The 131,805-nt window shown below is 34.1% G+C and overlaps 16 protein-coding genes, 2 long non-coding RNA genes, 1 other non-coding gene and 1 pseudogene across 36 annotated transcripts; 8 read left to right on the top strand and 12 right to left on the bottom strand.

The window, feature by feature from the left end:
* The first annotated feature begins 6,118 nt into the window (after positions 1-6,118).
* Positions 6,119-8,439, top strand: SLJAZ3 (jasmonate-ZIM domain protein 3). The gene is given in 5 exon segments (NM_001247294.2): positions 6,119-6,405; positions 6,690-6,837; positions 7,085-7,521; positions 7,825-7,882; positions 7,986-8,439. Coding segments are annotated over 5 exon segments (930 nt in total). The 5' UTR covers positions 6,119-6,245; the 3' UTR covers positions 8,113-8,439.
* Positions 8,440-10,626: 2,187 nt separating this feature from the next.
* Positions 10,627-15,192, top strand: LOC101255280 (oligouridylate-binding protein 1B-like). Of its 2 annotated transcripts, none has more exons than XM_004235510.5 (12): positions 10,627-10,897; positions 12,353-12,405; positions 12,602-12,704; positions 12,883-12,959; positions 13,037-13,098; positions 13,204-13,291; positions 13,447-13,522; positions 13,609-13,639; positions 13,799-13,915; positions 14,074-14,159; positions 14,317-14,493; positions 14,699-15,192. In XM_004235510.5, exons 1-12 carry the CDS (start codon positions 10,793-10,795, stop codon positions 14,975-14,977), a joined length of 1,254 nt encoding a protein of 417 aa, XP_004235558.1. In that variant the 5' UTR covers positions 10,627-10,792; the 3' UTR covers positions 14,978-15,192. The 2 variants fall into 2 exon arrangements, with proteins under 2 accessions (XP_004235558.1, XP_010318478.1); XM_010320176.4 differs by having other exon boundaries at positions 10,631-10,897; positions 14,077-14,159.
* A 180-nt stretch (positions 15,193-15,372) lies between these two features.
* Positions 15,373-20,391, bottom strand: LOC101255570 (peroxisomal (S)-2-hydroxyacid oxidase GLO4). 3 transcript variants are annotated; one of them, XM_004235511.5, is made up of 12 exons: positions 20,201-20,391; positions 19,201-19,354; positions 19,005-19,129; positions 18,869-18,915; positions 18,537-18,614; positions 18,319-18,443; positions 18,151-18,208; positions 17,353-17,415; positions 17,022-17,091; positions 16,234-16,334; positions 15,755-15,859; positions 15,373-15,659 (listed from the first exon to the last, which is right to left on the bottom strand). In XM_004235511.5, exons 2-12 carry the CDS (start codon positions 19,341-19,343, stop codon positions 15,480-15,482), a joined length of 1,095 nt encoding a protein of 364 aa, XP_004235559.1. In that variant the 5' UTR covers positions 19,344-19,354; positions 20,201-20,391; the 3' UTR covers positions 15,373-15,479. The 3 variants fall into 3 exon arrangements, with proteins under 3 accessions (XP_004235559.1, XP_025886019.1, XP_069151762.1); XM_026030234.2 differs by lacking the exon at positions 18,537-18,614 and having other exon boundaries at positions 20,201-20,335; XM_069295661.1 differs by lacking the exons at positions 18,869-18,915; positions 19,005-19,129 and having other exon boundaries at positions 20,201-20,363.
* Positions 20,392-22,906: 2,515 nt separating this feature from the next.
* Positions 22,907-25,521, bottom strand: LOC101251971 (peroxisomal (S)-2-hydroxyacid oxidase GLO3-like; annotated as a pseudogene).
* A 135-nt stretch (positions 25,522-25,656) lies between these two features.
* Positions 25,657-28,565, top strand: LOC101255867 (peroxisomal (S)-2-hydroxyacid oxidase GLO4). The gene is made up of 11 exons (XM_004235512.5): positions 25,657-25,915; positions 25,984-26,108; positions 26,203-26,249; positions 26,580-26,657; positions 26,752-26,873; positions 27,036-27,093; positions 27,325-27,387; positions 27,578-27,647; positions 27,791-27,891; positions 27,982-28,086; positions 28,171-28,565. Exons 1-11 carry the CDS (start codon positions 25,773-25,775, stop codon positions 28,348-28,350), a joined length of 1,092 nt encoding a protein of 363 aa, XP_004235560.1. The 5' UTR covers positions 25,657-25,772; the 3' UTR covers positions 28,351-28,565.
* A 482-nt stretch (positions 28,566-29,047) lies between these two features.
* Positions 29,048-32,262, bottom strand: LOC101256164 (peroxisomal (S)-2-hydroxyacid oxidase GLO4). 2 transcript variants are annotated; one of them, XM_010320177.4, is made up of 12 exons: positions 32,091-32,262; positions 31,445-31,593; positions 31,238-31,362; positions 31,096-31,142; positions 30,747-30,824; positions 30,530-30,654; positions 30,342-30,399; positions 30,101-30,163; positions 29,839-29,914; positions 29,657-29,757; positions 29,441-29,545; positions 29,048-29,352 (listed from the first exon to the last, which is right to left on the bottom strand). In XM_010320177.4, the coding sequence occupies exons 2-12, from the start codon at positions 31,585-31,587 to the stop codon at positions 29,173-29,175; spliced, it is 1,101 nt and encodes a 366-aa protein (XP_010318479.1). In that variant the 5' UTR covers positions 31,588-31,593; positions 32,091-32,262; the 3' UTR covers positions 29,048-29,172. The 2 variants fall into 2 exon arrangements, with proteins under 2 accessions (XP_010318479.1, XP_004235561.1); XM_004235513.5 differs by having other exon boundaries at positions 29,845-29,914; positions 32,091-32,261.
* A 3,237-nt stretch (positions 32,263-35,499) lies between these two features.
* On the top strand, positions 35,500-41,353 carry LOC101256463 (3-oxoacyl-[acyl-carrier-protein] synthase II, chloroplastic-like). The gene is made up of 13 exons (XM_010320178.2): positions 35,500-36,186; positions 36,839-37,044; positions 37,163-37,366; positions 37,823-37,933; positions 38,018-38,113; positions 38,214-38,259; positions 38,348-38,427; positions 38,790-38,858; positions 38,972-39,056; positions 39,189-39,343; positions 39,450-39,530; positions 40,649-40,708; positions 40,852-41,353. The coding sequence occupies exons 1-13, from the start codon at positions 35,826-35,828 to the stop codon at positions 40,972-40,974; spliced, it is 1,677 nt and encodes a 558-aa protein (XP_010318480.2). The 5' UTR covers positions 35,500-35,825; the 3' UTR covers positions 40,975-41,353.
* A 216-nt stretch (positions 41,354-41,569) lies between these two features.
* LOC101256753 (uncharacterized) lies at positions 41,570-47,583 on the bottom strand. The gene is made up of 4 exons (XM_004235515.4): positions 47,527-47,583; positions 47,340-47,420; positions 45,337-45,410; positions 41,570-43,025 (listed from the first exon to the last, which is right to left on the bottom strand). Exon 4 carries the CDS (start codon positions 42,904-42,906, stop codon positions 41,659-41,661), a length of 1,248 nt encoding a protein of 415 aa, XP_004235563.2. The 5' UTR covers positions 42,907-43,025; positions 45,337-45,410; positions 47,340-47,420; positions 47,527-47,583; the 3' UTR covers positions 41,570-41,658.
* A 1,301-nt stretch (positions 47,584-48,884) lies between these two features.
* Positions 48,885-50,447, bottom strand: LOC138347380 (putative F-box/LRR-repeat protein 22). Its single transcript, XM_069295660.1, has 2 exons — positions 49,845-50,447; positions 48,885-49,625 (listed from the first exon to the last, which is right to left on the bottom strand). Exons 1-2 carry the CDS (start codon positions 50,267-50,269, stop codon positions 49,148-49,150), a joined length of 903 nt encoding a protein of 300 aa, XP_069151761.1. The 5' UTR covers positions 50,270-50,447; the 3' UTR covers positions 48,885-49,147.
* A 1,945-nt stretch (positions 50,448-52,392) lies between these two features.
* LOC101257054 (vesicle-trafficking protein SEC22) lies at positions 52,393-56,920 on the bottom strand. Of its 3 annotated transcripts, none has more exon segments than NM_001366389.1 (6): positions 52,393-52,816; positions 53,110-53,186; positions 54,284-54,430; positions 54,536-54,696; positions 55,564-55,771; positions 56,759-56,894. In NM_001366389.1, coding segments are annotated over 5 exon segments (657 nt in total). In that variant the 5' UTR covers positions 55,752-55,771; positions 56,759-56,894; the 3' UTR covers positions 52,393-52,732.
* Positions 56,921-58,047: 1,127 nt separating this feature from the next.
* On the bottom strand, positions 58,048-60,959 carry LOC101257349 (uncharacterized). 2 transcript variants are annotated; one of them, XM_004235518.5, is made up of 5 exons: positions 60,645-60,959; positions 59,850-60,517; positions 59,334-59,534; positions 58,980-59,071; positions 58,048-58,873 (listed from the first exon to the last, which is right to left on the bottom strand). In XM_004235518.5, exons 2-5 carry the CDS (start codon positions 60,495-60,497, stop codon positions 58,258-58,260), a joined length of 1,557 nt encoding a protein of 518 aa, XP_004235566.2. In that variant the 5' UTR covers positions 60,498-60,517; positions 60,645-60,959; the 3' UTR covers positions 58,048-58,257. The 2 variants fall into 2 exon arrangements, with proteins under 2 accessions (XP_004235566.2, XP_069151760.1); XM_069295659.1 differs by having other exon boundaries at positions 59,850-60,720.
* A 387-nt stretch (positions 60,960-61,346) lies between these two features.
* On the bottom strand, positions 61,347-69,015 carry LOC101252273 (ABC transporter B family member 22). 2 transcript variants are annotated; one of them, XM_019213194.3, is made up of 11 exons: positions 68,139-69,015; positions 67,484-67,951; positions 66,681-67,116; positions 66,436-66,490; positions 66,168-66,343; positions 65,474-65,638; positions 64,837-65,132; positions 64,238-64,554; positions 63,904-64,127; positions 61,873-63,801; positions 61,347-61,777 (listed from the first exon to the last, which is right to left on the bottom strand). In XM_019213194.3, exons 1-11 carry the CDS (start codon positions 68,306-68,308, stop codon positions 61,430-61,432), a joined length of 4,584 nt encoding a protein of 1,527 aa, XP_019068739.3. In that variant the 5' UTR covers positions 68,309-69,015; the 3' UTR covers positions 61,347-61,429. The 2 variants fall into 2 exon arrangements, with proteins under 2 accessions (XP_019068739.3, XP_025886018.2); XM_026030233.2 differs by having other exon boundaries at positions 66,681-67,113; positions 68,139-68,432.
* Positions 63,668-64,722, top strand: LOC138347379 (uncharacterized). The gene is made up of 3 exons (XR_011220260.1): positions 63,668-63,809; positions 63,917-64,117; positions 64,202-64,722. It is a non-coding gene; the product is annotated as an uncharacterized lncRNA (long non-coding RNA).
* Positions 69,016-69,400: 385 nt separating the features above from the next.
* LOC101252575 (uncharacterized) lies at positions 69,401-80,072 on the bottom strand. Of its 6 annotated transcripts, XM_069295658.1 has the most exons (13): positions 79,537-80,072; positions 79,286-79,355; positions 79,048-79,175; positions 78,775-78,957; positions 78,597-78,696; positions 78,478-78,505; positions 77,834-77,876; positions 77,571-77,723; positions 73,963-75,526; positions 73,621-73,914; positions 72,068-73,475; positions 71,367-71,450; positions 69,401-69,801 (listed from the first exon to the last, which is right to left on the bottom strand). In XM_069295658.1, exons 3-13 carry the CDS (start codon positions 79,104-79,106, stop codon positions 69,737-69,739), a joined length of 3,981 nt encoding a protein of 1,326 aa, XP_069151759.1. In that variant the 5' UTR covers positions 79,107-79,175; positions 79,286-79,355; positions 79,537-80,072; the 3' UTR covers positions 69,401-69,736. The 6 variants fall into 6 exon arrangements, 4 of the variants coding, with proteins under 4 accessions (XP_069151759.1, XP_069151758.1, XP_010318484.2 ...); XR_011220259.1 differs by lacking the exon at positions 79,286-79,355 and having other exon boundaries at positions 71,367-71,852; positions 79,537-79,912; XM_069295657.1 differs by lacking the exon at positions 79,286-79,355 and having other exon boundaries at positions 79,537-79,934.
* Positions 80,073-84,468: 4,396 nt separating this feature from the next.
* On the bottom strand, positions 84,469-88,016 carry LOC101257846 (trihelix transcription factor ASIL2). Of its 2 annotated transcripts, none has more exons than XM_004235519.5 (2): positions 85,799-88,016; positions 84,469-85,224 (listed from the first exon to the last, which is right to left on the bottom strand). In XM_004235519.5, exon 1 carries the CDS (start codon positions 86,924-86,926, stop codon positions 85,838-85,840), a length of 1,089 nt encoding a protein of 362 aa, XP_004235567.2. In that variant the 5' UTR covers positions 86,927-88,016; the 3' UTR covers positions 84,469-85,224; positions 85,799-85,837. The 2 variants fall into 2 exon arrangements, with proteins under 2 accessions (XP_004235567.2, XP_025886017.2); XM_026030232.2 differs by having other exon boundaries at positions 85,222-85,240.
* A 205-nt stretch (positions 88,017-88,221) lies between these two features.
* Positions 88,222-88,294, bottom strand: TRNAA-UGC (transfer RNA alanine (anticodon UGC)). The gene has a single exon. It is a non-coding gene; the product is annotated as a tRNA-Ala (tRNA).
* A 700-nt stretch (positions 88,295-88,994) lies between these two features.
* On the bottom strand, positions 88,995-98,004 carry LOC101258141 (transcription initiation factor TFIID subunit 12b). Its single transcript, XM_004235520.4, has 9 exons — positions 96,938-98,004; positions 96,231-96,440; positions 93,278-93,778; positions 92,737-92,811; positions 92,406-92,484; positions 91,057-91,121; positions 90,519-90,554; positions 90,212-90,438; positions 88,995-89,363 (listed from the first exon to the last, which is right to left on the bottom strand). Exons 1-8 carry the CDS (start codon positions 97,724-97,726, stop codon positions 90,265-90,267), a joined length of 1,929 nt encoding a protein of 642 aa, XP_004235568.1. The 5' UTR covers positions 97,727-98,004; the 3' UTR covers positions 88,995-89,363; positions 90,212-90,264.
* A 5,552-nt stretch (positions 98,005-103,556) lies between these two features.
* LOC138347378 (uncharacterized) lies at positions 103,557-104,753 on the top strand. The gene is made up of 2 exons (XR_011220257.1): positions 103,557-103,695; positions 104,625-104,753. It is a non-coding gene; the product is annotated as an uncharacterized lncRNA (long non-coding RNA).
* Positions 104,754-105,765: 1,012 nt separating this feature from the next.
* Positions 105,766-112,786, top strand: LOC101258446 (uncharacterized). Of its 4 annotated transcripts, none has more exons than XR_011220255.1 (10): positions 105,803-106,091; positions 106,232-106,328; positions 106,415-106,551; positions 107,786-107,960; positions 108,108-108,169; positions 109,487-110,308; positions 110,783-110,920; positions 111,118-111,402; positions 111,523-111,727; positions 112,502-112,786. XR_011220255.1 is itself a non-coding variant. In XM_069295656.1 (10 exons), exons 1-10 carry the CDS (start codon positions 106,089-106,091, stop codon positions 112,673-112,675), a joined length of 1,950 nt encoding a protein of 649 aa, XP_069151757.1. In that variant the 5' UTR covers positions 105,803-106,088; the 3' UTR covers positions 112,676-112,786. The 4 variants fall into 4 exon arrangements, 2 of the variants coding, with proteins under 2 accessions (XP_019068738.2, XP_069151757.1); XM_069295656.1 differs by having other exon boundaries at positions 111,523-111,579; XM_019213193.3 differs by lacking the exon at positions 106,232-106,328 and having other exon boundaries at positions 105,766-106,091; positions 111,523-111,579.
* Positions 112,787-114,234: 1,448 nt separating this feature from the next.
* LOC101258737 (developmentally-regulated G-protein 1) lies at positions 114,235-122,045 on the top strand. Its single transcript, XM_004235522.4, has 12 exons — positions 114,235-114,475; positions 115,317-115,401; positions 116,476-116,543; positions 116,767-116,843; positions 118,419-118,599; positions 118,699-118,755; positions 119,395-119,469; positions 119,853-119,972; positions 120,075-120,245; positions 120,785-120,898; positions 121,115-121,285; positions 121,648-122,045. Exons 2-12 carry the CDS (start codon positions 115,332-115,334, stop codon positions 121,744-121,746), a joined length of 1,203 nt encoding a protein of 400 aa, XP_004235570.1. The 5' UTR covers positions 114,235-114,475; positions 115,317-115,331; the 3' UTR covers positions 121,747-122,045.
* Positions 122,046-131,805: the final 9,760 nt, after the last annotated feature.

Raw genomic sequence — 131,805 nt, 5'->3', positions numbered from 1 at the left:
CAACTGTAAACCAGTGACAACATCTCCACCATTCCACTTGAGTCCTCGAGGCTTATAACCAATATCAATATTTGTTGGAGATGCATCCTTATAAACTCTCGAATTGATAACTTTTTCTCCTGAAGTACCAGGCTGCATGGAAATATCTTCAAATGAGACTTTATATAGTAGAGTAAGAAATGAACAAAATTATGTATACACTTACATTAAAGGTTTGACTACCACTTGCATTTGTATAGATGCCAAATCCTATAGTCTTGGTCCTTTTTTGTCTTCCTGTTGATATTGAAGCTTCCACAGCCCTTGGTTGATCAGGTTGCTGACTTGATACACCTCCAATGTTGAAAACACTGCCTCTTCCAATTTCACTAGCAGTGCCAGTACCTCTCCCAGTGCCTCTACCAGTTCCTCTGTCAGTACCTCTCCCAGTGCCTCTACCTCTGCATGTGCCTCTGCTTTTAGCAGGTTGTTGCTCTGTTCTAACAGCTGAAGAATCAAAACACATAGAACTGCCTTGATGATTGAATACTGGTGGCTGACTTGAGCTTGATGGTCTACTAAAAAGTGGTGGCTGACTTGAGCTTGATGGTTGGCTAAAAAGTGGTGGTTGGCTTGAGCTTGATGGTTGGCTAGACAATGGTGGCTGGCTTGAGCTTGATGGTTGGCTAGACAGTGATGGTTGGCTTGAGCTTGGTTTCCTGTTTGGGTAGCCTCCAGTTTGTCCCATTTCAGCCTATTAATACAGTAATAATAATTTATTATTGTAAATAATTGAAACTTATTGTAAATATATTAGAAGAGAATAATAACTTACTAATGTTGGACAAGATTTTTTGTTGTGGCCTACTTGATGACACAGTGAACATGTCATTTTTACTCCTCTTTTGGATAACTTTCCATACTTTTTTCTAGGCTCATTTTTTGCCTTTCTTCTGCACTTTGGTGGCCTACCAGGCATGAATTTTGGTTCAGGAGGTTCAATCACTACACCACTAGTGTGAGGCCACATTTTCATGTTTGGTATTGGCTGTAGAAAATGATTATAAGCCTTCAAAAAAGTCTCTTTCCTATACCAATGTACCACTTCATGTTCAGGTTCTATGCCTTTGTGCTGATATGCAAGCACAACATGTTGACATGGTATGCCCCTCAATTGCCATGTTCTACATGTACATGTCTTCTTTCTTATATCAACAATATGTCTGTATTGACCATCTAAGATTTCATACCCAATATCACCATTGAATCTAACTTCACAAAATCTAGCAAGATCTTTGTTCTCTTCTAGTACTAGTCTAGCCATAGGAGAGATATCTGAGATCCAAGTTTCAGCAAATTGCCTCATTGCAATATTTCTGTCCATTATCTTGTGCCTAATCTCCTCTAGCATAGTTATGATAGCCTTATGTCTAGCAACTAGTATCCAAGAATTAAAAGTTTCACACATATTGTTTTCAACAATGTCACACTTAGAATGCTCTTTAAAATATGCTTTGCACCAAGTAGTTTTTTCATAATGCAACAAGTCCTCACAAATTTTATTACCTAATTTGTTGAGTTTATCCATCTCATCTTCAAATTTCACTTCAAAACTTGACTTAGCACATCTCCAGAACTGTTTCCTTCTTTCTTCACCACTCCATAATTGATGCCAGTTGGACCAGATATGTCTAGCACACCTTCTCTGCTCACTATCTGGTAGCAACTCACATAAAGCTGGTACAAGGCCCTATGTAAGCAGTTGTAGCACAAACATTAAAAAGTATTAGCAACACAAGAAAAAAAAATAGAACAAGATACAATGCAAAAACTATCTAACCTTCTGCATATCTGACATAATAGTCAGTCCATGTCCTGTGCCTAAGTTCAGATCTTCTATCAAGTACTTTAGAAAAAAACTCCAACTATGTTTTGTCTCTGTGTCAACAACAGCCCATGCGATTGGAAAAATCTGTTGATTTCCATTTCTACCAACAGCAACCAACAATTCTCCCTTGCAAGAACCCTTCAGAAAACATCCATCAAAACCAATAATTTTTCTGCATCCTTCCAACCACCCCCTCTTCAATGCATCAAAGCAAACATAGAAGTAAACAAACAAAGTTTTTCCTGGCTGAGACTCTCTATCTGTCCTCACCCAACAGGAAGTACCAGGATTAGTATGTTTAATCATGTCTGCATAATCACACAATCTTGAAAATTTCATCTTCCAATCACCTAAGAACTCCTTGATAATCCTCTTTTTGCCCTATGACAAACAGTTCTTCCAACATATAACCCAAATTTTTTTCTCACTAATTCCTGAATTTCCCATAATCTTATATATGGTTGACAGGTTATTTCATCCTTGAACTTTTCTGCAACAAACTTAGATGTACACAACTTGTTCTTGGTCGATTGAGGACATACATGCACAGGATAATAATTTTTTACAACAAAATCACCAGAATCTTTATCTATACTAGCAAACAGCAACCATTTACATTTTTTGTCCTCACATTTAACTCTAACTCTTTTTTTGTCATTAGGCTTCAATTTTAACCTAGTTTTATATTGACAAGAATAGTCTGCAACAGCTTTTCTAAATTGTTCAGCACTTTCAAACACCATACCAAGCTCAAAAATTGCTACAACACAATCAGGATCAAATCTTACCTTTTTACTTTTTCTTCTTCTTGGTAAATCAACACCCTTCACAAATTCTGAATCCAATTCATCCCTACTGTCTTCACTGTCCAATTCTGAGCTATCTATATATCGCTCATCACCCCCTAGTCTTCCAGTGTATCTAGCAGCCTTATTCCTTCCTATGTCTTCAAAGCCTCTATCAACACCAGCTGTTCCAAGCTTTATTTCCTCAGTTTGAGTAGGTTTTTTCTTTTTCACTTTGTTTCTCCTTTCATTTCTAAGAGATCTTAATTCTTCATCAACCTCAGAGTCATCCACATCAGGAATAGCATCCTCTTGAGAGTCATCACTACTTTCTTCATTTGATTCAGTCCATTCCACATCTAGATCTGATATATCTCCTGGCTCAACTTCCACATTAACATTTTCAGATTCAGCCTCATGATTTAACCCTTCACTTGCAGTCACATTTATATCTTCTAAGTCTTCTTCAACGACAGACCCACAAAGCAAACCTGTTGTGACCACTTCTAAATCATCCACCATATGCTTTACATAAATGTCTAAAAAGTCACCATCTTTTAGGTCTTTGATGAGATTTACTAATGTTAAATCAGTGTCCACCTCAATAAAGCCATTTTTTGTGGGGTCTTTAACACAGAACCCACCAACAGTAATATACCCCAATTGTTTAGTGTAAAAAAGTAACTCGATTATTGATAAGTGGTCCTTGTCGATATTAACATATTCCACCTCGGCTTCCCCTTTATAAGTAATTTCAGTTTTGTCCTGAATAAACTTACCACCATGATGAAAACGAGTTATAATAATGGCGTTCATAAGATTCCCTGAAACAAGGCTCCAAATTTTTCTGACAGTTATGAACAATAAAAACCAAAAAACCCTAACTTTATCTAGATATTAACAACAACAACCACATTGATACTAAAACCCAGTATATATCAATAATAAACACAGGATAAACACATATATTAAAAACACACAACCACAACAACATGCTCGTCACTTACCTCACACTCGTCGACTCGAAAATCGCGAATGAACTCCAAAATCGTCTGCAATCTTCGATGATTCCTTCAACAAAACACTCGAAATCACTATAAAATGTAAGAATTTCAGCTGTAAAAGTAATTGAAAATGAGAGATTCTTAGGGTTTTCTCGTTTAGAAACGGGTTAAAAGTGATTTGGGGGAAAATTGATTTTTAGGTTTGATGATATAATATGTGGCACTGACGTGTAATTTGGTTGGACTGCATTGGTCAAAATTTCCACGTGAGGAAGGTTCATCTCACGCGCCTAATTACCAAAAAAAAATTATTGAAATTTGGCTCCACATCAGCCAAAAATATTTAAAAGGATCAAATTATTGGGGTTAAAGGATTTAATAGGAATCTTGGTTAGTTGAGGTACCTGGGAGAAAAACGCGAACAACTTTAGGGACCTGCGTATGTATTTGGCCTAAAGAAATAGTTCATGTATTATGTATGGTTAAATAGTACTATATTTGTAGGAATTTGAGCCTATGTATAACTAACCCATGTATTAGTTATACATACTACAAGTTACTGTAGGATAACTAATACCTTTCGAGACAAAAATATCTCTCAAATCATTTTAATTATTTTGTTCATTTTCTTGATTTTATGTTTTATAATTTTACTAGTAAATTTATTAAATAAATTAGCTCTGTGATTATTTAGAGAGAGTTGTTTATTACGAAATATATTCAAAACAAATTAATACAAATTTTAAATGTGATTTGTTTAACATTTACTCGTCAATAGACAAATATATCACTAATTATTTGCATTATAAACAATTTATAAAATTAAACATACATATTAAAACCATAACTTACAATTTTTAAGTGTAAATCTAGATGATTTATTTAATTTTGCCAATGTTAACCATCTTTTAATTTAAATTTAGATGGTTTGATAATTAGGAGTATTAAAAGAAATAGTCCATGTATTGTATACAATATTATTTTGTGCCGTGTTTAATAGGAAATTAGGTTTATTTATAACTAATCCATGGATAAGTTATACGTCTTACATGATATTATAGGATGTATTACTTATACCTTCCATTTGAAAGTATGAATATGTCAAAGATAATTTAATTAGTGAAAATATGATTTTATTGTGTTTTATTTTCTGTTAACATTTAAATCTAGTGGAAACTCATCTCAAAGTTTTCTTATTGCATCCAAAAGTCTTACTATTGTCTTTTCGAACTGCACCATAAAATTGTAAAGAGCTTTAGATTCAAGAAGTATTTCCTTACGCGTAACTGGTTTCAAATGTTTTGTGTGGTCCTCAACTTCATCATCAATTATTTTTTCTGATATTATCTATAATTTCTTTTAAGCTCTACACCTCTAAACATGCATCATTTTAACATGGATAATTTAATAGGTAGTTGATGTTCATTTTATTGCAATGAATTCTTGAATCTATTTTATAATGAATATGTAAAATATATATATATATATATATATATATGAGTAATTCATATACATTGTACATTTGTATTTAATGTACAATAAATTTATCTTTTACGTGAATTTAATAATATGATACATAGTTTAGTAAAATATAATTATTTTAATGTTTTGATTGTACTTTATGATTGAATAATTTTTTTAATAAATCTAATAAATAAATTTATAAGACATAATGATTTTGATGCTATTAGAATTAACTTTCATTGCATCTCAAATACGGTTTAAATTAATAACTATTAATTTATCGATTAAATAATATCTCTATAATATTTTATGATCAATCAATATTAATTTAATGAAACTTAGTGTATTATGTGTCAAACAAAATTGATCTGCTCCATCATGTTATGATACTATAGCTATATCGCCTCATCTCACTCGAGTTTGGACGTGACAAAATATTCTTTTTGTGCTTTAAATAATATTTATTATTGATAATAAATATGCATTGATATTGTGCTTTTTGTAATTTGACATGCTTAAAAAGATTATTATATGCTTATCAACGTACTCAAACAGTTAAAGTTACAGTTTTAAATGACTTGGCCAACTATCCAAAAATACTTTGGAAAAACAATTTTTAATAAGTGTGTTACTCAAAGGCTAAATTGTAATTATTGTTATTCAGAAAGGGGTCAATGTGGTAAATATGAGAAGCATAAGGACTGATGATAATAAATTGTAGTTAGTTGTCTAGAATCCACTCAAGTTTTAAAGCACGTTTTCTCTGTAGCCGCAGTTGCCGACTACTACATTTGAATTTTTCGTCTCTCTACAGTAATAATTATTTTATTATTTATTTTTTTGAAACAATTAAAACGTGTTTAATTCAAAATTGTGTAACAAAGTCTAATCCAGCATGAATCGATGGCGATGTCATTTTGTAAGACACCAAAAAGCTGAGTATAGTAATTTCCTTTATCTACCCCATCTTATCATCTCTATTCTCTACCATAACATTCACATGTTCCTTCCACTTGCTTCCTTTTTCTTCTTCACTACTACATAACTTCTCTAGCTACCCTAAAATTGTCACAATCCTTAATTTCTGTTTCTATCAATTTTGGATTTTTTTTCTCATCGGCAGATATGTCGAATTTATGTGACGCTCGCCGGAGGAATGGAAACGGCAAGGCGCCGGAGAGATCAAGTTTCGTACAGACTTGTAACTTGTTGAGTCAGTTTATTAAAGGGAAAGCTACTATTAGAGATCTGAATCTCGGAATCGCCGGTCAGCCGGAAGCTGCAGGTATTTTTTATTTTCAATTAATAGTATTTCTAAGAGATCTAGTTAATTAATGGAATTTCCGTACATAGAGTTTTATTTTTTGTTGATATTGTAAGCTGAATTTGGAAATATGTGAATTGAATATTATATTTTGGGGAGTTGTGATTCGAGGAAGATTTGTTGGCTGTAACTATCTTAATCTGGTAATTTTTAATTGGAGAAAATAGAATAAAACAAGTTTTAGAAGAAGAAGCTGCTGCTAAGTTTTCTATAGTTTCTCAACTGTGCTGTGCTTTCTCTTCCAGGGAAAACTGAAACTGCAACTATGGATTTATTAACAGTCATGGAAAAACCATCTATTGATCTAACAAAAGAAGAACACAAATCCGTAGATCTTGTTACAACAGAGTCTTCTAGAGAGAAGGAGGCCGCTGTAAATGAGCCCAGCACAAGGTTCGTCCCTCTGTGTATTTTAACCTGTTTTAGCTAGTAATTCAAGTTATAATTACACTTGCTATGAACGATTAATATGAAAAAGAATTATGATTGTCGGTAGAAGTTGAAAGTTGAAACTCTTACCCCTTTTACTTTTTAGTCTATTATGAAGTTCGCATCTCCCTAGCTCAGTTTATTGGTTACATGAACGTTCACCTAAGTTACTAATTTCACATGCTGATTTATGTTTGATTTCCTTTTTCAGCAAAGAGGCACCAAAGGAGCCTAAGGCAGCCCAATTGACTATGTTCTATGATGGTAAAGTGATTGTTTTTGATGATTTCCCTGCTGACAAAGCTAGAGCAGTGATGTTATTGGCTAGTAAAGGATGTCCTCAGAGTTCATTTGGGACTTTCCAGGCTATAAACATCGACAAAATTAACACATGTTCTCCTGCCCCTGCTTCTTTGACAAGTAATAGAACTGATTCTGTTGCACCACAGCAACAACACCTCCAGATTAAGCCAGACTCTTGCTCTGCTGCACCGCAACAGCACAAGCACAATTCGCCCCCACTCCATGTTTGTAGTAGTACTAAAACTGATCAGCTTAAGCTCGGATCAGTTTCATCTGCACCCTTAGTAGAGCAGGAGCAACACAAGCAAATCCAGTCACAGGCTGCCGAAATTAGCAGCAGCTCCGGTGAGCAAATTACTTCCTTCTTTTTCATTTTATATAGCAGTATTTGACTTCACACAAAATATATGAAAGGTAGACAGACGTTTGGGGTCTACTTTAATACTCTTCAAACAAGTGGTCTTAAACTGTCATGATGTATAAACAACTACGTTATGTTAAAAGAGTTTCCAATATAAAACATATTTTTTCTTAAACGGACTAAAAAGAATAGGATATAAAATGAAATAAAGAGTACTACTTACTCATGTTGCATGATAAAATTTTCACAGATCGGTTCTAATATGCATTATATCTTTGGTTTCTCAGAGCTACCTATCGCAAGAAGATCTTCACTTCATAGGTTTCTCGAGAAGAGGAAAGATAGGTAAGCGGAATATAAATTTGTGTTTATACCAAAACTTTTTCCAAACAACTTTTGAGGTTTGTTTAGTGTAAAAGAATCTCACTTCTTTTTCTGTCTTATTCAGGGCAACTGTTAGAGCTCCATACCAAGTTGTACGTAACAATCCGTTGTTACCATCTTCTTCGAATACTAATGGTGAATCATCTTCTAAGGATAGCGAAGATCAGCTCGATCTCAATTTCAAGTTATAGCCAGAACTCCACTCTCGCAGTTGGAATTCCATAAGCTTTTTTTTGGTTGACCACCACTGCATGAGCTAGTAGTATTAAATATATATTTAGATCAGTGATTTGAAGATTATTTTTCCAGCTCAGCTTAGCTTACAGATTATATTTCTTGTATTAGATATCGTTTATTATTACCAACTGAATATTATGACTTTTTTGGTTGTTAAAATAGAATGTGTAATTAATCTTTGGTTTCCCATTTTTCACGTTTCGCCTTCATGAAGATGTGAAGTTCTCTGTGAATCTTGTTAGTGTTAATTACGGTAGTAATACTAACCTTTTTGAGGAAAAGAACAATTAGTATTGAATTAGTAAATACACTCTTTCATCGTTTATTCAAGATTTTAGATTAGTCCTTTTGGTAGGGAGACCTTTACTCACAAGGTAAGACTTCTAAGTGTGTATCTAAATAAGTTGGTTGGAAAACGAAAAAGAAGAACATTTTGTGAAAGAAACTTGGGGGCAACTGCAAAATTGATGACTGTTTTGACTTTTGTGAGCATGGAATACGAATTTCTTTACTCGTAAACCTTTGGTACTAAACGAAAGAAACATAAACCAACTCCATAGGTAGACCTGACCACATGTGAAACTAAGAAAAAATTTATCAAACGAGTGATTTGATTTCATTCTTCCCTGCAATATGAACTTGGAAATAAGATTGAAGCTCAACTTTATTTTTTTTTGACAAAATCTATCAAACAAGATGTTATCATGACTTCGGTCTTGTCATAGATAGGATGTTGGCATTATCGGATTTGTACATGAAAGAAATTTCCTTTTTCTCCGTGGATCCCCACCTCCTCCTAAAGTAGAGATTGGTAGATTAGGTTTAATAATTCGTGAGAGAGCTTCCGAGCAACTTCACCAAATAGTGATGTACAAACGATTAAACCAAAATCTGGCTATCACATCATGTAAATAATATAAATATCTAACCAAATCTTAAAAAAATGAATAGAGATAAATTTCTTTAATGCCCATTACATAACTGATTAATGAGGTCAATGCATCACATAGAGAGGATTGTTTCTATATAAATAGAAACCCATAACTATCGTTAAGTTTTCAATAAGTACTTTGAATAATTATTTATATTGACATCGCTTTCTTCTGCGATTGATATAATTTAATAATAGCCAAAGCTGGGAAAAAATATATATGAGGATTTCACCAAACACAAAAAGAATTAAGATAGGTAAAGTAAAGTATGACTATTTTCCTCCCCTGAATGAAATGACTCTAAAACGAGAAATAAAAATATAAGAACATATTTTCATAGGAACCGCATGACCATGAGAGTTTTTCATTTTCTTTTTACTTTATCGCAAATCAGTGTTTGACCATCAACTGCAAGTACAACTTTTTGGAATTTAGAAAACATCCACAATGCTGTTTTCACTTAATTTTATTTTAAAAATTAACCATGAATTTTTATTTTTATAAAATAACCCTATTTATATTATATATGTTGTGTCTTTTTTTTTAATTTTTTTTTAAAAATTTTAGATATATATTACAAAAAATAGGAACAAACACAACCCCAACTCAAACTTTAAAAATTTCAAGTAAGGGAAACTTTCACGTATAAGCACTTAAATATAACCTAATTACTCTCTATAGCTATAATTTGATAATTATAATTCGTAGCTACATGTTATATGATGGAGAGAGGCGAGCGAGACTGGGAGAGAGAGGAGAGAGGAGAGAGAGGGGGGAAGAGTAGGAGAAAGGGTAAATTGTATATGTATATCGGTTAGATAATTATATATATGTATTTGTATATATGACAAATGAGATTGAGAGAGGGAGGAGAGAGGCGAGCGATCATGGGAGAGGGAGGAGAGAGGCGATCGAGATGGGAGATGAAGGAGAGAGGTGAGGGAGAGAGGGAAGAGAGTGGGAGAGAGGTGAATTATATATGTATATAATTGTATATCATACATATGCATTTGTATATGTGGAAAGCGAGATTGGGAGAGGGAGGAGAGAGGCGAGCGATAGAGGGAAGAGGGTGGGAGAGTGGTGAATTGTATATGTATATAGGTTAGATAATTGTATATTATACATATGTATTTGTATATTCTGGCGAATTATACACATATAAGCGTGTCTAATTATACAAACTCGAAGTGAGCCCACGTAATTAATGTATAATGTTAGTTGCGAGTGATAATTATAGAAAATTATAGCTATAATAAGTAATTAAATAGTATAAATTTGCTTAACCGCATAATTTTCCTTTCAAATAAAGTTTTTTTTAAAGAGAGTTTCATGGCCGAATGCTTAATTCTTGAAAAATACACCTCCAAATATGAAATGGATTCAATTCGTTTGGGCCTAAACAAGTTCGGCCCAAACTGGACAACTCATTTCAGTTCTCATTACAGAAGGCCCATGACAAAAGAACCCAAAACAGGAACCGGGTCGGTACTGGTAGTCCTGCTCCTCTCTAAATAACTCGACGACATCCTGATTTGTCTTTTATTTCTGTTTTTTCCTTTCATTTTTTTTTCTTTTTTCTTTTTTTTTCTTTTTTTTTTCTTCTTCATCTCGGAGACCTTCTTCTTTATCACCGCGAGGACACAGGAAATCCAATCACGCCGGTAATTATTTCTCCGATCTCGGAGTAGTAGTTGAGAAAATGCTGAATCATAGGCTAAAACAAGAACAACAACAAGCCTTGATGCAGCAAGCTCTTCTTCAACAACAGTCACTCTATCACCCTGGCCTTATAGCTGCTCCTCAGGTTTGTATTCGGTTAGGTTGAATTTTCCACTTTGTCTTATATTTTCGGTTGATTTATTTCTGTTTCATTTTACTTTAGGTTGGTTGTTCTAGCTCTCTAGGTTTTGTTTCTGTCAGATTAATGGATATTTGCTTTCAAATGATATTTGATACTTCTTGTGGTGTAGTACATTGTATTAACTTTTCAAAAATGATCTCGATGTGGACCCTTTTTCTTTCCATAATATTGTGGTGTTGTTTGGCATGATAGACACTTAGGGTTTGGTTGTATAATGTGTATTGCTGAAACAACTTTAAAGATACTTTTAACTTGGTGTAGTATTGTTGGCTTTGGGACAAATTCCTATGCTTTCCCCCCCAAATTACCTCACATATCATTAAGAGTACCCAACACTTTACGAGTGTTTTCCTGTTCTTTTTTTGTGACTTTGCTTCCACACACTAATAATCTCTGCTTGAACTGCGTTCCACATCACCCATCTCCATTCATGGGGTTATTTGGTAATTAACTGTTGCCACCCACATCTATAGTAGCCACCAAAGTTGCTAGCTTCTTTTGTGTATGCATCTTCAATGCTATGGGCAAAGGTAGAAAATTGGACTGTAAATGTGAAAAGGCGTTAAGTCAGGCCCTATACATTTATATGACTTAATTTATCACCTGTAGTCATTTATATAACCCATTAGTTTATGCATATCCTTAATTTTTTCCACCTTTATGAATATTGGCTGTCATCATTTCTTCTTTTTCTTTCCTATAAGTAGGTTGCCTTTATTTCAAAATAGCTTCTTAGGGTATAAAATTTATGCATTTCATTGGTTCTGATATTGTTTTCACTTAGGAGTGGTTTGTAGTGTAATTTGAGTTGGGGTGCTATCCTCCTTTATCGAAGTGTCTTGTTAGTGAAGTGTGAAGTATATAAGATAACTCTTACAATTATGGGTTGTCCTCAGTATTTAATTTTATTTTTTTAATAAGTAGATTGCCTGGATTTTAAACCTAGCTTCTTGGGGTACAGAATCTATTCATTTCCTTGCTTCTGAAATTTTTTTCATGTTGGAGTTTCATATAGTGTAATTCTAGGAGATATTTTTGAGTTGGGGAACTATCCTCTTTTGCCGAAGTGTCTTATTAGTGACGTATGAAGCATATAAATAGATCTTATATTAATAGGGGTATTATCTGAATTCATTAGAGTGTGTCATGAGTTGCTCTGAATTGACTTTTACCAAACAACTATTAACCTTTTCTCTTCAAGAATGAAGTTAATAAAAGGAAAGTAGGGGGGGGGGGGGTTGTGTGGGTAGTGCTGTGTATGGGTAACTATCAACAAAAAATGACGAAAAGATACAGTATCTTTTACTTGAAAGTTATATTTCCTGGGGTTTCTGATATGTAGTTTGTATCGTATTTATATTACTTTCCTCTATTTTATTTGTACGTACTTTGATGCAGATACCAAGTGGAAATCTACCTCCTGGGTTTGATCCAAGTACATGCCGCAGCGTGTGAGTGTGTTATTTTTTACTATTGATTGTTTGCCTTCTAGTTTATACTGGTATGCCTTGAATTTTACATACCAGCTAATGCTCTTGCTGTTGTGATTTAGATACTGGAGGAGGTTCTTATAGATACGATGATTTTCCTTTGTTCTTTTTTACCACTTTTGAAAGTTCTAGTTTTTTCATTTTTGAGAAAATGCAGGTATATTGGGAATATTCACCCCCAGGTGTCTGAAACTCTTCTTCATGAACTTTTTTCATGTACTGGTCTGGTTGAAGGGTGCAAACTTGTAAGGAAGGACAAGGTACATCTTTCATCCTTGTGCAACTTGACAGCATTTTCTGTCGTTACTGTTTAATATGTTTTGTTGATGTTTTCCCTTTCTTCTCCTTGTCTTATCTAGGCATTTTTCTTTTCCTTGTCTTGTCTAGGCATTTTTCTATTATATGACTTTAAAACTGATTTTGCTTTGTCTCGTGCAGTCATCTTATGGCTTTGTTCATTATTATGACCGTAGGTCTGCTGAACTTGCTATAGTTACTCAAAATGGAAGGCACCTGTAAGTAGGCTTTTGTTAGCTGTGTTTTGCTTTAGGCCTTTTTCCTTTTTACCAAGGTTCATGCTGTTTGTTTTCAGGTTTGGGCAGCCTATTAAAGTTAACTGGGCATATGCCAGTGGACAGAGGGAGGATACTTCAAGTGCGTTCAGTTCCTGTTTTAGTATAATGCAATTTGTGACTTCGCTTTTAGTTCATTATGTTGCGTTGGAGTGTGTAAATTTGTGTACTAATTTTTTTTTGGTAGGTCACTTCAATGTATTTGTTGGTGATCTGAGCCCAGAAGTTACTGATGCCATGTTGTTTGCTTGCTTCTCTGTTTACCCTAGTTGCTCGTAAGTACCTTTTCCTCCGTGATGCCTCCCTCAGAAGGCGCTCGGCGTGGTCAATATATTTACTCTAGAACGTGTCAAGACACACCAACACAAAAGATGATAGTTTACTTAAATGTGTACATCCAGTGGCTAATTATATCCATTCCAATTGATAGTGATGCTAGGGTAATGTGGGATCAGCAGACTGGGCGTTCTAGGGGTTTTGGATTTGTTTCTTTCCGGAACCAACAGGTATCCTTTTATCTACATTTAGTTTATATTGTCTTTTGGATAATGCATGACTTTGTTCCCATTTAATCTTTGTTGTTCTTATCCAGGATGCCCAAAGTGCAATTAATGATTTAACTGGTAAGTCGCCATAAAAGTTTTCTGCATTCTGTTAATTTATTACTGATTGATGCACTTGTTGGATTATTTCAAAGCAATTCAGAACCAGAAGATTTTGTTTTACCTCTTGCATCACAGATGTTCCTCCCCAAAAGCTGATTGCTTGTGTTATGATATCAGGGAAATGGCTTGGTAGTAGACAGATACGTTGTAACTGGGCTACAAAAGGAGCTAATTCTAATGATGAGCAAGGCTCAGAAATCAGAAGTGTCGTGGAATTAACTAATGGATCATCAGGTGTGTACAGTTTTCGAATGACTAGTCCTTAAATTTGATAAAGAGAATTATCCAGAACATGCAAGTGTTCGGTTTTTGTCTGGAAGGTGGCTGGATTCAATGGGTTTAATTTTCTGATATTGATTCTGGCCTTCTTAATTGATGTCTCTTTGTTGCAGAAGATGGTAAAGATCCAGCAAGTAGTGATGCTCCTGAAAACAACCCGCAATATACAACTGTTTATGTGGGTAATCTTGCTCCTGAGGTAAGATAGTCTTTCTGAATTCTGCCTGTAAGGAGAATGTTAAATGGTGTTGTGAGACCTTTAGGAGTAAACCATAAGGGTGCCTTTGCCCTAGCCCTTGGACAGATGTTCATTGTGCTTTGATAAAACTTAGTCCTATTATTTTCATTTGTTTCAGGCGACACAACTCGATCTCCATCGCCACTTTTATGTCATTGGTGCAGGAGTGATAGAGGAAGTTCGGGTTCAACGTGATAAAGGATTTGGTTTTGTAAGATACAGCACCCATGATGAGGCAGCTTTGGCAATTCAAATGGGAAATGCCCAATCAATTTTGTGTGGGAGACAGATTAAGGTAACATCATTCTACCTGCAGCTTTTTCCAGTATTACACTTGTTTTGAAGTTCATGCTGTATTGGATTATGTTAGCTTCTTTATAAAATTGTAGAATGATACTTATCAAGACAATATGTAGTTGTATCTCAACTTTAGGTGTGTGTTTTAATCAATTCTATTTTATCAAAACATTTAAGCTCAATTTTCTCATGTGTATTTCCAGTGTTCTTGGGGTAACAAACCAACACCACCTGGAACAGCCTCAAATCCTCTTCCACCACCAGCTGCAGCGCCATTAGGCCTTACTGCCACTGATCTTTTGACTTATGAACGGCAGCTAGCTATGAGTAAGATGGCTGGTGTTCATGCCCTCATGCAATCTCAGGGTCAACATCCCCTGAAGCAAGCATCAATGGGAATGAGTGCTTCTGGAGCAAGCCAGGCTATATATGATGGTGGTTTCCAGAATCTTGCTGCTCAGCAGCTCATGTATTACCAGTAATGTGCAGAAATATGGCTTGACATTTCGTTGCCTTTCGTTTAGACTAGATGAGTTTTTATAAATGTCTAGATTTTCTTGTATTCTGTTCTCGAAATCAAGGCTTGGTATGCGGTACTCACATGTAAGAATATTATGAGGTGAACATTTTATGTCTTTGATTTCGTAAGGTGAGTGTATACTGCGAGTTTTATGTTTATTCCAATGTTTCTTGTTCATATTTTCTTCATGCAGCAGTAGCATCACATTTCCAGAGTTACATGTTCAATTTTTTCCATCTTTTTTGTACTTTATTCAAATAATTATTTTGTTCAAGTGTGTTGAGGTTAACGTTTCTACTGCCGAAACTTTGATGGATTTTCATAGTTTTCAGCATTCGAGCAGAGTCGCAAAACAAGTAGGAACAAGGAATGTGACACTATCTTCATTTGCTTATTATTTTTTAACACAATAGTAGAATTGTAGCCAGGTCCTGTATATACTTTTAGCTGCTTTCAGGATGAAACTACATCCTACAAATGAACCTTTCTTTCTCTGTTATCACATGGTTTCTTGTTATGTCTTCGACACTGCAGCAGCCAGAAAGGGCCATTGTTAACTCCAATTCATCCCTGAGCATTTGAATAACCTGCTTTACCCCCACCTCTCCCTTAGCTGCCAGGCCATAAATAACTGCTCGACCAATCTGCAGGAATACATTTTACTCAACAGAAGGCCAAATCCCTGGTAGGAACAACGTAAAGCTTAGAAGTTGAAGTAAAAATTTTCAAATAAGTTCACCAGAACAGCTTTTGCACCAAGAGCTAAGGCCTTGAATATGTCTGTTCCTCGCCTCACTCCTCCATCGAAAAATACTGGAACTTTACCTTGAACAGCATGGACAACCTGAAATGGTGAAACCATTGAGATATGTGGATATAATACACATGCAAAAAGATTTGTTTCTATGTCTAATCAAATATTTATGAATGCGAAACACATAGTTGACTCCAATAACTAGCTTGATGTAAGGTCTAAGTACCCAATTGATCTTGCTGAGTAACTCAAACATGGCAGGAAGTTGCATTTACATATTTCCTCCAAGGGTATGTTGTATCTGTGGTTTAATTTTTTGTAAACAAAAATTGAGAGTTCTGTACTGACAAACTTTTGTGCTATGCCTAACATTACTGTTAAAAAAGTCTAAGAAGCTAATCCATTGAATTTATCTACATTCTATGAGAGACCACATTAAACATATCAGCAACATAGGGAATAACCTCTTCAAGAACAGATATAGTAGCTGGAGCATAATCTAGTTGCCGAGCTCCATGGTTAGAGACAATGATTCCTGCAACTCCTGCTTCAATCGCTTTTATTGCTGCAAAACAGAAGCATATGCCAAGTTTTTAGAATAGATGATCAATTAGTGAGAACAACAACAACGCCACAATCACAAGTTAATCAGAGTCAGCTATATGCATCTCACTATCAGTTTTGCTCAATTTGAACCGATCCCATTCCAATATCAGTAATCTCTATCACTAAGAGTTCTCTGTATATCCTATTGACATACAAATAGCTAACAAGATTAAAAAGACCCCTAGCATGTACTAAAAAGGTAATCAGTGAGAACCTTAAGTTAGGAGAATTTGGATTGTTGTAAGAAGCTTAAGATCCACCTCTACCACCCTCCTATGTCTTAGAAAAACAAAAGTTGACTGAAAAAAAAGGACAGTTTATTTTGGAGGATGATGGCAAGTATTCTGGAAGAAACCTCTTTTTTGTCTAGCTTAACTACTTAGAATTCATATTCATAAGAATTTCTTCCTAAAGAAATTGTGACTATGTTCTTCATGATGTTTGCTTGTACCTATTTTCCTTACTTGACTGCAGTTACTATCAGATTTTTGCATTAACCAGCTCCCTTCTGAATTTCCCTACGTACGATTTAAGACTAAATATCAACCTTCAGCTTTCATGGCCATTTGCTTTGTACATGCTCGTATATACATAACCAGTGCACAAAAGTAAACTATGCAGACATCGAGGGTTCAGTAATAGATACCATCTTCAGAAGTCAGAACGCCCTTAATCAGAATTGGCAACTTGGTAATTGATTTTAACCACTCTATATCCTGCAAAGTTTTTGGATATAAAAGGTTCAAAAAAGGAATGCAGTTGACCATATTTGAAGTTCTGGAAAAAAATATGAGAATCTTATTCTTCTACATATACTTTGTAGCTCAACAATTTACTTATTTTGACATACGTTGACATCCTCAACCAAAATGTTTGTTCTAGGACCAAGAGTGTATACAGTATATCAATGATATAATATCATCCTGTGTTCTCATGTGGTATTAAGAAAAAACATGAATAAACTTTAAACTTTGTACCTTCCAACAAAGAGAAGCATCAAAAGTTACTGCTGCTAAGGCTTCAATATTTGAGCCCTTGTCCTGTAGAGTTTTAATAGTAGATCGATCAGTAAGCATGAACTACACCATTTTCAAGTTGATAGATTTATGATGTTCTGCACATCAAATTAATGAATAAGAACGTGAAAGCATATAAAGTAGCAGCACATAGATGAAAACAGAAACGTTGTGCAACATATTCAACAAATTGAAGTAGCACACCAGTGCAGTCAAATAGAGTAACTTCTCTAGACAAATATCTTACTGATGAAGATGTTATCGTTCAAACGAGAAAAAAGGGGGGAAAAAGAGAAGCAATGTTTAAGGAAAAGCCTGTGTCAGTCGTAACCAAATACATTGTAATACGCAGAAGTATCTTTTGTCAAAGTCGTGCTTAATAGCAAGTTAACAACTGGTGAAGAGATCAGTTAATTTACAAGTCAAAGCTGTACTCCCATTGATGGAAACTTAGGTTCTACCTACTGGGAAGCACAAGAAGTACTACTTTATACATTCTACTTCATAGACAAACTGATAGCATGTATTCTGGCATGGCAATTTTTGAAGCTAATCCAAGCGTCAACACCCACCCCGAACAAATGGAAGGATGAAAGGAATGAATCATTCAGCAAGAACACCAGATTTAGTAGGAAAAAACAGCAAATTATGGACATTTAGTCAGAGAATAAATTTTGTTTCCTAAGAGAGTTCCAAATTCTCCTCTTTCAGTTTAATAAATGATTTGTCTGTAAAGCCAGAATTTATGGTTGTACTTACAGAAACATATTCAGTTGATATAAGACCTTCGAAGTTCTTCAACTGAGGTGCAATCATCCTGCAATTGTGACTCTTTTCTTTCTTGATCAGCACCAGATAAGATTGAAGAACAACGGCACAAAGGATTATAGCTAGCCTTGAATGACATCAAAAGGATATATAGCTTACTTATTCTTTATATCTGCCTCCCTTCTACCAAGCCTCGGAGTATCAGCTGTAAGAATAATAGCTCCAAATCCATTCTTCTCAGCTCTATGTACCATAAGTGCTGTTATATCCCTTCTTTTGTAAACCTATTGACAGATGAAATGTAACATTCCGTTTCAATACATTAGAAAACCAGTAAACATACATGGAGATCATGATAGTTAAGAAAGAAATTTTACGTATATTTGGAAAAAGCGAACAGCATTGCAGCTGGAAGCAATCTCCTCCACTGTGCAGGTTGACATGTACGACAGTCCCTATAACCAAGAGAACTCAGCATCCACACGCCAGAATTGGAAATTGATCCTCTTTGGAAAAATATTACTCCCTCCTTTCTAATTTGTTTGACTGGTTTTGACTTGGCACGAAGTTTAAGAAAATAGAGAAGACTCTTGAATGGTGTAGTCTTACACTAAAGATATGTAGAATTTACTAAAATGTCCTTTAATCTTGTAGATATATTTTTTTTGAAATGGACAAAGGGAGAGCAAGACAAACATGGAGGGAGTACCATAATAATATCACATGCTGCAGCTCCTCTCGCTGTTGCAACTTCTCCTGGCATAAATACATCTCGGTTTGATAGAATCAGAGCTACATTGTATTTTCAGCTAAGTGACTAGGGCTCTAATTGATTTAATACAAACCTTCATGATGTGCCAATTTATGCATGGCCGTTGGGGCAATCATAATAGGGGCTGACGTCTTGTGACCTAGAATAGTAGTTGACATATCTATCTTGCTCACGTCAACAAGTATTCTAGGCCGAATACTGAGTTTTTAAGAAGTTAGTGATAGATATATGTTTGTGGCTAAATCAACAGCGAGAAATTTCAAACTTACATGATTCTACTAAATGCTTCTACATTTTCTTTAAGGGTGTGCTGATCCTCAGCTCCTCCAGTATAGTAGTCGTAATACATCTTCGGAAGGGCTTGCCTAGCAAGCTCTTGGAATTCATTCACATTAACTGGTTCCCCTGCCATTTAACTTGCACCTGCAAAACACGAGCACTCGCATATTGCATTTTTTTGCATTGTAGAACTTTCATCTTGTGTGTCTATTCAAGTTCAAAACAGGGTCTTATACTTAGAGGTGGATCCAGATATTGCATTTATGGATTCTGAATTTTAAAAGTTTTTGCATACTAGGTGAATTTCTTAAGTTAAATACTAAAGCTACCGGTCCTACCAAACCTGTAATTAGAACTCTAGCTCCGCCCCTTCTCATACAACTACTACGAATCAAGAGACTCAGAAAAATGTCAACCTTCCCGTCCTAAAATAACCAGCTTTTAGTTAACTATTACTTATTGGTGAGGTCAGAGTTTTCATATACATTGATCTAAAAATGTACTCCCTTCATTTCACTTTATTTGTCTCAATCATTAGTTCCCAACTTCGCATACCACATTTAACATCATAGATCAAAAGGTTGTACTCCCTCTATCCCATTTTATACGACTTACTTTCTTTTTTAGTCAATCCAAAAAAAGGGACACATTTCTCTATTCACTGACAATTTAGCCTTAATCAAATATCACTTTTATACACAAAAGTTTTTATAAAGCTTCTTGGCAAGTCAACTAACTCATATCGTATTTAATTTCTTAAACTCCATACTAAGTCACAAACAAATTGAAAGGAGTAACAAATTAATCACTCAAGTTTGTTTAGATGTAGAACAAATCCTTTATAACAAGGAAGATAAATCCAAAATGAAGGAGGTAAGAGCATTTTACAATTCAAATTCAAACTTTACATCATGTGAAAAGGGATCAAATCATTGAAGAAAGCTTCAGAAATTAGAAATAAAGAATAAAAAAGAGGATTTTTCAGAGTACCTGCAAAGTACAAAGAAGTGTTTCCGCTCCCTCTCTTCTTCGTGGTCGTTGAACTTACCAAAGTTGCTTTGCATAATAAATTTTAATACTCGGAGGTTTTTTCACCTAATAATAAATTAAGGTACAGACAAAGAGAATTACGAAGTGGCAATTAAACTAAACTAACAACAAGGTAAATTGTTTTTTTCCTTAATACAGCTTGTTAATTGTTTACCAATATTCTAATCTATAGCTTGGAATCATGTATTGCCGGACACTTTTAGTTTTTACTTCCCTTTTTCATTTATTTTAAATATAAAACATTATTAATTATTTAATATTTACTTTGTTTATGACATATTTAGAAATCTTTGTAACGTATTTTACATATTTTTAATTAGTAAAAAAGTTTAAAATTTTCTTTCTCAAATTTCAATTCAAGTTAAAATAAAAAAAAATAAAGTAACATGAGTGGAGTAATTCTCGTCTTGATCTTCAAATTTTTAGATACAGAAAATCCAAGTGTGACCTAGTATGAGAAATATGAAATTTTACATTTAAATTCAAATCTAGTGGACTTGAAATTAGTGAATGTAGTGTGAACTGATCTAAACATCATCTGAATCCACGAGTTAACTGTGATTTTAAAAGAAAATTTACGAGAAAATCAAACTATATCAATCTAATGTGACTAATGAATAATGGAGTGATAATATGTAATAGAGTAATCAAAATACGATTATGTGTAAAATGATTACATCTAATTTTTTGGCGTGACTTTTACTAGCGTATATTGAATTTAATAAATATGCATATTTTTCAATTCTTTTTGCGTGTATAGTTGTTCTTTTTTACCACCGACTCACCAGTAGGATAGGTTGGTTCAGAATCTAGAAAGTTCACATTTCTAGGTATAAGATGTTAAAATTCTATCTTTATTTTCATAGTTTAATTAAGTTTTACTTTTTTCAAAAGAAAAATTAAAATGATATCAAAATTATTTTTATTTTTCAAAAGGAAAATATAATTTTATTTCATATTTAATTATTTTCATTTTCACAAAAATATTTAAAATTCTATAAATTGAAGGTGTCTCAGCATTCACTATGCAATCGTTAACTTTTTTTTTTGTCTGTTGGGAAGATTTCAATATAATAATATTATATTTGTAGTATAGTTTTATATGTCGATTTATCGTCTCCATGATTTGTATTTGTAAATTGTCCTAAATTTTTTCGAACCCAACATGAAGTGTCTTGTGCAATAACAGTTAAGTCATAAATTTCACTTAAATAAAATGTATTCTTTGACATATGCATTTAAGTATATTTTTTCAGTATACACGATATAATTTTTTGACGAGGTCATTTATTTATTTATATATTATTATAAGTGGATAGCATTTAAGTACAATGTTGTATTATCATTTTATCCTTATATTAAATAAAAATATTTAATTAACAAAATATTAAATAATAATCATATCATATTGTATTTAAAATATATATTTTTACATGAAATAAATACATTAAAAAGATAGCTATTCATTAATAATCTTCTAAAAAAACTGTTGTCTCTTTACATTCCCACTATGATCCTTGTCTTTTCATTTCATATATGTATTTCTTCTTGCTTTTTACATTCTATTTTGTTATGAGTTTGATAGAGAGCATTGAAACGTTTTTCTTTTGGATCTGCATTGTGCATGTTATTTTAAGTTATTTTTTATTTTGTTTCTTACTTCTTACTTATAATATAGTTTATGATGTTTGACTGATGTTTAAGATTTTAATATCTGCCGAAAAATAAAATTTATAATTTTGTGTCAATAGCTTATGAGATGATTTTTTTTGTTATAGGAAAAATCAATTGATGAGATGCTTCAGTGTCGATCGCATAGAACTGTACTTTGAGTTTTGCCAATACAAATGGGGTAAGTCACTTTTCGTTCTGACATGATTTTTTTGTTAGCATAATTCTTTGTCTTTTTTTTTTCTATTATTATTATTATATTTTGTCAATAATAGGTCAAATTTTTTGAATTTTCATATGCAGATTCATGTGAGTTATTTGTGTATAAAGCTAATTAAGTATTGAATTTTGATAACAATCATCATAACCCAATAAAAGTAAAAAATGCATTTATGAGCTTTGGCATGTTGAGTGATGTGATATTCACTTCCTATTCAGCTTCACTTTCTTTGTTTGAATTTAATTTTTTTTTAATGGAGTTTTCATCCAAAAAAAAGAAGGGAGGATAACAACCCATGTTAAGAAAAAAAGGAATGAATACAATATCATATTTTGGTTATTTTACTCATGAAATTATATTAACTTTCTTTGCTTTAATTTTAGTTGATTATTTTAGTTATTTGATCCATAGTTTATTCCTCCCTTTCTCATTCAGAATTTATATCATTCATCACTCAAATGTCATGATATTATTTTTATCATATTTTTTTATTTTTCAAGTACAATTTTAATAATACAATTCCACAAAATATAAAAGAAATGTTAAATTCCTTTTCTAACAAAAATATATTATAATTGCGATGAGTCATATCAAATGAAGTTTGTTTAGAAATGTAATATTGATTGTGGTGGTAGGACAAGGGTTTAATTGATGATATGAGTGTATTAAGTTTGTAATCTATGAATTTAATTAACTTAATTATTTTTTAATCAAAACATAATATATACAAACTATTAAAATTTGACAAATTCATATCAAATTTTAACTCATAAACTAAAATTAAAATCAATTTAGTACTAATAAAGAATCTTCAAAATTACACTTTAGATATTGAATGTCATTGATTTTTGAATATATTTATTATATATTGATGCAATTTTTAAAAATATTTATAAACATGTGTGTCTAAATACTAATTTATTTATAAAGGAAGAGATGATTAAACTACATCCTACCTAGCAACCTTTCTTTCTCTGTGTTAACATAATTTCTAGTGATGTCAGCCACAGTGCAGCAGCCATAGTCTGTTCCAATTCATTCTTGAGCATTTCAATAACTTGTTTTACCCTTAGCGGCCAGACCATAGATAACCGGTCGACCAATCTGCACAAAAATTATCAGTGTACAGAACTTAAAATTCATTTCTTTATATCGTTAAGTTTACCAAAACAGCTTTTGCGCCGAGTGCTAGAGCCTTGAATATGTCTGTTCCTCGTCTAATTCCTCCCTCAATAAAAACTGAACTTTACCTTGAACTACATGGACCACCTAATTTAGGAGATTTCAATTTAATAATTCTCAAATTTCTAAGATTCAAAAAATAACAAATTTCAACTTTCAATTGAAAAGAATTTCAAAATGAGCTTGCATTTCAGATCTGAAGTTTAAGGGAATCACCTCTTCAAGAACAGAAAAAGTAGTTGGAGTGTAATCTAGCTGCCGAGCTCCATGGTTAGAGACGATAATTCCTGCAACTCCGGCTTCAATTGCTTTTATTGCTGCAAGTTTACCATCAAAACACATATATGGAATTTAGAGATGAGATATGGACTTTAGCTAAGGTTTATGATAAATATTATACCATCTTCACTGGTTAGAATGCCTTTTAACAGACTTGGTAGCTGACTTTAACCATGCTATTTCCTACAAATTTCATCATATCATGTGATATTAAGGAACGCAACGCATATATTTAACTTTCAAATCATGTACCTTCCAACAAAACGAACGATCAAGAGTTTCTGCAGCATAAGCTTTTTCCTGCAGAATTTTATTAGTAAGCACGGTGTACACTATTTCAAGTTTTGCCTTTCAGCATAACATGTAATTTGTCTAATACTCATATTTGCTTTTAGTATATTTACTTACAGAAATAACTTTAGTTGATAGATGACCTTCAAAGTTCTTCAACTGAGGTGCGATCATCCTGCATTAATTCTCTTCGTAGATCAATTAAGGATTACCAAAATTATAAAATTTATTTAGTACTGAATGATTAAACCAACTACTTCCAGATTAGAATGAAGATGAATCATGAAAAGGATCATAGCTAGATTTGAATGACAACAATTGTATATACAACTTACTTATTTGTTATATCAGCCTTCCTTCTACTAAGAGCAGGTGTATCAATTATAGCCCTGAACCCATTACTCTCAGCACGACGTACCATATGTTCTGTTATCTCTCTCTTGGAAGCCTATTGACAAAGAAAAAATAATAAAACTGTATCTGTTGCAAAACATGAAAAATCATTATTTACGTATGAAGATAACGAGAGTTGGGAATAATAATATGTTACAAAATTCTGAATGACGCGAACAGCCTTGCACGTAAATGACAATCCCTGTATCCAAGAGAATTTTAGCATCCAGACACTAGAATTCGATAAAATTTGTTCTTTTTTTTTTCAGAAAATATTACCGCGATAACATTACATGATGCAGCGCCTCTAGCTGTTGCAATTTCTCCTGGCATAAATATAACAGGTTTGTAGAATCAGTTAACCATAAGCGACTAAGGAGATACTTCCCGTTTCAATTTGTTTCTCTTACTTTCCTTTTTGGTCGGTTCCTCTTTCCTTCTTTGAGAAGTCTTTAAGTCTATCTTTCCACCTGACATGTTTAAAAGCACAAGATCATTGGTACAGTCTACATATCTTTAGTTTAAGATAATAAGATACAAAAATCTTCTTTTACTTCTTAAATGTTGTGTCAAGTCAAAATCAGACAAACAAATTGAAATGAATTGAGTAATTGATTTAGTACAACCTTCAGGGTGTGCAAATTTGTGCATCATAGTTGGGGCAATCATTATAGGAGCTGACGTCTTGTGACTGAGTATAACAGTTGACATGTCTATTCTGCTCACATCAACAAGTATTGTTGGCTGGATTCTGAGTTTTTTGAAAATTAGTTAATAGTGATAGATATCTGTCCATGGACAATTCAAGAGCAAGAAATTACAAACTTACATGATTCTATGAAATGCTTCAATATTTTGTTTGAGTGTGTGCTGGTCCTCAGCTCCTCCAGAAAAGAAGTCATAGGATATCTTTGGAAGAACTTGCCTAGCTAGCTCTTCAAATTCATTCACATCAACTGGTTCACCTGCCATTTATTAGCCTGCACGCAAGAGCATTCATATGTTAAATTGTTCTTGTTGTAGAATTTTGGTCTTGTTTTGAGGGAAGAATTTGAGGTTTTGAAGTATAGATATTAGTACCCCGTAGGATACAGATTAGAGTTCACGCCTCCAGTATCTCCACCTTCTTGTTTTTTTTTTTTATAATTTAGAAGCTCTTGGATCAAATTAGCTGATAGCTGTAGTTGAACTTAGAACTTTTGAATGCAGGGTCCATACTCACATATAGGCAGAAGGCTATTTCCCAAAAGTCATTTTTTTAGAACTTAGAAGCTCATAGCTGTGGTGAATTTAGAGATAGCCTTTTAAATGCCGGGTCCATTCAGCTATATCCCTAAAACTTCTAAATTATAAAACAAGAAGGTGGAGATGCTGGAAAACTAAACTCCTTTCTGTATTCTTATATTCTTGCCTCAAAACCTCCGATTCTGCTCTCAAAAGAACCAAAATTCAGTGATTTAACATATAAATGCATAAATGGCAGGTGAACCAGTTAACGTGAATGAATTTGAAGAGCTAGCTAGGCAAGTTCTTCCAAAGATATCCTATGACTTCTTTTCTGGAGGAGCTGAGGACCAGCACACACTCAAACAAAATATTGAAGCATTTCGTAGAATCACGTAAGTTTGTAACTTCTTGCTCTTGATTAGGTAATAGAGATCACAGCACTAACCTTTTAGAAACTCAGTATCCGGCCAAGAATACTAGTTGATGTGAGCAAAATTGATATGTCAACTATTATACTCGGTCACAAGACATCAGCTCCAATTATAGTTGCCCCAACTTCGTCGCATCAATTGGCACATCCTGAAGGTTCGGATAAATCAATTAGTAAAACCTAGTATGTTAGCTTAAGGTACCCCCACCGCGTAGTTCTTACTCCAAAAAGCTGTTGTATTTATGCCAGGAGAAGTTGCAACAGCTAGAGGTGCTGCAGCATGTAATGTTATCATGGTAATGGTTTTGGTTTGGTAAAAAACATACCTAAAGTATCTACTTTGAGTTCCATACTTGAACTACCATGTGTGCAAGTTTACCAACTATTTAACAAAAAACAATTCAACTATCAGGTAGGAATATGGAACATTTGATAGTTGAGGTATCTTTTGATACATAGTTGGTGATAGTTTAAGTAGGAAACTCACACACATAATAGTTCAGTTATTGAACTCAAAAAAGCAGGATACTTGTAGCTATATTTTTGACCCTTCCGTCTAATATTTTCTAAAAAAACAGATCAAGTTCGAATTCTGGTATGTGAATGCTAAATTCTCTTGGATGTAGGGAGTGGCATTTACGTCAACATGCACAATGGAGGAGGTTGCTTCAAGCTGCAAGGCTGTTCGCTTCATTCAGACTTTCGTAACTTACTATCCCCAACTCTCACATCCCGGTACATATTTACTGATTTTTGTGTTCTACAAAAGATAGGTAATTTTTTCTTCTTTGAAAATAGGCTTTCAAGAGAGAGATAACAGCAAATATGGTACAGAGAGCTGAACGCAATGGGTTCAGGGCTATAATACTCACTGCTGATACTCCCAGGCTAGGTAGAAAGGAGGCAGATATAAAGAATAAGTAAGTTGTATATACAATTGTTGTCATTCAAGAATCAACTCTAGCTAAAATCCTTTTCATGATTCATCTTCACTCTAATCCGGAATAGTCGGTTTCATCATTCAGTACTTGAAAAATATATATAATTTTGGTAATCTATGTTGATAAAGAGAACAAATGCAGGATGATTGCACCTCCTTTCAAGAACTTTGAAGGTCTTATATCTACTGTAGCTGTTTCTGTAAGTAAAAGCAATTATTAGACATATTGACAACTTAAGCTGAAAAGCAAAACTTGAAACTCCTCAAAGAAACTTAGTTTGCAGGACTACAATGTGTCAAATTAGCTGGTTCCTTCTACTATAAGCATTAGTTTTCTTTTTTATTTTGTTATATAACACAATTTCCATCGATATATCTACTTGAAAAATACTGTACACTAGGCTTACTAATCCACGGATAAAATTCTGCAGGACAAAGGCTCAAATGTTGAAGCTTACGCTGCAGAAACTCTTGATCCTTCGTTTTGCTGGAAGGTACAAAATTTAAAAGTTTAGCATATGTGTTCCTTAATACCACATGAAATGATCATATGATGAAATATATTCTTGGTCCTTGAATGCAAATTATATTGAGGCTGTCAACATTTGTTAAAAGTACATTACGGAAGGAGCATTTCTAGTTTCATAGTCTTCTGTAACCTCACAATCTCCAAAAACTTTGCAGGATATAGCATGGTTAAAATCAATTACCAAGTTGCCAATTCTGATTAAGGGTGTTCTCACTGGTGAAGATGGTAATAATTTTACCTTATGTCAACAGAAACTCTAATCAGCTCTATATGATTTGACAAATATACACTATAAACTTGATTCTGCAACTAAGTCTCACCAATTGAGCATTTCTTCCAAAGAATTTTTTTCATACAATTCTTTGCAGCAACCAAAGCAATTGAAGCAGGAGTTGCAGGAATAATTGTCTCTAACCATGGAGCTCGGCAGCTGGATTACACTCCAGCTACTATTTCTGCTCTTGAAGAGGTGATTTTCTTCCTTACATGTTTGATGTCCTCTTTTTAGCTAGTGTATTGGCTTCCATATATTCCTTCCTGAATGTCCAAATGGTTTCAGGTGGTCCATGCTGTTCAAGTTAAAGTTCCAGTTCTTTTCGATGGAGGAATTAGGCGAGGAACTGACATATTCAAGGCGTTAGCACTAGGCGCTAAAGCTGTTCTGGTGAACTTAATGATTTACAGAAATGTATTTAGCTTATATATGCTAAGAGTGTATTGAAATTAACTTAATGTTTAAACTCTACAGATTGGTCGACCAGTCATCTACGGCCTAGCTGCTAAGGGGGAGACCGGGGTAAAACAAGTTATAGAAATGCTCAAGAATGAATTGGAGCAGACCATGGCTCTTGCTGGCTGCCGCACTGTGGATGACATTACCAGAAGCCATGTTAATACAGAGACCGAAAGGATGGAATGTAGGATGTAGTTTAATCCTATGTTCCTCTAAATAAACGGCTTATTAGCGCTAAACTCCATAATCATGTCACGTCTTGCTTTCTAATAATCCTCTGTGTAGTAGCATTTCTGCTCTTCTCCAATAACTAAATCCTTGTATAGGATTGTGATAATTTCCTTATGGTTACTGCAGTGGCCTAGCCACATAAAATAAAGGTTCATCCATTGAACACCTTTCATCGAAAAGTTAATACTCTATACATAATACATAAATATCAAATTTTAGTGAAATTTATGTCTTCGTAATTAGGTACCTGCACTTTTCGGTGTGAGATACTTCATATTTTAAAATGTCAACTTTATAGATTCTGGACCAACCACTCCCTCGGGTTGACACTGAAGGAAAGTAGAACACTATACACGCAAATGCATTGAAATATATGCACCTATTTTAGATATATATAGAACTCAATATCCACTACGAGTGACCACACTAAACCAACAGGGGCATGACAAGTGTTTGCTCATAGTCTTGAACTTAACTTTTGTGATTGAGTTAACCAAAAGCTCATTTCTTTATTAGACTTCACCCCCTGTATTACAGCAGGGCCAATATCTCATGAAATTAATCTTCTCTTGTGCTCAAATCTTGTTCTGCATCATGTGTGGCAAGATTTGAATTGCTTTCCTGCAGTTATTTTGTAATAAAACTAGACTATTGTAGTCCATTTGAATATCTTAACATCTGAAATCGATGCTTTAAATAGCAATATCGCAATTGAACAACATTACAAGCAAGATGTCACATGATTGTAGAATTGTTGGGGCTAGGCCATTCGTTTAAGAAACAGAATTACATCTTACAGAGGCACCTCTCTTTTTCTGTCTTAACATGGCTTCTCGTAATATCATCCACAGTGCAGCAGCCAGCAAGAGCCATGGTCAGCTCAAGTTCATTCTTTAGCATTTCAATAACTTGCTTTACCCCAGATTCTCCCTTAGCAGCCAGGCCATAGATAACTGGTCGACCAATCTGCACGAATATACAGAAAGAAAATATAAACTATTTACACTATCAGCGTATATAAGTTAAATCCATTCCTTTAAATCATTAAGTTTACCATGACAGCTTTTGCCCCTAGTGCTAACGCCTTGAATATATCTGTTCCTCGCCTAATTCCTCCATCTAGAAGAACTGGAACTTTACCTTGAACAGCTTGGACCACCTAAAACCATTGAAAATTAAGGAGGGATATATGGAAGTCAATGGACAAGCTAAGAAGATTTCAAATAACATATTTCAACTTCCAATTTAAACATGTGAGGAAGGAAATCACCTCTTCAAGAACAGAAATAGTAGCTGGAGAGTAATCTAGTTGTCGAGCTCCATGATTAGAGACGATAATTCCTACAACTCCTGCTTCAATTGCTTTCATTGCTGAAAAAAAAAGTATATGCCAGTCAACTTGTAGGAAATCTGAGGTTTTATATGCAAATAGCTAAGGTTCACTGATAATACTAGTACCATCTTCACCATTGAGAACACCCTTAATCAAAATTGGCAACTTAGTAATTGATTTTAGCCACGCGATATCCTGCAAAGTTTTCAGTGAGTGTGAGGATTACATAATGATCATATTTGACTTCAACTCTATTTGTAGATCAGCAATTTCACATATTTTAACATACTGTCTACACTCGAGAAATTTGAGTTCGTGTATCAAAGATTGTATTTCATCATATAATAAGGAACGGATGCATTTAACTTTTAAATCTTGTACCTTCCAGCAAAGCGACGGATCAAGAGTTTCTTCAGCATATGCTGCAAGATTTGAGCCTTTGTCCTGCAGAGTTTTGTAAGTGGATTAGTAAGCATAGTCTACACTAGTTTCAAGTTAATATATCTATCACAAGTTGGATTTGTTAGGGTCACTCAACTAATAGTTATTATCTCAGAATGTCACATCTAAGAAATCAACCTTATCTTCGATGATTAGCAGAAATTTTTATGGTTTTACTTACAGAAACAACATCAGTTGATATAAAACCTTCAAAATTCCTCAGCCGAAATGATATCATCCTGCAATTCCCACTCTTAGTAGATTAACACAGTATTACTAAAAAGAAATTCTTTAAGAGCTAAATTAGTGAAACCAACTTATTCCGGATTCGTATGTAAAGAATTTAAGTATAAAAGATATACAGCTTACTTATTCTTTATATCAGCCTCCCTTCTGCCAAGCCTTGGAGTATCAGCAGTGAGAATTATTGCCCTGAACCCATTCTTCTCAGCTCGACGTACCATAAATTCTGTTACATCTCTCTTTTTGAAAACCTATTGACAAAGAATAAATTACCTATCTGATAACAGAACACTATATATATATATATATAACAATGATCAGAGTTTGGAATAATAGAAGTTACATATATTTGAAAGAAGCGAACAGCATTGCAGCTTGAAGCAACCTCCTCCACTGTGCAGGTAGACATAAATGACAGTCCCTATATTCAAGAAAACTCAACATCTTTGTTGAAACATATTATAATTAAGTAATAACAACGTAAGCTTTTATTTAGATGAAAAAGTCATACAATTTCAATAATCCATGAGTTGATTTCTCAACTAGTAGTATTATCTCAGAAAATCACCAATGTTCTTGATTTCAGTTTTCAAAAAAGAAAGTGAGTTTTGAGATAATAATCAATTAGTTAATGATTATCTGAGAAATCGTCTTAACATTCCACACACCAGAATTGGAAACAGATATTTTACCATGATAACATTACATGCTGCAGCACCTCTAGCTGTTGCAACTTCTCCTGGCATAAATACAATAGCTTGTTAGAGTAAGAAGTACGCGGTGGGGGTACCTTAAGCTAACAGACTAGTTTTTACTAATTGATTTAATCCGAACCTTCAGGATGTGCCAATTGATGCGCAGAAGAAGGGGCAAGTATAATTGGAGCTGATGTCTTGTGACCAAGTATGACAGTTGACATGTCTATTCTGCTCACATCAACTAGTATTCTTGGCTGAATACTGAGTTTCTGAAATGTTAGTATTGCTACCATTTTATTTTTTTTTGCCAAAATTAATCAAGAGCAAGAAATTACAAACTTACGTGATTCTATGAAATGCTTCGACATTTTCTTTGAGTGTGTACTCATCCTCAGCTCCTCCAGCAAAGAAGTCATAGTACATTTTTGGAAGAACTTTCCTAGCAAGCTCTTGAAATTCATACACATTAACTGGTTCACCCGCCATTTTAGCCTGCACACACGAGCATTCGTATGTTAAATTCATCTCATATAGTTGAATTTTGTATTCAATATATCCCTCAAGTTTGGTTAGGAATAAAAATCAATTCAGCTAAACAAATAATTATAGGATTTAGCTATGTTGCTTAGACTCTTCAAAACTGTCCTGAGTGTTAGAAGCACGTTTGGAGAGTCCGTGCAACTAAAATCAACAAACAGCAAACACGAAAATTGTAAAAGCAAATGGTGAGATATTAGTAATATAATTTATTAAAAGTAAAGGCGAAATTTCCTATGTTCAATTCAAATATTTTCATTTCCCACAGGTAGGGACAGATCTATCTAAAGTTGATGTTATATATTCGGCAGAATCCAGTAGCTTCTAACATATCCACTTAACTTAAAACTTTAAAATTTCGAATCGGTCTATGTGTTGAACAAGTACACATGGAGCAAACACAAATTTAGATCAAAATTCAATTAATTTTTGGAAGTAAAAACATTGAATACCTGTTGTATAGAAAACAGAGAAGAGTTAAAGTTCACTGCTCAATTAATTAGCTAATAGTTGTAGTTGATTGAACTAGAGAATTATAGTTCACTGTAAATGATTAGCATAATTCAAGATTACAATAATCTTGATAGTAGGAGGAATATCTAATTCAGGGAGAAAGTGGTAAGTAATAAAGTTTCCACTTAATACAAAACTTACGTGTATAATTAAGATACATACAATATTTTGTATGATAACTATTTTGAGTCAAACGTGTTTATTATGAATATTGTATTATGTATTTAAGTACTTAATTAATGATCATTTCTTTGGTCTTCACTCTTAATTTTCTCTCTTCCAATTTTTAAAAATTTGATCTATTTTTTAAATATTTGTTTCGATAATTTTTAATTCTATTAAATTAATATTAGAATCTGGTCAATTTTTCTGTGTTAATTTATTTTTATATATATATAACCATTTTGCTACAATTTTTTTAAGGAAATTTTATGTAATTACAAAATTTAAGATAATATAATCTCTAAAAATTTCTATCGAATGAATTACAAAAATCCTCTTTTTTCCTTTCTATCTAAACGTTGGATACATCACTCCACCTCAATCATACATTACAACTTTATTTGTGTACAATGTATCTGGTACAAATGTTATCGTTGATACATAAACCCAATAATTCCAAACTTAAATCAGTATGAATCTGGTTTATAGTTATGTATCTAATACATAACTTATATGTTTGATACATAATCTATGTATCGTTTGTTATGTATCAAGCGAAAGAGTAATGTATTTGCTGAAATATTGAAAGTTATTATAATTTAAAAAACTTTTTAATAGGATGTAATAGTACCCAAATTATTGAGGTTTTTGGTATATTTACGTAAGATACCCAAATCAGATTTAATGAAAATTGCAACCAAAAAGGGCTAATGGGCCTCTTTCAGGTTTGTGGGCTTATCAGGATCACCGCATTGTCCTCAAATCATATGAGCCCAAACGATCTGTTAAAGTACCGGCCCATTTGGCCCAAAAATTCTCTCTGTTGATCTTCCCAAACTCACATAATATAGCAACTTCTCAAACTCACATAATTTTAAAAATGAAAAGTGGTCATTGTCATAGAATTTTAATTAAACTTATATGTACATTAGTTTCTTATAAATAAAATTTTTAAAAGCACATTTGCTTCATGGTATATATTTAATCAGTAAATAAATCAACTAGCATCAAATAATACCTATATATTTTGTATTAATATTGAATACTACACGTGAACTTATTTATGTTGGGTTATTGTATTTTATGCTTTTTTATAGAAGACTGTGAATGTTAGACATAGACTATCATATTAAATATGAATTACTATCTTATGAGTGATATCCACTATATTGATCATGTGAATTGAATTTATAGAAAAAAGAACAAAACTAAATACATCTCTTTTAGATGTGTTATTGAATTTCATTTTAATACGTCGAAATGTTTTATACGAATTAGTGTCAATAAATAATAAAATCATATGCATATATCAGTTAAAGATTTATATATTTATTTATAAAATGAACATTTGAGATCAAATTTAAAAAGTCCTTTCAAAATGTAAATTAAAAAATATTTAATAAAAACACTTTATTTCATTTGTGTAAATATTTAATTTAAACAAGTCATAGTTCAAATGTCAAAATGAAATTATTGACAAATATAAAAGAGTATCAATATAGTAAGTCGAAATATATTTATGTAATTTAACATTACTACTACACTTTTTGTAATAGTTACGTTTCTTGGTCGTTCAAATATATTTCATTACTAGACTAAATATATATTAGACCTGCCTTATCTTATAAAACACGACTAACAAACCAAGAAACCAAACCCCAAAAATAAAAATAAAATCAGAACAAACAAAAATTATTTTATCACAAACTCAATATCATTTTTTAAAAATTGAAAAAAAATCTAGCCGTATAATTGAATAACATATCCTTATTTATTTTAACCCTAGATAACCACTTGCTGCTACCTCTTTTCTTCGATTCGAGTGAGCACTTTGTGCGCATTACATAAATTTCATTGTATAATAGTTTATAAACTACACGAAAATATAAATCGTACTAAATAAATTCTATGCGATGGACTCAATTCAAAAAATATTGAGAAAAATCAATTTCTTCACCCTTCGAACTAACAGAGCTATCTCTTATTAGTAGCGAAGTCTTCAAAGGAATTTTCCGCAAAGATCTGAAAACTACCTTCTTTTTAATAAGCAGATGATAAAGCTGGGCAAAGAATAAATTAATGGAAGTGAGAATAGGACTTGACTTGTCGTTACGCAGGTAATTTAGTAGAATATACCATTGAAAAAAACATCAACATTCCTTTCATTTTTCTATCCTCACCCTTCCTCTCTTACAACCCAAAGGTATTAGCAGACTAATCATTGTGATGATTTGGGAGTATTTCACTCTTTGAAAAATGAAGTAGTCGGGCCCAAACAAAAGGAAATTTAGAGATACTGGGGTTAAGAATTTATGTGGTGTGCGGCTGCATCAAATTGACATTGGCAACTGCCAAACAATTTGATTGAATTAATCAAAAAGGTGCAAAAGCAAATAACAAAATGTGAGTGTCTCTGTCTCTGGGACTTTGCGGCTTATGCATTAACCACTCCTTTTCCAAATTCTACGAAGCTTGCGGGGGGTGAATCTACAGTTTTTTGAAAGTACAAGTGAATTTTTATTTGTTTTTACCTATTTTAGATATTATTTTTTTAACTTAATCTAATATTTTAAATTACATAAAAAAAATTGGAACCAATTCACACTTAATATACTTTTCCAATATGTACGTTTTAATGATTTCGCTAAATTCATATTTAAGATTAAAAAAATGGACGGCACAAATTTTTAAGGATTCACTCGTATTTATTTTTTGATTATATATAGAAGTCGTTTTGTCATGAAAATTATAAAATTTTCAAATTCAATCTTGAAATTAGGTTTAAATTTTGAAGAAGTTCTCCAAATCTATTCTTCAACTTAATTTTCAAAATTTCAAATAAAGTATTTTATTTGTATCAATTTATGAGACACATTTCATTTTTCGAGATTCAAACAACTTAAGTTTCATCAAGAATTTACTCATGTAATTTTTAAAATAATTTTTTTATATAATTATAAATTATATAAAAAATAATATAAGTTATATTAATTAACTATTTAAATTATATAAAAAATTTAGATAAAGATACATTTGAAATCAGATACGTATCCAAACGAACGGAGTATTATCTTTCTCCCTTTTAGAAAATGCATGATCAGATATGCAACTCTTTTTTTTAATAAAAAATGGAAGTGAAGAAATATTTAAAGTCTAGTTAAGTGGCAACATAATTTTCAAATGGAGGGACGTAGACAGATGGTTAATAATTAATTTAATTCATTAATTAGGGTGCAGATTTGGGCCAAGCCCACAAAGGATAGCTACCTCCAAAGTCAATTTGGAAGCGTAATTTAGAAATCAGACGTAATTGTTTAATAATTTTCCTATTTCTGTTCACTTAACGAATCCTCTCTGCCCTGCACTGAGGAAGTTGACTGTTTGAAATACAACTGATGGTCCCCTGTAACTTTCACGGCACCTTCCTGTAATACCATCTTCAGTCTTGATCCAATTCAGTTTATCATCCAATTTCTCATCTGGGTCACTGTTTTTATGCTATAGTTTCACAAATGGTGGCTTCTTCTCTGGCATCTCCACTATGTACATGGCTCGTAGCAGCTTGCATGTCTGTATCCAGCGAAAAGGATCAATTTTCGAAGCCTGCTTCTAGCTTTCAGTCTTCCAAGTTCATGGGTAGGAGAAGAAAAGCGATTACCAAGTTCAAAAGTGGGAGCTTGATGAATGGTTCTGTAATGAACACTTCTTGGCATAGTTGTTTTGGTTTTGAGCCCTGTGAGGAGTATTATAAATCAGACGGATTCTCTGCTTCTTTTTCGTCTTTATTTGCCGAAAATCCGTTTTCTGTATTTGGGTTTAAACAGGTGCCATTGAATCGAAGGCAGAGGAGAATGAGCTCTGCTGCTCATCCTGGTAATTTTACTTAATCAAAGCCTTATTGATATAATCTGATGAACTGTATTTGGTAGCTTATTGTCTAACGACTTTTAGATCGACTTAATCGACCCATTGGATTTTGGGTATATTCTATGTCTTTAGTATGTGACTACGGATGTGATATAGCGCAACGACTGAATAATGAATTGTAATACAACTCAAAAACGTTTTCGGGTTTGGTTCTTTTTAATTCATAAGTTGTTTTATCAAATTTATATGTTTGGCTTATTTGCCCAAAGCTTTTTTTTAAAAAAAAAAAAAAAACTCTGTGTCAATAAATGGTATGGAGGCAGTAAAATTAAACTATATTTCTTCGATTTGAATAGCTAAAGATCTGTAACTGATGCTTTAAATAACAAATATCTCAATCCTCAAAACAACTATATGAGCTTTTGCTAGTTATTTTGGGATTGATGTGTGAGTTGTGTGAGGAAAACGTGAATGAAATTCGTGCACACAGAGAGAACTACCTACTCAAACTTGTAGAGTGTTATCTTTGTTTATGCATATTATTCAAGATATGTTTCATCCCTATCAAACATTTCTAGCATATGTCTTCGAAGAATGTTTAAACTGCATGACTCCAACAATGTGATGAACTGCTCATTTTGATTTGATGTACTTCTAGGCAAACCCATGGCTGTGGCTGTGCAACCTGCAATGGAAGCCACGACAACGAAGAAACCTCTTATGAGGAACAGGAGAGTTGTTGTGACCGGGGTCGGTGTAGTATCACCAATTGGTCATGATCCAGACATGTTTTATAGTAATCTTCTTGAAGGCATCAGTGGTATAAGTCAGATTGAGGCTTTCGACTGTTCTGAATTTCCCAGTGTAATTTTCCATGATTGCTTTAGCACGCAAACTGTTAATCTATCTTCTACTTTGACTAATATTTTTCACTAACCAAAATGTCTTTCAAGATGTTTCACAATGGTCTTCCTTGCGACAGAGAATTGCTGGGGAAATCAAGGAATTTTCGACTAATGGGTGGGTTGCACCCAAACTTTCGAAAAGAGCAGATAAGTTCATGCTCTATATGCTTACTGCTGGAAAGAAAGCTTTGGCAGATGGTGGGATCACAGAAGACTTATTGAAGGAATTAGATAAGGCTAGATGTGGGGTCCTTATTGGCTCTGCCCTTGGAGGGATGAAGGTAACAAATGAACTTGCTTAAGATATATGCCCTTTTTTTAATTTTTTTTTTATGACCGTGGTGTCCGGGCCAACTTTCGCGCACCTCGACTAAATCACGGGATACCTGCCACCTCCCACCAACAACAGGTGCTAGGTTATTCTGTCTACCAAGGCTATGACCTATTACGACTAAATGATCATTCCAAGAGCCGTAAAAGAGAAGCTCTTGTAATTCATTGTTCCAAAGAATGCCATCTAGCATAAAGATGATATAATTATGAGAAGAGTTGTAAAACTTGTTAACTGTAAAAATCAAGCAGTACTGTTACCATAATAAGATAAACAAGTAATGACAAATGAGGTTCCAGTTCATATTGTATTTTCATGATATCAGAGCTGCCACTTACCATTCTATGGCATATTAAATTCCTCTTTTTTCCATCTCCAAATAATTGATTGTTTGCTCTTTGATCAGGTCTTCCATGATGGCATTGAGGCTTTACAGGTGTCGTACAAGAAGCTGAATCCTTTCTGTGTACCTTTTGCAACATCCAATATGGGAGCTGCCATGCTTGCAATAGATTTGGTAAGTTACTTATTGGATGAGATCAAAATTTGATTGAAAGACTGTTTCTCCTTATTCATTCAAAGCTGATTGAAACAACTGCAGGGTTGGATGGGTCCAAGCTACTCAATCTCCACTGCATGTGCAACAAGTAACTTCTGTATATTAAGTGCTGCAAATCATATAATTAGAGGTGAAACAGTAAGTGGGTGAATTACTCGTACTTCATTGTTTTCGTATGTAATTTCCAGACCATGTGAAGTATAATGACACTTTGTATATCATAACATGGAAATTTCAGGATATGATGCTTTGTGGGGGGTCAGATTCGGCAATTATTCCTATAGGTTAGTTAATATGGTAAAACTATATGGGGAATAATTTAGTTATAATTTATTCTCAAAGTTTCCATCCTTAAATTGTGATCGGTGGCAGGCTTGGGAGGTTTCAGTGCTTGTGGAGCCCTGTCACAGAGGAATAGTGATCCAACAAGGGCTTCACGTCCCTGGGATATGGTATTGCAATCAAATTTCTCTATTTCTCTGCTGTTTCAAGTTTCAATCAACTGTTGACGAAAATTCTGCTTTTGATGCATAAATTAGATTTGTATTTTGAAATTATCAGCATAAGTATCATTACGTGAACGATTAAGCCATGTACAATTTGTTGTGACTTCCTACACATGTAAATATTTTACTTTAAATAGGAAAAGAAAAGAGACTATCTTCGAATTGTGAGTCATGTTTGCTATTACTTTGTTATTTCCCTTTTGAAATTTCTTACTGGTTAGTAGCTTGGGAACCATTTTCTTTGTTTTGCTCTTAAAAGATCCCTGCTACTGTTTACTGAAGCTGCATTTGTTTTCTTGATGGAGCAGGCCCGTGATGGATTTGTGATTGGGGAAGGATCCGGCGTCTTACTTTTAGAAGAACTTGAACATGCAAAGGTATGCTTCCACTTAATCAATATGCATCTGATAATGTGGAGTTACTTTGATCATTCAGAAGGTTTTGTCAATTTGATTGTAGCTGTGTTGTGTTTTTTTCTGATAAACTACAGACGAGAAAGGCTAAAATATATGCTGAGTTTTTGGGTGGAAGCTTCACTTCTGATGCTTATCACATGATAGAGCCACATCCAGAAGGTAATTTCATACATCGAAATTACCAGCGTATTGCTGGTATTCCAGCTCAGATTTTATATCGTGTACATAGCCATTCTAAAGCATGGAAGACTTGTATTCCTACTGATTTCTTCTATATGCTTTACAAAATAGGAAGTGGAGTTGTTCTCTGCATAGAAAAGGCCTTGGCTCAATCTGGGGTGAAACGTGAAGATGTCAACTATATAAATGCTCATGCTGCATCAACGCCAGCCGGTGACCTGAACGAATATCAGGCCATTCTGCATTGTTTTGGGAAGAACCCTGAAGTAATGCTCTAGTACGCCTTTATTTTTGTTTTAGAAGATGTCCTCATATAGCTTGTTCTCAGCAACTGCTCTCTAATTCTCTTATAATGAGTTCTTTCCCATTCAGCTTAAAATAAATTCAACAAAGTCCATGACTGGTCATCTCCTTGGGGCTGCTGGTGCTGTGGAAGCCATCGCAACAGTCAAGGTAATAAAGTTTAAGATCATTGCATACAAATACCCTATACAAGCTTAATATGGACTTTTAAATTCAAAGAGGGATGAAAGGTTTAGATAGAAAATTACAATTTATGTTTTCTACAAGCAGCTGGTGCTGTGGAAGCCATCACAACAGTTAAGAGGTAATGAATAGTAAGATAGTTGCATACAAATACCTTGTAAAAGCTTAAGATGAACTTTTAAACCCATAGAGAGATGAAAAGATTTAGATAGAAATTTACATAAGTACCAGGTATGTTGTTTCTTTTAATAAGTGAAAGCACCAGGTATGTTTTATGATTGGAAATAAAATTTCAGAAAATATTTATGAATTACCGCAACTAGTTTAGAATCGAGGCATTGTTGTTGTATATTTATAGAGTCGTCAATACTTAAAAAAAGGACAGCTGGCTGTTGTAATGTAACTTCTTCGAATGATGGCTTGCTGTTGGTTTGCTTCATAACATGTTTATTGGACCTTAATAGGCAACTTTTAGCTGTTGAAGTACGCATTAAGTCATTAGTAATCTATATGTTTTTGAGACAGCACAAGCTAGGTGTACAGATGGGAAGAAATCACCTAGTGTTTTTTGTCTTGAATTTAAACCTGATATCACATGGTTCTTAACCCACTTCATTGACTGCTAGGCCACACTATGATCTTTTGTGTTTTTCCCATCAGAATAAAAACCTTCTTAGGTAAATAGATTGGTACTGGATGCCCGCAGGGGAAAAAAGCTTTTAGATTGTCATGCCAAGTATTGAAGCAATCTGCTAGTTCGTTTTAACACGTGGAGAATGAAGTAGTTTTTACTTCTATTGACTTGTTAGTTGGTTGACATAAGTTACTGTTTCTTAAAGAAGTCTGTATCTGCAGTAATTGTGTCTTGAAATGTACTTTTAGTTGAGGTAATCTAGCATTCATTTCCAAAGGAGAGAAGCTGGAACACAATCGCTTTCTACTAGTCTATTTGTGCTTAGAGTAATTACAACTATCTCAGACCAAAAAAATAAAAATTAAAAATTACAACTATCTCTGCACCCTAGCTTTCAGTTTTTATATGAAAGTTTGCTAATACTTGTTTATTTGGAATTTTATATATATAGGCCATACATACAGGATGGATCCATCCAAACATCAATCTTGAGAACCCTGACAATGGCTTGGTATGTATCTGGTTAATTAATGCCCTCAGCTTTTTGAACAAGCTTGCACTCCCTATCTAATATTGATGCGATTAAGAAGCCATTGCATCTTAATCAGCTTTAATTAGTTAACTATGTTCTAATGTTGCTAAACATGATATTAGGATATGAATGTGCTGGTGGGCTCTAAGAAGGAGCGCTTGGATATCAAGGTTGCACTCTCCAACTCATTTGGCTTTGGAGGACACAACTCGTCTATTCTATTTGCGCCTTATAAGAATGTCTAATTCAATCCTTGCACATATCATGTTTAAAGAATGTAATGTTGTGTTGATTTTCATCAAGTTGCCCTTGAAAGATTCCAGCATGCCAACGAAAGCTAGAACATGAACTAAACATCTTTACTAGTTCATCAAAAAGGAAAGCTGGCACCGGAGATCACGAGTGTGTGAAGTCATTTTCCTAACTGTACTACCTTTTTAACTACTATAGATATTTTGAAATTGGGTTCATCTTTCTATTAGTTGTTCTTAGGTATGAACTGTAGCAGCCAATACATAATTCATCTCACATCTGCTTGGAAATGAGAAATATGTTTTTTTCTTTGTGATATACTATTGTTGTATTTGCTATGGCTATAAAAAAGTGATGTCCATTACCATTCAACATATATTGTTGCTGAAAATAATCATGTCTCAATTTTTTGACAGTATCATCAATGATTTTCATGGAATAGATGTACAGTTCTTCTAGACCAATGTAACTTGTTGATTTCCTAAAAGATCAATACATGTTTGTTGTACTCATTCTCATTGACAGTATATGTACATAAAGACAGAAATCAAAGAGCATCTAACCTCCAAAACAGAGAAAAAATCAAACTCAGAACCCAAAAAAGTAAAAGATTTTTCCAATTGCCTCATATTAGAACACGTTAAAGAAGAATCACAACACTAAAATCAATTTACTAGCTAACTTCTCCTCCTCCTCTTCCTTGGACGATCATCATCTCTGGAAACACGTTTCTCTTGCTGCAAGATGAGCCTTGGCATGTTCTTCAGATAGTCTCGCAGATTTTCAGTTATCCCACCTAGACCAATGGATGTGAAAAAGTTGATAGCAAACCTCACATTTTTAGGATTATCCTTTGGAAATATCGACTCAAACGACTCTTGCATAGAGGGGTCACTAAGACGCTCATTCAGCTTATGGATGCCAAGGTGCCCTGACAACTCCTGGAATAAAATTTTGATGAATATACGAGAAGAAGATGTAGTATCCTCTTCTGTCAATCTTAAATAAGCCAAAACATGCCAAGGCAGTGCATCAGTGCCTAGTAATTGAGCAAAAAACTTTGCCACATTACGCAGTTTATTAGTTTCAAGTTGGTGGATCATCGAGTATTGTTGCATGAATGATTTCTCAAAATTCTTCTGGTGAACTTTGTTGATCATGCATAACCGCTGCCCCAAAAGTGCATAGTAATGGAGAAAAGTCTTCTCCTGACTGCAGCACTCCAATAACATTATGCATAGTTCCATCTCCTGACCAGGCTCTAGTCTGATTTTCAACAGCTTATGCCCTGCTCCTTCAAACCCACCACTTGACATAATCGTTAAGTAAATCGTCCTCCGAAGATTGATCAAGTTTGTCTCTGTCTCATCTTCAATTTTCATTTCGTGCTCGTCCTCGTCCTCAGATTCATCCTCGTCCTGATCACCACCAACTAGAAGATCAGATTCTTCGTCCTCATCACTCCCACCTAGAATCCTATTCTGTAGTTGTTCATACTTATTTTCATTTTCAACAAAATTAGGATCGGGCTTGAAAACATCCAATTCAATTTGCTCGTCCACCATGTCTCCGAGAGAGATTTCATGTGTTAATCGATCTTCCTCCTCAACAAGGTCAAGTTCTGGAGGAACAGCTGGCTGAAACTTCTGTTTCCGCAATGCAAAAAGTTCTTCAATTAAGAACTGAACCCTTTTATCTATTTCTCCTTCATGAAGTATTCCTCTGAATCTCTCAAAAATAGCGTGCAACCCTAAGGGACACAGATCCTGAAGCATCGAACCACATTCCTTAACGAAACCAACAGCAACATCAACACTATCATCAGTAGGTTTCTCAAGTAAAAGAGTAACTAATTCCAAAGCTACAAGTTCATGAACAACTTGCTGATTGACAAGATGACCAATAAATTTAACCGATGCTAACATCTGAGGTTTATTATTATTGTTATAAGCTCTCCGCAATTGCAGAATGATCCTCTTACACAAAAGTTCACCAATTTGTGGGAATTTTGTGTTAACAACGGCTATCAATGCTGCAAAAACATCTGTGAAAATAACAGAATTCAATTGTGATTTCATAATTGATCTGCAAAACAAGCCCCTACCACGAATCAAATTTTCTTCAAACAATTCAGGAATGATGTGTTTTATGTTCGCTTTATTGATTTTATTGAGCAGCCCATTTATGCTCTTTTTTAAAGCAATCCAACTCTTCTTTTGGTACTCTAGGCTTTCTTCCATTGCCACAACAAGAGAAGAAAAAAAAAAGAAAAGAAGAAGAGAGATTGACAAAGAAGAAAAAGTGAGAGTTGTTGAGTCCTTTTTATAGTTGTGTGCGCGTTACTTCCTAATTTGATTAGGTTTTAAAGTTGTGTGCGCGTTACTTCCTAATTTGATTAGGTTTACTATTCCTTTTCGTATAGGATTTCCAAAAAGGAAAATTACGTGGGATCAATTTTATAAAAACAATATTATTACTTTATAACTTACCAATTATAACACACTTCACCATTTATAGCCTATTTATTATTAAATTAAAAGGTATATACAAATAAACAGTTTTGTTATAAAATCAAGCTCATGGCAATATAAATATAAAGAGATGGAAACAAGAGGAGTAAGATGTAAGATAAGATTTTCTTCTTATTCAAGTGTATTTTACAAAAGGGGAATGATATCTCTATTTATAGAGTAGAAATATAACACACTTCACCGTTTATAGCCTATTTATTATTAAATTAAAAGGTATATACAAATAAGGGAATAAACAGTTTTATTTTGTATTCATTCCTTTTTAATATCCGAAATTTTCTTTTACCAAAAATATATATTTTTCTCCTTCTCTCAGATATCTTCCAATTTCCAAACACACTATTTTCACCGCAAAATCCATTTGATTTCGATTTCCTCATAAAATTTCCTTGAGAAACTTCTATATATAGCCACTTAAAAATAATTAATTACTTTTCATACCTATAATATGATAATTATAATTTTATAGCTACATGTTATATGAAGAAAAGAGACGAGCGAGATTATAAAGAAAGGAGAAAGAGAGTGGGAGAAAAGTGAATTTATATGTATATTGGTTAGATAATTGTATATTATACACATGTATTTATATATATGACAATAGAGATTGGGAGAGGGAGGAGAGAGGTGAGCGAGACCGGGAGAGAGAGGACGAGAGGCGAGCGAGATCAAGAGAGGGCAGAGAGTGGGAGAGAGGTGAATTGTATATGTATGTAATTGTATATAACTGAATATTATACATACATACATACATACATATATATATATATATATATATATATATATATATACACACACATTTATATAAATGACAAGCGAGATTGGGAGAGGGAGGAGAGAGACGAGCAAGATTGAGAGAGGGAGGAGAGAGACGAGCGAAAGAGTGCATAGAGTGGGAAAGAGGTGAATTGCATATGTACATAGGTTTAAAAATAGTATATTATACATATGTATTTGTATATCCTGACGAATTATACATAAACAAACATGAGTAATTATACAAACTCGAAGTCAACCCACGTAATTAATGTATAACGTTAGTCGCGAGTGGTAACTATAGCAAACTATAGCTATGATGAGTAATTAAATAGTATAAGTTTGGTTAGCCGCGTAATTTTCCCAAATTCCTTTCCCCGTAGTATATGAGAATTGAATTTTCATACAAATATTTATGTATATTAACAATAAAAATGTATAATAATTTTCCTCTCTTCAAGCATATCCATTATAAAAGTTACATTAAGGCCCAACAAATATGTTATGAAGCAAGAAAACAGCAAGCCATCATTCAAAGAAGTTACATTACAACAGCCAGCCAGCAAAAAGCAGCAACCCATCATTTGAAGAAGTTACATTACAACAGCCAGCAATCATTTTACTAAGTATTGACGACCTCATAAATATACAACAATAATGCCTGATTCTAAATTAGTTGCGGTAATTCAAAAATATTTTTTGAAATTTTATTCCCAATCATAAAAACATACCTGGGGCATTTACTTATTAAAACAATCACAAAAACATACCTGGTGCCTTTACTTATTTAAAAAAAGCATACCTAGTACTTATGTAATTTTCTGACTAAAGCTTTCATCCTTCTATGAGTTTAAAAGTTCATCTTAAGCGTGTATAAGGTATTTGTATGCAACAATCTTAAACTTTATTACCTCAGAACTGTTGTGATGGCTTCTACAACACCAGCTACTAAGATAGAAACATAACTTTTGTAATTTTTCATCTAAACATTTCATCCCTCTCTGAGTTTAGAAGTTCATCTTAAGCTTGTATTAGGTATTTGTATGCAGTGATCTTAAACTTTATTACCTTAACTGTTGCAATGTTCCACATCACCAGTAGCCCCAAGGAGGTGAACAGGACTTCGTTGAGTTTATTTTAGGCTGAAAGGGAAGGAATACATTTTAAGAGAATTAGAGAGCAGTTGCTGAGAACAAGGTATATGAGTACTACCTCCTAAAACATAAATAAAGGCGTATAAGAGCATTACTTCAGGGTTCTTCTCAATACAATGAAGAATGACCTGATATTCGTTCAGGTCACCGGTTGGGGTTAATGCAGCATGAGCATTTATATTGTTAAAATAGCAATAAGTTAGTGTCCAATAAGTTGGTTAAAATAGTCTGTTTTTACTGTTCCATTAGTTTGTTAATTTTCTGTTAGTAATAAAGTTAACAGTCAATTAGCTGGTTAAGTCATGAGTCGGTTGACCTAATTAGAAGCTTCTAGATTATTCTAGATCAGCAAGATTAGTATGACTGTCTATAAATAGATGATATACTCAGCATTGTAAGCTCTGTTTTTTCTGATTGATTCTTCACACTCAAGAGTCTTTCTTCTGTAAAGCTTTCTTAGCTCTCATAAATGGTAGAATGATCAGCTCATGGTTTCACATATATAGTTGACATCTTCACGCTTCACCCTAGAATGAGCCAAGGCCTTTTCTATGCAGAGAACAACTCCACTTCCTATTTGGTAAAGCATATAGTAGATATAAGTAAGAATATAAGGTTTTCATGTTTTATAATGGCTAAATACACAATGTCAAATCTGAGCTGGAATACCAGCAATACGCTGGTAATTTTCATGTATAAAATTACCTACTTGGTGTGGCTCCATCATGTGATAAGCATCAGAAGTGAAGCTTCCACCCAGACACTCGGCATATATTTTAGCCTTCCAACTATCGGCATATATATATATATATAATTCCAAATAAACAAGTATTAGCAAACTTTCATATAAAAACTGAAAGCTAGGGTGCAGAGATAGTTGTAATTTTTATTTTTATTTTTTTGGTCTGAGATAGTTGTAATTACTCTAAGCACAAATAGACTAGTAGAAAGCGATTGTGTTCCAGCTTCCCTCCTTTGGAAATGAATGCTAGATTACCTCAACTAAAAGTACATTTCAAGATACAATTACTGCAGATACAGACTTCTTTCAGAAACAGTAACTTATGTCAACCAACTAACAAGTCAATAGAAGTAGAAACTACTTCATTCTCCACGTGTTAAAACGAACTAGCAGATTGCTTCAATACTTGGCATGACAATCTAAAAGCTTTTTTCCCCTCCGAGCATCCAGTACCAATCTATTTACCTAAGAAGTTTTTTATTCTGATGGGAAAAACACAAAAGATCATAGTGTGGCCTAGCAGTCAATGAAGTGGGTTAAGAACCATGTGATATCAGGTTTAAATTCGAGACAAAAAACACTAGTTGATTTCTTTCCATCTGTATACCTAGCTTGTGCTGTCTCAAAAACATATAGATTACTAATGACTTAATGCGTACTTCAACAGCTAAAAGTTGCCTATTAAGGCCTAATAAATATGTTATGAAGCAAACCAGCAGCAAGCCATCATTCGAAGAAGTTACATTACAACAGCCAGCGGTCCTTTTACTAAGTAGTGACGACTCTATAAATATACAACAACAATGCCTCGATTCTAAACTAGTTGCGGTAATTCATAAATATTTTCTGAAATTTTATTTCCAATCATAAAACATACCTGGTGCTTTCACTTATTAAAAGAAACAACATACCTGGTACTTATGTACATTTCTATCTAAATCTTTTCATCCCTCTATGAGTTTAAAAGTTCATCTTAAGCTTTTACAAAGTATTTGTATGCAACTATCTTAATATTCATTACCTCTTAACTGTTGTGATGGCTTCCACAGCACCAGATACTTGTAGAAAACATAATTTGTAATTTTCTATCTAAACCTTTCATCCCTCTCTGAATTTAAATGTCCATATTAAGCTTGTATAGGGTATTTGTATGCAACGATCTTAAACTTTATTACCTTGACTGTTGCGATGGCTTCCACAGCACCAGCAGCCCCAAGGAGATGACCAGTCATGGACTTTGTTGAATTTATTTTAAGCTGAATGATAAAGAACTCAATATAAGAGAATTAGAGAGCAATTGCTGAGAACAAGCTATATGAGGACATCTTCTAAAACAAAAATAAAGGCGTACAAGAGCATTACTTCAGGGTTCTTCCCAAAACAATGCAGAATGGCCTGATATTCATTCAGGTCACCGGCTGGCGTTGATGCAGCATGAGCATTTATATAGTTGACAGCTTCACGTTTCACCCCAGATTGAGCCAAGGCATTTTCTATGCAGAGAACAACTCCACTTCCTATTTTGTAAAGCATATAAAAGAAATCAGTAGGAATACAAGTCTTCCATGCTTTAGAATGGCTGTGTACACGATATAAAATGAGCTGGAATACCAGCAATACGCTGGTAATTTCCATGTATGAAATTACCTTCTGGATGTGGCTCTATCATGTGATAAGCATCAGAAGTGAAGCTTCCACCCAAAAACTCAGCATATATTTTAGCCTTTCTCGTCTGTAGTTTATCAGAAAAAAACACAACACAGCTACAATCAAATTGACTACCTTCTGAGTTCTGAATGGACCAAAATAACTTCACAAAATCAGATGCATATTGGTTAAGTGGAAACATACCTTTGCATGTTCAAGTTCTTCTAAGAGTAAGACACCCGATCCTTCCCCAATCACTAGTTAACAGAAAAGTTAAGCTAGAGACCTTGACACTTACAGAGATTCCATATACAGAGAATTGCTTAAAAATCAAAAAAAATTGTGGCGTATGATCAACTTGTAGTGCTAGAGCCTAGAGCAAGCATGTCACTAATCCATATTGTAGCTGCTTCTTTCTCGAGATCATCAGTCAAAGAGGGATGTACATTTGTCCATGATGAACTTATAACAGAACTCTTGTAATGTCTCTTAACATAGGTGCAAATTTGTCATCCTTATGTAGTTACATGCAAGGTAAGTTCTGCTTTCTCAACTCCTCTTATAAACTGACTAACTACTGAAGCATCAATGAGTATTGTAAAGTAAAGATAAAAAGGATTAGAACTTAAAAAAAGACATTTCAAATATAAAACAGGGCAAGATCACATTGCAGTTACAACTTTTGCCTATTCAAGAAAGCCATGACACTAATCTGTATTTTCCAAGAGAACGAAAATAGGTCCTACCTCAACATTTATGATGCACATCACTTGTTCCTGTAATAATCAAAATAGTAAAAACATTCACAAGCACATTAATATAAATGTCAAAAGAAAGTTTACACTTTCATTAGTTGCTCATGAACAGAGTAGACATGCATGGTCTAATAGAAACTGGATCCTTGTAGGATTTAAATGAGAACATTGGAGAGAAATCCTAACAGTAGAGACTTCGAGTTTGATCCAAGAATACCATGAGGAGAAATCCCTAATATAATTCAGAATAAAGAAAGAGACAAAATCACCATTAACAATCAACACTCAAATCAAGATTTGGAGGAGAAACACAATAGATCGATGAAGGGATATATAAACTCAGCAAAGAAGTACAAACAATGAAGTAGCTCAATGTCTTCTTAAGTGTGAAATGATGTTTCCTCTGACAAGTTGAAGCAAGTGCATACTACATACAAGAAGATGGCTAAAAGGTGACAAATGATGCAAAAAGAGTATTCAATAGTGTTCAACTATATATAACAAGAGTGTCTATTTGTGCTTCGAAAGAATTCATCTATGGCATGTATAAATCGCTGGAAAAAACAACAACAACAACCCCTCTAAACCAGAAACATGAAATCAATCATCGAGTCAAAAGGATGTCGAAAGTCCGCCATTCTTCTACACCTATCTCCAATAGGTCCTGAAAGGTCAATACCAAGGCATCTACGCAAATCGAGGGACTTGAGGTTAGGACAACCCACCAAAACTGCCTCAAGTCCCCAGACAGTCAAAGCATTGCCGATCAGTTGAAGTCGGCATAGTAAAGGCAAGTGGGCTGCAATAGCCAAAGCATCCTCATTCTTCTCTTCCTCTGTCTGAAACTCCATAACATCGAAATGACTCAGGGAGAACGATGTCAATCTGGGACAGTGTACACCTAAAGCCTCAATGCAGACAGGCGTGAGAAAACAATCTTGGAGAATCAGCTCCTCCAAGTGGTACAATCTTGGAGCCACTTTGATCAGACAAGAATAGATAGGAATACCCCAACCTCCTGCCCAACCCCTAAGCCACAACTTTTTTAAGTCTTTGCACCTGTAGAATAAAGAGTAAAAATATATTAGTGCCAAAACAGTAGTTGGAGCAATGAAATGGAAGCTCATTGTAACTGCCTATTCTAGCTGGCTCTTTAGCTGTCAGCTCCTATTCACTTCTTTACTCGGGAAAGCTATATACATCATTCAATAAAGGCAACCACACAATGCAAATCTATATTATTTTGTCTTCCCAATTAATAAAGAGGAGTTCAAATACCTTTCCACTAAAAATCCAAGGTCATTTGACCCACAATATGCATAGTAAAACTCATTACATTCGCCTCGGCTGCGATCCACAGCAACATTAAAAAATCTCTTCATGATTTTGAAGGGAATGCATCTAGAATCTCTCAAATCGATCGTTTTCCAGCTAAATGGTTCCTTCAACAACCTTCTCCACAAAGAACACACCTTGTCTGCACTCCTCAGTTTATCCAGAGTACTAACCCTAACTAAAATTTCGCGCCAAATTTCATCCGGCAGTTGCTGCCACATCGTTACATTTTCCAGCTCCATTTCAGTAGGTTTATGTAGCTTCTTAGATTCATCAACTTCGCAAGTTATCAACAGGTTATTTGAGAGATATTCCACAATTTCATTCCAGATTTCCTTAAGATTGAGCTCTGCTCCATCAATTTTCATTTTACCAGCAAAATAACAAGGAAAAACGACAGCAAACAGTGGCGAAAATCGGTTGAGATGAGTAATGCAAACACCGACGACTACTGTACGAATGGCAGAGCGAACGTCGGGCGAGAATGGACTATTCTCGCCGGAGAAGATGCATTATGGTGTGTTAGTGAAGATTCAGTTGAGGAAGTTATTTTATATCCTTCCGTCCATTTTTTTCGTGACGTCAGAGCTAAATTTAAATAATATTTTAGATTATATTAATTTGCTATTTTTAAATAAAATTTTAAATATATAAAAATATTATTAACTATATCTTTTTACATATCAATATAATAAAAATATATATCATATAATATTAATAAAAAAAAATTATAGTTTAATTCTAAAAATTGAAATAATGACAATTAAAAGTAAACTTTTATATAGGAAATAGTGTGAAGTAAATTTTTGTCTTGAACATTTATAACATACTCTCTCCGTCTAATAATAATTATTTACTATACTATTTTGAAATGTCTAATAATACTTGTTTATTATATAAAATTAACAAATAATTTTATCTTTTGTTTCTAATATACCTTTATCATTGATTATACTCACTTTCCGATTTATATATTTCAAGAAATTATATTTATTATATTAAAACAGGTGATACAATATAAATACTCTTGTATTTATAGTTTCTTAAGAGTGTAAAGTCAATAGTGAACAAGTATTATTGGTTACAGGGAGTACCTACTTTGAGATTTTATTTTACTAAATCATTAGTTGTAACTTGTATTTATTTATAGCTTCTTAAGAGTGTAAAGTCAATAGTGAACAAGTATTATTGGTTATAGGGAGTATTTATTTTGAGATTTTTGTTTTGCTAAATCATTAGTTGTAACTTGTATTCTTTCTAGTTCAATATAAGTGAACCTTCCACGCTTTTTATGATTCAAAATGAATGAATTTTTAAAATAAAAAAAATATATTAATTTGATATCAAAACTACCCTTCTTTTTAATAGGATTTAACTGTTTTGATATCCCAAATAATGATCATAAAATAAATATTATTTTTTAAAAAATATAATATTCCATAATTCACCTGTACTCATCTGAACTTGAAGGAGTATTTTGTTATGCTAAAAAGATAAGAAGTCCGGTACTTCCATAGGATGGTAAGAGCAAACAAAAAAAGTGGATCATTAAATGTCCGAAATGAATGAAAGGCTTAATATATTTTCAAATATTCGTTTAGATCGAATTATTTTAAATATTTTAATGTAATAATACCTTTTAAATAATTTTGAAATATTCAGATAAAGATAAAAATTGTTTATAAGCACTAAATTTTTTAAGCAAATTTAATTCCAATAAGTTCTCATAAGTTTTATTTTCGAAATTGAATTATAAGTTTTGACTTATAAATCACAAATCAAAATTTAATTCTAATAGGTTCTAATAAGTTTTATTTCCGAAATGCCAACAAATTTAATTTATGATTGTTGTTGCTAGGGGTTTTACTATAAAAGAAAGGGAGCAAACTGTAATTAACTATCTAAAGGGAGAGAAATAAGAGTAACAGCCAAGAATGTGGTACATAACTTATTGCTGCTAAAACTAAACAGAAGAGGAAGTACAGAAGTAATATCCATAATTGGATTGGTAATCAGCAAAATATTGAAATTAATATTTTAAAACTACAATAATATAGAAACAACAAAGATAACACTATCTTCTATTGAAAATCAGCAAGTACTACATCATAGATATAGTTTTATGATAATAATCATGAAAATACACATTAAAATACAAACAACTACAAACATAGAGGACACTCATGACATAACAAAGCATTAGAGGACTGTTTTTCTAAATTTTCATTTTTCATCATGTAATTGTGGCACCATGAACCAATAACATAATTCGTTGTCAAATATTTAAGCGTATAGTAATTTTCCTGACTTCAACTAATTAACCACCATTTTCATAAGAATGGTGAAAATGTAATCCTTTTTTGACATGCTATGCCATAATTGGATTACTGTTTTTACTAAATTCACAGACCCAGATGAACACTTTAAAAGATTCAAGTATTGGAAGGCATACATCAACTTAAGAGTTAGTAAACAAAGCACCAAACTCCTGTGCATAACAGTCTGAAGGATTGTTTATATTTGCTGTATATTCTGGAAAGTCGTTAGTTTCATAGCTGAAACTACAATGAGCTACCTCTTGGAGTTTTGAAGCTAAACTAACAAGACAATATATAAAAGAGAGCCAAAATTAATGTAATTTCTCAAGGTTAAGGGACATAATTCATCGCGGTTCCTTTCCTCTTTTACACTATAAAACTGATATGGCACAACACATGCTGGATAACTGTAATGTGAGGTGGTTCTCTGGGTTGTGCAGAGTCTGATGGTGACAAATATGAATAAAACATTTGACAGTATTGTCGTCACTGAGCTGCATCTATATGGAAGCATCACCAGATCTTTGTTCTGAGCCAGAAGAAGAGAATGACAACTCCAAGCACAATAGCAACAGGAGCCCATTTTCGAATCAAAGCCTAAAGTCAAGTAATAAATCAGTAATTAAAGCAATATCAAATATCCAGATCACATGCTTAAAGATAAAACAAATGAGACAAAACCATCAGTAACATAAGCTGCTTGTCTTTGCTTGTGTCGGAGCCTAATAGGGTACCAACATGATGGCTGCATTTTAGCAGAACTAAAAGAAATCACACTGAGTATGTTCCTTCAGTTTCCTGTACAGCTTTAGTATTACTATTAATTTAAACTGTACAACTTCCAAACAAAATTATGAGGTGAATCATCTTGTGAAGTCAATGAAACTAACCTGACGATTTAAGTCTTTTGCTTTATCAGCATATATCCGGGATTCAGATGTCAAACGGCTGGACATTTGACTGACCTCTGCAAAATTGACATTCGACAATCTAGTCAATAACCACCTAAGATGATCATAAATGGAATAACAAATAGGGCAATGAACATGGGAAGGGTGAAAATAGGAGCGAACCAACTATATAAAAATTATACATCATCATAAGAGTGTCCAATCAATGTCAAAGCTGCAAATCCTACAGCTGACTAATGTCATGTGCCTTTTGGATTTAGGAAGTGGCAAATATTGTCGGAACTGACACAACTCCCAATGTTATTTGCATAGAGATGGATTTAGTGTCCACTACTTTTATACCAAGAGAATCATAATTTTTTCTCGACAATATAGAGAACCCACTTTCCTTTAACATGGACTTTAATGATTCCAAATAAAAATCTCATCTCACAAGTTCACAACCACATTACTCCATTTAAATTACCTTAATAATAAACCCAAAAATGTTATTTTCTGCCTTCAATATTAGCATATAAGATGCAGCCTACACAATTATACCTTGGAAGTTTCTGATAGAAGAAATCATTCTGGGAGTTAATGAGGAGACATAAAGGAATAAACACTTAACCGTGTTATATTACATTATCAAATTTTAAGGACGTCGAAGTGTGGTCTTTTAAACCATTTTACTTCTCAACAATCTTCCACAGCATCCACTCTCCTCTGTTTTTGTCTCCCGACCTACTACATCAAGACATATAAACTTGAAAATTACAGACATTTAGACTTGTGATACACTACCAATGGACACCTGAAGTTCTGATAGGAAACTCTTGGAGACAACCATAATTTAAAATTTAGCGAGGCTGCTATGGGAAAGTAAAGAAAACCTTACCATAGATTGTCCAAATCTCACACTTGCCGTACATGGACATACAAGTCTCTAATCAAACTAGAAAGATCCTTATAAACACCAGAAGTTCAGAACTAATGTAACTGTAATACCACAAGCTCAATTTTAATATCAATTAGTTGACATTGCCGATATAATAAACTGAAAAGTTAAGTTAATAGCACATTAGCACAATATCTTCGAGATAATCAAATCAAAGAAATCCAGAATGAACGAGGTATTGTTCACAAAAGAGGAATGTTAGAATGAGAAACTTACGGTCCAACTTTTCACCAACTCCAAGAACTTCTTGAACATTTCGAGTCATTATTTGATGAACTTCGTAAAGCTCATCATTCAACTTAGAAATGTTGCGTTGAGTTCTAGTATCCTGGTACAGTTTCTTCGTCTTCTGTATGAATGTATCTTTTACAACAGGGTAAATCACATATTGCAAGCATCAAAATATCAGTTTCACCAAAATATAATTGGACAGCAAAGAACATAAAAGAAAATACTCCAATAGATTACCAAATTTAATAAAAGCATATGGTCTAGCAGCAGTTTCAATTTGACTCCCATTGGCGCGCTCAAACTCATTCTTAAGGTCTTCCAGGTATTGAAAGGCAAGTTTCTTGGGATAAGAGCGATCACACATTGTCAGATAACAAACATGCCCTTCAATGATATAACTGAGAGCACGGGTTAAGAGAATACTATATACATGGAGTAAACTTTCTCAAGAGGGTGAAATAGAGACAGAAGAGCAATATTACTGGTGGTACAGAAAGCATACATGACAAAAAAAGTAGTTACGGCAACAGTAATTACTCCGGAAGTTCACATACTTTGGATGCGTTAATAATTGAAATGCCAAATCATCCTTGATATTTCACATTCAGTCAGCCATGATAATGATGAAATCGATGCTACTCAAAATCCAGTAAAAAACTAGAAGTACAATGTTTTAGTTGTGAAAGCTTATCAAGTGGAGATACTAAACAAACCAAGAGAATGTATGTCGCATAAGGGATCAAGAGTATTTAACAGCTTAGACACACCAAGGTGGAATCTCATTCATCTAAAGCACTAAACCAGCAACACTGATCATTTCTGAAATAAACAGAAAACTCCAACTTGTCTGTTATATTGAAGCCAAATGGGAAAGTTTTAAGGACTATGAATGCTGAGCATTCAATCAACAGGATATTTCCTTTTCTAACAAGTATTGACTTCATAGAGTTTTCAAATTAAAATACCCCCAATAAGCAGTACCAAGATATAATTGAAACATGGGCAATAGTACAAGTTAATTGAAACAGTTAGGGAAGGGGCAAATTGATTACTAAAAATGCAAAATATTCATTAAAAGTTTCAAATGAATCCCCCATCCCACCCCGGCAAAACCCTATTAGAAGAAATAACTTGTCAAGCTCAGAAAGGAAGTTGCACATTCTCTCATCTTCGAGAGAAAATCAAAACACAATATATTATTGGGTGTTGACCCATAAGTAAACCGGTGAAGTCACGTCGAAAAGATAACATGAACATAAGGATACTGGAAGACGTAAGGTCCAGTTTCAATAGACATCCTTGAAGCATCATTTTGGCGCATCGACAGGTTCTTGAATAAGGCCTTGACCTGCTGTTTGTAGAAATCTGCATTTTGAACATCACGACCATCATCCAGCCCCTCGGCTAAAGGAAGGCCATCAGTCACGCGAGCAATCAAAGTCAACTTCACCATATTTTCCCGCAAGCATACAGCTACATCGAAACACAAAAAGGTGAGAATTCAACTTTTTGTAGTCAAATTTCTATATTTTCTACTTTGTCCATGCCGTCTAACTTCTAACAGGATCATCTATATGAACAACATTCCCACAAATGACAACAACTAATGCATTATACTTCCAGTCAGTGCGACTGTTTGCTTTCAATCTAATAAACATAAAGCTGACGTGTTCTAAAATGATGAAGTAGACGCTGTGCAGTCAGGATGGTTTATTACACTTTAAGAGGAGTACTTAGCGGCTGAAGGGGGAGTTAGTTATTATTTAAAAAGCTTCAGGGATTAGTCCTTACGTTTTTAAGTAAAACTATTTTTATGTACAAATTTGCATAGTCACACTTTTGGCAAGGTAGTAGAGTATATATATTGATCTGCAGCTCATTTGGAAGCACAGAAGAAAATCCCAAGTTCTATCTTCTTCTTAGCTAACTTAGGCAAATTCCTTCCGCTTCTGCTTCGAGTTGCTTAAAAAAATCTCCCTCAATTACTTTCCTTTTTAGTTTATTCCAGAAAGAATGACTCTTTCCTTCTTTCTTTTCTTTTGCAACGCTTTAATTCTAGGTTCCAGCGTAGCATGTTTAAGACTTACAAGATCACCAGATAATTTGGTACATTCAAAAGTTCTTTTACTTACAAGACAATCAAATTGAAACCACAAAATATACACATTTTCAAAAAAAATCAACAGAAGCCGAATTCCTTAAAGAAAGTAGATAATCTCCAAGGAGCATTCATGTTATTTTACAAGAGTTTAATCCCTGAATACTTTAAGGAAGTAGAGGCACATCGACAGAACTGATTTGCAGAATAATTCTCTAACCCTAACAACTCAAACCTACGACATTCAATTCCAATGAAAAACGACTAAAATCAAATCTAATAAACACAAAATCACGCAAACAAACACAATGAATATAAACAGATTGCTCACGAAGTTATTATCAGCATAGATAAAACATTACCGATCGATCATACGCTTGCGTGACTGCTCGGAATCCAGTCGCCGATCGCTGACCGCCTTTGATAAACTTGTTAAGAGTTTGAATCGGAGCTGGGAATAAATGGGATAGGAACAAAGAGGGGTTTTGCTGAGTTTGCTGAGTTTGAAGAGGTACGGTTTTGATAAAAATATAAAAAGTGTTTTTACACACTTGCATAAGCTGTGCTGATTTGTAATTTTCTTAGTGGGTGTCGACGTGTAGTGGGCCCCAAGGCTGAGTTAAAGGAATTTTACCACATTGATTAACCAAAAATAATTATATATCCATATTTATTTTATTTTTAATATATATAAATTTTGAATTTCCTGAACATATATATATATATATATTTTCTAGCATTTGAGTTACTAAGTTCCAAGTTCGAATTCGTGATACTAATATTAATGATAATATGGATAGCATAAAATTTAAAATTCATTTTGATGTCACTTAATCAATATATCAAAACATAATAAATCAAATTTAAAGAGTAATTAGAAGAACAATGTGATGTAAATTCCTTTAAAATACCAAAAAGTCATTTCGATTCAATTCATTCTTGGGTTAAGATGAACCCCCTTCTGCCCCATGTCATGATCAGACTCCCCAACATTGTGTCTAATAATTTGATCATATATAACAAGTTAACTAACATCACAATTTTTGTAGGCAAAGTTTCATTCTTTCAACTTAATAAGCAAATTAGCAGAAAATCTTGGGAATTGGTGGCTGTTTTTCATATACTTCAGTTCAAGTTTTGAAATAGTATTTGATAGGAAAATGGGGTGGGTGGCTTGTATTTGTAATATTTGGTCTTCTCTTAAACCTTTTTGGCTGCCAAACTTCAACAGTCACCAAAGCAAAAAACAACCTTCTGCTTGGCCTTATCTGCATTAGAAAAGCACAACAAATAAACTAATTTGCAAAAGTAAAAAACACAAGATCAACTACCAATCTAACCCGAAAAGTACTGCCAACAATTCTTAGTATGATGCATTTTGTTGAACAGCTTAGCGTTATATATATACAAGCATACGTACCCTTGTTTGATCATCCATATTCCTTGTGCAGTGACTTATTTAACTGAAGAGCGTTGCAGGTACTAGGTGGACTAGTTGAGGTGCCTGCAAGAATTAATGATTTGCAGGTGACAGGTTATTTAAGCCGGAGAAGCAGGGCACATGCTAGATTACTCGGATTTCTATCCTTGAGAATTTTGCATGTGCCCTCGCCCTCCAGCTTAAACCCCCGCCAATAATTACATTCAAATATTAACAGCAATGCAAGTAAGTCATCATTAACTTACTGTAACAACCAGTTTTTTTAAAAAAAATACATGAAATAATTAGATACAGAACCATAAATATCAGCTTATTGGCCACTTTTAAGGTGGCTTTAAATAGCTTCTTGCATAATGTTTACATAAATAGAATATGACGAACGCATCTTAGGATCTCTGGTCCATTTCCATGAATTATTGTCTATGAGGCCGGTTTTCCAAGAGCTGAAGCGGCTGAATCCATGTAAAGCAGTAAACAAGTGTAGAGTTTTTGCTTCAATCTATCAACTCTATCAGCCACATTGTTTTTGTCTGAGCATAAGGTACTCCTTACTTTGTCCAACCATTCATTTGCATGCTTAAGTTGTGATAGTGTGAAGGCTATTTGATTTTTTGACTCCGTTTGGCGTGGTACACTTACTTTCGTTTTTTGTTCCTGCTTGTTCTGCCAGAGTCCAACTTCAAGTGCTCCCTCCAAGAATTTGAGAAACCAATACTGTATTTCATTTAACAGAAGCTCTCTTAGTTCCACGATGTCTTTGGAACCGTCTCCTTTTGCCCACTCTAGCTTTTCAGACCCAGAAAGTTCCACAGAAGGCTTCAAAGACTTGCTTGTAGCTTTACCATTCATGAAACATGTCATCTTCCCTTCTTTCACCTTCTCATGAACAGATAATTTGGTAGCAAAATCATCTGGGGTTAGCTCTTTTGTTTTAACAGTACTGGGTAGTTCAATGAGATTGTTGAGCGCGAAAAACTTGGAGAGAGATATATGGGGACATTCTGGTGATGCTGAGGTGCACAGTTCAGCAAACATTCTGGAAAAGAGAGAAAATGAAATGAAAGAAAGAAAGAATGGAAGATGAAGAACTAGATGGATATCCAATTGTGGCCTTACATAAAACTCTGACTCCTAGACTGTACCTGAGGCAATGAAGAAGTTTTGCTGCTTCCTTCGCTTCTTCTTGAGCTTCTGCTGCTACTAAAGAAGCTAACAATCCCCTCCTAAGTATTCCCTTGTTATATGAACAAGAATGAGATTATAAATATACTTGATTCATTTTTCCTCTCTAATTGGTGCTCCATGTCTTTTCAACTATTAGTTTTCACCCACCCTCAAAAGTCTTTCTATCCAATAGAAGAATGACAGCTTCTCTAACAGCACTCAATGTTAGACCATTAGATCATAGTGCTATTAAATTGGTGACTAATGCGGTGTTGATATTAATTAAACAGAAGCATATACTATTCAAATGATATCTAAAGAATCAAATATACCTTCCCAGGCTTTGCAAGGTTGGTTGGTAGTGAGGACCAAGGCATGTATGCTTCTGAGGATTGACTGTTTTCTCTGATGCTTTCTTGTTTGCTTGTTGTGAGTTTCAATGTTGAAAATCTTGGAGTTTTCATATGCTTATTTATTCCTGAGTTTATCACAAATGCATCAGACTGGCTGCGGAAAGGAGTTGAAGACCGTGTCTGAAATCAACCGAGCAGAAACTTTTCTTAGCAAGCTCAGAAGAGAATTTAGATTCAATTGAACTTTCCCTGAATATTCTCATGTCCAAGTCCCTACTGCTTTCCTTTTTAACCAGTGAGTGCCTTTTTAATGTACTGGTGTTCAGAACAACATTTTGGAAAGTAGGACTTACTATTAATTTACATAAATATCTTCATTGGACATTGGAGAACTTGACGAATACGGAGTTGTAGCCAAAGAATAATTGGAATAAAACTTGGATATGAACAAATTAGCGAGTTTCACAAATGAATAATCTACGATACTGATCATACCTGACCTTTAAGCTCACATTGTTTCTCTTTCAGAGGTACGGCCTTTTTAGCAGCTCCACGGTTCTCATTCTCAATGCCTTTCACACCAGTACCTTGATCAAGCCCTCCAATCTTTGTGTTAGAGGTTAATACTCCTCGCATGTACCTGGAAGCAACAACCGTCTTTTGCTCTTTGATAACAAATTTGTTCTTACTGTCCTCTTTGTTCAATTCAGGCGATTCATTCAACTTCGAACCATTTACATCTTCCTGAGCATTTCGAACAGTGACTTCAGATGGTTCCAACATTTGCATTAAATCCTTCGGGTTACCTACAAATGGATGTCGCCCTGGAAGTCGCCTCACCCCTACTAAAACTGGAACTGGAGTTCCAGGCTCCATTCTTTCAACATAAAAGAACTGGCCAAGTTGCAATTTGTTGTTCAATATGAACTCATTCTCCTCTTTGGATAACGTGACATATGTCGAATGGGAAGAATCCGAAACTTTAATAAAGAAACCATGGTTCGGCCATAGTTCTGATCCATTCAAAGCAGGAATAATGCTGATGACTTGTAAAAGGACTGATCTATGGTCTCCACGAACCTTTTTATTGGAATGCATATTCTGGAGAAGCTTAATCAGTACTCCTGGTACAAGGGCTGCCATTTTGTTTGCTCCCAGTTACGCTAAAAACATAACATAATGCAAGTTAACTAAATTAAAACAATCCGAAAACCATCAAGAAGATCCTATGGAAAATGATATAGGACCACCTGTTTGTGTTTTTGCCAGTGAGAAAGAGGAAAAGATTACCAGGAAATATATACAAAGACTGGAGAAGGAGAAGAACCCGGCATTCGGAATCCGGCGCCTGAATGATGTGGAAGTCAAGCCAAGAAGCAATTTTTTTTGAATATATATCCATTGCAGGTACGTAGGTGTTCAGGTTTACTTGGCTTCTAAGCTAAGACGCCATCTTTCTGGTCCTGTTGACAATTCTATGGGGCCATTCCATTATCTGGTCCGACTTCAAATGACCCTTATGTCCCAATCCTGAATATGATGTGTTTGGACTTTCAAGGGTAATCTGGTCAGTTTGCTCTTGGATGTTGTGTTGGTAGCAGGGCCATTTCCGGGAAGAGGAGGTGTAGCCATTTAGAGAGGTAAGAAAAGTTCGGATTTTGATTTTGCAGTTGTATGTAGGACTATCGAAAACGACACATGTAATTACTTTTATATCTAAGAAGATATTTTTTTTTTGGTAATCGTGGTGTCGGGATAAGCTTGTGTGCCCCTTGACTAGTTACCAGTCACTTCCCACCATAGAGTATTCTTTTCTTAATAATAGACGAATGATTTCTGTTTTGCATACTAGACGATAAGTATTGTGTGTTTGATTTAGTCACTCTCTTCAAGAATCAAAAACATCCTAAATGCCAAACATGATTCTTGTTCATAGTATATGTTTTGCTAAACTGCTTGTGTTAATATACATTTTCTTCCAAGATTGCTAAATATGCAATGGCTTTTTGCATTAATATACTGAAGAAATTCATAAGGACAATATTTTGATGAGTTTCCAATATTCATAATCAGGTTCAAGAAAATGCCAAGGCTTCTGTTTCTGCGCGAACTAAGTTAGAATATAGACCATCCAGATGGGAAGCCATGAGTTTGTCGTGACTTCCATATTCTGCTATCGTGCCTTCCTTCACAACAGCAATCACGCTGGCTTCTCTAATTGTGGAAAGCCGATGAGCTACCACAACTGTGGTAGCCCTCTTGGAAATCTTCCTAAGTGCATCTTGAACATGCTTCTCGGATTCCAAGTCCAATGCACTGCTAGCTTCATCCAGTAGGAGCAACTTTGATTTCTTAAGTATGGCTCTTGCAATTGCTATCCTCTGTTTCTGGCCACCTGATAACTGAACACCACTCTGACCAACCTGTGAATTAGTCATCAATAATGCCAACTCTAGAGATTAGTCAAGTCACGCCACCTCATTGAAATAAAAATATATGTCGTAATTGAGAAGTTTACCTCTGTTTCATACCCTTGAGGAAGCCCACTGATAAATTTATGAATGTGAGCTTCCTTTGCTGCTTCTTCGATTTCAGCCCATGTAGCATTAGGATTGCCAAATGCAATATTCTCTCTAATGGTGCCAGCAAATAGGGCCGGCTCTTGACTGACCAAGGCTGTCTGCCTTCTCAACCATTTCAAATTTAGCTCCCTCAGATCAACCCCTTCTATCAGTACTCTTCCTTGTGTTGGGTCGTAAAACCTCTGTATCATCCATATCACTGTTGACTTTCCAGATCCACTTGCTCCAACCAATGCTACCATTGTCCCACCTCTGATCTTAAGAGTAAAGTTTCTCAACACTATGACATCTGGCCTTGATGGATATGCAAATGTGACTGTCTTAAACTCTATATCAAATGGCTTTGATGTTTCAATCTTTTTTCCTTTCAGACGGTCAGTTCTTATTGAAGGCCTACGATTAATAATAGAAAGAACGGCGGGTATTGCAGTTGAAGCCATAGAAGTATCTGGGGCAAGGCCAGCAAGTTGTCCAACAGCGAATGAGCTTAGTACAAGTATTAAGAAAATCTTATATACATCGCCGAAATTAGTATAGCCTTGCTTTACCAAGTATGCACCAAACCATAGAGTCAGGGTATATGCTCCGTACATTGCACCTTGAGAAAGGCCTAGTGCTAGACCAAGCATTTGTGACCTTCTGACCGATGTTCGCTTGGGCTCAGATAAAGCTTTTTCGAATGATCTAACTATTTGCTCCTGAGTTGAGAATGTTGCCACAGTTCTTATATTTGACACAGCACCTGCAGCTATACTACTTGCTTTAGCATAAGAGCTGTTGTCTAGTTTCCCTCCTACATTTATAATCAAAGTGAGGTAGCTTGCTCCTAGAGTAAATGGTGTGACAGCTGTGGCCAAAAGAGCTAATCTCCATTCAAGTTTGAACGACACACTGAGTCCAACAGCTGCTGAGCTCAGGCCCATTAGCAGGACAGAGAACCTATCACCAAGAACAGACCTGAAACTGACACAATCAACAGAAAGCCTTGACACTAGAACTCCAGTGGAATTCTCGTCAAGATCAAACCAACCAGGTTCTTGTTTGAGTATAGATTTAAACAATAAACTTCTAACTCTCATGGTGAGCTTGGTACCAGCCCAACCACAGAAGCCTTGCTGACCTACCATCGCAAATATACATCCAAATCCAAGACCAACTAGTATCAAACAGAGGTATCCAACTTCCCTTTTCAATCTTGACATGTCTGTATAAAAGTATACTTTAAGTGCTTGCCCTAGAACTAAGGGATAGAGGGAGAGAATTGCACCTGCAAGCATACCCATAATTAGCCCTACTAATAGCACTATCAGCTCTTGTCGCTGCAGGTTCCATAATTCCGAGAGACGATAACTCTTCATTTTTGCTTGCTCTCCTTCTTCCTCTTCTATCTGGCTTCCTTCTTGCATAGATTTCAGGTACTTTGATCTTGAGATTTCATATACACCTTTTACTCTTGCCGCATCATAATTTGATTTTTCATAGGCAGAGAATTCCTTTTCCTTTGGAACATCTCCCTGATTTGACATAGGTTTTGGGACTGCTTCTGAAGCGAGCTTGATGAGGCCAAAATATGCCCCAGCCTTTTCCATTAGCTGATCATGATTACCTGTTTCAACAACTGAACCACGATCAAGAACGACTATAGTGTGAGCATTTCTTACTGTTGCTAACCTATGGGCAATCACTAATGTGGTTCTGTCCTTGGAGATCTTGTCAATGGCCCGTTGCACAATGGCTTCTGACTCGGCGTCTAAGGCACTTGTTGGCTCGTCCAAAAGAAGAATTTTTGGGTCTTTAATCATTGCTCGAGCAAGAGCAATCCGCTGCTTTTGTCCTCCAGAGAGTTGGGTTCCTCGGTCTCCAACCTGTACAGGTACACAAGTTTAGTATTACTAGTACCCTTTTAATATGCATATGGTTATCTCACTAGATTTGTTTCTTGGAATAATGTAATGCATATATTGCACCTGTGTATCATAGCCCTCTGGAAGTCTTGAGACAAAGCTGTGAGCATTTGCCGCAACACAAGCAGCCATAGCCTCTTTCTTGGTAGCATTTTCTTTTCCCATCATCACATTTTCAAGTATGCTTGTCCCAAATAGTACTGGTTCTTGACCAACCATACCTATCTGAGTCCTCAGCCACTTCACTTGCAATGTTCTTATATCATGGCCATCCAAGGTAATAAGACCTGCCAGATATATGTAATTTTTTTTATCATTTATTAATATCTTTCCTCCAATATCCACAATGTTCATTCCACAGGTATAGTTTTCATATAAGATAGATTCATATGCTTACCCTGAAGCGGATTATAAAATCTTTCTATCAGAGCAAATATTGTTGACTTTCCACCTCCGCTGATGCCCACTAATGCCAATGTCCTGGAAGCTGGAACAACTAAATTAAGAGACTGGAGAATCTGGACAGTTGGACGAGCCGGATACGCAAAGGTAACACATTTAAATTCAACCTTCCCTCTTATAGTTGACAACCTCCTTCCCTCTAGACTATAGGGATCTATCTCTGGCACCCTGTCTATAACTTCAAATACCCTGGTAGCTGCAACAGTTCCTTGTGCAAACTGAGCAAAATAAGATAGGGATAGAGCCAAGCCCCTGCAAAAATCGACATATGTTTACTTAAGCCAGAGTAGATATGTTGTCAATATAATGTGAAAATTTTAGTTGTGTATGTCAATTGGTAAATTATTATGATTTTCCTATAATAGAATAGTTTTCAATAAGCTGAATTATTGATGAGACTGTTAAATGTTTGGTTCCTTGAAAGTTTTGAGACTTTTATGGTACTTAAATTTCATTTATTAATTTAAGTTGATTAGTTAATTAAACCTTCTTCTGGTTGAGGGCATATACAGAGAAAAATGACAAATTATTTACCTGCCTCCAACATTAACACCAAAGAAACAAGCAATGGCTGCACCACCTGAAAGCTCTCCCTTTGCTACAAGGATTGAACCGTACCAGAAAGCCAATGCCCATGTCGCATAAGTAACTAAGTAAATAACACCAATTCCTGCTCCTTTAGCAAACCCAACCTTTGCCCCCAAACGGCCTGATTTCTGCAGCGATTCCACATATTTTGCATCTAAATAGTCCTCTGCTACAAAAGCAGTTACGGTCCTAATTGAACTCATTGCTTGCTCTGCAATGCTGCCAGCTTTTCTGTAAGATTCCTTTACAAAAGAACAACAAAACTCAGTATACAGTTTAAACTGAACTAAGCAGAGAAATATTAACTTGTACTTCTTTGTGAAACTATTTGACTAAGAACGACATTTCGATGCATTTATTACAGGAATAATAGTGGAAGAAAGCGTATTAAAATAACAAGGAAATGTTTAGGTTGAGGAGAAAATGTCACATTAGTTATAGCTGATTCTAGAAACTTGTAAAGTTTTTATGAAATAAATTTCAATGGAATGCTGTGAAATAATTTAGGACGGTCGAAATGGAAAGATTGTCATATAAATTGGGACAGAAGGACTTATTTTGAGTTGCTCTGCATGCCTCTCACCTCTTCTTTCAATGTGAGGCCAACGTAGATGGCTTTATAGGCAAGGCCACAGAACATGGACAGTGGTGTTACTGCAAAAACTGCCAGGGAAACTTTCCATGATCTTCTAAAACCAACAGCATAGCCATTGATGAAAGTGAAGATGTGGTGAACAAAATGTGCCATCTGCACGAGGAACAAAATTACACAGGATCACAGAGACAGTTATATGCATAAGGCCGACATCGCTAGTTTGAGAAGAAGACATTAAATTGAATATGATACCAGACCAAATAACTTCTTTCTGAAAGAACATTCTAAACCACAGTAAACAATGATAGTTGATCATTATTATAAAACATAATGTGACAATATTTGTTATCTTGCATATCTTATTAAAATGAATCAGTTTCCGCATGTGTGATGGCCCAAGGCTATTCGGATGCACAGACAAGACTGTGACTTGACTTGTTTTGGGTGCTACGAGTTATCTTTCAACTTAGGAATGACTCCCGATTTTCTTGTCTGAGCACCCTACTAATTTATTTGTTGTAATGTCGATATAAATCCTTTATCTGCTCCTCTCCAATTTTCAAATGATTTTGCTGGTATTTGGTGTAAGTTTTCTCTGGATTTAAAATTAGCCATTGTATAGTGGGAATGCTAACACAGTTTATTTGAAAACTTATCAGTTAGTAATGAGCAAAAAATGTACCTTTTCTCCCATTACTTCTTGGATTTGTGCCACATCACTCGAAATTCCATGCATAATTTCACCAGTATTCAGTTCTGTGTCAAAAAATCCTATATCCTGTCGCAAAACAGCTCTTAGATACTTAGTTCTTATTCTGTGAGCTGATCTTTCTCCCACCAATCTCCAGCAAGTTGTCTCTGCATAATAAGTTGATAAAGTGTCAACTGTGTTTGCTCTCTTTCTAACTCAAAAATCCATACTAAGATGAGAATAAAAATGTCTACATTACCTAAGTACGCTCCAACCATGACTACCACTGATAGTCCAGTCATAAGAACACACACCTGAAGGTTGTATCAACTGTTATAAGATCTCATTGAAATTCAGAAATTTCAATTTATAGGCAATAACGTCTACTAAGGATAGTAGTATTCATGAATATTTCTCTTTTTTTCTGCTTGCAAGGATGGAAGGGTAAGGAGTTTTTAACTGACGGCTCTGGGAGCACAAAAAAATTATTAAGTATATATTTACCATTCCCACATCCTTCACCATCTGATCTTTGTCTTTCTCCAGGGCAATTTTGTTTACAAAATTACCAAAAAGATAAGAATACCAAGGAAGTGATCCTCCATTTATTAGAGCCCCGATACAACCCAACAGCAGTAGTACTATATCCAACTTGGTTGAGTATTTGAATAAGCTTAGCAAACCAACTGGCTTAGGAGCTGCTGTGTCATCTTCTTCATCGTGTACTGCATGATTCTTGTCAGTATCATCGTACAAATCATTTCCATACAGATGAAGATTTGATTGCCTAGAATGTTGAACATGGTGGCTCTGTTCCTCATAAACATGATCAACACATTTCACGTCAAAATCTGATGTATCAGTGTTGAAGCTATGTCCCATATGGTTAACGTGTCCATGATGATCTCTTACAATGCCATGATTATAAGCATTTGACCTGCTACATAATTTGACATGATTAGTATACTCTCTGTGCATGCAAATTGATACTGCAGAACCATTTTGAACTGTGGTGTTTGCTAAAGAAATAATACAAAGAAGCAATTCAAAGTTTTTATATGAGATGTTCACAGAATTCAGCATATATCATAGCATCTAGATGTCTTTTGTTTGAGCCTAATTGTCATTCATTATCAAAAGAATTTCCATGTGCTTCGTCAAGTTCAAAAAGAACTAGGCTCGCACATGAGGAGTATATTGAAGGTATAATATAATTAAGTAATTAAAATTTTGCTCTCTCTTAACAGTTTTAGCTTTAGATGATATGGTCACACAATTTAACAGTTCTCGTTGATGACTTATCTCACCCGTCAACCTGGAACTGCCTTTCAAAATCTTCTATTCTGTCATAATCTATAGACTGGAGCTCATCTTTCACAGCCAAAGGACCACTTTTCCCAGCACTAGTCCCTTCTGTGATAGTTGTCAATCTTGGAGATTTGCGGGGCTTGCCCTTATATTCATGAGAGACATGATTCCTTGAGGTATAAGAATTTTCATTAGCCCTGGAATCAAAACTTTGTAGCTCAAGCCTTCCAGATGGCTGGAAGCCAGAATAAGAATGATCATAAGATGGATTGATGAAGTTTTGAAAAACACCATTAGTCCGTGATAAGTAATAATCATTAGCTGATCTCCGGAAAATCCTACTGCCAACTGGTGCTGAAGTGAAAGAAGTATCAGCAGCTGTCCATGGACTTAGTGCTGCACTAAGATTGCGATTATCACGCCAGCCTGTTGGATCAAATTGCCAAGAAAGCTCCCCTTGCCATGACCTGTCACATGGCGGATTCAGAAATTTTAAGGAAGTAATTCAAAAAAGAGATACAAAAACACCTCACATTATATTCCGTCATATAGCATTTCTCCATTCAACCAATTATATGCATCCAAAAAAACTTTGTTTTTTAGCCTATTCAATTGAACTTCTTTCAAATACACCTAGCTACATATGCGACTTACCTATCATTATCAGAGGCAAAAGGACTAGCAGGGGTGGGATTGCGCGCACGGCTGAAGTTGTGGTAGCTAGTCATTGACATTGAAAATGATGTGGAGGGTTGTTTTGACATCACCGGTGAAGTATGTCGTCTCTGCCTAGTCGGGGAAGACGAGAACTCGGAATGAGCCATTTGGGATATTGCTGTTGAGTGTTGATGATGAATTTTTTTCAGTTGTGGTTCTGTTCAAGTTATAATATGGTAGATATAGACAAATATGAACATAAAAAGGTATAATTTACAGCTCTTTTAGCAGTTGTTCCTAAGATAAATATGCTTATTAAATTGCCTTCTGGTTTCTCCAAGACTAATAGTAACTGGTTTAATGCCTTAGTGTTTGTCAACTTTTTGTAAAGTTAAGTGACCCAAGACAATATCATGATTGACCAATCATCATTTTTATATAATAAAGATGATGACTATTGACTGCTCTCATAATCTCTATATGGAGAAGAAAAAAGAAAAGATGTTATATAGCTAGCAAACTTAGTGACATTTGGTAGGCCGGCTTTTAGTATATGCTGACCAGCCGGCACAAGTATGAATTGTGCTCTTGACAATCGGCAGATGTTTATCAAACATAGTTGGTGAAGTTGCAGTGACGAAACCTGAAATTACACTAAAGATATTCAAGGTTTAAATATACGTTTGAAAGGTAGTTTTTGACTTTGTATACATGCTAAACTAACCACCCTTGTTCATATGCATCGTGGGCCTCAAAGGCAAAGATAACATTTGAAGTTTGGGAGTTCTGAATTTTAAGACGGGACATAACTTCAAAGGTCCCCTCGAGAAGTCAATCAAACAATGTAACTAAATTGTACTGTACATAGAGATTATCAGATCACAAGAAAAATGTTAAATTATTTAAAAACACCCTTCAATAACTCCAAAGCGATGATTTAGAAGTAGCTCTTCTTAATTTATACAACATGGATTCAAGAAAGTCACTGAAACTGACTGCCAGTAATGAAGACAAATACAAATTTGGACAATATGATATAACCTTTAGCATGAAGACAAACATAAATTATACAATATTCCCTCAGTTTCTATGCAGATTTGCACAGCATGTTGTTCTTAGTACGAAAACAAACATAATTTAGTGTCTGGTATTGTAGATTATATGCAGAGAGGCTAGCCGTCTAGGCAGCAACATTGTGTCAACTCGTCATACGTAAACAATTAAATAGTTTCAACCTTCTAAATTATCGATATATGATGTAGAACAAAATTTAACTTCTGATATTTACCAAAAAAATCAAGAGTAAACAACAACATAAGAAAGAATGCTATGACTACCAAAATCACATTAATATTCCGCTATTGTCCTCTACAACATATATTCTGGGACAACTACTACAAACAGCTAAAAGCACAAGCAAGGCTTCAGAAGCCCCGTGATTACTAAGTACAAGTATACAACATATTTTAGATGATAGTAGCGCCATCTACCTTGACCTCTTGCTTCGAAATATAGTCTGAAGTTACGTGTGCAATCAAGGCAATTCCAAGAACTAGTGGAACTTTATACTTTGAAAGAGCTATCTATGCTTTGGATCACTTTGGCTTTGAGTCACTTCCCTTGCTTCTGAATGTCGACAAGGAGAAGAATGATCTTGGAGCTGTAAAATAATTAGGAACAGATAAAAGTCAAGAGCGCATACTGAAGACATCTTTTGTTTTGGATCCTAATAATGTCTGATTAGATTCGCATAATATGAAAACACTACGTAAACATGACAATACACATGACTAATAACTCCTAATATGAAAACATTCAATAAACGTGACAATTTATATTTCATTTATCTTAAGTTCAATCCAACATTATTACTTTGCAATCACAGTGGAATAAATAAGAAATCTTTTATCTTGAAATAGATTCACAGAATATGAAAACACTAAACGAATGTGACAATATACGTGGCAGATAGACTCATAATGTGAAAACTATAAATAAACATGACAATACACGTGACAAATAGACTCATAATATGAAAACATTAAATAGATGTGGCAATACACGTGAAAAATAGACATGCACACCTACTATAAATTACACAAGCATTCCTCTCAAAATTGCTCAGACTTATTCAGCCAAAACATCTTATTTTCTTCTTCAAATATTTGTTTTTGCAATGGATAAGAAGACTGGGAAGGGTAGGCAAAAGATTGAAATTAAGTTGATTGAGTCTGAAGCACCCCTTGTTTACTATCTTAAAAAGGGAAAAAAGGTTTGTTCAAGAAAGCAAATGAGTTTTCAACTCGGACAGGAGCAGGTGTTGATGTTATGCTTTTTTCACCAAGTGGAAAATCATCTTACTATGCCTCCACAAGTGAAGAAAAAGTAACAGACAAATTTCTTGAATTGTAACATGATCATGTTGATGTGGGCAAATCAAATGTACTTGGGGCATTTGAAGATCTTCGTAAAGAAGTACAAGTATTGGATGAGAAAGAATAAGATCATGCAACCTGCCTCAGAAATACAGTCAAATAAACCCATGTTGGAGCAGTTGGTGGCAATCAAGTTGCAGTAGGACAAAGTTAAAAAAGAAAGAAGAGAAGGTGGTGCTGCCCTTGAGCCATAAGGAAAGGAGAGTTCTTGAACTCATAATCATTATATAATTGGAGTTCCTGAATATGGAATTGTATTTGGAGTAAACTACCAGCTATCAAGTCTTTTAATATGGTTTATTCTTGTCTTCTTTTTTTCTTTTTTCTTTTTTGATAATGTATTCCTGTCTTTATTATTTAGTGCATTGTTGTTAGTCTTCAGTCAGTCCATTTTTGCGGTTTTAGACCACATAAAAAAGAAGGTTATGGAGTTCTTGTGTTGTTAAGTCGGTTTTTTTGTCTGTTTCATCTTTTAGACTTTAATGATGTTTTGTGTTACCTAGATTGATAAACCAATTGAAACCTTTTATTGAACTAGTAAACAGTGTGAAAGTGATTGTGACCTAATGCGTAAACTAGAAAAGACATTTTATGATTACGATTTTATTGAGCTAACTTGCGAATAGGTCAATACAAGAGGCTTACTAAACTTTCTTATCTTTAATTTTTCTACTTGCAGCCAAGCAAGATAACTTCTTCACATGATGACATTGCATCATGCAACAAAACATAAAACACAAAACATAAGCAATAAGATAGGACAGGCTAACTTCTTAAACTAGCTGGTCACCTTTTATTGAGCTCCCTGATAACTGATCCTCACGCAATTTGAAGTTAGCTGGTGGTGCTGGAATTGAACTGCGCAAGGCTTGAACTGCCAGAAGAGAAGCATTGGGTTAGAGACTAGAAAAAGCTTCTATACTGAAGTTGAAAGACTGAAGAACAACAAACAAAACAAGATGGAATCAGAAGTAAAGTGACAACAAGAGCGCAAGCTGAACAATTCCCAAACAATCTCATTTCCAGTTATCTAAGTTTAAGGTATGAACTTAGCTTCAAACATCATTGCTACATTCCTTCAGTATGCTTCTTTCTCTACACAAAGACCATTTGCAAAACTACCGGCAATAACAGATATAAAGCTAGAATTGTGGGTCTCCACTGCTTCCCAACATTTCTAATTCTTTCTTCTTCTTCTTCTTTTGGGAAAGGTAACAGCATTTCCAATTCTTTCTTTTTTATGTAGAAGAATTATGTTATCCTCCCTGGATCTCCCCTAGATAGACAAAACAGCACTATGATCTGTACGGCTATCATATGCTAGCAGTTAAGTTTTCTGGATATTAATGTACAAAAAGATTTTAAAAAATAAGAAATGCAAACTCGAGAAACAGAGTAGAATATCAAAAATTGTTCTTGAGGGCGCAGCAATAAATATCAGCCATATTGAAACACGTATAGTTTGTTTAGGGAGTGAAACACATCATTCACCTTGTTCACTGAAATACTCATTCTCATAAAAGCTATCATCAGATTGATGATCCTGAGAGAAACCCATTCTTGACTTTCTTAAATCATCTGAAGATCGATTAGAAGGGTCACGTCCATCTTCTGTATCATCATCTCCTTCAGAAGTGGTAGCAGAAATCCAGTCAACCAAAGTATCTGTGCCGCGATTTTTCCTCCCAAATTTCAGAAACCGTTTAAATCCTCTGGCCATATCTTTGCGTGATTGATTATGAGAAGAATTTGCCACAAGCATAGGTTTCTGAGCCATTCCCCATTTCTTCCTCATTCTAGCTGCATCACTATCTGTTTGACTTAGAGAATGTGAATTCCAGGATGCAGGACTTCCCACAGGAGAGTCCACGGATGCATCAACATCAGACATCTCATGAGGATAAGAAAAAGGGTGATGAGCATGTGTATTCCATGAGACGGGACTTTCTCCGGGTGAATCTTGCACAAGTCCACCAGATAACAATTTGTTAGAGACCATAGAAGGCAATACAGCTTCTGAAGCAGAGTTCACTTGAGAAAATGATCTTAGAACATCACCATTCTCTGATCCAGAGTTTTCCAACTTCTCTGAATCATGGCTCAATCTTGGTTCCCCGTTGTCAAAGTTTTCATGAATTTCACCCGTCATGGTCTCATAGTCTTCCTCTTCTTCATCGGGGCCCATGCCTTCGGAGTCTTCGGGATCAAATACCATATCATCATACTCATCATTGTCGTCCACAATCTTAGATACAGCAGAAACCCTTGTCTTAGTCAGACCACCTCTAGAGCTGAAGTCAGTATTCTTACCCTTCTTTACTGAAGTCTTTGAACCAGAACTCTTTGGAAATTTATCGATACTCCGCTCCATCTCGTCTTTGTCAAACTTGAGAGGTGTCAGAACAACACCATCAGAATCGAAAGTGGATGTCTCCCTAAACTCCACAATATTGGCGGAGCTTTTTCTCAAGGATTGTGGTTTTCGTGATTTGTCCTCCTTGATAAGGGGTACCTCTTCACTTGTGCTTTTGCTACGGGCGTAATTTCTAGATTGTGAACGAGTTGTCTTACCAGCTGCGGAAGAAGGTTTGGTGTTCTCCTTTCTCATGTCAGAGAAGTTTGGGACAGACTGTGCCAGAGGATTTTCAGATTGAATTCTCCGCCTACCTGATGTATTATTAGAAGCTTTCCCAGAAGACCTTGGAACAGGTGCTACTGTGGTGCGAGGTGTGGATGAAGACAAACCTTTGACAGGTAAAGGCTTCTTACCCCGAGTGCTTTTACGAACATCATCCCCAAAGGATGTTTCGTCAAAAGACCTGTCTTCACCATATTTTTTCTGCTTCGATAATTCAGGCATATCTTCATCGTTATCACTTTGCTCAAAAACCAATTGTTGCTGCCAAAACAAATTTGTTTCAGGGTCAAGCACATGTAATTCAAGAGAACCAAACCAACAAAAAGAGCATGTAATAGAAACAGCTACCTTATATATGCATAGGTAAGGTTGCTATTTGTATTATAGAATAGAGAAAGAACTATACCTGGTCTCTCCTTAGAATAGACCTCGAATTATATGATCTGAGTCTCTCAGCACGCCGATGGGAGCTAGAAACCATACCGTCTTTATCAGCAGATCCAGCAAACTTAGCCTTCATCTCAGCTCTACTCCTCTCAAGGCAATCCTCCATAGCCCTCTGTTTGGCTTCCTTCTCTTCCCCCATAGAATTCCATTCTTCCCTGAGTTTTCTATCCCTTTTCTGCATATACCTCTCATATGATTTTCCCCGAGAACCCTCCGAAAAACTAAGTTCAGAGAAATTCCTATTTAGAACATCCTTGGAACTTGAGGCAGGTTCATTAAACAAGTACTCAGAAGTCCTAACATTGTTATTATCTACCACAGATTTCCTGTAGGATGAAGAACTAGCAGCTGGACGGCTTTGCACGTCACCTGGCCTGCTTCTCTTGGTAGAATTAGATTTATCACCAGGAGCACGTAATTTGTGTTCAGCAAAAAGCTTCTCTAGCTCATTAGCTTTCATTTTCAAGTCATCATTCATTTCCTGGTTAGCTTTGGGCTGGCGTGCCCTCTGAGCTTGCTCAATAGGGGGTGTCGAAAATGAGTCAAGTCCCTCCTCAGCCTCCAAAACCACTTTACTCGAGAGTGATGTTTTGCTAGTTCCAGACCTGATCTCATAACCTCTATCTTGAGTCTTCTTGAACTGTTCAGCTGCACCACCTTGTTTCTTAAACTTCGTTGGTTCATGTACAAGCTCTTTGACCTTTGATTGAGAAGCACTAACTAATTTCTCGGAAGGAGACAGCTGATCCTTTTCAACTTGCTCAGTTTCAGAAAGAGTTCTCCATCTTGGCTGAAGATTCAGTGAATTGTCTTCGAGGACTCTAGCAGCAGAAGTTTCTGTAACTCTTGATGTAGAACCACTATCCAACTGTGGAGAGACCCCTGCAGTTCTTGGAGGTGCTTTATCCAGCTTAGAAACCAAATGATCAATTGATTCAGTATCTTCCTTCTGATACAAAATCTCAGTCTGCACAGCTCCAGATTGCTCTGGTAGATTACCCTGGTCCTTCAGGCCAACAATCTGACGACTAACTTTTCCTTTGCTCTTCTCAAGCTCCTTAACACCTTGAGAACCCTTGAAGTCTGTGTTAGTAGTCAAACCAAAATCAGCACTTTTACCCATATTGAAAGAGGAGAATGGCCCTCCAATATCTGGTTGATTTTTCACATTCTTATCCTCACCCCCACTTATATGTGAGCTTGACCTGGTCTTCCCACGGCCCTGATCAACATCAGTGATGACCGAATTTGAATTTGGCCGGGTCCTGGGAGAATCTTGGACATTCCTAGTATGGTCATCCAATCTGCTTTCACCACGTACATCCGAGGCAGAAGATGGTGTGCATACAGAGCTCTCCATATCCTTCCTATCACCACCCAAATCAATACTCATGTCACTAGCACCACTCCATCTCCTCAACACGGGTGGCACCGAGACATCAGATGACAACCTACGTAGCTCAGGGGTTTTCGCCACAGCAGCCTTCCCGCTGCCCCCGGAATTCTCCTTCTGTTTATTCTCAAACATGCTAATACGCTCCTGTACGCTCAGCCGCCTTTTCAATTTCGCAGATTTCTCTACCTCCTCCTCCTCTTTCTCCTTTTCGTTTTCATCAATGGAGTCCTTTTCTTCTGGTTCCACGCTGGACTCATGGGATTGTGGTTGCTGACACGTTGAGGACTTCTCAAAGCCGGCAGAGTGGGACCCAGTAGGTCGTTGGTCGGGAGTAGTTGGGTCCTCATCAATTGACATGTCTGATCCATAAGAACATCGTACGGCTCCATCATCTCTTCCAGATACTTTACGTAAGCTGATAAATTCTGGCCGCCTCTCCTTTAAGGTTAAAAATTTGTTGCAGGCCTCGCTGAAAAAAACAAGAGAATCATATCAATAGTCAATACAATTTTTTCTCTTTTTTATTAAATTTCCAAAATATAATACACGTAAAATTGTATACGCCCATATTATTAATACCTCATTGCAATTTAAATATATTTTTCTTAAAAATAAAAATAAAGATTAAAGGTGTTTGATAGTTGGTTTGAAGGTTAACTAATGAGGCCCCATAGACAAAAAAAAAAAAAAAGGGTTTGATCTAGTGGGAGCATGTGATGTGTGGATTAGGTGCACACGAGTATAAATCTTGTCACAAACAAAACCATGGTATAAAGAAAAAAAGGATGGAGTGACCGAATCATTATTCACCAAGTTTCAGACTTGTGCATTGGTGGCTCTCAGAGATTTCTCGGTTACCGAAAATTGGTAAGCTCAGCTTTTCTCCATCATTTTGGATGTCCAGTTATTTTGACAAGGAAGAAAAGAACATACATGTTTACTTTTCATAATCCACCTCTTTGTGACACCATTCTTAGTGTTCTGAAAGTAGTACTTCAGAGGCTGCCCAGGGGAAGGCTTATGGAGTGTCATGTGACACTGCTAAGTTGGGAAAATTTACTAAATGTGTACGATTAAATGGGAAAAGCATATAAAAGATATATATAATGCGAGTGACACTCCTTAAACATAATGTATGCGTAGCTCAATTGGTAAGCCTTTCAAATCTTAGAGACAATGTCGCGTGTTCAAACCTATGCAACTTCTTTTTTTTGTACAAATTTTATGTTTTTTCTTCTTTCTCACTTTAGTGTGTGTATGTGTTTCTCATTTTAAAAGGTGACACCGCTGAGGAAAATTCATGTACGCCACTGAGGCTGCTTAATGATAAATTAAACAGTCAGGAATAAAAACCGAGTTCAGCCTTTCACTAGTTTTAGTGTAATCAATTGACTCAACCAAAGGACTTGACACAGAAGTGCTACAAAGTAGCTGAAAAATATTACTCCCACCATTTTAATTCATTAGTGTTAGTTTCTTTTTTAGCATGTTTTCTTTTTTCGGCAATTCTTTAATTCTAATTATCCACATGGCATCGGAAAGTCAAGACCACAAGACTTAAGTGCATTTTGATACATTCTACACATGTTTAGTTTAAGAACACGAGATTCAAAAGTGTTCTTTTTTTACTTTATAAACTTTGTGCCAAGTCAAAACCAGAAAAACAAACTGAAGCAGAGGGAGTAACTTCTTTAAGTCTCACCAGTGAACTCTAGATTGAATATATCTAGCATCAATATCATACTTAAAGTCTGGCACAAATTATACTAGAGTCCGTGACAGTAGAATACAAAGAGCTATATGACCTTGAATAAAATTCCCTGCCTAATCTGCCAGCTAGGCCAAAAATGGGGCAGATCTCATGTTTCTCAATTTCATTGTATTTCCTCAAACTTGTTCTAGCAGTCATAATTAAACACGAGTCTTTTATCTTAGATATGTTGAATAAGGTCTCTTTTAAGTATTTCAGTGTGCTTTTTGCTGGACCTCAGAGATAAAGATCAGTTGGAGTTTCTTGAAACAGTGTTTGCTTCCCTGATCTCTTCCAGCTTCTCCCAGGTTTTGCCCCAGATTTTTATCTAGATACTGAGATTTTAACTACTTAGTAATAAAAATCTAATTAATAGACTACTATCCTGGCCAGCCAGAGAGGTATGCAGTTCTCCATTTTACTAAATCAACCAATCAGTCCTGTTGGTCTTAGAAAATATATGCTCACTTTGAAACCAAGCACTAAAACTTAAATCTATTCTTCCCCAAAGACAAAGAACACCATATTGGTATCACTTGCTATTTGTTCCCCTTTCTTTGGATAACCCGCTAAATATAATATAATGGTCAGCTGGCATCATTAGGCAGAGACAGGAAATCCAAACAGCAGTGTGCTCCTATGTTAAACTACAATAATTAGGATATTTTCACGAGCCATAATTATTCTGCAAGCATTTATGCAGGGAGGGATGAAGGAGAGGCTGAGAAAATCTATTAACAAAGTCAAAGCACCAGGTTCTTACTTCAATCTAGGGGCACCAAACCTTTCTGAAAAAGTTTGAAGTTCAGCTACTGTCTCCAGATTGAAACCAGCAGCTGCTGCACGAGAACAAGCTGTAGATAAGTCCTGTTGAACTGTAGTGAGCCTCACATCAATTGCTCGCAGTAGCTCCTTCCTGTAAATAGGTAGTAGTTAACATGAAATGAAGATGCTTACTAAAGCGGCAAAGCAAAAAACCAAAGGTAATAGCGTTGAATGTTTGAAGAAGCAGAGTAAGGAAGTTACTTTGTCGCATCAGCTGTTATGGTAACCCCAGATCCACCACTACCTGGATTAATAATTAAAGCAAAAAAGATTGTCAGATAAACACCACACTTTGAGCTGTAGAATCAATGGTCTTAAACAAAACGACTAATAATAAATTCAGCCTTCACTTTTCATGCCTAAATTGCAACATAAAATAAGATTAAACAACTTATCTCAAGGCCAGGTAGCAAAGCTTCCACATGAAGAACAGACATGAACACCATGCAGAAACCATCATATCAACGACAACCAACGATCCTAACCTTGCCTTTTTCTCTAACCTAGACCCCAGTAAGATGGAAACTAAAATCTAGAAATGATTTCGATATCTGCAAATGCTTTCTAGTGAAATCTCTGTGATGTGATACCAACAACGGAAACAGCAATAGCCAAAAAGAGAGAATGGACAGATGTTTTAAGGAGATGACCAATTAGACGAAATGCGGGGTAGCTTAGCAGCGGAGGGAGTTATTGTGCAGTGACACAGGCAGTCTTGTTTTTCTAAGTTCTAAGGCTTTTAAAAAAATGGGGGTAGGGGAAGGGGAAACAGGGGAGGGATTACAAGGTGGGGAATAGTACTCGACAAAATGTGAAAGCTCAAATTTGATCATTGGATAACTTACCATTCCCATTGAACTGGTTGCCTGCTCCCTGAAATAAAGAAAGTAACAAGCGAATTACGTTAATATCTTGTAATTTTGGTTAATTCTAAACTACAGTGAGTCCAGACAGTGTTTGCCACCTGTGAATATAACTTGCGGGCTGCTTCAAGCTGGGACATTTCTGCATCTAATGTATTGACTAGCTCCAGAACTTCTGGCGTGCTGACAAACCTCACAAACCTGCAGAGGAAGACACGAAATCAAATCATTCTTCATTTCCCTCAAGTCTTTTTTTAAGCAAACTGCAAAAGTCATTACCTTTCTAGGGTTCCTTTCGTGAACCATGATTCAGCCTTTTTGCGCCTTTCAACTTCAAGCTTAATAGATTGAACAGCCAATGCAACTTGCTCTTCTGCAATTTTCAAATGGGTCACAAAAGGCTTCAACAATCCTGATGCTAGTTTCTCCGTGTTTCCACCGCGAGAAACAAACAATTCGCATCTGCCCAAGCAAATCCAAAAACACCATAACTATTATTAGTGCATTCATTGTACATTTTCATACAAAACTAAAAGTATATCCAACACTCACCGAGAGCGCTTGGGTGACAGCTGGAAAACGGCATAATCAAGCAGTGAATCCGATTCCATCTTTGTCTTCCCCTCTCAAAAAAACAGCACAGTGTCCCCTTCAGCTTCTTTCATATAACCTCCCCGCCTCTTCAAAATTCCGAACAAATACAATCAACAATGAGCACAACCCACTTCCAAGAATCCAAATCTTGAAAGAAGACTAAGTTTATATTGAGAAATAGAAGTAGTATACTAACAAAAAAAAGGACAAAAACAGAGTCTTCAAAAGATGATAGATCTTATCTGATCTCAATATAATGTACATCGCTGAAAAACACATTTCGTTCAGATCCACTTATATGCAAAACACAGTTCCAAATGCTAAAAAAAATCCAATCTTTTAAGCTAAATTATTGAAGTCTTTATAAGTCAATGTCATTGAACATAAAACCCTAACAATAAGTAATTAGGGGAAAATGATGAGACGATCGTACAAATCAAAACTCACCCAATGCAATGTGAAGGCGGAGATCTTGAATTATGGAGCTAGATCGGCCGAATCAGGTTCATACACAAACCGACATTTTAGTTCTTTCAGCTGAATGTCAGTTAGATAAAAAAGACTTCAAATTTATAAATTTCTGAAGAATGGGTTTTGGGGGTTTTCACCAATTTCAATGAAAACCCTACAATGGATTTTGCTTTACTCTTCTCTCAAATGATCTTCTTTATTTTTCCATTTATTTATTAATAAAAGAAATTGTATGTACAATACAGAGAGAGTTACAGAGGAAAAAATGGAGAGTGAATAAGTATATAGTAGATACAGTAGAGAGAGAAAGAGAGACGAAAATAAGTTTCGGACAAAATAAGTAATCTTTAATAACTACTACTAGGATGAAAGACAAAAGAGAAATTTCATTATGCGGGTAGATGTTTTCAAATTAACCAATCAATGAATGCCACGTGGTTGTTGTCTCCCCCTCTATAATTATTTCTTTCGTGTTTAATATTCGTGTTGAAATTCGATCAATTCAGATTCATGTCGAAAGAGGTATCTCACTCGAGGGTTACTACTCTCTACCATAACAAATTTTCATACTCATTGATCGAATCCAGATTAGGGAAGGAATAACAACATCTACTACTGTAACTCGAGGGTTACTACTCTCTACCATAACAAATTTTCATACTCATTGATCGAACCCAGATTAGGGAAGGAATAACATCTACTACTGTACCAACACCGCATTAATTATGAATGAGTGTTAATTATTACTATTTTAAGGTTTAGAAAATCAACACAAACAATTTTCAAATTACTTTTTTGGCTCCTTTTTCTTTCAAAGTTTTCGACTATTTATTATTAATTAGTATTGTATTAATTATATTTTATCTACTATTTTCTACTCTTTAAAGTGGAAAATGTTAATTATTTGGCTAAATATTAAGAAAATAGCTAATGATATAAAGTAACAAATTAATTGAAATATTTAGATTTCAACAATTTTTTGTGGTACTTTTCTTGTAATAAAGGTTTCAGAAATCAATCGAGGGTTGAAGCATAGTAATAAAAAGGAAAGTTCAATTTAAAATATGTTAGATTTTTAGTTTTGAAAATTCAATAATATATATTTTCTTACATTATTAGCGGACGGATAATTTTTTATATTTAAGCTAATCATTATAATTTGTAATATTTTATTAAGATTAAATTAAATATGTATATTTTTAAATCATAAAATTGATAAATAAGTTTCCTTCTTTTATTTTTATTTTTTATAATGGGGATATCATTTTTGTCAGAATATACCGTAACATATACTACTTATTCTTTTAACAAGTATTTACTAATAAATTCATATCAACGTACAATGATATGTTTTCCATTATAGAATCAACTAATTGTATCTAACGAAATTTACTGATTAAATTACTGATAATGAATATCCAATATTATGCACAAGCATTTAGTAATGCAATATTAGTTGCATCCAAGTAAAAAACATTTAGGTGATAATTGTCAATGATATATTAATTAAGATTAATTTGTATAAAATACATAAAATATTCAATATTAACGTGCAACGATATGTTATATAGGAGTAATAGTATCAAAATTGAATCTGGTTTTCTGACATAACTGGCAAAAGGAAATGTTCTTTCTTTGACTTTATTAATTAAAGTTCATGTTCATCTCATTACCTTAAACCACCAACTAATTAAGCTTATTCTAAGATTAATTAATTCTAATAACTATCTGAAAATCTTTTATAAATTATATGGGTAGCAATATTTAGCATTGCCCCCTTATCTATTAGCTATTTTAATTGTTATGTGTTCACTAAATAAGTACTATTTATCATTCATGATTTGTAGATCGTTTCATATGAATTAGTTCACAATTTAATTAATAAAATAATAATAAGAAGTTTTCTCATCGTTATTTAAATGTTAATATAAATGTGTAACGAGATTTAAGATTAATATAGATGTATAATAGTAGTTTGACTATAATAACTAAAATATTCGGACAATAATGTCATTATAAAAAATTCGTATTGTATATAATAAATAAAACTTTTGTCAATAGCTATTTTTAAAAACTTTTTTATTCCCCTTAAAACCGTTAAAGGCATACATATACATTATGAACAAACTTGTTTCTCACACTTTGGCCCAACAAGAATAAGTGTTACTCATGACTGTTTTTCGAGGTAGAGTCGGAATTTTTAGTTATGAGTTTCGTCAATCACAATTTTTTTTGTTTATTAAATTTAAAATAATTATTTATTAATATATATTAAACGAACTTTCAGACATTACTAGAAAGTTATGGAGTTATATCCAACCCATAGCTCTTCCCAAATATTCCTCCTCACTTCACTGATATTAAGTGTTTGGCAAGTAATATGGTATCATAATATGAAATTATGTTATGAAATTGAAGTTTTGTCTGGGCATGCAATACAGAACTTTTTGTTGTATATTTTTTCATAAATATAAGAATTTCATAAGTTGTAAAACTATTAAAATAGCTTCAATTGTTTATTTAATCTTACCAAATAAATAAAAATTTATAAAATCACATAATAAATTATTACAAGACTATTTGTTCTCCACTTAAATAATTGTTTTATCTAACTTTAATTCGTCAAACTTTAATTCAATAAAAAGAAATTGAACATAAATTGTAGTGTACTAGTCTTTAATATAAATCTCTCACGTATTATGGACAAGTTTTTCACGTTGAACTTGTCTTTCTCGATCATGTGATGGAGAAAATGAACCAACATTGTTGCTTTGAGTTGTAATAAATACAAAACGATAGAAGTAATTAATTATTGGTGTAAATGAAGAGAACAAATTTATCACTCAACAATCGATTGATGTGAGTTAAAGTGAATATAGAATAATAAATTTTATGTCGGTGAGAATAATAAAATATTTACATTTGAAATAAATGGTTAGTAGATATAAATGTGAAGTTGTTTTAACAAAATTTAAACTTGTGAATTGTATTAAAAATATCTCAAATCATGATATGAAATTCACATATCATGATTTTAAAAGAACATGAAATCAGACGGAATTAGCGTAAATTACATGTCCAAACATTGATTCTGTTTTAAAAGAACATGAAATCAGACGGAATTAGCATAAAATTACATGTCCAAACATTGATTTTATTTTACAATTGCATATGATGATGATATAACATAATCAAACGTGTACATAGTTTTTCAGAAAAAACATTAATTCTATTTTACAATTTCATATGATTATATGATATCACATAATTAAATGTTTATTTAACTTTTTAGAAAAATATTTTCCATGTAGGTTTAAGTTTTTAGAAAAACATTTTCCATGTGTTTTTTACTGTTTTAGGCCGTATTTCGTGGCTAAAGCTAATTATGGTCTGTTTGTTGACCGTTCCAAAATGAAGTATTCAAAATTTATAACTATATGTTCTTTTTTTCTTTTCTTTTTTTTTTTTTATGATATTTTATTTAACTTAGTGATGTTATTAATTCGGAACGAGACATTTAAATTGTCTCTAGAAGCTTTATTTCATATACATTGCTTCAGACAATTTTGATGTCCTAACTTTTTTATCGAATTGACGAATCAAATTAAGTGATAAAAAATTTAATTTGTGGTTTGATTTAGTTGATTAGCGTAAAAAAAAATTGATGATTTGGTTTAGTATTAAATCGAACTTGAACCAAATCGATATAATATAAATATATTATTTTATTTTATTTATAGACAAAAAATAGTACTTTAATATACTTTGTTAATATATTTTTAGTTAGTTTATAACTATCAGTGGTTATATATATTATTTTAAATTTGGTGTAAAATTTTGCAAATACTTGATTTTGTCATAAGATCGGAAGTTACAATAATATTGTTATAGTTTTTCAAATTCAAAATTAACAATTTACTTTGTAAATATTTGTATTCAGTTTGATTGTAGCATTTGATCTTATTAATTAAACATATTGAACATTCAGATTAAATAATAATTTGTACTCATATGAATTTTATCATCTTTTTGAAAATGTCTATCCATTTAACACTTTTTAAGTTTAACTTATCGCACACGTAAGTGAAAATATTTTCGATCTCTTTTTCATACACTACATAGTTATAAAAAACTGAAAAGATCAAAAAAATCCGAAAGAACCAACCAAAGCCGAAATCGAAAAAACCAACTTTATGTGGTTTGATTTGATTTTTGAATTTAATAAACCGATATAATTAATTTGGGTTCTTTTAATGAAAAGTCAAACCGGCCTATATATACCCCTAATGCTAACCATAAGTCACACAAGGATAACTATAAAAAAAAATACACTATTTTGAAAATACAACAACAACATATCAGTGTAATTCCACAAGTGAGGACCCTCGACCCAAACAAATACAGTAGTAAGAAAGTCATGGAGAAAAGGGTTGCTCATGTGATTCCAATATTGTTAAACATCCCGGAAGGTTTTAAGTGTATATTCATTGAACAAATAGTTGCTCATTCTTCAACCCCAAAATGTGCTGGCCTATTTTTTTTTTCCTGACAAGGGAAATCCATCGTCCTTACTTTTTGTGTTCGCACGTGGTCAAATTCCCGCTCCCATGTAATAGCTCACCACATAGGATAGGTAACCCTTATTAGGTTAGCCCAGTGCAACGAGCTCGACCCAGAAACCAAACCTTTAGATTTAATTGGCAAGGGGTGAAAGCAGGGGATTTCGAACTTGAGACCTCCAACATGTGTTGGAATTCTGACCCCCAAATTTGTCGAAGGAACAAGTATTTATTTGTTCCTTTGCAGATTACAGTAGTTATGTTTTGTGAAGCAAGTAAAATAATGACACAATATTTATCGCGAAAAACCCCAACTTATAAAGGGTAAAAACCACGACCTACACCTCTGTAGGATTTAACTTCACTTTATTAAACTCTGAGTCTCAACAAAAGATTACAAACCTATCTAACCTAAAGAATTACAAACTCTAATTCCTAGCTAAGAAATTATAAACTCTAATTCCTAACTATCCAAGACAAAAAAAAAAAAAACACAGGTTGAAGTCTTCTATCATCCGTCAAGTTTCTCAAACTTGTTAGACGTATCCTACACACACACTCAATTGTAATCAAAACTCTTAATTACAATCTTACAACTTTTTCATCACAAATTGGCAACACTCCCAAGTAACTCTCAAACCTCTTGATCGAGTTTTGATCTTCTCTATGTAAGTGCGCAATTTTCTCAAGCGAAACTATCGCCCTATTTATAGATTTGGACTTGAATCCGAAACCTATTTCAACTAGAAATCTTACTTGCGATCTGCTTCCTTTTTTCTTGAAACTTAGAAGCTCTCGCGTAGGATTCCTACTTTGTGTGGTACTCCTAATTCAACTCGAACTTGTATTCAGTTTTCTTCAACTCCTTGTTCAACTTGAACTTAACTTTTGCCACATCTTCAACTTGAACTTGACTTCTTTAAACTCAACTTGAATTTGGAATCTTTTTCTTATTTGTCTTTGCCGCAAAAAGAAAAACTTCTTTAACCCAACTCCTACTCGAACTTCTTCTTCGACTTAGTTTAGGTGTCACATCTTCAACTCCTTAACTTTGCTATGTTACTGCAACAACTCCTCCTCACAGTTGACTTGAATAGCAGAAAACCTTCCACGCAATTTTCCTTAATTAAATAAGGAAAGCAATTTTCTTTAAGTTTAATTAAGAAAACTTTGTCAATTAAGGAATCCTTCTACGATTGGGATTAGGCAACACATCCTGTTATATGCAGGTAAACATTGATCAACATGGAAGTCGAAGCCTAAATCACTAGGCCACCCGAAGGGTAGGATGTGCTGGCCTATTCTATCTTAATTTTAGCTACCTATTACTCTATGGAACATTGTATAAAAGCAAGAACACCTTTTACACATTAGCCTTGATTGAGTCTCGAGTAGGAACTCTCATCGTTGGGAGCAAACCGAAGTTGTTGCTGTATGAGGCCAATGAACTTAAACTCCATAAACAAAATGGAGTTTGTAGAAGTTAAAAGACTATTTAATTGTTGTTCAAATAAATGTAAGTCAATCTATGGTATAAAAGTAAAGGCAAAGTTGGAAAGCTTAGTTGAGTTAGATAAACTTCCAATTGAGAATTAATGAAGTATATAATATTCTACCACTTGGTTTTCAAATGAAGTAAGAAGTTTAGCAGTAAAACTAAACACATTACAAATACAAACCTCTGTCAGATACTGAGCCTCATGGATCTTTATTACACCTTAAATACTGTTATCACTGTTGTTGTTGTTGTTGTTATGGTTGCTGGTGGCGGCAGCATGGTTGTTGCTGTGATGGTTGCTGTTTTCACTTCTCCTGTGCTTAAGCTGTGCAATTTCCAATTGTGTATTCATGAAGAACTGCATTCTCTGCAATTCCATATCTTTCGCAAATTTCATTCTCTGCTTCTCCATCTCCACCATTTGATGCAGTTTCGCGGTCTCTGTTTGTTCATATGCTTCCCCAAATTTTAGTATTGCCTGTGTCAACTCCCTCACTGAATTCCCCCAATTCTTGTTTCCACTAGCTTCTCCAATTCCTCCCCTTAATGCGCTTGAATTCAGCATTTCCTTCTGAAACCTTGGTCTCTTTTTTTGAAATGTGCCTGGAGGAAAGCTGTCGGTTGAAGCAGGTGAAAGGTCCGGTTCAGACTCCGATTCCGATGTGTCTGAATCCATGTGAGGCCTTTTCCGGGACGGTTGCTTTTGTTTCTGCAGCTGTTGATGTTGTCGGAGCTGAGGAAGGGACCTGACTCCCATAGGAATACCCATAGGCACATGTTGGTTACCTGAATACAAATTAGACGGTCCGGCAGCGACGGTAGGATTGATCTTAGCCGTCGGACCTATCAACATATCGAGCTTATCAAAGAAAGGCCACTTGCTTGGTCCTTGACCCGCAGCGATCTTAGATTTCTCCAGCTTGTATTTCTTCTTTACAGTATCAATTCGATTTTTGCACTGAATATCAGTTTTAGGCGTTTTTCTATAATCCTCCCGACTGCTAACAATGTCAGCAACATCTTTCCAGTGCTTCTGCTTCAAATTACCTCTACTCAATTCCATGTAACGCTCACCCCAAGCCTCGATCAGTACAGCCGTAGCCTCTTCACTCCAACAATCCTCCCTTCCACCACCACTACCTCCACCGCCGCCAGACGCTCCAGCAGGTCTCGATTGCTGTATCGGTAGAGCCAACGTCAAGGTGTTCTGAGGAGGCGCTGATGCTACCGTCACCGTTATCCTCCCGTTAGATCGTGGTGATTCCGGAGATCCAGAACCACCGGACTGAGTTTCTTCGTCGTTCTCCATAAACTTTAACCGATTCCGGTGCGCCGCCGATCCGAGAGTTGAGTGAGAAGATGATGAAGAAGGAATTTTTGGTTAGGGTTTCGGTTGACCGGCGGTATATAATGAGGGGAGGGACTGTTTGGTTAGTAATTGAGTTTAGTTTTGGGTAAAAGTTTTATTTTTTGGACAATTTATCGGTGGACGAAGAAACAGAGGATGGTGTAACGGCGTCGGTCTTAGGGTGCCGAGGAGTAGGACACGTGGCGGCCAGGTATAGGTGGGAAAGACGACTACTTTTACAGAAAATCCGTCACCGGCGGCGTAAAGATCAATTAGGCCGGCTTAAGGTTTGTTAATATTCCAATATTTTACATTATCACATAATTAACAGGACACTATAATTACTTTGATGATATTGAATATGATATTTACACATTTTTCTTTTTTGAATATTACTTATGAAATTGATCATAGTATTGTTGTTGTTGTTATTTTATTTTGTGAAACTAGTGAAGATATCTCAATAAAAGGCTTAAGATATAAACAATACAAGTTTTAGGATAAGTAAATTTTCGTTTTATCGAAAATTTTGAAGCTAAAATTATTGGGTTTTTGAAGTTTTGATTTTTGAAATTTGAAGTAATGTTTGAACATGTATTTTCATGATTTTTCAAAAAAGGTTTTGTGTATAACAACTACCGGAAAAAAAAAAACTACAGCCAAACTTTTTGGAGGAAATTGAAATATTTGAAGATCAAATTACATAATCAAATAACTATTTGAAGATATATTTTCAAAATTCGATCTAAAATTTTTGATCAATCATTAGCGAAAAGTAAGATTATAATATCATAACTATAATGCTTTCTTAATTACGTGTTTGAATCATTTCGCTATTTTCAAATAATAAAATGTTATTGGTCATAAAGTCTTGAAGAAATTTTAAAAATAAACTTCTTTTGGTCAAGTTTTACTCTTGCCAAATTCTTTGAATTGATAACTTGATATAATTTTAAATTATTGTATTTTTCAAGTTTAGCTTGAAATAGTTCAAATTGACAACATAAGAGAAATAATGCACATCACTCACAAGAGACGTTAAGATATGAGAAAAAAATAATTTCACATACGTTATAAAGTATGAGAAAAAAATGATTTACATACGTTATGAAGTATGAGAAAAAAATAATTCAACATACGTTATAAAGTATGAGAAAGAAATGATTTACATACGTTATGAAGTATGAGAAAAAAAAGAATTCAACATGTGTTATATATTAAAAAAAACAAGGTATGAAAAAAATGAATCTACCATATGGAGATGCGGGGGATCGAACCCCGTGCCTCTCGCATGCAAAGCGAGCGCTCTACCATTTGAGCTACATCCCCGATGACATAACAATGAGAGAGAAAATATATTACACTTTTCTATATTTTAGTTGTATGAGCTGTTTGTAATGTTGCGTACGCACCACTCTTCCTGGATTTCATTTATAGTATGTTTTTGTTGGTTAAATGTGTTTTTATTAAAATGATCTTATTAGAGTACTTTAATGACATTCGACACTGAAAAACTATTATGCTATATATATCTTTCATCACTAGTTTGTTGTTTTTTCTAATGCTATATATGTCTTTTATACTATTACTCTATCAACATCTGCATTTGCCTAAAGTGTGCATCGACTCCCAGTGAGATTTATTTATGCTAGTATATGATGGATTATTTAACAACAACGTATACACAATTCTACCCCTACATTGTAAAAGAAGAGAGATTCCCTTTTCGTTAGAGTTTCAACTCTAAGTAAAACATAACATGATCAATAAGAAAAGGAATATGATGATTCCTTAGCTTCTTATTATCCTTATTCATGAAGGAATATAACCTAATGAAGGTTACTAGCTTATATAGACGACTAATTTGCCTATCAAAGTTGTACTAATTATATATGTTTATGATACGTTGTAAATTCTCATAGCTTTTGAGATGATGATTGATAATATTGCAGAAGCTTAGCTAAATCGCTAATATGGTGACTGCTAGGGTGTTTGTCACCTAAATCCCTCTACTTACAAGACGAACCTCTTGTAAAGAAAACGTCAAAAGGATATCATTGTGAAGTCTACAGGTATCCTTGAAAAAAAAACCGTTTGTGATTTGTAACGTCATAAAACCTGTTTGATAAAGGGGAAAACAAACAACTTCACCTCATTCTTTGGCATCAGGAGGTAATTTACATGACTATAGTAAACATGTTTTCCAGAGGGGTATGGTGGAGAAATCAAATTTAAGCAACTTCATCCTCACAGGCTGAATTAGCTACTGTAAACTAAACTGCATAATTACAGGCCTTCATGGTGGTTCATTCTGCAATGTTCCTTCAGATGACTCCAACGTCTAGTAAAAACTTCCATTATGCTACACCTATATAACCTATGCCTCCCATTTCTTGATCTGCAAAATGGAGAATATCAAAAAAAAAAATATAAACATTGTAAGCAAATTGCATGACAAAGTGAGACTTGTAAAATAGTAGATAAATAGATATGCAGTAAGTCTCCAGATGGACCAGATCCCATCTGCTGTTTCAATGTAAATGTGAGAACAGCTTCCTGATGCCTCTAAAATTGGAAAGTATAGCTGTGGTGGCAAACTTACTTCCAAAAGCCCAAGCAAAACATTGTTTCTACCAGCAATCCATGCTCAATTGGCTCAAGATAGAGCCTTACTATATGCACGTGATGCTGAGTTGTCCAGAAAAGGACATGCCAGCTAGTAATTGTCATGGGGGGGTACAACAGCATATCTTTAGCAGTATGTGTTGTTCAGAATTATGCCAGAAATCGAAGGTAGCATCCTAGACTTTTACAGGAAAGCAGAAAGCAGGCTTCCGTAGTCAAGTGGTGTAGAGCTTCAGGGTTTAGATTCTAACACGCATGCAACGATACTAAACTTGCTTTTTGCACCAACAAATGAGATGTACCAATTTATCACTAGAGCCATGTCATATGACAAAAAACATTTTTTTATCGGATGTACCCAAGAACTAAACTACTGATTTGCAATGAAACCCAAAAAGAAATAACATTACTATCATTTTGCAGCAGCCAAGATATGATTTAGGACTCCAGACTACATACAACACATTTATCCAATGTGCAACTGATATTGGTCTAGAGAAGGATCGCTTGTGAAGTGCAAACATACTGATGGGACATGAAAATTCAGTGCCACTAAATGCTGAGCGCTCCAGAAAACAAGCAAATCACAGTAGAATTCATCTTAAAAGAAGTAATACTTACCATCAAGGTCTGTACAGGTAACACGGGAGATACACCAAGAACTCCAGGGACCATCAAAACCTTGTCATCTCATGCAACATTTGAGAAGCATTAGACTGTGAAACCATGTTGTCTGAACTTGGAGGTCTGATCATGTGATTTGAGTCACCCGCCACTGGTCTGACAGTTTCCTTAGCACTACTATTTGTACTTGTTTCTGTTTGTGAGGTCTCCATCAAGGTACGTATCTGCGTCAAATTAACAATGATTCCAAAAATTATCCATCAAGATCGACACAGGTAATATTATCATATAAAATTGCACTCACCACATCCAAACGCTTTTTGTGGAGATCACTTGATGACTGCACAGATTTAGAAACATTATGTCAAAAAGTAGCCTGAGTTTCCACGCAACTTAAATAACTCTAGTCATTGATGAATAAGCAGATAACCAGCAATTGTGGACTACAATCAGCAACTAAACAAATGAGCAAGGATGAGTTAAAGATATTGTAACAGATTACATTTAGTAGTCATAATTCTTTTTTTTTTAAAATAACCGTGGTGTTCAGGATTGCTTGCGCTCACCTCCACTAACTCCACAGGATATCTACCACCTCCCAACAACAACAGATACCGGGCCTAGGACAGATGGGGAGAAATCACCACTTATTTTTGTCTCAGCTGGGATCTGAACCTGAGACCTCATGGTTCTCAACCCACTTCATTGACCACTAGGTCACACCCTTGAAGCTCTTTTAGTAGTCATAATTCATGTCATGTCATTATTCTACATTAATGCAGATACAAGAAGGGAATATACGACCCACGAAAAGGCTAAGAAAAAGAGGCAGAGCTACATACATTTTCTGGATACTGTTTCCTCTCTTCACTTGAAAAGCCTGGAATAGTCAAGTGCCAGTTTTTCTCTGTAGAGAATCACAAGATTAGAAAAATACCTCAGTTTCCTTTATTTCTTAATATATGATAAAACATCTTAAGACGATACAAACATCTCCCTAAATACCAACCGTAAAGTGTAAACAGCATATCCTAAATGTCTCTGGGTGTACGCACATGCTTGTGCACCCACCACAAGCATATTAGAAGACATCATAAAGTAGTCCTCTATGAGAGAGAAAATATATGAGATTGGGCAAAGCAGTTGGAAATTACTGATATTGACATTACATATTACAAATATTTGAGATAGTACCTTGACAATAAATGCACATGCATCCAACTTGTGAGTTAACACTGGGTAAGTTGTTGTAGTTAAAGCATGAATTGGGTGGAAAATTTTAAAAGTACTTGATCTCTCTATATATACAACTTAAATGTGCAACTTTTAGAGGCTGGTCATATTGTTCTACCATAAGGGTTAAGTTTGATGTTTAAGTTCCTGGAATCACATTCAAAAGGTTACATGGATATAGCATAAGCTGCAACTACTCCCAATGATAAGAGAGTTTGGTATCACTCCAATTTTATCGGATGTACCCCGTAGGGACAGAGAGAGCTTGTATTAAAACTGTATTCCGTCGTTGAAATTTTGCTTGCAACTTATAAATAAGTAAGTGGTGGCATTTCAATTCAAGTATAGCATTTGGATGCATCCATAAGCAGATCAAAAGCTTGGAATGTGCAAGAAAATGAAGGAGATGATATGATAAATGTTGGTATTAAAATGAATATGGTGACCAAACTGCCATTACCCAGTTCAGCATATAGCTCCATTTGTGAACATGATCTATGAGCTTTCCTAGTATCATCTGAAACTAAGGAACACGGATAGGACAGCAGCTACTGGGAGAGCCTTAAGCCTAACGAATTTTATTTGTCTACAAACATAACAATCTTTGGCGCATTTTATGTCAGTCGAAATGTGGTCCAAATTTTGTAAAACTAAATATTCCTTAGAGGAAGGATGGTCTCTTCCCTAGATGAGGAGTATCTCACAGCATAAGACTCTTTTTTTTTTGAGAATGAGACAGCATAAGACTGTAAAGAATATATAATCAACAAAAAGAAAATAGTGAAATCATACTAAAAAGTTTAAAACCAACATACATAGCAGTAAATCACAGCCTTTATACCTAATAATATAATTACTTCAAGTAATTACTATCCCAAGCCATCATAGCGCGCTTTCTTTCAAATAATGGAAACAAACTAAAGAACAGATCTTTTATTCGCAAATTGCAGGCACAAACCTAGATGTAACAGTACATCCTTGGACTCCAAAGTTGAAGATTTCCGATGCTTCGCCAAATTGCAAGCAAATGTAGTAACCTACAGTGAAAATCAATGTAAATATATTCATGTATGTCATTTTCACGAACAATTATCTGCATAGAACTTCAGAAGAAACTAGAACAAACTGGTACAAGTGCCCAGATTAATAAATTTTAGTCCAGAAAAATATCAACTACTATATTGCAGCGATAGTCAAATGTGATACACAGCAAACCCCAAAATAACACAGCAACCAACATCCCCCAGAAAAGAAAGACAAAACATGATTAAAGCTTTTTCAAGCCTAACCGAATCAATGAAGTCATCAGCAATCTCTAGAAGAAGATCTTCAACTTCGGGATCAAGCTTTCCCTGCGCATCCACCTGAAACATTACAACAGTGGTTGTTCAACATCAGCGAGCAAAATCAGCCCTAGGACAACTTTACAATAGTTACAGTGATGACCGTAATATTAGGTTAGTCAGACTCAATCTCTTCAGTCAAATATTCCAATTTCAGTCAGTTCCATTCTCTTCGGAAATTTATTTCAGAGAAATTCTACATGTTATGATTGGAATCAAAGATTCACTTTGGAAGTTGGGAGGAATGTTATCACCATCAGTACTCATAATCTGTCAGAAAATTCTGAAGTTTCTTTTTTTTGGATAACCGTGGTGTCCGGGCTAGATTTTGCGCACCTCGACTAATATCACGGATACCTACCACTAGAAGACAATAACTCTATCCACCAAGGCTAGGACAGATGGGAAGAAATCTATCTTTCTTTTTGAAGTACTCAACACTGACAACGATATTTTAGAGATTAAGAAAAAGAAGCGGAGGAAAGACCTGTGAAACCAAATCCTGTATCTTTCTCTTTCCAAGAAGCTGATTGCTTGCTTCAGTCCCCTGACTTGAACTCCCCCCTGGAGTAGTTGTTCCGGATCCAGTGGCATCTGGTTGTGAGCCAGTTAAACTCAGGGATTTTTGGCCAGCTGGAGCAGCCATCCTTGGGGAAGACTGCTGCTGATGTGAAAGCTGCTGTTGTTGTTGCTGTTGCTGTTGCTGTTGATGCATCTGGGGGTGCCCAATCTGTTGCTGCTGTTGTACAATTTGGGATAGCTGCTGTGGGTTCAAACCCATTGAGTTTTGGTGCTGTAGAAGCATTTGCTGCCTCTGCTGTTGAAGACGAAAGGAAGGGGAATTAGGAGTAGAAATCGCAGGCATTGGCTTCAACCACTGCTGCTGTGAAGAATTATTCTGCATAATTGCCGATTGTCCATTCTGAGTCAACCCAGGTAACTGAGAGTTAGCAAATGACGTCCTTGGAAGACTCTGAGCCGATATTTTCTACAGCAAATTGTGACGTCAAAGTTAGCAATAAAAACAAAGTATTGCAACGTGATAAGGAAGACAAGAGAGTATTGGATTATATACATTAAATTCCACAAGAAAATTACATGTGATCTACTGAAATGAGAAAGCAAAATTAAAGAAGTGAAGATAATCATGAAATTATGACAGCCTCTAATGACCATCAGTTTCAAATATACAGCAATATGACGACATCCACAACTATGAAGCACTTTATAACCAGATTTCATCTTGGCTTATTCGATTAACTTGTAATTACACAAGGAGATATTTCATTTAATTTTTAAGACGAGGGAACCACCCGCCATAACCCTTCAGGTGTGAACTCTAGTGTAATAGCCCGCAAACCACACAGGGGAGATAAACCACACTAGGCAAGCCCATGGCGACAAGCTCGACCAGAAAGCATGCAGAGCGTTTCTTTGTATCAAGTGTGAAAATTAGCAAGACGAGTAAAAGGAATTCCTACTGCAATGTCAATAAAAATATCTATTGGCAAGAACATTTTATCCAGAAAATCATTTATACTTCTCCACAAAGTTTGATTTTTTAAAATCTTGAATAAGGTAAAGATTTTATTGATGTGAAGGAGCAAAACCGCAACAATAAAACAAGAGACATATAAAAGCCCAAAAAATCATAAGGTAAAGAATTCATTAATGTATAGAAGTAAAACCCAAATTTGATTGTTTGCATTTTCTTATCCTTGAATTGTTAATTGCTGAAACAGACACCAAGATTCTCTTTCGCGCCTTAGAGCATAACTATAACCAGAAAGTTCAGATCCTACAGGCTAAATCTTCTCCCTTGATGAATATTTTTATTTGTTATCTGGAGAAAATGAAGTGATTGAAGCAACTAACTCAAACATGATTTTACACAAAACATAATCCAACTATAGTTGAGGGTTACAATCATAGGATTATTTGACAAAATGACATTTGTTAGAAGTCTACTACAGGAAAGAAAAGTTCGTTCAACTTGAATAGTACAACCATAAACGTTGCTAATTAAGAAAAATTAAAAAAAGAATGGACTTTGAAGTTACAAAAAAAAAATGCATCAAATTGTTCCGAAGTATTTTATAGAAAGTAGCAAATTAGGCAGTCAACAACAAAAGCATACCCAGTGTAATTCTACAAGTGGGAGATACATCATTCCACGTATGACAAAGAAATGATTGCTTCTACGGCAGCACACCCTAACATACCAATTTCAAGTTCATTTTCAATGCTGTTTTTAAACTTCTTCATTTCAATGTTGTTTTCAAACGTCTTCATCGTAAGTATTGCGATGTGTTAGAACACTTCCATCCTTTTCATTCAGCAAGTACCACTCCATGAAGCTTCTTTCCCCTCCCCAAAACATCCACTTGACTTTAAGTGTCTCCATCTCTCACTACTCCTCGACTACCACTTCCATGACGTAATGTCAAACTTGAAGTAACTTGTTATTTTTTAAAATAGTAAAACTCCCACTTTAGGTCAGCAGTTCTAACTTGGCATGGAGATCAATTGGTTAGGAAAAGAAGAATTGAAGGGAAAACAATAAATAAGCTAGTGTATTTTAGCTTATAAATGGACAATCATTCTCATGCTTTCTTTAACATTAAAAAAAGGTTCAAACCTCTCAGGAAAACAAATTAATTATATCAGAACAATTGTTCCATTCATCTGCCCAACTAACCAAGTTTGAGAAATTGTAAGTCGTACAAGGGTCGGGAGCCGATAAACCCTAACGTTTTCTTTCATAAAAATGAAAAAAAAGGGGGGAAAACATGCCATAAATAGGTCTACCAGCAGTAACATATTTCTAGGAAAAAAGAGAACCATCATGAATCTGCCGCAAAGGGACAAACTGAGTTAATGATACTGGATCTACTGTTAAATGCTCACAGTTGGCACCTCAGGACTAAGCTATTACAGCATATAAACCAAGAAATTGCAGCATACCAACCAAGAAATGGCGTTACACATTTATGCATATGTGTGTGTTTGCATAATCCAAGTATCCGCTGATCAATTTAATAAATACAGTCATATCCTAGTTTCAGAGTTGGTTTAATTCACTAGACAAATAAAATAAAAGTTTTAAGATACCCAGAGAAATCTTTCACGAAAATATCTCAAAAAACCCTCTCACATGAAAGAAAATTTCCATGAGAATGAGAACACAAAAAATTCTCTCTGGCTTGCTGTTATGACTAACAACCAAATTCATGTCCTAATTGATTTTAAGAATAAATTATGTGGACAGCTCTTTTTGGTTTATACAGCTTGAGCTCAGATGTGAGAAATCTTGCAACCAGGTTTCTTGAAAGAGTCACCTCCATTTTACCACGGTGTCATGTGAAAAAATCAGCAGAACAACTGAGACGGATAGTTTTTAGCATGAAACATATATCACTAGCATGTTTCAAGATTGGCACCTGAGTAGTGGTGAGAGGATTTTGCTGGGACAACTGCTGCTGCCTCAGCTGACCTTGATTCACCCTTTGTGCATATGCCAGGGCACCGTTTGCCCTGAGCTGAGAGCTCATGTTGAGAGATCCCATCATTCCCATTGCCTGTAAGGACTGGCCATGGGAATTCCCTGTATGGAATTGATTCCCCTGCATTAGACCTGCCTTCTGCCGTGGCTGAAACCAGAATAAAACTCCTTTCAGCAACACTTAAAAGCACGGCAATTTACAATTAACCTCATCAAGAAAAATAACAATAACAAATAGCAGCTGTGTTCTTAATTGTGTTTAAAACGCTGCCAAATTCTCAAACATTAAATAGTCAATCAAAGTTATGCAATAAATGGCCCGGAATAGAGTTGGTAAAACATAATATAAAACTTTCAATCCATTTGTACGAATCCTATAACTGTTAAAGTGATACAATAACTACTACTACGTGTTAGTCCCGAACAAGTTGGGGCATCTTTATGAATCTTCACCACGTTTGTCCATATTGTGTTGTCATCATACCAAATAAATATGAAAAGGAATTTAAATACGTACAAATAATAGCAGTAATAACAACAGCAATAACAATAACAATAACAACAACAATTTAATAAATAAGTTTCCTATAATTTTAGATGCATATAAATCTATGGTAAGGTGCAATAGAAGTGCTGAAAGGATACCGAATTCAAAAATTGAGATTGCAAATTGAACTGGGCAACAGCCGCTGCTGCAGCAGCAGCTTGTCCAGATAACATGGGCAGATGGCCAGTCTGTCCCATTAAAGCTGCCCTAGCTAAATTTCCGCTACCCATCTGACCACCTATTTGCTGCTGTTGTTGGTTCTGTTGCTGCTGCTGCTGTTGCTGTTGTTGAAATTGTTGCTGCAATTGCTGTTGCTGCAATTGTTGTTGCTGCTGTTGCTGGAGCGAAGTACCTCCAACCCCAAAATTCATTTGACCATAAAGCCCTCCTGATTGCTGCCTCATCAAACCAAATTGTTGTTGCTGCTGTTGCATTTGCAATTGACTCATCCTCGCCGCCATTGAGGGCGATCTCTGCAAGTTTTGCTGCATCTGGAAATTAGAGGCGGACATCAAGTTGCTGTTACTGCCGTTAAGATTGCTCGAATTACTCTGTTGCTGCTGGAGCTGCATTTGCTGCTGCTGCTGCTGCTGTTGTTGAGATTGTGTCAATTGCTGTTGCTGCTGCTGCTGCATTTGTTGAGGCTGCGGCATCTGAATTTGATGCTGATGCTGCTGTTGCTGAGATTGGGCTAACGGGATTTGAGGGAGGTCAATTGAAGGCGATTGTGCGATTGAATTGTTGTTAGAAGGAGAAGTCATCGTAATTCCGGGATTAGACGACGTCGTCGACGGTGCAGCTCCGCCGGCGGTTACTTGGTTTGTGGTATCCATTATAGGGTTCGATGGTTGAGTTAATTTTGGGGAAGACGACGGAATTTCAGCCATTTGTTTATTGGTTCGTGTTGACGATGAAGATGATTCGTCGACTGAACGGAATTCAGATCAACAGAGTCATCGGAAACTTTGAATTTTCAGTTTAGGGATTTTGGGACTGTGGTCGTCGAAGAAGAAAGTGAAATAGCATAGGTTAATTAGACTTCTGCGGGTCCCATAGTAGCCCACGTGTAACAATTGTCAAAAGTAACAATTTCATGCGGTAACCAATTTTTACCTGATATTTAATATTTAACCACTTGTTTAACTATTGTGCACAAGTGAATTACAAGTAGTATAATATGCTAATCCCAATCTCATTTATTTAGCCCCTATATATACTGTAGGGAAAAAGTTATATGAGCCATAAACCAAATAATTACACGTACATATTCACTCGTAAATGATTCCACGTATATATTCAAATTCAAAGTAATTTAAAAAATATTCTCTCTCAAAATAATTATAGTTCATACTTTCCTTTATTAAGATTGATATTTTTTATTTAATTAATATTAAAGCAATATCATATACTGCATTGATATCATTAAGGCTGAATAATTTTACTTAATTGATACTCAATATATAAATATATTGATATCAATAAGGTTTTTTGGATAATCTAATTTTTGTGATTGTTTAATACTTTAAATCAACCATGAGGTGGAGTTAATTTCAAATTTCATCTTGATGTTATTATTTTTCTCCAAATCTACCAAACAAATAACGATGTTTAATGGAAATATATAAAATATTTTTAAATGATACACAAATATCTCATGCAACATAAATAATATTTTGCCATCAAATTAATGATTGATCGTAATTTTTAATGTGTATAGCTATCATATTTTGCCATGTACACGATACCTTGTCGGGAATAACGATTTTACTTGAACTTTGTTTCATATGTTGACTTGTTCAATCGTTGTGGTTGAACTCCAAGAGACGATATTCCATTGCGATATACATATAATAGATATTTAAAACAGTGAAAGTATGTACATTCTTAGTGTTAGACTAATTAAACTAACAAAATAACAAAAAATATTTAATCAAAATAAACACATAAGTTCCAATGTCATACCTTTTTGCATAATATAATGTGATATGAACTAATTATGTGTGTCATGTCTTGTTACTCAAAAGTATATATAATTTTGTGCATCATCTTTTGCTTATCAAAAGTATATATTATCAATTCGGCCTTCAGTTGATTTTGGCCCAGGAAAATTAATATGAACTACACACAATAAAATAAAATAAAAGATAAACCTTTGTATATAATAATATGATCGGAAAGAAAATTAAATATAAAGCCTGGTATATAATTATATGATTTAAAAAAAAATAGTAAAATTTAATAGAAATGCAATAATTCACTTGTAGATGAGATTTATCTATGTTTAAGAAAATTAATTTCAGATTAGTATCTTTAAAATATATATTAAAAAAAAATTAAGAATCGTTGATAAATACTTTTATCAAAGAAATTTAATAGTTAATTGAGTTGAGGCATATTATATATGGAGTATCAAGCAATTCAATATTCTCAAAGATTCATTGAGTTAATATATCAATCAATAACAACAAGACATGGACAAAAATAATCATAAGCATTAATGAAAAAAAGGAGATAAAAAATACAATTCTGCAAACTTACTCAGGTAGTAGAAAGAACTTCAATCCATTCTTGATACGATATAAACAATTGTTTAGCTTGTAAAATGTAACTTTACAAAAATACTTTAAAAAATATTAATAAATGTCCTCGATTGAATAACAATGAATTTAAAAATAAGAATATTATGATATAACAGTAAATTTTAAGACGATTGAAGGGAGATAACACATTGTATGAGAACGGCGAAGAGGAGCTCACATAGTTTAGTGGTGAAACTGTCAAATCTCATTGCCATTACTCAAATAAGCATGAAACGTATGCTTGCATATTCGTCCATAGGCCAAATCGGATATGTAATTATTGGAATAATTGTTGGAAACTCAAATGATGGATATGCAAGCATGATAACTTATATGCTAAACTATATCTCCATGAATCTAGGAACTTTTGCTTGCATTGTATTATTTGGTCTACGTACGGGAACTGATAACATTCGAGATTATGCAGGACTATACACAAAAGATCCTTTTTTGGCTCTCTCTTTAGCCCTATGTCTCTTATCCCTAGGAGGTCTTCCTCCACTAGCAGGTTTTTTCAGAAAACTCTATTTATTCTGGTGTGGATGGCAGGCAGGCCTATGTTTCTTGGTTTTAATAGGACTCCTTTGTTTTGTAATGGAGAGTTGCAACTCCATAAAAAATAATTCAGTCAAATTTTTCTTATATTTAACCATTCCTATACCATATATGTGTATGTGTAAATACAGGTACCATATAGACATTTTCTATGGATATATGAATTCGTTTGGTTCTTTTTATTCTTGCTCGAGCTGGATGATTAAAAATTATCATCTCCAGTTCCCTCGGGGGGATGGATCTATAAAAATTCACCTATCCCAGTAACAAAAAAACCTGACTTGAATGATCCTGTATTAAGAGCTAAATTAGCTAAGGGTATGAGTCATAATTATTATGGCGAGCCCGCATGGCCCAATGATCTTTTATATATTTTTCCAGTAGTAATTCTAGGTACTATTGCATGTAATGTAGGCTTAGCCGTTTTAGAACCATCAATGACTGGTGAACCGGCGGATCCATTTGCAACCCCTTTGGAAATCTTACCTGAATGGTATTTCTTTCCTGTATTTCAAATACTTCGTACAGTGCCCAATAAATTATTGGGAGTTCTTTTAATGGTTTCAGTACCTGCGGAATTATTAACAGTACCTTTTTTAGAGAATGTTGATAAATTCCAAAATCCATTTCGCCGTCCAGTAGCAACAACTGTCTTTTTGATTGGTACCGCAGTCGCCCTTTGGTTGAGCATTGATCTTTTCCTATCGCTCTCTATCTCGTGATTTTAGGTTTCTATATATAGGAGAAAAAATAAAAATATCAGGAGAAAAGTGTTTATGAAAAAAGAAAAAAAATTAAGACCCATTATTACTAAAACAAGGTCAAAAGAATTTGAAAATGTATTTTAAAGTCAAAAGATCGAATTAGACTATTGTCTGAACTTTAAATATCAGGGAAGAATAAAAATATGTGGCAATATATTTTTTGAATAATTCCTTTAGAGAAATTATATTTTTCGTTAAAAGAAAATATTTAACAGGTGTTTAATGATATGAAAAAGTTATCTAAATTTGAAATTTAAAAAATTTACATCCTGTACTGATGTTAGAGTTTAATGAGATTAAACAAAAAATTATAGGAAAATTTAATTATTATATAAATATATTGTAAATTTATTATATCATCAATTATATTTTATTGTAAAAAAATATTTCATTAATATTTACAATAAAATGATTAAAAACTTTGAAATATTCTCTTAAATATTTATATTTTTAATAAAAAATATATGTAGAAGAGTGAAGAACAATATTATAATAATAATAATTAAAAAATCAAATGAAAAGAAAAGATAATACTTGTTAGCACAAAATTTGACTATAAATAAGTATATATAATATTTTTGAATTTTCGAAAAATCCATATATCAAATATATAATATTCACTATTTCTTTTCTAATTTCATAATTTAATAATAAATAACCTCGAAAGCTTTTTAATAGACTTTTCAACAAGGATAAATAGTTATTCCTTATTATCTGAAATGATATGTTCCTAAAATTATAAATTATGTATATTCTTATTTTGTTAAAATTATTATTTTATATCACCGTGATAATTTATTCATTTCACTTTAAAAACACCAGTTAAATAGCATTAATACTCTATCATCATTTCACGCCAATAAGTAATATTATCATGTAAATAATATATATAAATTTAACACAAAATTACTTTATTTGAATAATCTATCACACTTTTATTTTTATCACTTTTCTTTATTATTATTTTGTTTATATCACAAGATCATCATTATTCAAGCATTATACTTTCACTTTAAATTCATAATATTATTGCAAAAAGATTTAAAAATTAAATATCATATATTTCTGTTTATATTAGTATTGATTAATAACTAATATAGAGTTTTGAATCGATTTCTAATTAGAACAGATGCAATTTGGCATTGTTTTTAATTTATTTTATATCATTTGAAATTTGACTATAAATATTTTGATTTATTTTTAAAAAATAAAAAATATAATATTATTATCGAAATAACTATTTATTCATTTTCGAATTTAGGAACAAATACAAATCATTTTGTCATAATTCAATTTATTTTTAAATTATTATTTCATGTATTTGGAAAAACTTTAGATATAAAATCATACGGTAATTATTTTGTAGCGCAATATTATATTGAAAAACGTTTCTCCCCTATAAATATAAGCATCACTACTACTCACGGTATAAAAACCCTAATCGTAGCAGCCGCATCCACTGCGCGTTATAAACATCACTACCGCTCACTGTGTAAAACCCTAATTAGTGGCAGCCGCATCCACGGCGGAGCCCCTCCTCGCCTCTGTGTGCATTCAACATTAGAGGATTCATCATTATTGTTAGAAAATGATGGATCCTCTAATACTAAATTCACATCAGAGATTAACATTGAGGTCATCCAACTTACGCATTGAATATCAGTACCAGTGATGGGTTTGGTTTACAATTTTAAGTCCTTTCTTGATTCTGTTCGTTCTTAGTGGTAGTATTATGAAGTAATTGTTTTCTAAATGCATCTGTATTCTTTTTTTTAAAAATAGTGTTTGATGTTTTTCGGTTCTAATGAAAGAGCATTGATTGTTCTATTCCTCTACCCATTACTATGTATGTAAAGAGGTCTCTAGTCAATGCTTATATGAACGTTTGGAGAATGGTTGGCCTCTGGAATTTGTTTATGTCCTTGGGGTTTTCAATATTTCTCCTACAAATAATCCATCACTGCTCCCTAGCTTGTATGAAGATCTATAATTTATCTATTATCACTTTAGATTTCACCAAAAAAACTGCTTCCGTTAACGTGCCTACATAGCACTAAACAATCTTCTTCGTTGCCTATCATCCTTGATTGAAGTTAATGATTCTCACTATAAAACAATGGTAGTGAATATCAATTATCTGTTTCTTTTATTTGACTTTAGAAGTTTTCTAGCATTTGTTTTGTATTCATCAGATTTTGAAATATTTAGGTATAGATTGTGGTTTATGCGGGCCGTCTAAATTGTAGATTCATATTACCACTGTTGTATCAACATTATTTGTTTGTCATATGCCTTGAAGAGTTTAGCTTAAATAAGTCTGGAAATTACTCTTATAAGCATATATGTCTTAAAAATAAGACTGGATTAGTCTAGCATTTGCTTATTATGATAGAAGAGTTTGGACAATACTTCTACATGTATAATTATGACTATAACTTATCCTAATATATCTGTTTCCTTTTAGATTAACTTAAATGTTTATGTCGCTGAATCTTTTATTGAGGTTGATTAGAAGTTAAACTAAACTTAGTACGACATTCTAGAATCTTGAGAATCATTTAAAAAGATTTGTGGTGAGTAAACGTTTTCTTTAGAGACTGAGATGGCTTACTTCCAGTCTGAGCACCCCTTTTTGTTAATACACCTGGGGCTGGATTGTGCATCAATATGTATGCATAATGTGTCTTGTTGCTTGATATTTTTTATGATTGTCAGTACTGATAAGCGAGCATTGATTGTTCTATTCCTCTTCCCATTACTGTATGCGTGAAAAGGTTTATGATCAATGCTTATATGAAAGTTTGGAGAATGGTTGGCCCCTTGAATTTGTTTATATCCATGGGGTTTTCAATATTTCCCCTACAAATTATACTCTATAACCTGGATCCAGCTCTATAATTGACTTATTGCCTCTTTTGATTAACTATTTACGCCCACAGAATTCCTTTAATGTGCTATGTAAGTGTACTTGGAGTTGACACTTAACTGTCTTCATTGTTTTTCTTGTGTGTAAGTTTAAGTATATACCTGTTAATGTTCATATAAAAGAGTGAACATCTAATTACTGGTGTGTTTGGTGTCATGGTAAATGTTTCTTTGAAAATAAGTGGGGTTCTTATATGTTTTCTAATGTTTGAGTGTGGTGAAGCAGTGAAGATGGTGAGGGGATGTTGGCTAGTTCCATTGAATTCTCTTTTTGTGGTGCAAACCCCATATTATGTACTCCGTTATTTTTGAAAAAGGGAGGGTTGGATTAGATGTGATGTGAATGGTAGGGAGTAGTCGATCGGTGTGGAATCCCAGGATGATATTTGTTTCCTACTTCCAGTTTTGAAGCCATTTCCCTAAAATTTTCCAGAAAATTTAACGTACAAAACATTGGAAGTAACGTTTGTTTCCTACTTCCAGTTTTGAAGCCATTTCCTGTACATGTTCTTTTTTAGCTTATAAGTTGCTCCTGCACGTGATTGACCATGATTTATGGCCAAGTATACTATCAAGTATGTTTAACCCCTCTATATTGTAGAACGACATTGAAAGATGCTTTTTACTGTGCTATAGAATAATGTTTTTAGCTTGTCAATTTGTCATATCTGGAAGAAGAGCTTTTGTGCTAAATGAGTTTGTGTGTGGAGCATATAAATATCTAAAATCAGAGACTAGTTCTAGCATTGTTTAATTCTCTCCCCCACTTGCTAATGGGTGGAAGAGGCTACTCATCGATGCTTAGATTAAATTTGAAGTTTGTCAGGCTTCTTTGAATTCTTCATGATAGAGGAGTTTGGAAAATACTTCTACATGTATTGTTATTACAGAACCTCAATAATTCCTAATTTACCTATTTCCAATTAGGTTAAGTTACTACTTACGATTTATGTTCTTAGCAGGTCCATCCTATGAAGCTGTTGATGAAGACCTGAGGTGGATGAGAACCTAAAACTGCATTGTGGGAGATCACCTTAGGGGTAGAATGCAAAAGATCATTGTATCCTGTGTTTGCTTGGGGGTATTGGCTAGTCAAGAAGATAATTTATCCCACCATTTACTCTATAATAATATGATAAGTTTATCTCCACATATATTTTGGGATAATTTATCCACTGTATTGTTAAGGAAAATTCTTGTTTAGTTATACCTTTTGGATTTGTTTGGTTGTAACACGCAACAGTTTTTTGAACTACTATTGCATTACATTCCATCTTTTCTCGTCTGTTTTTTCATCTGCCTATTTAATCCAGGTCTCTTTAGATATTCATGGATCTTAACCTTTATACTATTTGTTTTTTATGGTCTTTGCTCTCTGTTATCTTATGAATTGTTAAATTTTGTTGGTGTTGTATCTTTTCTGAAAACGCTTGCAGGTCTATGTTAAAAGTCAAGAGGTGATTAGTTTAGGTCTGACCGTCAGATACTAGGCGTGTGATGTATTCGTTTTATATGTTAGAATAGAACGTGCCTGTTCAAAATCAACTTGCCCTGAGGAAGGTGTTGTTGTCATTGCACTTCGTATTCATTTCTATCTTACTTGGAATTAATCCATTTTGTTCATCGACTATTAAAGAAAGAGTAAAACTTTTGTTTTACAGAATGATCCCTCATGCGTCTTGTGGCTGTATGCATCTTTTAGCGTAATTGTTTTGATTATGAGCCAGATCCATTGGTAGTTACAAACTGCTATCCATTTTTCACGCCTCCTTACAGCAAGCAAGGGATCGATGTCTGTTTCGACTTAAATATACTAACATATGTTAGAGAAAATGCAAGATGTCCAAGCATACTAGTAAATTACGGAAGAGTAAGCTTATTTTGACACTGCCTTTATGCGGTATGTTTTATTGAATTTTTTGCACATTAAAGTAAGGCACAGAATTAGAATTTATTCACGTACATATTTTTGACTAAATTTATATACACTACTTGAAATTGTTTCAAAGTGACTTCCAAGAGCACAAATTAAAACACATCCAATTACTAAGATGCATGTCTTTAAGCCCAATAATTAAAAATCAGATACTCCGTGTCTGTGCCACTTTATTAAGTCGGACTTCACGCGTCACATTTTCTTTCCTCACAAAAAAATATTTCGGTTCCGCAACTTTTTGAGCAATTTCCCAAAGCAAGAAAAATACTTCAGTTTATTTCTTGATTCCAAAAACCATTTCTCTCTCCCGAATCACAAAAAAATAATATATATTTCTTGATTCGATTTTTATACAATTTTTTTTTTTGCTCTTCGATTCACGCATCTCTTTCTCTTTTTTTTTTCTTTCTTTCTTTCCAATTGGCGCTGTTATCAAAATTTTGAATTTCAGCTGGGAAGAATGATGTGACTGTTCTTGTGGAATTCCCTTATGGTGAGTTCAATTTCAATTTCAGTATTTGTTGATTCTGATTATATTTAGTTAAAAGTTTTGATTGAATCTTTTATACATTTATTAATCATTCTTCGGATATTGCTGTAATTGGGTGGATTTTTGTTCTGCATGTACCCTAGGTTTTGATTGTTAGACGCATAGTTATTGAATTCTCTCTCTCAAATTATCAAATTTATGTAAGGGCCTCCTGTAACATAGCCTCTTTAATTCCACCAGGCAAGGCTAAGGTTTGCGTACACTTTATCTTCACCGTATCACACTTTGGGTATGTTGTTGTAAATTGTCAAATTTGTGTGTTTCAGAAATTCCAGTTGCATATTATGCATTTGCAATGGAGGCAAGTGAACCCAAATTTGAGGATAGCGCTGTTCCGGTAACAAGCACAATAAGGGCTTTGGAGAAGGAGATTGCTCATCCTATTGTTTACCAGCTTGTCCGGGTATGACACATGAATACAGTAATTATTGACAAGCACCATAAGGACTTATGTTTTATTTATAGTTTGTAAGCATAATAATAGGGTGTTAATTTTTCTTGTACTTTATGGAAAGATCCGAGTTGCTAGTGATCAGCGAATGGTTGTAGAATGATTTGCTTCCTCAACATGGAACAAATGTTTTACTTACAGTTTTGAGGGAGCTTCTTTGATAATGACGTGGTCTTTTTTCTACCATCCATCTTTAGTCTCCAGTCGGCCAAGTAATGGAAGAAATTTCAGTGTTTAAAAAGATTATATGAATCGTTTGCTTCTATATTGATAAAAAAATGGAAGAATGTATGTACTAATTCTCAAAAAAAAAAAGAAAAAATGAAAGAAGGTTCAGATTTGTATTTGGGGATAGGAAAGCAGCTAAAGGTTAAATCCGCAGGCAAAGAGAGTTGAAAGAGAATTTTATTGTACTCATCAAATGGGAAAGGGTGGTGGTGGTGAGATAGTTTCTTGAGAAAATTTTAGGTGATTACCTAGAGCTCCCTTGTTTTTAGATCATAAGTTCAGCGAATAGCTCTAGGTTAAGACTAATTAGAAAGAAGTATTCCTTGAGCTCACTCTATATAGTACTTCGTCCATCCCAAATTGAGTTTCTCAGTTTAACTAGGCACAAAGTTTTTACTTTTTAATTTTGTGTTCTTAAATTAAAGATGTCTCTAGTCCTTTAAATCTCGTGGTCTTACACTTGCCATGTTGGAACTGAAAACTCACTAAATATAGAAATGATTATAGAAACAGGCACACTTTTGGGACATACCAAAAAGGAAAGGTAGACACTTAAATTGGGATGGAAGGACTAATTAACATCACCATCATCCTTTTGATTAAGGTTTCCATCCTAAATCTTGTCAGAAATAATTACAAGTTCTGGATTTTTCAGAAAGGTAGTTCTAGAAAGGTGTTTTCTTTCTACACTGCCTTCTAGTTACCTTTTGTTTTGTGGTTGACATTTCTTCTCCTCATAATTTTTTTTCCAGTTGGTCCTATTTTACAACTCTCAGTGGCTTTTATGTGTTGGGTCAATATTTGTTAGAATTCTATTAGGAGGATTATATTTTTCCTCCAACTCTCTCTAGAACTTTTTTCCCAAGTTGTAAAGGTAAATCAGACATTCTACTTGTAGCCGGAGAACCATGTTTGATGTGGTTTTAGAGAGTAATTGATGTTTATTACAATTGTGTAGGTTGATGGCGATGGAAGATTAGTCCCAGCAACTCAAGATGAAATTATGGTAGTTGAGGACTTGCTTGAAGATGATAAGTGTGAATCCAAGCTTGTCCCAGATACCAGACAGATTTCAGAATCCTGCGTAACTGAAGGATACCCTCTTGAGAGAAATTCATTTCAAGTTACAGAAGGTTTAGAACTTGATTTTAAATAATTAACTTGTCTTCATCAAAATTTATGACTATTTATTGGGGCTAAAGGATGGTTCTTTTTGGCCTTCCCTCAATGAGTATCATTTTCTGATAAATTATAGTCTGAATATCCTGTTGTTAGTGCAGAAAAGTCAAATGTGTTGGTTGACTCAGTGCCTGACTTGGGAAAAATAGATGCTCCTAATAAGGTATGTAAGTTGCACTCTTCAGCTTTGCTTTCTACATCTCCTTGTTCTAGGGCCTTTTTCGTACTTCCTTTCTCTCATTTTTTGTATGGTGGTATTTGACTGGGTTGCACTGTGGAGTTAGAAAGGAAAGACTATATTTTGATCTTAAAAATGCTATAACATTTATCTGGTTATAGAAGTATGCCATTAAAGGTAAAATGATATGTTTAATGTAGTGTTTTGGACGTCGAAAGGCGATAAAAGGCGACAAGGGTCTGCCTCGCCACGAGGCGAGGCGAACACCCTTTAATACCAAAAAATTAAAATATTTAATTGCATATGTAAATAACCAAACAATAACATATTAACAATTTTTTCAATTCAAAAAGTAAAAATAGATAGTACATACTAAAAGTCTAGAACTTGAATGAGAAAGAAAAGAACAAAAGTCAAAACAAAGGTAGAAGTGACTCAAGTCTGAAGAAAAAAAAAAGAAATATGTATTATGTTAACTTTCTCAAAAAAAGAAGAAATATGTATTGGTTAGACTTTGGAGTCACTGGAAAAGCCTGGCTATTTGCTGGAGGAGTCTAGTCAAAAATCCTAAAATTACCTTTTAACTTTTAAAACCCTAGATTGGTCGCCTTTTTTTTTAAGAAAATACAAAAGGCGACACCTTTCTAGCCTTTCTCGCCCCCTGCCTCTAGCCTTTTGTCGTCATAGCGTCGCCTTTTGAAGATCGCCTCGCCACAAAGCTAAAAGGCGATGAATGGTCGCCTCGCCTTGCCTCTTGCCATTGGCTAATGTTAAACAGTTTACAAGTTTAGAATCTGACATTTGGAATAAATTGAAATGGAAAGAGTGCCATATAGAATAGAACAAAAAGATGTAGAGAGTGATTTTTTAGTATGAGATATTGTGTTAGTCTGTTAGATAAAGGAGGGTGTTTCAGTGTGCTGACTATCATATTAAAGATAGGAGGAGGGTTGCTGTGAAGGAACAATATGTTGCTACTCACCTAGGAGTGCTTTACATTGGCTGACATGAGCCTGAATTGTGTGGAATTGATTCAGAGGATTCATATTGTTGGAAATAACTAGTTTGGCTCAACTTATTTGACATGTTTACTGTGTCGACAAAAAAATTCTTCGTGGTCAACTTTAATTGTTTGATTTTGAACCATTCACAATAGTGTTTCTCTTTTGTGTGACACTAGAAAGTCAAAAGAAGTATATTATGGTTTTTGTATACTTCGTTTTGCTTCTACTAATGTTAGTAGTGACTGTATTGCGACATATTAGTCGTCTTTGACTGATTTAGACTGGAATAAACTTCCAGGTGGCTGTTCATGGATTGGCTCCTCTCTCAGAACTCAGTAATGTCGACCACTCTGTGAGGAACGATGTATGCTCCCATTCCCAGGATGCACCAAATGAGGATACACCATCAACTTCTGCTGCTGGTTCTAGTTGGAAGCCAGACTTTTCAAAGTTGGAGGGAAAGATATGTTTAGATGATCTACCAGTTAAAGAACTTCAGGAAACTTTTAAAGCAACTTTTGGAAGGGAAACTTCCGTCAAGGACAAACAGTGGCTTAAGAGGAGGATTACCATGGGGCTGACCAATTCATGTGATTTTTCATGCACTACTTTCATAATAAGAGATAATGTAGTGGTGAAAAAAGGTGAAGAACAAATATGTCATCGTGAAAAAAGCAGAATTTCTGCAGATTCTGAAGATGGAGTGGCAAATTTAAACTCTAGAGGGTCGTTTAGTGATCATGATAATAAAATAAATGATGCTGCTGATCTTTCTGGGGCAGATGTTTCCAGTTCAGCCTTAGAAAGTTGTAATGTTACTAAAGATTTGAACGCAGAGCAGATAACAGCCAAAAGAGCTCGCAAACCAACAAAAAGATATATTGAAGAGCTTTCAGAAATAGAATCTAGGGAAACCAGTGAAAAGTTAGCATCACCAGAAAAAATCCCCAGATACCAATTTGCATGTCCAGAAACTCATATAAGGCCCACCAAAAATGTGAGGTCATATGCGAGACCTCTGGTCACCAGGCAAGATTCTCTGGGAGGTTCTGGGGTGCAAATTCCATTTGTTTCTCGGATTCGAAGGAGCCGTCCGCGTGAGAACTTCATGCCTCTTTTGGTAATATAAATATCTTAAATATAGACTTATAAATGCTTACATGGCTCATTCCTAGCATGTATTTGTATATTGGGACTTACAATTTATAATTGTTTCTATGAGTATAAACCCTGCATATAGACATGATTTACTCCCTATACATGTGAATGAAACTTTTGGGCTACTTGGATTACTTGCAATTTTGCTATACTCTTCTTCCTTGCATAGATTATTTATTTTCAGTTTGAACTGCATTTGTCAGATGATTCTCTGTTTGCATTTCCAACATACTATGTGCATGTCAGTGTGTGTGTGTGTGTTTCTCAATGAATTCATTATGCCTATCTATATCAAGTTGAATCATTTATCTTTTGAATTAAATTACATGGTTTTTAGACTTTGAATTTCAGAATTATGTCATGTACTACTATGGCTGATGGAAACATTATTTTTGTTTCTCTGGGTTATTGATGCACTTCAAGTTGAATATTGCAGAAACTTCAGCCGAGTGGTATGGACATGGCTACCAGACAAGTAAGGAGTGCTTTTGACATATCTGGGCCACAAGAAGATGATAAGAGAAATAATGACCTGATCAAGACCAGCTCATCTACTGGATGGACTGAACAGCCTGTAAATACAACTTCCTTTTCTACTATTTGCCTTTGAATTCTGTGTGAGCTTGATTTTCTCAAATCATTTCTTTAGTCAAATATTGCTCCCTTTAACCAAACGAATCGTGCTACTTTTTTTTTGGTTGGTGGCTCTCTATTTTCCTTTCTCCCTCTCAAATTGATGATGATATTTTGTGGAACTCCTTTTGTTTCTAGCGTATCGCTGCTTGTGAAAAGGATGAGCATTACAGTGGGATGAAAATTGTTGAGCTAGAGAATGATGTAGAGGTGAATGACTGCTCTGAAGACAATTCAGATGATAATGTGGTGACTGTACCCACCCAAAAAGGAGGAATGAGGAGAAAACATCATCGACCTTGGACTATCAATGAGGTTGTTAAGCTAGTGGAAGGTGTAGCCAGGTATGGTGCTGGTAAATGGTCTGAGATAAAACGGCTTGCTTTTTCAGCTTGCCCTTATCGAACTTCGGTGGACCTGAAGGTTGGTATTGGCTTGTCTATTTAATAGAATCTAGTAATTGGAATTCATTGGGAATAAATTAGTCCGGGACTGCTTTTTGTACATGTGATGTAATGCTGCAAATTATCTATGTATTTGCAGGACAAGTGGAGAAATCTGCTAAAAGCTAGTTTTGTGCAGTTGCCTGCAGAAAAAGGGGTTAGCATTATTTGAATTTTTATTATGCATGTTGTTTCATTGTTGTTGATGATTTTGTCAAGGACTTGTTTCAACTATAAGACGGCTTCATACATTTACTCTGTTTCAGTCGAAATGGTGATTCACCTTGTATGAGATTATAAAGAAGGTAAGGTATTCTAGAGGACGTTGATGTAGTTAGTACTCAACTTATCAACAGGAATTAGTTATAGGAATTTACTCTATTAGACGGAGACTGCATTTTTAAACAACTAGTTTTTGTCTCATATTTAAAAGTTCTAAAGTTCTAATTTTGTATAGGCACAGAAAGAGGGGGGGGGGGGGGGGGGGGGAGCTGGGGGGCTTTGTTTCTGTATTTGTTTACTATCTGAAGATCTAAGTTGCATGGGCTCTTCACTTTTGGTGCCGCACCCGTGTCGAGACAACGTGGGTGTGGTTTTCGTGTTTTGGTCGACCGGTTTTGGCTACTTTGACCAAATTAGAGGGACAAATTCTGGAAAGCTTCAATGATTTCTGTAATAAAAAACTAAGGTGAAATTGAAGAAAATGGAATAACCTTATAATTGTCACTCCCTTTCCTTTTAACTACTTCCAAATTCTCATCTGCATCAATATTCTCCTAAACTTTTCCACATAATATCTCATAATTTAGGTTTAATAACTCTGCTTTTAGATATTTGAATTATTTTAAGCCAAGTCCCCGCACCCGTATCCATACATTAACCCTTATCCCCGAATCATAAATTTAGATCATAAAGGATCTGACCTCTAGATCAACACCCGTATCGGACATCTGCACCTGAGTTTGAGCAACTTAGCTGAGCCCCCCCCCCCCCCCCCCCCCCCCTCCTTTTTTTTTTTTTTTGGAAACTATGGGACTGATCGTGGTATCCTTCTTAACTTCATATCTGTGATGGTGCAGATTCTGAATTCCCGGAAACAGGCTTCAGTTCCGATCCCTGCGCCAATTCTCTCACGTGTGAGAGAGCTTGCTGATATGCAAGGTCAGATCCCACCAGTTCTTAGTGTATGCAAGTCAAGTGGACATAGTAGTAGCGATAGAAGTGTACATGAAGCTAGGTCTGGATTCCTGTAATTTCAACTTCATAGAAAGGTTTGTTTTTTTGGAATAAGTCCGATGGTGATTGGCAAACAGTTCACTAAGCATTATATTTCATGTGCTAATGCTACTTTTTGTGTGATTCAACCTTTTGTACACACCTTGGTAGCTTTAAATTCAAGGTCGCGTAGTCGAGAGCAATTTTATTTTCCTTCTCACATCAGAAGACAGCTAGTAAGATTGCTATTCCTGCTTAGATTGTTTCGAGTTGGTCATATCCTAGCCAGAGTATTTTTAATTTGACATAGAAAATTGTTCCATATCCCAGCTCAGCTTTCCTGCCCGATATCCAATGCCCGTGAATTCTTGGTGGTACAACCCCCATTTTTTAAAGAAGCAATTTGATCTACCATGTGACATGAGTTGACCTTGAATGAAGCAGTTAAGATTTTTACAGCTGATCACCATTTGTTTGAGACTGCGGCATAGTTGTTGATTTGATCTACTATGTCAAAAGATGTATAGTGCACTGCTGCGTCCGCATCAGTTAAAGTGGTGGTTACTGTTCTTTAAATATAAAAGCTCCATTGAACCCCACCTTAAAAGGAAGAAATAACAGAGTTGTTCTAAGGTCTTCTCCAACAGAGCAGGTAGCTAGCTACCTGCAAATCTTCATGAATAGCAAAGGAAAGATGAGGTTATGTGAGAGATGAGTATTGACAATCAGATCTGCAAATGAAAGTGTGGTGGATTTTTGTTCAGTGAACTTGAGAAAGAAGATCGTTGTTTTGTGTGTTGAAATGGGAAATTCCAGCAACACTGGTATAGGAAAAATGATGATGATAACTTAGTGAAACAACTTTTTAACTTTATCTTAGCTTATGGCAACCTAGTTTTTAAAATCAGTTATGATGGATGTCCAGACTCTCAAGTCTCAATGATAAGGTCTCATCACCAAATCACTTCAACAATATATGAAGTGTACACACATATATGCCTGAATCCGGAAATGATAAAGTGTGCTCAGATCTTATGCAATAAAAATAAATTCATCGCTCCTCAGGTAGTCATCGCTCTTTTGTAAGATGGAAATTGGTAGATCTTCCAAACTCAAATGTGCATGAATAGGGGAGAACGAATTGTACAGGTTAATAGGTTTCATCATATGCTCGTTGGATGTATGCACTCAAAATTATTAAAATGTTGCAAAAGGGAGTATATAATAAACAAGAAATCGCATGGTGATGTTGAAGTTATAAATTATTGTTTGGAATATAAAATTTTACTAATCTTATAAAATGGGAAAATATAAATGCGAAAATATTTTTGAAATATACAATCTATATGTTAGTATTTGCTTGTTACATGAGATAAGATGAAATATCTCGAAATAAATAAAAATGAGGCACATCATTATGAAATAAATTTTATTTTTAAATTTAGTTCTGAATAACTTATTTTATTCCCTATCAAATTTGGGATAGAACTATTTAAGGATTATAATTTTAAATCAAACCACTCTAATATATATATATTTTAGTAGTATACAACAACGTCAATTACTATCATTACTAGATTATCAATAATTTGTATTATTTTTTTTTTGAATAAATGAAATTAATGGAAATATTTCTTACTGTCACGAAATAGAAGTGTATAAAGTTAAAATTAAAAATGAGGGCTCCAAGTTGAGGTATTCTTCATTCTGAACCCTCCTCCTCGTCGGCGAACGGCTGCTCTTCTTCTGCTATCTTTTGCTTCCAACTTACTCAATCGGCGGAGAAGCAGAATCCAGTGGCCGGCCGCCGGAATCTCAATTGAGCTGCGTAGTTAGAAGTAAGAGCTGCTTAAGTTCATAAAACTGCTTAGTTTATGCACAATTCCATTCCTATTGTTTTCTCTTTGTTAAATATTCTGCTAAATCACGCATTGACTTAAGCATACTGTCTCGTATTCTGAATTGAGCTTTTCTAGCTAAGTGGAATTTATTAAAAAAAAAAGGAGGTCAAATCGAATCGGTATATCCCAATGAGCCCGTAGGTTAATGTTAGTATGTTAGGTTATTTGCTAGTTGACATCTTTAATAACACTAAGATTTGAGTATGAAGAGTATTAATCACACAACTCATTTTTTGTGTAAGTATTGGTTAATTTCTGCTTTTACTTGCCTCCAATTTTTCCAATCTATATGTACTAGAGTCTAGAGTGGCCTCACAGTTTGATACTCCATTACTATCGCCTATTGTTTGATTTCTTTTATCTATTTGTATGATATGTCTATCCACTTTATGCTCACTCCTCGTTTTCGAACATTTTCTATTTGGTGGTTTCAAGTGGAAGTTAAAACATAACAAGTCCCATTTAATTCCCAACTCGTGTCCTTGGGATTTTTTTTGATCTTTTACTGCTTATAATTATAGTCCATTATAGCACAGAAAACCATTTCTCCTACTATTTTCCTCTGCATTAGTTCCATTTCTTAAATACATTATACATGTGACACGAACGACCTATGGGTCTGCCTTCCTTGTTCTGCTTGTCAGTCTTTTCACTGCAACATTTTTTTTCCTTAAAAAATTAGTTGTTCGGTTGTGTGTACTTTTCTTGAGCATCACTTTTGTCATGGGACTGTTTATTGGACTGAACTTGATCTTTTCTCTTCTATATGTTTATGCAGATAAACTAGAGAACCATGGGGATCGTAGAGAGGATCAAAGAAATTGAAGCCGAGATGGCTCGTACCCAGAAAAATAAAGCAACTGGTAACTTCCATAGTCTCATCACTAAAGCATTTATTGTACCTATAGGTTGTGTCTTATACTACTGGCTTATAATGTTGGTTTCACTTAGAGTTTAAGCTATAATTCAGACAAGAAATGCTATTATTGTTACTGAAGCCCCATTAGGCATCACCATCAATGAATCCTCATAGCCTCTCAGTCTTAGTGCACATTAATCAACATAAACACTCAGAAAGCCTACTTAGAGTCTGTTCAACATTGGTAGATTAGAACTATAGAGTTTTTAGTCCTAAAAAGGACACCATCTTCTTTAATGGGGCACCACTGGATATTCAAAATTCAGAAACGAGATTTCAAAGCTGGAATGTTGTCAAAAGAGATCACCCTTTGCCAATTAGCACAGGATTATATTTGTTTGTGACTCAACGATTTGTTACATTTTCGTCTTATGTATAGAAGAAAATAGCTTAAGCTGTATGCTTGGACAGTGTAAAGGTTTTCTTACACTAGTTAGTATTGTCATGACCTAAGTCCGTAGCACTTATTGTCTGTTATGGGCCTAGGGCGGCAGTGGCACAAATTTGTCTGTTTGGGCTACGCCACATCTAACCTCAAAAGTGTGCGTACCATGTGAACTTGATTTATGCTCTATAAAACTCTTCATTTTCCTCTCTGTGGGATTCACCCAAGGTGTAATGTGCACCTTATCTTCCAAAGCTTGCCAACCTAGAAGCGTGCCAATCCTGCTTGACCTGTCACTTGCCTCCGTCGGGGGCGTCACAAGTATATATTTAGTTATTATAGAAGGTTGTTTTCTATTTCTTGAAGGTTATAAATTGATCTCTATCAAGAAGCACCTGTCATTTCCTTCTAAGTTACATGATTGTATAAATATTTGTTTTACACCGACAATGCATATGACTTATACTCAATAGAAAATTAGTTGTTACATTTCTTGGAGTTCCTTGGAGATCCATTCTTATGCTCTTAATTCCTTTGTGATTGAGGATCTTTAGTGAACTCCTCTCTGTTTGTTGAACTTTTCCCCAAATATTGTCTTCAGAAGCTTAATAATTGACTTCAATTGTCATGCAGAATATCATTTGGGTCAGCTGAAGGCTAAGATAGCAAAGCTGAGGACACAATTGTTAGAGCCCCCCAAAGTATGTCTTTTTTTGTATTTTAACTGTTAATTGGGAGGGGTCAATTTTCTGTTATCTTAGTCTCATGGAGTTCCCTTGATATAATTGTGTCCTATATTACCATATCAACAATAAATAGTTGTACTCTACTAATTATTTTTTCCAGTGGCGACCACCTTTTCTCATGTTCTTGTGTTTTTCTGATAGACCAAGCAATAACTTCCTGATTACGCCTGTAAAATAGGGTTCTAGTGGTGCTGGAGAAGGTTTCGAAGTTACAAAATTTGGCCATGGACGTGTTGCACTGATAGGATTTCCAAGGTTTGTCATTTCCCTTTTTTCGTGATTTTCGGCCAGTCATTAAAGTTGAATTGTCATCAGGCAGAACAATTTCCAAAGCATTTGATATACTCATAGTTCCGACTTCTGATGTGTTTATGTAATTGAACCATTAATTACTTTTGATCACTTCTTATAGTTTTTGATTTCCTTCCTTGGTAAGATATATTGAACTTTAGTAACTGAAGATGCTGATGCCTGATGCTCTTTGACATGAGATTTAGCATGGAAGAACATATAAATAGTGTTAACTTAATCTGAATCTTGGTGACTTTAAGTGACATTGTAAGTACGCCCAGTTTGGTAATGGGAGTAGAAGGTTGATCCTCATCATTTAACTATTTTACTAATGCCCCCTTTCTAATATTTTTAGGCGAGGAGAACTGGGCATGATTTTAAACTAAGACATAATAACTGATCCTATGTGGTAGTGAGGCACACTATTTCAGTCTGCACTTGCCTTAACTACATGCACCATGGTGTCGTAGTATTTGGTTAACTTGTTTGAGAACTGCTTTCGTTAGTAGTTTGTGTTTTGCCAAAATTCTTTTGAAGAAGCGTTTCTAAGTTATAACTTGCGAAAAGAAAATGCATATAAGTTGGCACCTATTAATCAATTAGAAAATTGGCTCACAAATATTGGTTAAAACACTTATTTTCTGGTAGTAAATTTGTCTAATTTCAATAAGATATGGGCATCATTAAAAGATAAATATTCTCTAAATAGATAAATAAGCTTGCATGTTATGATTTGTAACTCCTGACTTAGTTTAACAACTCTTAAATTTAACACCAATAAGTTTCAGTGGAACTAAAAAGAAAAGAGTCCGAGCTCTTTTTTTTTTTTGGTTGACTTTGGCTATGAGCATGTATCCCAAAGTGACGTATAGTTTTTGGTAATGGGTATACTCGAGAGAAAAGGTTTGGAATTCTACCTCCCCTTATACAGCAGCTTTGTGGTGGACCAGTGACCACCACATTGACCTGTGGTGGTGTTTGTTATCAAGTCTTGCCCTAAACTTTAAGAACAGACAAAGAAATCATGCAACACAATCTATTTACATTATCTACATTTCTATTAGGTTCCATATTTTATCTTTCCATACTCCCCCCTCCTTGTAGCTAGTTCAACAAAAAGCCTTTAGATCGAGATTCACAACAATGCATCACAACTATGGATTCCAATTATTCATCTCAAGATTTTGATTCATCCACTTGGAATTTTAAAACTAAAATAGGTTGGGTAAGCTTGCAAATTCACTTAGTCTCATTGTAAGTGTGGGGCAAACGGCGCCCTCTACTTCTGCAGTTCTACTTCTAACTAAAGGCTTACTACAGGCATTGCAAGCAAATAGAAAGCCCCCACCCGTTTGAGCCGTAAAGCACCTACATGTTGTCATTAAAAAGGGAGTGATTTAAAAAGCTTGCAAAATAAGGAGAGATTTCAAAAGCATGTAAAATAAGTGTTCTTTATTTTATCTTTTCACCATTGTTGTAGACATTTCAAAAGTTTGTCCAGATAGGCTATTAACCTTCTTTGGTTTTTCTTTTTGTTAGTGTGGGAAAGTCTACACTCCTTACAATGTTGACAGGAACACATTCTGAAGCTGCATCATATGAGTTCACAACACTTACTTGCATCCCTGGTATTATCCATTACAATGATACTAAAATTCAATTGCTTGATCTTCCGGGAATCATTGAAGGTGCATCTGAAGGCAAGGGTCGTGGTAGGCAGGTACATTGAAGATGGCTTTAGCAAATTGACAAACAATTTATGTTGTAATTTGTATAGTTGCTGGCGCTACAATCTCTGAACAATAGTCATTTTAAACAGGTCATTGCTGTTTCTAAGTCAGCGGACATTGTATTAATGGTTCTCGATGCTTCAAAAGTAAGTGATGATCATTGTGCCTGTTGAGGTTTATTTTTATCCTCTTTTGGTCATATTCGTTTCGTTACAATTGCACCTCAGCCCCGCCCAAGCTCAGGCTGTACTAAATTAAGCTGCTCTGAGCCCGCCTCAATCCTTGTAGCAGAGTCGAGCTTGGGCTGAGTTGGCACGGCCAGAGTTGAAGGTGAAAGTGTCATTGAAAAAAAACCAAATAACTAAAAGAAATGAAGTTGGTCTGTTTCTCAGCTGGTGAACACCTGGGGATGATCCCTCTATATATGCTCTCACCTATTAAAAAACTAATTATGCTTGGTAATACAGAAAAAAATTACAAACAGCATAATATTATATGACCCAAAAAACATAGTACATATTGTTCTCTGATCTCAGTGGTATAGAGAAGAAACAGAAAAAGAAGGCACACCGCACACATGGTACCAAAAAATGGAAAATTATAAAAGAAGAGTTTGTTTAGGTTTATATTCTCATTTCCAGCATTAATCTCGAAGAATATCAATGTTTCATTACATGTTAAATTGAATTTAGAATTAAGTCATCTCTCTGTCCAGACTTTCTGTTAGCTTATGCTTTCTTTTTTTCGTTGATTCGCTCGAGTCTTAATTAAATATACAACATCAGAGTGAAGGCCATCGGCAAATATTGACAAAGGAGCTGGAAGCGGTGGGCCTGCGACTAAACAAGAAACCTCCTCAGGTGATCCATTATGCTATGTTATTCATATTGCGGTTCTGTGTCCTTGTTCTGATAACATATATATATATTCATTTGTCTCCTTTTCTCTATCTGTTTTTTTTATTCCATTGACTTCCACATGTTTCTAGAAGTTCTCTTCAATAGTTAATAGCTTATTCGCACTACTAGCCTGCCATATCATTATTGCACTTTTATAGATCTTGGTTCCTTCCTGTCCTTAAGTAGTTATCGAGAAAATGTTCTTCTCACAATGTTTCTGTCTAGAAGAGACTTTTTCGTGGTATTTAAAATGTTAATTTAAAATCCATGCCATCATTGGTTGTGTATCTTCCGATGGACCAGATTGATTTCAGGGCTTAACTTAAATTGTGCAATGGTTGCAGATATACTTCAAGAAGAAAAAGACTGGTGGAATTTCTTTCAATAGCACTCTGCATCTGACACATGTGGATGAGAAGCTATGCTATCAAATACTGCATGAATACAAGATCCACAATGCTGAGGTATTGTAGAACGTGGGATTTTTATCATTGAGAAACTCCAGTTTGAATTTTTTTCTTCTGCTTTGTTTCTCTACCTTATTGTCTTTTTGTTCACCTTTTTAGGTGTTATTTCGTGAAGATGCCACAGTGGATGACCTTATTGATGTTATTGAGGGCAATCGTAAATACATGAAGTGCATATATGTCTACAACAAGATAGATGTTGTTGGTATTGATGATGTAGACAGATTAGCCAGACAGCCAAACTCTGTTGTCATCAGCTGCAACATGAAGGTATTTCAAAATTTTGTGAGATTCATTAGCAGATGAGATGAGCTATAGCATGTTTTGGTGACCCATAAGCTCATTGCTCTTATCTAATTTTGTGTCAAGGTACTACAATCATTATAATTCGTTGTTATTGGACATTTGCAAACATATATATTGGTTCCAAGATCAAATAACATATTTGGGTGCGCATAAAGTTAATTGCAGCTCATGATAGTATATGAAGTCTTTCTTTTGCGTGGCTCTGGAGAATTTCCAAAACTTGGTTTGACCAGGAGAATCTTCTTACCTGTAGTTTATCCTTCTGCAAATAAGAACACTCTTATGGTCACTAAGATACTTCCAAGTTGGTTTTTGATCTTGATGATGGAACAGAAAAGATTTACTTTGTTTTCCTTTGCCCGATTTGGACATGGCTTTTGAATAATGGGTTCACTTCCTCTGATTTTTGAATTTGGCAAACGATCTCTACATACTGACATGCTCTTTAGAAGTTTCCTGCATTGTCTATATAGTTAATGTTTGCATTTATTTTAATGATACAGCTGAATCTGGATAGATTGCTTGCAAAAATGTGGGAAGCGATGGGTCTTGTCAGAGTTTACACAAAGCCTCAAGGCCAGCAACCAGACTTCACAGATCCAGTGGTGCTTTCTGCTGTATGTTATGTTGCAGATCATGCTTGAAGATTCGCTTCTTTTTTTTTCCATGCTTGGTTACTCTAGAAATTTCATTCACTGATCATAGATTGGTGGAGATGGTTTCATGTTAAAAATAGTAACTTGAGAACCCCCACAGAGGGAAAGAATTAATTTCCTGCTCATTACTTTTCTCTAATTGTGTTGATGCATCTTCTTTGTTGTTAATGATTTTAGGATAGAGGTGGCTGTACGGTAGAAGATTTCTGTAATCACATACATCGGAGTCTTGTTAAGGATGTGAAGTATGTGTTGGTTTGGGGTACTAGTGCAAGGCACTCCCCCCAGCATTGTGGCCTTGCTCAAATGCTTGAGGATGAAGATGTGGTGCAGATTGTTAAGAAAAAGGTAAAGGATTTCTGCTTGTGCTTTTCACATTTGCTCTCCATCAATAGTGTTATCAGCTCTGGCATATCGAGCTATTTCTTCTGGCCATCATATTCACAGGTGTATAAGCTTCATGATCATATGGTGATTTGGCATTTCTTCAGGCAACATGCAATGCCATTAGCTTCTTTCTAGTCTAATTGCATAGGAATTTGTGTCACAGAAGTATGAGTGGTCTTATCGACCAAAGCACCCAGGATGAGGAAGTTAGGACAGCTAAGGTTAAGATGTATAGAGGTGTAGTTTGGTGCCAATGTCATCAAACTAGGTGTTCCAGAGAAAGTTGATGCCTGTGATGCTCACAAATAGTTTACGTTATGCAGGAGAAGGAAGATGGAGGAGGTAGAGGCCGATTCAAATCACATTCTAATGCTCCTTCTCGTATATCTGACCGTGAAAAGAAGGCTCCATTGAAGACCTGATTGAGCCAGATAGTGGCGCTGCTAGTTCTATATGCTGATCTGGTAGGATCCATGTGCCAGGTATTACTATTGAAGAATGAGCTATACAATGAGAATAGCTAGAGTTTTTTCAACTTTATGAAGTGAAACCTATTTATCAGTAGTGGCTCGAAGATTTCAGTGTTGTATTCTATATTTGATCATGTTACAACCCTAGAGTAAGTACAATATCTGGGGACATGCTTTTTTCCTCCAGATAATATTAACTGCCGTTCATTTGTGAAATGTGAGATAAAAAGTTTTGGTCTTGGATCCTGAAAGTGTCAATGCGTTAATAATTGGATATCTTAGCTTCATGTTATCTGCAGTCGAATTGAGTAACTGCAAGCTTGTTCATCGTTGGAGAAGTATATTTTAAGGACTACATGCCAATGCAGGTTAGATAAATATTCTTTTCGTTGGATTTAGTGAACTTGACATTCTTATAATTCGACAGTCCGTATTAGTGTCGGACTATAATTTCCGTTGTGATAATTCACAAATAGCCAACTTTAAACTCTTTAGGTGCAATTTCAGGACATTATTATCGTGGAGTTTTACCTTTGGAATCTGAAACCTTCTTAAAACTCCATGACAATATGGCTACTTTTCACTGTTTCTACTCTTTATTGCTTATTCAAACATTTGGACTTTAGAAGTCGAGAACTGGAAATGGGCCGACCATCACATGCATCCCTCGATTAATGTAGTCATCTTGTTTAACTCCACTGTGAGTCGTTGAATAGCAAGTTAGCAACAATATAGTTAGTATAATTTCATAAGTGTAGTCTAAGATGGGTTATGTGTATTGAGTTTTGTTCCTACTTTATGAAAGTAGATAAGACGGTTTCGATGGCATTCTTGGCATGAATTGTAGAATTTATTTTTAAAATTTAATGAAGACTGAGATTAGTTTTTTCGCTAGATTGTAGTTTCTTGTTGTTTGCCCAATATTTCTCAAAGACATTACTTATAAGTATGTCCTTATAACTTTAACTCAACTAGTATCTATACCCATAAAATGTTTGAGTGTAGTGCATGAGTAGACACTTAAATTTGTATTAAATAAATCAAGTGGATATACTGATGCGTACGGTACGACGTAGATGTGTATATTTATTTTTTCTAACTTAATACAAATTTGAGTCAATGCACACCCTAGGATGTGTATGTTTACTTTTTCTAACTCTATAGAAATTTGAGTCAATGCACACCCGGAAGATAGATCAAATTATATTAACACTTTATTTATGTATGTTTTTTATTTTTCAAATGAACCGAATTTGTGTACAGTAGCCTAAAGCATAGGAAAAGTCGGCAAGTCCAAGAAAGGGGCCTAACTTATCATGCCTAAAATTTTGTGTATGAAAACAGTGAACAAGACAGGTAACCAATGGAGTATTTCTTCTTTTTTCAGTAATTATATTTGGGGGTCAGTGCTTTCGTGCATGTCAGGTAATTCTTTATAATAAAATCATATAGCTAGCATATAGTATATATATGTGGGGATATCGATCACTTTAGATTGCTGAGGAAGTGGTTAACGTCCAATCATTCTTGTCTAGTCTCTATCCCTATTCATAGTGACTTTCCCTTTTACATTTTTGAGTAGGGTTTCACTTTCCTACACTTACCAATTCTCATAGAACTACTTGAGGTTAAACAACATATTTAGTATAATTTCACAAATTGAATTTGATGGGCGAAGAATACTGCGTATGCGAGCGTTACTTGAGAGGTAGATAGACACTTTAATTTGCAGTAGACCACCAACTCAAGAAGTTGGGGATAAAAAATTAACCCAAGTAAAAGAAGGTATAGCAATCAAAATGTTGCATTAATTATTTTCTAACCCCTCCAACCAAAAACATTGTACAATGTTTTCCTGCAGGAAAATGGCCTTTTAATGTTTTGTTGCTTAGTACTACTACGTAGGAGTACTAAACTAGACTGAAAAATACTCACTCAGTTAGGTGGAAACAAGTTCACATAATAATTATTTGAAAGTTACAGAGGCCGAATATTTAGGTAAATATAAATGATGGAGTTGCGAGTTTTTAATTCAAAATTAAATGCCTTTCATGTTTGTTTGTTTTTTAGCATACTGCATAGATATAAATCCTAACTTGACCTCAACAACTAATTATACATACACTTCAACTTGGAGTATTACTTCTAGACATTTTCTATTTTCATTGTGTCACTTGAACACTCTAGAATTTATGTATATCATGTCACCGTTGGTGTCCACAAAACACAATGAAGATGAATTCATTAGAGAGTTCAGTAGTCAGTTGAAATCAAATTAAAATATATGACACTTTCAAAGTTGTTTGCCTAATCAAGTTTGAATGTCTAATTACTCCCTTTGTCTCATTTTGTATTATGTAGTTTAAGAAAAAAAGAATAACTTATGAAACTACCGGTATGGCCAAGTATTTTATGATTAAATAATTAATGAACATAGAAATATATATATTTTAGATAGTTATAAGAAACTAATGAGTCGTATAAATTGGAACGAAAGAAGTATGTGTTGTGCCTTTTTTTTTACTCAAAGAAAATCTGACATTGAGAATTATTGTCCCATCAAAATCAGATCAAAGTTAGTGGAAGTCATTTATAAAACATGATGTCGGGTTCCTCAAAAATTACTTCTACTATAATTTAGTTATGCTTAATTAATACGGGTAGTACGTTACCATCAATCACTAGAAATGAAATAAAATAAAATCAAACTAGTCATCATAATATAAATGAGAAATTATATAATATAGTAATATCTGTATACTCATGACTCTAAACCCTAAGTTGCATGGGCAATATACTAGTGGGACACTCAATATTATTCTCTTCTTTGAGAAATCTTATCTCTTCTTTCACGGAAATAAAGTTAAATGCTTTTTAACTTATTATAATTATGAGAAATATTTCCTAAAATGATAAATTTCAAAAATAAATAGCTTTAACTGATAATATGTCAAATCATGTTTGAAATAATATAAAATAAGTAACATGTATATAATATAGAGGGGGATAGTTTAATATAACTATTTTTTTTAGATTCATATACCCACCATGAAATATTCATTAGTGAGATAAATTATGAATTAAATGCATCTCTCTCTTGTCTATTTTAATTTCTTAAAACCAAACGTGTGATTGCAATTGTCAATCTTTGCTTGCATTTTCAATTTTCAATTACAAACAGTTGACACATTAGACTGCGACATGAGAGCCAGTAACACTAGACAAGCAGACAATAGATATTGGTAAAGATTAATTTAAGATTTTACGTTTATGAGTTTTGAATTTTAGAACAAAACGACGACTAGATTCAAAGATTAAAAGTCGTCTATTAGTTGTACTTAATTAGCCCGTATACAATCATCCTATGTAGAGCAATAAGCTTTCACTGTGTGTAGTAGTTCGAAAAGTTTATCTTGTATTTCTGCAAGCTTAAACTCGTAATATTCTAGTGACATGATAAATTAATTTACCAGTTAAGTACGCCAAAATTTCCCTTTCAAATCAATCAACAAAATCAACGATAGAGATGCATTTTTGATAGATGCATGTCTTTACCATTCAGTTAGTCATATTATGAATTAAATACATTAGTTTTCTCTTGTCAATTTCTTAAATTAAACGTGTGATTCTTATAAAGAAACTATATATGGTTGCCTTGTCAAATAAATAAATAAAAGTAGTAGACAATAGCAGTAATTCAGATTGTGACTGGAGAGTCTAGTTACAGTAGACAAGCAGACAATAGAAAAAAACATCAATTAAGAATCGTACAATTTCGTCCAAAATCAAAATCAAAATCTAAAAATTTATAATTTCTATATAAAATACAAAAAACGATTAGATTTTTCATTAGATAACTTATGCGACAGACTAAGTAAACTTTTAATATAATATTTATTTGAATTAATATTAAAGTTTTATCGAACATGTTATAGCTAGCGGTGTGGATCCTTCCACGTGGCTGCTTAGGGTTAGTTGGGGTTATTTTTGTCAATGACTCTGTGCTATGTATTAAAATTCAACAGTTGCCATCATAAAACCAAACTGATGCAACTCTTCAATATATGCATTCAAGACTCTTTGACCACACAAACGTCTCGTTCGTTAATTTATTTATCTGATTTTAATTTTATACAAATTTTAAGAAGTAATTTTTTTAATCCAATAATGTTAAATACATTACACAACACGTTGAAATTAAAGAAATATCAAAAATAAACATTCATGAATTAAAAGAATAAATAATAATACGAGCAAATTAGAACGAAGGAAGTGATAATTAATTAACCAACAAAACTTCATTTATGAAAATTAATTTAGTTTGCTAAAGTGTAAATTCGGTTCTGATCTACTATTGTCCTTTTAACATTAATTTTACAGCAATATCAACTAGGAGTATATTAAATTTGTTTTTGGCTTTTTTATTTTTATTTTTAAAAGGCTAGAACATTTATTAAATTATATGTAGGAGAAAAAAAAGGTTGGTTCAACTATATATGAGTTAAATTGAGGAGCAATAAAAAATTAAATTTAAGTTACACCACCAAAATTAATATGTAAAAGGAAATTAGCTATAAATTGATACATAGTTTACTTAACCTCTTTTTCTCTACTTATTACACTATTAAATTACAATTATCTTTTTGAGTTATCTAATACCAATATCTTCTATATTCAACTTCTCTCTCTTCCAATGTTTTAGCACAAAAAAGTTGTATTATTTCTTCTGTTACAAAATAAATGTGAAAAAAAATAGCAAAATATACAATATCCCATCCATTTAAAAAATCTAATTTGATTTAATATAAAATTTGATTCGCTATATATCTTGTAGTTCTAAATTAATATCATGTTATATTATAATATTCTTTAATCTTATGTGTAAATTTAAAATTAAAAGATCGTAAAAAAAAATTATAAAAATAATACGACGATAATCGGATATGAAATTCAAAAATCGTAAAAGGAAAAAGGAGTGACTCTACTCTTTCCCAATAAAAGCCAAAGAAAACAAAAAGCTGCATCCACTTGAATAATAATACTGAAAAATTGAATATAACATTGGGATCACCAAAACAAAAGAGTATTACTTTGAAAAAATAGATTGTACACTACTTTTTCTTTATTCCTCTCACTCTTTAACTTTAACCAAAGCTGCATTGCACTCTGTCTCTTCTTTCTTACAAATAAAAAAGGAAAAAGGTTCGATATATCCTTCATTTTATTATTTTGAGGTTATATATTTATCGTTACAAAAGTGAATTATATATATTTTTATGGTTATACAAATAGTTTACATACACTTCTGCTATTATAAAATATTTTACATATATTCTTCATTTGTAGAAAGTTAATAAATTAGTTTAAAATTTATATTTATTACTTTTATTTTTTTAAAAAAAATTATTTAGGGGTATATATGATTTTTCTATTAAAGTTTAAGGTATATTTTAATTATTTCATACATAAATTATTTTTTATTTCTTTTATTATAATTATTTGAGTTTTTTATTTTTGTTTTGTTTTTTCTTTCATTCTTTAGTTTAAAGAAGAAAAAAATTAAACTATTTTATGTGTGTATTGTAGTTTAATTTTGTATTCGAATAAAAAATTTGATTCTACAATAAGTTTTATAAAAATATTAGTGAAACATAAATAAATTTGATTATCAAAATAATAATTATAAATTTGTCACTGAAACAAAAAGTCAAAAAAAATATGTTTGACGAGGATTAAATTTACTGATATGGGATTATATTTTTTGGAAAAAAATAATAAAAATTAAAATTAAAATTATTTTTTTTTCATTTCCGTTAGAGAAAAAGGGTATATGTGAGTCATTTATTTATAAGTAGAGATATATATGAGCCACTTTAATAATAAGGGATATGTCAGCTTTAAATAACACAGTTCAGGAATATATCAGACCATTTTTCCAATAAAAATTATAAATATATCCATTTCAAACATAACTAAAATTAAATTAATTTTATTTAAACGATTTTCTTTTTTTTTTTTAAAAAATGAATATAAGTTCAATAGCGATGTTAATATAAGATATCTTTTTAAGTTACACCTACAGGTGTTGATAAATGAATGGTATATTAAACAAACCTAAAATATTTATATCCCTACTGTGTTTTGGCTAAACCAATAATAGAAACCGTGTGTGCTTTTTTTTTTTTAAATGTTTTTATAATATAGTTAAGTGGCATATTTTTCTCACTTTAAAGTATAACTACTAAAAGTAGATATTAATGGCAGATCACATAACCGATAAAGAAATAAGTTTCAATTGATTTTTTTTGTTGGAGAATTATATTTCAAGTAAGAAAAATATATATTTGAGCAATATTGGAGTTTCCGATTCAATTTATTTAGAAGTTAATTATAAAATGTAGTTATATTAATAGACATAAAAATTACAATAACTAAATACTCATTATATTATAAATAGTGTCCGGTGAAGATAGTGTCTACACATTATACTATCCTAATTCTACCTTATTAGGATAGATAAATTATTTCGAATACACCCTTAACATAAAGAAAACATACTCCCTCTATCTCTATTTAGTTGTCTATTTTAAAAGTGAAACACATATTTAAGCCATCAATTATTATTATAGGTTAGTTACAATTTTATCTTTAACTTAAAAGATTATGCAACTCCTCGAGTATAATAAATATATTTTTTTGTTCCAAGAAACATGCATTACAACTTAGTAATAGTATAAATTTTTTTTGAATTAAATAAGGGCATATTAGGAAAAAAATTGTTGTCCTTTCTTGATTTGTTAAAATTGACAAGTAAATAGAGACAGATAAAAAAAAGAAATATAGACAAGTAAATAAGAACATAGAGAGTATCAAGTATTATAAAGTATGTAAAGTAAGAACTAAAAAAAAAAAAAAAGAACGATAACAACACAAATAATATAATAATTGAAGAAAATAATAACAACACCAAAATCAAATCAAATGAAACTAGACATGTTCGATTATTTACCAACTCGACACCCTTATATGATCTCCGATCTTTATAATTTTTGATAAATTTGATATATATATTATATTTTATCTAATCATCTCTTCTCGAAACATTTTCGACCTAACCCACTCTAAAATAATTGGGGGGGGGGGGGGGGTTAACTGGGTAGTAATAGGGATCGGTGAAGAAGGAACGCACGTGTGCATGCGCGACAAAATGGGTACTGTAGATGCAGGCCAGCCCATCACGTGCGCCCAAAAGTCATTTTTGGGCCCGTACCAAACCACATATACAGATTTGCCAGATCAAAACTGGGCCCTCACCCTGTCCTCACACATTATTTCACAATAAATTTTTTACAAATATCAAATATAGTTATAGATTCGATAATTCTGTTTCATAAGTATAGTCTTATTTGCTATAGAAATTATGATTAGTATATTTTGGTCCATTTTTATATTTCGTTTGTAAGTAAATAGAATAATTATTTATTCAAATTATGTATTTGTACGTTTATAATTTTTTAGACCTCTATTACTTGTCAATATGCTAATAAGGTAATTTATTCTAAATTGTATATAAATAAATAGAGTAAGCATATACAAAATTCTGGATTTATACCATCATAAACCAAATTATATAAAATCTGTATTTATACAAATTAGACTAATAGAAAGAATTGTGAAAACTATAGCCGCGAATTATAATTTTCTTAAACTACAGCTATAGTACTTAATACAGGCTAAATATTTGATATTCTAAATAATTTTCCCCTTATTTCTTCTTCTTTTTTTTCCTATATGAAATCCACATTAAAATCTTGGCTAAATAGTATTGGGAATTCTTTGTGAAGCAAGATGCGTTAAGCACAAAAAAGCTTTAGTTGAGTGTATATCTATTGGTTAAGCATCTCGTTTGTAATCTCGATTTATATAACGATGTTAGACTGAACATAAAAGGTTAAGAAAGAGATCAGATCTTTAAAGACATATAGTACTCCAGAACTTCCATGCATAAGCATTTTCATGGCTATAAAATATTTTCATTTTTTGATTTCTCACTCGATGTTTGGAGCTATAATATCTATATATTGTTCTCTATGGATGAGGACTAATCAATAAGGAGTCCATAGTGCAGCCCTAGCTTCCACGACAAGGCAGTTCAACGTACAGGCAAATAATAATTACAGCACCATTGATTTGGGATTTTAATTTTATGAGTTTTGAATTTTTTAAAATAGAAAATTTATTCGATTATGAAACAACTAAATATATATATTAAGTGAAATTTTAACACAAATACAATGTTAAAGGTTAAAGCTATAAAATTTTATCAAACTCGTAAAAAGAACTATAGCTCAATTCTAATAAAATCTTTCAAAAGTTATGAATTTAGAGACAAATCTAATACGACTGCAATAATATTTTTAACGATGCGAATAATATAAATATCATGTTTCCATTGTAAATACATGTAAATTAATTGAAGAGAAAGGACAATATAGAGAAACTATTATCATCAAGACCAGACAATAGACAAATAATATTATAAATAAAAAGATGGTAACAAGTCAAGAACAGATGAAACACAGTCTTACAAAAGGATCAGTTTTGTCTGGGTAGGTACCTTACTCTATGACCCTCTATGCACCCTTCTAAAACAACAACTTATTTATGAAGAACCAATTGATTAATCTTCTTTTTCAAATTCCAAACAACAATAACATCTTCGGTGTAATCCCACAAGTCAGTTAGGGAAATCAATAGATCTTACTCGTAGAGACTAGTTCATAGAGACAGAAAGATTATTTTCGATACATATACGAGCGCAATAACGATAACGAAATAATATAAGATAAAAAACAATACACAACATATCGAACAAAAAACCAAATAATAATAATAAAAACAAAAAAACATTTAATCTCTACCTTTTATGTGTCATTCTTTTGAGTATATAACTTTGAATCAATATGTCCCACACACTTGATAAATTCAGTAACAGCAGCCACATATATGAAAATTCCATGTGCATGGTTGGTATATAACAAATCCAGCATATTACACATAATATATATAAGAAATAATTTTATATAATTATAGTATATATAAGAATAATACAATTCAAAGATGAGTTCTAGTTGGATCTTGTTAGGATATGCACAAAAAAAGACACTAACTATGCTGTGATTGTAACAACTCAGATAGAGTTTGAAACATTCATTTAATTATTGATTGGGGCAACATATTATTACAGATTTTTTTGGCTAGCTAATTAGGTTCACAGATATATGTGTTATAATTATTCAATATTAGTATAGTCAGATGTAATTCATCAAAATTTAAATTCGTGAGTTTTAAATTTATATGTTTTTTTTTAAAAAATACAATATTTGAACCACAACTAATGAATTATGACCAACTTTTAGATTTACCTCCGGCTGTAAGTGTAGTTTAACCTACTAACAACAGTTGATTATCAATTATTTACCAGATCACTAACTAATGATTATCCTAGAAATTAATTATTAGTAATTATTTTATTATTGACCGAGTTATGTCGAGTTTGGAGTTTAAAGGGTGAAAAATGTTAACAAAAATTTCAAAACTGTATATGAATTATTATTTTTAACTAAAACGGCAAAATCGCTGCTATAACAACGATTTGTCAAATTTGATTTATTTTTTTAAAAAAAAAATTAAACAAAATCGCTTTCGTAGAAGCGATTTTCAAAATATATATATATATATTTTATTATATTTTGTTATGTCGCTGCAACAGCTGACTTGAGTTCAATTTTTTTATTATTATTATTATTATTTTTTATAAGTTTAAATAACTTTCTTTTTTAAAAAAAAATCAAATTGCATTGATTTTTAATTAAATTTTTTATTTATTTTTTAAAATCAAATCGCTGCCAAGGCAGTGACTATAAATCAAAATTGTACTAGCTGCTAGTTCTAGTAATTGTGTCAAACTTTACATTATGGAGAAGATTAGGATGATGATTATCTCTATGT

The sequence above is a fragment of the Solanum lycopersicum genome, chromosome 3 (assembly GCF_036512215.1).
Source record: "Solanum lycopersicum chromosome 3, SLM_r2.1".
NCBI classification, from domain to species: Eukaryota; Viridiplantae; Streptophyta; class Magnoliopsida; order Solanales; family Solanaceae; genus Solanum; species Solanum lycopersicum.
Note: the sequence above shows the minus strand (reverse complement) of the source record. Positions and strands in the feature narration are given on the sequence as shown.

Coding starts and splice junctions, on each gene's coding strand:
- LOC101255280 (XM_004235510.5), top strand. CDS start 10,793: ATGCTGAATCATAGGCTAAAACAAGAACAACAACAAGCCTTGATGCAG. Junction 12,406..12,601: donor CCAAGTACATGCCGCAGCGT/GTGAGTGTGTTA, acceptor GAGAAAATGCAG/GTATATTGGGAATATTCACC. Junction 12,960..13,036: donor ACTCAAAATGGAAGGCACCT/GTAAGTAGGCTT, acceptor GTTTGTTTTCAG/GTTTGGGCAGCCTATTAAAG.
- LOC101255570 (XM_004235511.5), bottom strand. CDS start 19,343: ATGGCAGGGGAACCAGTTAATGTGAATGAATTCCAAGAGCTTGCTAGG. Junction 15,860..16,233: donor CTATATCTGTTCTTGAAGAG/GTTATTCCCTAT, acceptor TCACCATTTCAG/GTTGTCCATGCTGTTCAAGG. Junction 15,660..15,754: donor TTGGTGCAAAAGCTGTTCTG/GTGAACTTATTT, acceptor GTATTCCTGCAG/ATTGGTCGAGCAGTTATTTA.
- LOC101255867 (XM_004235512.5), top strand. CDS start 25,773: ATGGCAGGTGAACCAGTTAACGTGAATGAATTTGAAGAGCTAGCTAGG. Junction 26,250..26,579: donor CAGCATGTAATGTTATCATG/GTAATGGTTTTG, acceptor TCTTGGATGTAG/GGAGTGGCATTTACGTCAAC. Junction 28,087..28,170: donor TAGGCGCTAAAGCTGTTCTG/GTGAACTTAATG, acceptor TAAACTCTACAG/ATTGGTCGACCAGTCATCTA.
- LOC101256164 (XM_010320177.4), bottom strand. CDS start 31,587: ATGGCGGGTGAACCAGTTAATGTGTATGAATTTCAAGAGCTTGCTAGG. Junction 30,655..30,746: donor TTCGCTTCTTTCAAATATAT/GTAACTTCTATT, acceptor CTTTGTCAATAG/GTTTTCAAAAAGAGAGATGT. Junction 29,546..29,656: donor CTATTTCTGTTCTTGAAGAG/GTGATTTCCTTC, acceptor CAATGGTTTTAG/GTGGTCCAAGCTGTTCAAGG.
- LOC101256463 (XM_010320178.2), top strand. CDS start 35,826: ATGGTGGCTTCTTCTCTGGCATCTCCACTATGTACATGGCTCGTAGCA. Junction 37,045..37,162: donor ACTGTTCTGAATTTCCCAGT/GTAATTTTCCAT, acceptor TCCTTGCGACAG/AGAATTGCTGGGGAAATCAA. Junction 37,934..38,017: donor CCATGCTTGCAATAGATTTG/GTAAGTTACTTA, acceptor AAACAACTGCAG/GGTTGGATGGGTCCAAGCTA.
- LOC101256753 (XM_004235515.4), bottom strand. CDS start 42,906: ATGTTAGCATCGGTTAAATTTATTGGTCATCTTGTCAATCAGCAAGTT.
- LOC138347380 (XM_069295660.1), bottom strand. CDS start 50,269: ATGAAAATTGATGGAGCAGAGCTCAATCTTAAGGAAATCTGGAATGAA. Junction 49,626..49,844: donor CTTGGATTTTTAGTGGAAAG/GTATTTGAACTC, acceptor TTTATTCTACAG/GTGCAAAGACTTAAAAAAGT.
- LOC101257349 (XM_004235518.5), bottom strand. CDS start 60,497: ATGGCAGCCCTTGTACCAGGAGTACTGATTAAGCTTCTCCAGAATATG. Junction 59,535..59,849: donor AATGTGAGCTTAAAGGTCAG/GTATGATCAGTA, acceptor GGTTGATTTCAG/ACACGGTCTTCAACTCCTTT. Junction 59,072..59,333: donor ACCTTGCAAAGCCTGGGAAG/GTATATTTGATT, acceptor TCATATAACAAG/GGAATACTTAGGAGGGGATT.
- LOC101252273 (XM_019213194.3), bottom strand. CDS start 68,308: ATGGCTCATTCCGAGTTCTCGTCTTCCCCGACTAGGCAGAGACGACAT. Junction 67,117..67,483: donor AGGCAGTTCCAGGTTGACGG/GTGAGATAAGTC, acceptor CAAATTATGTAG/CAGGTCAAATGCTTATAATC. Junction 65,639..66,167: donor AAGAAGTAATGGGAGAAAAG/GTACATTTTTTG, acceptor TTCCTCGTGCAG/ATGGCACATTTTGTTCACCA.
- LOC101252575 (XM_004236333.5), bottom strand. CDS start 79,106: ATGGAATCGGATTCACTGCTTGATTATGCCGTTTTCCAGCTGTCACCC. Junction 78,958..79,047: donor CTGTCACCCAAGCGCTCTCG/GTGAGTGTTGGA, acceptor TTGCTTGGGCAG/ATGCGAATTGTTTGTTTCTC. Junction 77,724..77,833: donor ATAACAGCTGATGCGACAAA/GTAACTTCCTTA, acceptor ACCTATTTACAG/GAAGGAGCTACTGCGAGCAA.
- LOC101257846 (XM_004235519.5), bottom strand. CDS start 86,926: ATGGAGAACGACGAAGAAACTCAGTCCGGTGGTTCTGGATCTCCGGAA.
- LOC101258141 (XM_004235520.4), bottom strand. CDS start 97,726: ATGGCTGAAATTCCGTCGTCTTCCCCAAAATTAACTCAACCATCGAAC. Junction 91,122..92,405: donor GGATGTACTGTTACATCTAG/GTTTGTGCCTGC, acceptor GATTCTCTACAG/AGAAAAACTGGCACTTGACT. Junction 90,439..90,518: donor ACAAAAAGCGTTTGGATGTG/GTGAGTGCAATT, acceptor AATTTGACGCAG/ATACGTACCTTGATGGAGAC.
- LOC101258446 (XM_069295656.1), top strand. Junction 106,329..106,414: donor AGCCTCTTTAATTCCACCAG/GCAAGGCTAAGG, acceptor TGTGTGTTTCAG/AAATTCCAGTTGCATATTAT. Junction 106,552..107,785: donor TTGTTTACCAGCTTGTCCGG/GTATGACACATG, acceptor ACAATTGTGTAG/GTTGATGGCGATGGAAGATT.
- LOC101258737 (XM_004235522.4), top strand. CDS start 115,332: ATGGGGATCGTAGAGAGGATCAAAGAAATTGAAGCCGAGATGGCTCGT. Junction 118,756..119,394: donor TGGTTCTCGATGCTTCAAAA/GTAAGTGATGAT, acceptor ATACAACATCAG/AGTGAAGGCCATCGGCAAAT. Junction 119,973..120,074: donor ACAAGATCCACAATGCTGAG/GTATTGTAGAAC, acceptor TCACCTTTTTAG/GTGTTATTTCGTGAAGATGC.